Below are 144,044 nucleotides of genomic sequence, written 5' to 3'. Positions count from 1 at the left end.
AACCTTAGCTAAACTTACAACTTAAACCTAGATTGCCCTTAAGTGCGTCAAGAAAACGCCAAAACCTAAATTGGCATTTCTAATTCCCTTGATTTATTTATGCCAATTGAAATTAAGCATATTCCTCAAATGTTGGCATATTTCATTTTTCCACAAGAGTAGCACTTTAAAGTTAAGGCCCGGATTGCCTTAAATTTCCTAAGAACATACCAAAATCCCAACTTGGTAGCTCTTATGAATTTCCCAATATGTGCCTTTTAAGATTAAAATCAAATTTTCACCACTAGGCACATTTTACTCTTTCAACGAGTAAATACTAGTTCCATTTCATTTTCAGAGGTTAACAAAAACCTTGAAAATGCTCCTTGAGTGTCAATTTCCTCAAAGTTGGGTTAACTACCCTTCTAATCGGAGTTGACACTCTCTAACCCCTCTATGGGGTAGAGAAGATGCTCCTAGGAACCCAACACCTATTGGTGCTCCTTGAATGCTCTAGGTACTCACTAGGGATAACTTCCCTAGATACCTTCCTAGTGACCTTGTTGGGCTTCTTAGAAGCCTTGGTCACATTTTCTAGGTCAACCCTAGGGATAGCCTCCCTTGTGACCTTGTTAGTGACTTTCTTAGACTTCTTAGAAGTCTTAGTCACTTTGGTTGCAAAAATACTCTTAGGGATGACTTCCCTAGTATTCTTGACTTGACCACTAGACCTAGGGTTTGTTCCATAACTATATGGAACCCTATGATAACTAGACACATCCTTCTTAGCCTTTGGTTTGTATCCCAAACCTCTATGGCTGTTTGATGGCTTTGATTTTCCTAGCCCTAGGTTTTGCTCATTTTGCCCTTTTAGGATATTTTCCATCCTTTTTAGGGTCTTTTCCATTTTATCAAGTCTTGATCTCAAGACTTGATTTTCTATCATTAAATCCTTAGAATTTTGTTTTTCATTAAGTCCATGAGCATGTTGGTTTTTAGGCTTGTATCTAAAATCCTTAGAGTTATTGCCTAGACTTTTACCTACATTCCTAACCCTAGGAGTGATATTCTTAGCATGTAGGGCCACATGCTTTTCCTTAAAGCCCTCATGCTTTCTATTCTTATGGTAAATTGCATTAAAATGATAAAAGTTAGAACTATCATGTTTTTTACCATAATGTAAAGGAGTAGGCTCAATAAAAGATACCTTCTTCTTTACCTTGGAGGCTCCCCCTTGACTAGTGCCTCCTTGAGCCTTGACCATCTTCTTCCCCTTGGGGCATTGACTACGGTAATGCCCCTTTTGTTGGCACAAAAAGCACACAATGTGCTCTTTGCTCTTCTTTGTTCCGGGGATGGTCTCCTTGGGCTTCACCTTGCCCTTTTGTGCCACTTGGCCCTTCTTTTTGGCCAACTTGGGACACTTGCTCTTGTAGTGCCCACTTTCCCTACACTCAAAACATATTATATGATTTTTATTATTAATTGACATATTTATACCTTTTTGTGTAGGGATGGCACTTGTTCCGGATGTAGAAGCTTCTCCATTTGATCTTTCTTGACTTGTGGAGGTAGAAGCTTCTTCCTCCTCTTCTTCTCTTGACCCGGATGTAGAAGCTTCTCCTTCTTCTCGATCCGGTGTCACCAAGGGTTGCTCCCCCTCAATCCTAGAGGTGGAGGCTTCATCATCTTGAATGTGAAACAAGGAGTATGCTCCCTCCTTGTTCCCTTCGTTGCATTCCCTTGAGGATGAAGCTTCTTGAATTTCCTCTTCTTCGGAGGTTGAGCATCTCTCAACCTCGGAGTCCTCCTCTTGGTCTTGCTCCAATGAGTCGCCCTCTTTGGATTCCTCTTGATCTTGTGCAGTGGAGGGGATCTCTTCATGAAGCTTGGCCAATTTGCTCCATAATTCCCTTGCATCTTCAAATTCTCCAATTTTGCAAAGGATGGTGCTTGGCAATAGATTGACCAAAAGCTTGGTCACTTTGTCATTGGCCTCGCACCTTTGGACTTGCTCCGGGCTCCATTTGCCTTTCTTTAGAGCTTTGCCCTTGGAATTTGTTGGAGCTTCGAAGCCTTCCGTAAGAGCAAACCATTGCTCTATCTCCATCATAAGAAAGTTTTCGATTCTTGATTTCCAAGAATCGAAGCTCGTGGAGGTGTATGGTGGAGCCACCCTCGTGTCAAATCCAAGTCCATCCTGGAATTGCATCTTGAAGTTGAGCTTGATAAAGTCTTGAACTTGAAGAATTTGCTCCAACTTCTTCACCCTCTAGCTTTTCTTGTTACGCTTGACCCTTCCGGCGATGATTCCGGTGAAGAGCGGCCTTGCTCTGATACCACTTGTTAGGACCAAAAGTAGCTAGAGGGGGGGGGGGTGAATAGCTTGTCGCGTTCGCTCGGTGCGCTTCGTTGCTTGGCGTTGCTTGTTTCTTCTTGGATGTGCAGCGGAAAATACAGAAACAAACACAAAACGCTAACACTAGGATTTTACTTGGTATCCACCTCACAAGAGGTGACTAATCCAAGGATCCACACCAACGCACACACCCTCCACTATGAATAACACTCCTTTATGGTAACTACCAAAGGCGGAGAAGCCCTACAACACTCTCAATACAAGAAGAAGAAAGGGAAATACAAGTTAAGCAAAAGCTTACAAGATGTGCAGTAAAAACCCTAACCCTAACTTCTTCCTCTTGCAATAGATCCGCCTCTTGACTTGGAAAGCCTCCAAGATCCTTCAAGAACTGGCGATCACGTGCTTGTAGAGAGCTGTGGAGAAGCTGGCGAAGAGCTGAAGTGAATCGGAGAAGTAATGCCGAAGGAATCGAGCGCCTGCGGCCTTTATCGACGCCAACGGTCGGATCCCGATCGATTCAAATGTTCTGAATCGATCGGGGAGGCTTTGGATCGATCCACGGATCGATCCAGAGCGCCTCTGTGCTCTGGAAATAGCGTCTGGATCGATCCACGGATCGATCCAGCGCTTGTCGCGCGAAGCAGCATCGTCCCGATCGATCGGGACCTCTGGATCGATCCACGGATCGATCCAGAAGCTTTCTGTTCGCTGGGAAGAATCTGGATCGATCCACTGATCGATCCACAGCCTGGATCGATCCACGGATCGATCCAGCACTTGGTTTTTGCCCAAAACCAAGTCCCAAACCTCCCTAACCAACATCCGGTCAACCTTGACCTGTTGGTACATCATGCCTCGCATCTGGTCACTCCCTTGACCTGCCAGGACTCCCCACCAAGTGTCCGGTCAATCCCTTTGACCCACTTGGACTTTTACTCGTCGTGCCAAGTATCCGGTCACTCCATTGACCTACTTGGACTTCCACCAGATGTCTGGTCAACCTTGACCCATCTGGACTTCCTCCTGCCAAGTATCCAGTCAATCCTTTGACCTACTTGGACTTCCCAACACCAGATGTCCGATCATCCTTGATCCATCTGGATTTCCTTCCTTGCCTGGCTTCACTCACCAGGACTTTCACCTAGCTTCACTCACTAGGGTTTTCCATCTGCCTAGCTTCACTCACTAGGACTTTCACCTGGCTTCACTCACCAGGATTTCCTTCTGCCTAGCTTCACTCACTAGGACTTTCACCTGGCTTCACTCACCAGGATTTCCTTCTGCCTAGCTTCACTCACTAGGACTTTCACCTGGCTTCACTCACCAGGATTTCCTTCTGCCTAGCTTGCCAATTAGGACTTCCCAGTCAAGTATCCAGTCAACCTTGACCTACTTGACTCTTCTTCAATCAATATCTTATTGTCAAACATCTAAACCCAAACCAAGACTCAGCTTGGTTAACCAGGTCAACCTTGACCTGAGGGATGTTGCACCAACAAGTGAAGCCGAGCAAGGGAAAATCCAGATGAATCAAGGGTGATCGGACATCTGGTGTTGAGAAGGTCAAGTAGGTCAAGGGAGTGACCGGATACTTGACACGAAGAGAAAAGTCCAAGTGGGTCAAAGGGATTGATCGGACACTTGGTGGGGAGTCTTAGCAGGTTAAGGGAGTGACCGGATGCTAAGCATGATGTACCAACAGGTCAAGGTTGACCGGATGTTGGTTTGGAAGGTTTGGGACTTGGTTTGGGCAAAAACCAAGCTCTGGATCGATCTGTGGACCGATCTAGTGATACGGCTGATCGGTCTGGTGACCGATCAGTAATCAAACAGAATGCTTCTGTGGATTATCAGATCGGTCTCAAGACCGATCAGGAAGCAAACAGAAGAGAAGAAGGAGAAAGGTTGATCGGTCCAAGGGACCGATCAGACTCCTCCTGGACCGATCAGGACATAGCCTGATCGGTCCAGGCTTAGCCTGATCGGTCCCCAAGACCGATCAGGGACAGTGTGGACCGATCAGGTTAGAGCCTGATCGGTCCAGCACTAGCCATTGTGACTCAACGGCTAGGTTATTTCGGGCTCCTGTGTTCTGGTCTTTTTGCTTGCAGGTTCGCAGGTTGGCTCAGGATATCAGAGGTTATAAGAAGAGATCGAGGGCTGCTACTGCAACTTCTTCTTTCTCTCCGTTTCTTCTTGCTTCTTGCAAGTTCTTCCTGGTTCCTTCTGCGAGCTTTGTTGAGCTCTCACTGCCGAAGCTTCGGGTGAGCTTCCTGCTGGTTTTCTAGCTGAGCTTGGATCCGAGAAGTTGATGCTTCATCAGGATTCCAGTCGACAACGAGAAGGCAAGCAAAGGGTTTTACATTTCGATTGTTCTTGTTTGCTTTCTCTACTGTTGTACTCCTTATTGCTGTTGCAAAGTTCTTGTGGCGAGGTTTCTCCACCCATAAGGAGTTTATATTAGCCTATTTTCCGGGGACTCATCCACCGACGGATTGATAGGCTTCGTCCACCTTACGGACACGCCGAGGAGTAGGAGTTTCATCTCCGAACCTCGTTACATCGACGAGTTTGAGGTTTGTTATTCTCCGCTTTCGTTTCTATTTAGTTATTTCCGCTGTGCTAACCCTAATCGTAGGAAGAAACGCGAAGATTTGAGGTCGGCTATTCACACCCCCCTTTCTAGCCGCGATCATCGATCCTAACAGTAAGAACTTCACAGACATATCTATATATATGTAGAGAACCATATGAAGTCTTACAGCGAGTCACTCTAATGAACTAGTTATCATAATCAACATCCATGTTTAATTCTCAATATTTCAATATCTCCAGCTAGTGAGAAAATAGTTGCTTGGCCGAACCACGGAGTATAGTCTGTTCTAGTCTTACAGAATTGATAGTGTCTGAATACATCAATTCGACGACTAGAGAAATTTTAATATATTTATAATTGCACATGTAAAGATAATCACTAGTTGAGATCCAATCAAAAATTCTCTCATGTTATGAATTATATTACGGGCATTCAGTAAATGAGTTTAAGACAATCAAACATATAATATGCACTCAAATAGTGAATCTATACTTATCAAATAAATAAAAAAATGTAAGGAGATTGCCTTAGGACATCCCTCAAATTCTAACAATTAGTTCCTAAATTAAGCCTAAAAACACCTATAAACTCTACTTTATCCTTCTTGTCATTCCTCCTATAGATGTATCTTTCACCATCAAGTGGATGACGGCTCCTAAGATAACTTTGCATAGTGACACATATATGAGTAGTAGCACTGGTATCTAGCCACCAAGTGTCAGTGGGTACCATAGCTAAATTAACTTTCGGACTAATAAAATTTTGAAAACTCCCAGAATCTGCAGTCTGCTTTCCTTTTCCTTTATTGATCATCTTTCCCCTCTTGCCTAAACCTTGAGATCTAGATGCTAAGTGAGCACTTTTAGGTGTCTCACGCCTTAGTCTCTCCCTGTTTCCTTTTCTAGTATACAACATGGTTACCAACTTCGTAAGAAGTGTGGTAATCTGGACCTTTTCATTTGAGGTGAATCGGTCTGCCAATTGGTCCAGAAAACTCCTAGTATCTCCTCCCTCTGTTATTGATCCCTTTATTAGTGTCGGTATGAAAAGTCTCATGATATTCAGACACATACGATTTGATTTCTCCTACTACTGAAATTCAGCCCTTTGCTCTATAGTGCTAGTATTGGTCAGAGGTGCGAGCCGGGGCGATCATTTCTTAATGCATAGTCTAAGTCTATGTAGCCTAAGACTACGATCACGTATTCTTTCTATTCAGTAAAATTCAAACAAATTAATATTAGAATGTTATTAATACTGGCAGTTATAGATTCAACTGGCAGTTATAGGTATAAGATTATGTAAATAAAATAAAATTTTAAATGTACATAAATGGGCTCTGTATGAGATATCAATTACAACATAATGTGTGTCTTCCTTTAGGCTGATACATTATTTGTTAGCGATACTCTCTGATATAACTCAATTTTTAATTGATCACATAATATGTCTTTCTTTCGGCCGACCCATTGTGCGCATAATATAATACTTTATATAAGTTATATTTTGGTCCTTAGGTTATAACAACCTTAATCAGCCACATAATATGTCTTTTTTTGGGCAGACATATTTTTGTGCATGATCTGAACAAAATAATATTTTGTTATATAGTTGTAAGTTACCTTATGCATATATCTGGAATAAAAGTAACTTTCCTTTGGACGATTACTTTTAGCATAAATATACGTTTACCAACACAAAATGCACTAAACCTACCTATGATGTCTTCCTTTGGTCCGACACATTAGTTCAACTTAGTAACATGTTGTGTAGATAGACCCAAAAAAACTCTAGAAATTTACACTACAACAAAAAGCTAAAAGACAACAAATTTTATCCATTGTCTTTATCCTTCTAAAATCATTGTAACTGATAGTGTTGTTAAAGACCCCCTCAACGACTTGATTTTTAAACCGTTGTCTTCTAATACTAACAATAACAGTTTTGTAACGTTTAAAAATTATTGTCCTTTAAATGCAATAAACAATAGTTCTGTAATAATTTTAAACTGTTATTTTTTAATACCATAGACAAATAGAAGATGAATGAAAATCAAATCTACTTCAATCAACAACATATTATTAAATAAACAACCAATATAAGTATACAAATTATCATCCTTACACTTCTATAACAAACATAATTACTCGCACACAAAGGAATTTTAATTAGAAGACACTCAAAACTAATTCTCTCGACTACATCTTATTGCATAAACTTAAAGGGTCTTGGTAGATGATACTTATCCTCTTGCCTTGAATGTTTTGTGCTCATTGGCTTTAACCATCTTTTCGCTTAAATTCCAAAGCTTTTTTGCTAATTCTTCATACTTGGCATGGTTACTCGTATCCTCCTCATTGCAATCGTCAAAGTACTTGCCAGTCACACCCTTAAAGTTAGATGCAATCCTTCATGCCAACTCCATTATAGCCAGTGCACTCAATAAGTTTCTTACTCTGCAAATTAAAAAGAGTTTAGTTCTTGACACAATATAGTTATAACATAGATCTATCTCAAGTAGTATCTTACCCAAGGATAGCTTTTTTGCATCAATGGTGTATTTAGAAACAAAGACAACTGAAGCAGTAACTAAAAATGGCAAGAATATGAGGCATCCATATTCCAGCAAGCTCAATTAGAAAATGTCCTAGAACAAAGAACTAGATGATTGTTACAATCAACTAGTTGTGATTCAAAAGTATCAAAAGAAATGCAATGTAAATCAAACATTTATATCCATAAATAATAATTATTAATTATAAAAATACACATCACACATCAACCAACCAGAGAGTAACAAGGAACAAGTCCAATATAATCTTAAGCATTAATGCGAACTTGTGGAGTACATATTGTTTGAAGGAATGTATAATGAGTTAAAAATGCAAGAAAATCCAAAAAGAAGGAAATGTTAGCTAAAAGAATATAGTTTATTTAGAAATTAAGTTTGAATGGAAAAAATGATTACTATTTGTATAGGACATTGAAGATCATCCTTCTATGTGGTAGGAGTTCAAACAATGCCTTTAGCACACCTGAATTCCAAATCCTTGCCTTTAGGAAGATCTGAGCTTAAGATTTAATTAATTGAGAGGATCAATGATAAGACTTTTGATATATAAAATACCTTCATAAACTTTTTCAAAAACCCTAGGAACCCCGGCGAAGAGAGTTGGCTTCAACTCCATAAGGTCATCCCTCAAAGTATGTATATCCTTGCATTGAAAGTCCATCAACATCATAATCAATCAAAAGGACTATACAAAAATATGTTTCCATACCCCTTGATAATAGCCAACAAAAGCCTCATGATGGAAAAAATATTCTTCAATTGTTCGGTCAAGAATGTGAGCAAGGGGAAGAAAGGAGAGGTAGGCATCATCTGTTGTCATCTATAACATACAAATCAAGACATATATCATAGCTTCTACTTAAGCACCAGTAGTAATAAACTAAACAATAGATATGAATAAAGGCAAGAATATTACCTTATCTTCAAATTGATTCAGGAATAGGTCAGTTCTTATTACATATGTTGCAATGCATTCATGAGTCAATACAACAATTTTCATATCTCCTCTCATCCCACTCGTGTACATTATCGTGCATATCTCAAGAGATTTAGGAGGCAATGGATCTGATATGTTCTCTTTCCCCTAAAAAGCAATATATAATTATTAAGCTAACAATCTAACATGTATGCCTTCATTAACTTAGTAATAAATGAACCATCTCAAGAATTTCATCCCAAGAGTATAGTTTCATTCCTGTGTTGGCAACAGTAGCATTTTGTTCCACATTGGTAGAAGTAGAACCCAATGAAACAATTATTGCATAATCAAGCAACATTATACGTGAAAGTTAAAATATTAGAACACTTAAAAAATGGGCATCTCCACTTTTGAGATGCCTGGTAGATGTGCAGTTGGAGGACAGGATCTACAAAATAATTGACACATATTATATATACAAATCTTAAACTCGATTTTCATTAAATTAAGTCCATTTAAATTGCCTTTTACTCTGTTTATTTTCGTCTCCTGGACAAAAGCAACAACAATTTCAATATACTCTATAATGTAACCAACAACTCCTTCACCGGTTAACATGTCATATAACTCGCATATCACATCCATATTAAGTTTTCAGATTCCATAGGTCATTTACATTCCTAGTGTATCGTAGAGTGTAACATAAACATAATTATATCCATTGCAAGCCTGTGCACAAATTCCTTGGTGAGGATCAAGTTTACATAGTTGAAAAAAAATGCAAGCAATTTGGAGTACATCTTCTGGCAGCGATATCTGGAACATACATCTTCTAGTGGTGGTACCTGGAACATACTTCTCTTCAAAGCCTAATCTTATGAAAGATTGATTTATGCAAAGGTACATGGAACATACATCTTCTGGTAGCAGAGTTCACGGGAGGCGAGTAATCACATCCTCAGTGGAGATAGAGAGTAGCGACGGTAAGGGAGAGGAGAGGCAGAGGGGCTTAGAGTTAGAAGAGCGGAGCACGCTACGACGAGGAGCGCTATCAGGGCAAAGCGAAGGAAGGCGAAGGTAGATTAGTCTAACCGTGAGAGGAGTCTCGTTAGCGTCGGGGCCAAGAAACTGAAGAACATGAGAGGAGTCACAATGAAGGGTCGAACGCCTCACCGTCAATTTGCCGGAGAAGTGTCGGGGGCGATGGAAGCAAGTCTTTGACGAAAGAGGTGGATCTTTGACGAAGGAGGCAAGTCTTTGACAAAGGAATGGAGGGTTTTTTTATGTCGAGACTTTGTGAAATATTTAAGTTTAAGAAAATTAATATTTTAACCAAAATATCTAATTGTCTTAAAACCCAAAAAGGCGGAAAAAGACAACGGTCGGAAAAATCGTTGTCCTAGTCCTTATAGCAATAGTTAAACACAACGATTTTAAAAATTCATTATCATCGCCTCTCTAGACAACGTTAAAAGACAACGATTTTTGAAAAATCGTTGTCTTTGTTTAAAAAATGTAAAAAGACAATGGTTTTTGTTAAAACCGTTGTCTTTTAATTGTTATTTATTGCAAATTTTCTTATAAAATTAATTCGAATAAAAATTACTTTATCAGTATTAATAGCATTAAATTCTGTTTATTAATCGATTGATACCTTATAATAATCAATTGGTATGATCCAATTGATTATCCCAATCGATCCGAAAATCTTTTATATGTTATATATGATTATATATATATATATAACCCTTCCATAAGAAGCTAAAATTTACTTTAAGTTCTATAATTAAATAATATTATTTAATACTTTTAATCCCTTAATCATGACATTACAATTTATTTAATACATTTTTTATAAACAGTACTACTGCTAAAGCGTATTATACTGTTTTTTTTTAGTCTATTTCGATTATTTATGCATTAAAAAAATAATAACAAAGTTTTTTTTTTTCTCTTTGCACTATTTCATATTGAAACAGTTTTAGTGTTTCTTCGCATTGGAATAGTATTAATTTTTTAAAATTGTGAAACAGTACTATAGTGTTTTACGTTGAGAATTTTATTTAATCGATTAAAAGGAAATTTAATCGATAATATAAAACTCAATCAAAATAAAAAAAATTAATTGAAACCATTTCAACCGATTAAAAATAATTTTAATTGATTGATAATTGATATAGTCTCGAGTTTAAGGCTGTAAATCGATTGAATTTCAATCGTTTTATTTGAAATTTTAGACTCAATAATTGATTGTTCGATCAAAATAATCAATTGAACCATTATAATTTTACCTAAAATTAGGTTACATAGCAACGATTTTCGCCGTTCTGTTTTTCACATAAACACAAGAAACCCAAAAAATTAGTTATCCTAGTTTTTTATAGAATTTTTTATGATAAAAAATTTATAGTAATTAGGAAAACCTAATATATAAATAATAAATCGACAAAAAATTTAAACTTTATTGACAATGAAAACAATGAAACAGAACCTTGGCTCTGGTATCAATTGATAGTTCTTATAAAAACTTAAACTGCATGAATTCTAAAACATAAAGAACTCACATATAGGAAATACAACAACAAGAAGATCTAGTTTCATCAATTAAACAAGGCATATGAAAAATAAATATATAAACAAATATTACAAGGAACTAATTGAAGAGTCATTCTTGTCTTTAGCGTCGTCTAGAAATAATTTATGTAGAAGAAGATGCAGCAAAAAGAAAAAGAAGATCTTCCAAAGGGCTTAGGGGCTCCGGCGCCGAAAAACTTTAGGTCAATAGGGAACCAAAAGCTTTGTCAAGATTCTTCCCTAAATCCTTGACAACCAACCCTACATATAGTAGATATCTATTATCAACTCATAAATGATATAGATGTGGGACTATAGGTTCTGCATATACAAAATCTACATCCAATAACCAAATCCAATAAGCCTAAGATCACTTTAATGGGTTCAATTTGTACTCATATACACAACTTACAATTAAGCCCACTAATTAGGGATAATAACCAACAATAAGAGCTTTGTGATGGCGCTAGATGAAGATGATGGCGATTAGGTGAAGTGAAGAGGATGGCCAGACAGGAAAGCCCCTTACTTGATGGATGACGCGATTGGCGATGTCCGGAGGGAGGGAAGCCCCTTTCCTCGGTGTGCCATCAGTGGAGATTGGAGGTGGAAGTGGCCAGCGTCGGGAAGAAGAGGTAGATAGCGAGATGGTGAAGAAGACGAAGTTGGAGAGAAGAAGAATAGGTAGGGAAACCCCTTACCTTGGTGAATGAGGCGATTGGTGACGACCAGAGAGAGGGAAGCCTTTTCATCGATGTGTCGGCAACGGTGATGCTGGTGGCATCCAATTGATCGGAGATGAAGATCGGGAAAGATGAGTTGAGATGGAGCCCCGACGGCTGTAGTGAGGGTGTATATGGTGTCTCCCGCCGTTGGTGGTGAGGCGATGGCGGTGGCGTCAGCGTCGATGTCAACATCAAGTGGATCCAGAAACTTGCGATCGGAGAAAAATGTGAAGAAGAAGAGCTCGTCCAAATGAATACTCTCCCTTGTAGCTTCTCATCCATGCAGATCCAGGTTGATGAAGAAGATCCATTAGGGCTTAAATCCAGAATCATTAAGAATATAGATTGGGTTTTAAATTGAGCTTCAAATTGTATAAGTTGGGCTTTTGGATTGAATTGGTATCTTGCTTGGATCCAAATTGAAGATTAGATGAGATTATGCTCAAGTGGATCCGAATTGGCTTGGGTTAGAGGTGGCTAAAATTGATTTGTTTCAATCTGAGTCCATGACTAGTTTTGATCCCCTGCAAAATCAAGTTCACAATATAAAAATTCATGCCATAAATATAGCAAAATATCAAGATATGAATCAATATTGGAGGATATAAATGACAAATATAAAAGCTAAAATAACATATTAAAATATTAGTTATCAGAACCAAGTACATCCAAAGAACTTCAATAGATATTAAATTTTTAAGTGTGATCCCTTCACTCTAAATAAGTATAAGGTGTGTCAACCTTAATTGAAATGATAGTTAATTCAACCATAGTAAAGTTGACATCTTAAAACATTTTCAAATTTGTATTGAGATGCATTAGACACAAATAAGATGTTAAGATGATGAACTAAATTTAATATTCAAATTTGATGTATCAAATTATGCTAAGTTACATCAAATTAAATAAATTTTATAGTGAGCAATCATGAAAAAAGTTAATGTGCATTTAGCTCATAGATTAGGATTTTTTTTTTTTTTAGCTCATTTTAGGTTCGTTCGTCCCCTTTACTGACAATATCCAGAGAGCATGCACGTCAGCTCGTTTGTTAATTGATGGTTTAATTATTCATGGTATTTGGCTAGAACACCTGCCAACTCCATTTCTAAGCTCAACACTTGATTGTCAAAGAGATTATGCTTGCAAGTTGACGTTCACTAACGAGTATTGACATGTAGGATCAAAGGTTCTGAGTGGGAGATGGCTAGAGAAGTGGGAAGGAAAGAGAGCGGAAAGGCTCAAGTGCAGAGAAGGATCATCAATCACAAATCAAAGTGCAATAATTGATAAATCCAGCATTCAGAGTCGAACCTTCCACAAGGCAAGAGAGATGACCACCTCAAGTCCGGCCCAAGGAAGGCCCCAATTTTTTTTTTAAATTATACAAAAAAAAATGAAAGGCATGTTAATTCGTTAAACTAAATGGTTTATTCCCAAATACTTGTAATGGTTACAAGATTTTGTTAACTATACCAGTAGCAGTTCATCGGTAGAAAGAAATTTTTTGAAATTAAACTTAATCAAGAATTATCTTCAATCAATATTGTCATAGGATAGATTAAATGGACTAGCAATGTTATCGATTGAGAAAGAAATAGTTCGAGAATGAGATTATGTAAATTTAATAAATATTTTTATCTTACAATAATTAGACGAATAGTGTTTATGTACTTAGTTCAAATATTTATTAATTTTTTATCCATGTAATATATTATTTTTGATTTATTTTATGTATTTATTAGTTACAAATTGAACATTATAATTATGTATCGTCATAAAAGAGTCATTTTTGCTTTTCGCTTCGAGTCCCATCAAACTTAGGTACCGTCTGCCCGCGTTAATTTGAGGACTCATCTGCTACAAGTACATACTAGATTTCCTGTCAAATCATCTCAAATGTCTCCTAAATCAATTGGGCATAGATCCACTCAAATAATTTCAAAAATCTAATTTGGGAAAACCAATTGACGTCCAGAAGATTGTGTCGCGGCAACGATTGCGTGCCCAGCTATGAAAACATAGAGAAATGAAGGGAGAGGTCTTACTAGTAAGAAAAGTTTGCACATATTTATTTATTTGGGTAGTCTTAAAAGTAAAGCATACGGTTTAGTCTATTTTTAGGTTCATGATCAAATACATTTTCTACTTTATTCTCAAATTTTCTTTATGAGTAATTTAAATAGTAATTTACAAAGACAAAATAATTATTTAAAATTCTTATGCCATATTAACAAAAATTTAGGTGCATTTTAAAATATGATTAAAAATATAGGAATATTTTTTAAAAAACTCATATATTCTGCTTATTTGAATTTGAATTTTGTTTATTCTGAAACTTAAATTTGTGCATATAAAATAATTTTTAATTTATTGACATTTTTATTATTTTCATGAAAATATATTTACATTTTGAATATGCAAAAAAAAATGAAAATATATAAGAAATAACAGATAAAATTGAATAAATATTTTGATTAAGAGAGTATTTTAGACGTGCATATAATTTTAATTAATTATTATTAATGTAAGAATATTATAAAGGCTTGTTATTTTTTATTTTAAAAATATTTTTCTTTCTATCCTTTTTAAGATTTTAATTTTGCAAATATATCATCTAAAACTTAAAATTATATCAGTTAATTTTGAAATTTTTCTTTCAATTTTTTTTTAAATTATATTTTAAATGAAGTTGTATTAGCATTTGTCGAGTATTATTTAGCATTTTAAACTATTAAATAGATATAGGGTTTAGTACTCAATTAAAATAAAATTGTACCGAATTAATCAAAATCAAATTAATTAAAATTTTTTAATCAACTGAACCGATCAAATTTTCTAATAAAAAATGAATAAATCAATAAAATATTAATTAATTTAGCTTAAAACTGAATTAATTGAATATTTTAAATCATGAGAGATTTAAAAAAATTAATTTAATTTACCTATTCAATTTTTTTTGATGTAGTCAGTTTAATAGAATAAAAAATTTTAAAATTGAAATCGAACCGATTTAATAAAAAAAATAATTTTTTGGAAAACTAGAATACAAAATTTTTTGAATCAAATTTTTAAATTCGGTCAATTCATTTTTGCTCAATTTAACTAAATTTTTGCAAAAATGAGCATGAGAAATAGCCCATCATCATCGTAGACCTTTTCATATTATCGACCCACCTGTCATGAACCCTCATCTAGAACCTGATAGAAGGAGCTCTAGATCTCTCTGGCTCAACCGTCTGACTCACATGTTGCCAATACTCCTCGGGATGCAGCATAGGCAGAAGCACCAAATCATACTGGCTGGCTCACTTGCTGTGAACCTCCCTGGAGCTCAAGCTCAAAACCTGCCTGACTCAGTTGCTAGTTGACGTGAACCTTCCTCCAAATCTGAACTTCTATTACTCCCAACCTCCCTCGGGACTATATGATGTGATAGATATCTGATGATTCATTTTAAATTTATTTATAAATATATTATAATTAGTTGTCTTTAGTAATCATATTTATGAAGGCTGGTATTGAATGATTATTTGACACTAATTATGAAAAAGATTTTGACTGGGCTAGGTGAATTTAAAATTTTAGTCTCCGTTTTTAAAAAAAAAAATCATTTAATTCGATTTAGATTCAATTTTAATTTTTTTTATTAAATTAAATTTTTATATCATAATTTTTCTATTAAAATTAATTTTTTATTAAATTGAACTAAATTTTTAACCTTAATTAAAAATTTGTGATTAATTTCATTTTTATCAAATTTATTAATATTTTATGAGTTCGATTTATTAATATATATTAAAATTTTGGTCATTTTGATTTAGATCGATTAATTTAATTCAATTCTTACGGGAAACTATACTAATTATGAAGAGTATAGGCTGATGGAGATTATAGGAGTTTTTGTATGTAAATTTAAATTAATTATCTTTAATAATATTAATTTAATATCATTTTCTATTTCATGTAAATATAAGTAAATAATTTTTATTAACTATAATTATTTATTCTTAAACATATGTAAGTCAATAGTTTTTATAAGTATTAATTGAAAGTACCATTCTGTAATACTAATAAAACGACCAACAAAATCGCTCCAACTACTTATTCTTTTTCTATTTTAAATTAGACTAAAATAAACAAACTATTATATATGTAAAAATCGTTCTTTCTATGGATAATAATATAGAAAGGAAATTATTAATTAGTTATTAAATATTGATTATGATACTAGATTAACAGTAATATAATGTATTAATTAGACTCAATTTGAGCTGGGTTTGAATTTGATCAGGCTCAGATTCATAACTAAGTCAATAAGTCTGTTATCTGTTGACCTGATTACATGAGCCGGAACCATCAACTAGCTAAGTTGATTACGATTATAGGGCCATTTAATCGCCGTTTGAATCACCGATTAACTATCAATTCATTACAATTTTATAAACTTTTTAATTACAATTTCTATCTAATAATATTTATAATATTTTAGTATTATCAATACTCTGATGTAATATTAATTAATTTATCTTTTTTTATTAAATCTAATTTTTCAATGTAACACTAATTTTATAATCTATTTAGTTACCTTTAACTCATTAAATTTTTAAATTTTATTTAACTCAATAAAAACTATTTTAGTTGGATGATTTATCCAATAATAATAAATTTATGAAGAGTATAATTTATTTAACAATAAAATTATTTATATAATAAAAATTATTATTGAACATATAAAATTAATTAAAAAATACTGGAAACTATACTAATAATGAAGAGTATAGGCTGATGGAGATTATAGGAGTTTTTGTATGTAAATTTAAATTAATTATCTTTTATAATATTAATTTAATATAATTTTCTATTTCATGTCAATATAAGTAAATAATTTTTATTAACTATAATTATTTAAATTCGACTAAAATAAACAAACTATTATATATGTAAAAATGGTTCTTTCTATGGATAATAATATAGAAAGGAAATTATTAATTAGTTATTAAATATTGATTATGATACTAGATTAACAGTAATGTAATGTATTAATTAGACTCAATTTGAGCTGGGTTTTAATTGGATCAGGCTCAGATTCATAACTGAGCAACAAGTCTGTTATCTGTTGATCTGATTACATGAGCCAGAACCATCAACTAGCTAAGCTGATTACGGTTAATTAAAGGGTCATTTAATCGCCGTTTGAATCACCGATTAACTATCAATTCATTACAATTTTTTAAACTTTTTAATTACAATTTCTATCTAATAATATTTATAATATTTTAGTATTATCAATACTCTGATTTAATATTAATTAATTTATCTTTTTCTATTAAATCTAATTTTTCAATGTAACACTAATTTTATAATCTATTTAGTTACCTTTAACTCATTAAATTTTTAAATTTTATTTAACTCAATAAAAACTATTTTAGTTGGATGATTTATCCAATAATAATAAATTTATGAAGAGTATAATTTATTTAACAATAAAATTATTTATATAATAAAAATTATTATTGAACATATAAAATTAATTAAAAAATACATGTGATATATATATATATATATATATACACACACAACACTCAATCATTGTTTTTTTTAGATAAATTTACATATTTTTTAAATAATAATAATAATAATAATAATAATAATAATAATAATAATTTTGAACCATCATAAATATTGTCATGAACCGATGCTTTTAAATCGTAAATTGTAATGTGTTGGATGATTAAGTTTAAAAGTCAACATGTTTGGATGATTAAGATTAAAAGTCAACATTCTAAGAATAATCAAATTGATGATTTTAAACAGTTAAATATTCGATTTGGATCCCTAATCTAATCTACTCTACTCTAACTGTTAGCTCCTTCAATCTTAGGAGTGTCAAAATTATTGGGTATTTTAATATTTTTAATATATTATATTTGTTAAATTATTCATCAAAATGGTTACTTATTTCTTTATTTCAGTATACAGAAAAATATCTAAAAGGTTATTTTAGCTATCCCATTCAAATCGCAGCTATTACCACAATTAATATTGGCGTTTAGCGGGCTGCGACTATCATAGCCGTTATTATCGCCAATGACATCATCGCAGTCAACACCGAAGCCATCACGGGGACAAGGTTTGCTGTGGATGTAACGAGCTTGGGAATGAGGAACAGTCCGTTTTCACAAAAGAATGGGCAAAAGTTAAATAAGTATTTTTAGAAAATAAAATAAATAAGGAATAAAATAATTATTATTTCTTAATTTGGTTTAAAAAATAAATATAAAATTCATAGATTTGTAAAAAATATTATTAATGGAAAAAATAAAATAATAATAATAAAAATACTTACAACCTAGGTCTTCTTTACTCGCTTGGTCTAAATCTAAGAGACTTTGCTTAGTAGTATCATAACTCAACCTCCTAATAAAGGACGGAGCCATGTTAAGATTTGGTGGGTCAACTGCCCCCACTTCAATTTTTTATAAATAAATTTAGAGATATATAAAATTACAATCTCACCCCAGTAAAAAAAAAATAAAAGTAAGACTTGCAACCCTTGTCCCTAATTTCCCTCCTCACCGTTCCCTAATTCCCACCACTTTGACCGTTAGATTCGAGACTTCGAGGACAGTTGGTATCTTTCCCAATTTCATTTATTACTGCTTGGACATCATTCCCTGATTTCACTTATTATTTAGTAATTTTGGTTGATTAAATATTATTGGCCTTACATAAATTACATTACTAATTTACTAGTTAAGTAAATTATATTAAAATTTTAAAAAAATTATTCATATAACATTTTCTTTTTCTTCTTAACCCGAATTGATAAATTTCTTAAAAGAAAGGCAATGGTAAATGAAGAAACAAGTCTAAGAGAAAAAGCAATCTAAAGTTACAACATGCGCCCTTAAAAAAATCATGAGTTAAAATCAATTTAGATGATCTTCAATCAAATTCGGGGTTATTGGTAAAGATTTTAAACTATGATCCTAATGATTGGAAAAAAGTGAAAAGAGCTTACTTGCATAAAGGGTCTTCTCAGCCTCACAATCACAATTTTCCACAAAGAAAAATCGATAAAATATCAAGAAAATTTTGTCCATTTTGGTTTAATGAATTTAAAAATTGGTTAGAATATAGCATAAGTAAAGATGCTACATTCTGTTTACGTTGCTACTTATTCCTGTTGGAATCCCAATATGTTTTGATGTGATCAAACAAGTTAAGTTAGGTCCTGTGTGGTTTAACCCTTGTGTCTAAGTGTGCAGGAGCTTAGGAACATAGGAAGTCGAGCGGAAGGCGTGGCTAATGAGAAGAATGGCACGGGAGAGAACCGACGGGCTCAGTACATCCGAGGGACGAGGTGACCGCGGAAGAGTACACCGGTGGACGAGAAGAACATACACGACGTTCGAGGGACAAGAAACTGGGAAGGAATGCTGCTCGAGGAGAAGGCCGGAATTTGGGTTCGAGTGAGTCATATTCCGAAGGGCCGAGATCACCCAAGCAAGCGGAGCTGAAGCGGAAGACCCGGACCGAGACGAGCAGCACCGGAGCAGAAGGCTCGGACCAGAAAGTCAACTTGGTTGACTTATTGGTTCGGGCGCCCGGATCCATTCTGGGCGCCCGGACCGTCCGAGCGCTCGAAACCATTCCAAGCGCCCGGAGTTGGAATTTATCCAGATCACGGTCAAACCGCGATTCGTGCGTAGGGGATAAAATTTTATCCCCCCCCCAGGGCGTCCGGAACCCCTTCGGGGCGCCCCGACCAAGGCTATAAAAAAAACCTTGGTCCAGAAGCTTTAAAACAATCACAAGTAATTCAATTCCATCACTTGTATGCTTTAGTTTAGAGTTAAGCTTCTATTTCTTGTGCGTCAACGTTGTAAGAGGCTTCTCTGCCCAAAGGAGATTTTTTAGTACGCTTTTCATCTGCCTTAGATTAACAACCTTCCCGGTTGTAACCAAGTAAATTGTGAGCCTCGTTTTTTCTGTTCAATTTTGTTAACTCTGTTTATGCAAGTGTTTTAGTTGAAAATCCGAGAAAGAGATTATTTTATTTTGCAGGACAATTCACTCATTCCCTCTTACCGGCCTTCAAAGGAACCAACAATTCCGACTTGATTTTGGGAAACAAGTAGGTAGAGATTCATTTACTTCATTTGGATTTACTAATTGGAAGAAAAATGAGATTTTTGTTAAACATATTAGAAGTTCAACTAGTGCACATAATCAAGCTTGTCAAAAATGTGTAGATTTGATAAAATAAAGTCAACACACTGAAGTTACTCTTACCAGGCAAACAGAGCAAGCTCACAATCTTTATAGAGTAAGGTTATCCGCTTCAGTTGATTACATACGATTTTTGTTACGTCAATGGTTAGATTTTCGAAGGCATAATGAATCTGAATGTTCATTTAATCAAGGTAATTTTCTTGAACTTTTAAAATTCATTGTAGATTATAACGAAGAGATAAAGAATGTAGTTTTATAAAATGCTCCAGAAAATAATCAATTAACTTCTCTTAAAATTCAAAAAGATATCGTAAATGTTGTTAGTCTTGAGACTACATATGTCATATTAAATGAACTTGGAGATGATGTGTTTGCTGTTGGAACCCCAAGGATGTTTTGATGTGATCAAACAAGTTAAGTTAGGTCATGTTTGGTTTAACTCCTGTGTCTAAGTGTGCAGGAGCTTAGGAGTACAGGAAGTCGAGTGGAAGACGTGGCTAGCGAGAAGGACGACACGGGAGAGAGACGACGGACTCGGTGCGTCTAAGGGACGAGGTGCCGCGGAAGAGTACACTGGTGGACGAGAAGAACGTATGCGACGTTCGAGTGATGAAAAGTGCGGAGGAAGGCTGCTCGAGGAGCAGGTCGGAAATTAGGTTCGGCTGAGCCCTATTCCGGATGGCTAACATCACTCAAGTGAGCGGAACCGGAGTGGAAGACCTGGACCGAGGCGAGTAGAACCGGAACAGAGGGCCCGGACATAAAAAGTCAATGTGGTTGACTTTAAGGGTCCGGACGCCCGAACCTATTCCGAGAGCCTTGAGTCTTGGCCCCCAGAGTCTGGGCGCCCGAAGTCCGAGCGCACAGAACCTCAATTTTATCAAGATCAATGTGTACGTTGACCGACGTGTTGGGGATAGAATTCTATCCCACTCTAGGCGCCCCTTCCAGGTGCCCGGAACAGTGCTATAAATATAGCTCTGATTTTAGTAATTCAGACAACAACTTGTAATTTCTTTCTTTCTATTCTACTACTGTGTGTGAGCTGTTAATGTTGTAAGAGACTACTCCACCCGAAGGAGATCTTCATAAAGTGCACTTCAATTTCCTTGGATTAGCAATCTTCTAATTGCAAATCAAGTAATTCTTCTTGTGTCTCATTCTTTCTAATTAGTCTCTTAGTTTTTTTTTAATTACAAGTTTTCTTAATCAAGTTATAAGTCGAGAAAGGGTGAGTTTATTTTTTGCAGGACAATTCACCCCTCTCCTCTTACCGGCCACCAAGGGACCAACAAGTGGTATCAAAGTAGGTTCGCTTCAAAATGACTAACCACCAACCGAAGAAAAGAAACCAATGGTCGGACCAAGCATCGTTCCACCAAAATTTGAGGGAAACTTTGCACATTGGAAACGCCGAATGGAGGTATTTCTAAAAACTGACTTTGAAATTCGTTTAATAATCAAGTATGGCTTTGTAGCTCCTACGAATCAAAATGGAGAGGAGAAGGAAGAGAGTCTTTCGACGAAGAAAGAACAAAATGATTTTGTAGCAAATAACAGAGCGGAATATCACTTGCTGAGCGTGCTGCCGCCTCAAGAAGTCAACCGCATCGGGAGCTACTCGTCGGCCAAAGAACTCTGGGAAAAATTACTAAAACTCCATGAAGGCATATCTGAAGCTAAGCTCACAAGACGAGACATACTTTGGAACAAACTGACGAATATCCGTCTTGAAAAAGGTGAGAAGGTAGTCGATCTACACGCGAAGGTCAAAGAACTAAACATCATACTCAAAAACCTCGGAGAAACGGTAACCAACTGGGACTCGATACGCTACGCACTCAATGTCTTTCCCAGGATTCCAAAATGGTCCTCGATAATCGACGCCTACTACATCTCAAAGGACTTAGAGGTAAGTACCCTAGAGGAACTCTTTTTTACTTTAGAATTACATGAAACCAGATGTGCAGATACAACAAAAGAATCAAGCCAGATTATGGCACTAAAAGCAACCAAGAAGGATTAAGCCAAGTCAGACTCAGAAGAAGATCAAGAAGCTTACATGGTAAGGAATTTCAGAAAATTCTTTAGATCTAACAAATTTAAAGAAATACATAACAGGAAAAATCCAAGAAATAGAAGAAGGGTTCGATGTTACCAGTGTCAAAAAAGAATGAAACTTAAAAGAGGACTGCCCAGAACTCAAAAAAGGAAAAAGACAAGATGCCCAAGCAAAACAAGCACAAGACTCTAACTGCTACTTAGGACGACAGTTCATCATCAGAATCAGAAATAAAAGAATATGTCAGACTAACACTGATGGCAAGCCATGAAGAGCAAAGCACCTCAGAAGCCAGCATCGATGAAGGGGGAGCGACTTCAGATGAATGTAGCGAAGCAGGGGGAGAGTCAGACTTCAAGTCTGATATGGTAAGTGAGGTATGCCCACATGACCAACTCTATTTTGGTATTAAGTCTATGGTAAAATCTATATAAAGTTAAAAAATAAAAATAATAAATTTAAAAATGAAAACTTAGAAATAAAAAGAATTTTAGCAAAATCATTTCTAATAACAAATTTTGAAAAAGTAAAACTTAAAAATGTTAAATTAAAATAAGAAATAAAAAACTTGAAAAAATATGCATGTTCAAATATTTCTATTTTTAGAAACTATAAAGGATTAAACTGGTACTATAGATTTTACAAAAGTCAGATTAGAAAAGTAACAAAATCTTATATCCCTAGAAAATACATGATTACCCCTTAGGAAGGAACCTATATTAGGTTCCAAAAACTTGTTTAAATTAAAAAGTGAATTTAAACTTAGTACTTTCAACGAGAAAATTAGACGTTTAATTTCCTTATACGGCTTTGTCTAGAAAAAATATTGAAGTAAAATATTTAATTGACTAACTGATAGAGCATTAAAATTTGAAATTAAATCATGCTTTAAACAGTTACTCACTTTTTTAAAGAAAAAAAATTAACTTAGAAAATTTTCTCAATTTTTTTAACTTAAAGTGTTAAGCTATTTTACAAACTTTGCTTTGTACAATTTTTTTTAGAATATTTTTCTGCTAGAAAATTTTTAGTTAGAAATTTTTTTTCTCTTAAATTTTTTTAAAAAAAGTATGAGCTTTAGTTTTCATACACTTCTACAAAATTAAGTTTTTGAACAATTTGTTAAACTTAGAAAAATCTATTTAACTTAAGGTTTTAAGTTATTAAAATTTTGCTTTACCAAAATTTATAAGTTGCACACAAATTGTTTATCTTTAAACTTAGAAATTTTTTTCTGTAGCACTTACAACTACTGCAAATTTTTTTTTATTGCCCTTATATTTTTATGGAACCCCATTTTTTATGCGATCAAAGGGGGAGAAGATAAAGATTAAGTCTAGGGGAAGATAGCTTAATAGCTTATAATTTAATTTTAAAATTCAATTTCCTACTTTTCGTGCTTTATTGCAAAATTTATTTTTTGCTTTAACTTTATTTGTTAACCCTACCTTAACTTGGGTTGCTCACATTAAAAAGGGAGAGATTGTTGGAACCCCAAGGTTATTTTGATGTGATCAAACAAGTTAAGTTAGGTCCTGTTTGGTTTAACCCCTGTGTCTAAGTGTGTAGGAGCTTAGGAGTACAGAAAGTCGAGCGGAAGACGTGGCTAGCGAGAAGGACGACACGGGAGAGAGCCGACGGGCTCAGTGCGTTCGAGGGACGAGGTGTCGCGGAAGAATACACCGATGGATGAGAAGAACATATGCGACGTTCGAGTGATGAAAAGTCAGGTAGGAAGACTGCTCGAGGAGAAGGCCGAAAATTGGGTTTGGGTGAGCCCTATTCCGGATGGCCAAGATCACCCAACAAGCGGAACCGGAGTGGAATGTTGGTACAACATCCCTCAGGTCAAGGTTGACCTGGTTAACCAAGCTGAGTCTTGGTTTGGGTTTAGATGTTTGACAATAACATATTGATCGAAGAAGAGTCAAGTAGGTCAAGGTTGACTGGATACTTGACTGGGAAGTCCTAACTGGAATGTCAGGCAGATGGAAAGTCCTGGTGAGTGAAGCCAGGCAAGGAAGGAAATCCAGATGCAACAAGGATGATCGGACATCTGGTGTTGGGAAGTCCAAGTAGGTCAAAGGATTGACTGGATACTTGGCAAGGAAGGAAGTCCAGATGGGTCAAGGTTGACCAGACATCTGGTGGAAGTCCAAGTAGGTCAATGGAGTGACCGGATACTTGGCACGACGAGTAAAAGTCCAAGTGGGTCAAAGGGATTGACCGGACACTTGGTGGGGAGTCCTGGCAGGTCAAGGGAGTGACCAGATGCGAGGCATTATGTACCAACAGGTCAAGGTTGACCGGATGTTGGTTAGGGAGGTTTGGGACTTGGTTTTGGGCAAAAACCAAGTGCTGGATCGATCCGTGGATCGATCCAGGCTGTGGATCGATCAGTGGATCCCAGCGAACAGAAAGCTTCTGGATCGATCCATGGATCGATCCAGAGGTCCCGATCGATCAGCCGATCGATCGGGACGATGCTGCTTCGCGTGATAAGCGCTGGATCGATCCGTGGATCGATCCAGGCGCGTTTCCTGAGCACAGAGGCGCTCTGAATCGATCCATGGATCGATCCAAAGCCTCCCCGATCGATTCGGAACATTCGAATCGATCGGGATCCGACCGTTGCGTCGGGTTTAAAGCCGCAGGCAAGCGTGGTCTTCGGTATCCCTTTACGAGCTCTTCTCAGATTCAACACAGCTCCTCCCCAGCACTCTCTAAGCTCCTCACCGCCAGTTCTTGAAGGTTCTTGGAGGTTCATCCAAGTCAAGAGGCGAGTTGCAACGAGAAGAAGAAGAAGCTAGGGTTTTTACTGCATTTCTTGTAAGCTTTTGCTTATTCTTTACTACCCTTTCTTCTTCTTGTACTGAGAGTCTTGTAGAGCTTCTCCGCCCTCGGTAGTTACCGAAAAGGAGTGTTATTCATAGTGGAGGGTGTGTGCGTTGGTGTGGATCCTTGGATTAGTCACCTCTTGTGAGGTGGATACCAAGTAAAATCCTAGTGTTAGCGTTTTGTGTTTGTTTCTGTATTTTCCGCTGCACATCCAAGAAGAAACAAGCAACGAAGCGCACCGAGAGAACGCGACGAGCTATTCACCCCTCTAGCTACTTTTGGTCCTAACAAGTGGTCATTATCATCGGAATCATCGCCGGAAGGGTCAAGCATATCAAGAAAAGCTAGAGGGTGAAGAAGTTGGAGCAAATTCTTCAAGTTCAAGACTTTATCAAGCTCAACTTCAAGATGCAATTCCAAGATGGGCTTGGATTTGACACAAGGGTGGCTCCACCATACACTTCTACGAGTTTCGATTCTTGGAAATCAAGAATCGAAAATTTTCTTATGATGGAGATAGAGCAATGGTTTGCTCTAATGGAAGGCTTCAAGGCTCCAAGAAATTCAAAGGGCAAAGTTCTAAAGAAAAGCAAATTGAGCCCGGAGCAAGCCCAAAGGTGCGAGGCAAATGACAAAGTGACCAAGCTTTTGGTCAATTTATTGCCAAGCACCATCCTTTGCAAAATTGGAGGTTTTGAAGATGCAAAGGAGCTATGGAGCAAATTGGCCAAGCTTCATGAAGAGATCCCCTCCACTGTACAAGATCATGAAGAATCCAGAGAGGGTGACTCTTTGGAGCAAGACCAAGAGGAGGATTCCGAGGTTGAGAGATGCTCAACCTCCGAAGAAGAGGAAATCCAAGAAGCTTCATCCTCAAGGGAATGCAACGAAGGGAACAAGGAGGGAGCATACTCCTTGTTTCATATTCAAGATGATGAAGCCTCCACCTCTAGGATTGAGGGGAGCAATCCTGGTGACACCGGATCAAGAAGAAGGAGAAGCTTCTACATCCGGGTCAAGAGAAGAAGAGGAGGAAGAAGCTTCTACCTCCACAAGTCAAGAAAAATCAAATGGAGGAGAATCAAGGTCCGATCAAGAGGAAGCTTCTACCTCCGGATCCAAAGAAAAAGATGCCACCCCTACAAGCAAAGGTATAAATATTTCAATTAATAATAAAAATCATATTATATGCTTTGAATGTAGGGAACATGGGCACTACAAGAGCAAGTGCCCTAAATTAGCCAAGAAGAAGGGCCAAGTGGCACAAAAGGGCAAGGTGAAGCCCAAGGAGGCCATCCCCAACACAAAGAAGAGCAAGGAGCATATTATATGCTTCTCTTGCAATCAAAAGGGGCATTATCGTAGTCAATGCCCCAAGGGGAAGAAGAGGGTCAAGGCTCAAGGAGGCACTAGTCAAGGGGGAGCCTCCAAGGTAAAGAAGAAGGTAACATTTATTGAGCATACTCCTTTTCATTATGGTAAAAAGCATGATAGGTCTAACTTTTATCATTTTAATACAATTTACCATAAGAATAGAAAGCATGAGGGCTTTAAGGAAAAGCATGTGGCCCTACATGCTAAGACTATCACTCCTAGGGTTAGGAATGTAGGTAATAGTCTAGGCAACAACTCTAAGGATTTTAGATACAAGCCTAGAAACCAAAATGCTCATGGACTTAATGAAAAACCAAATTCTAAGGATTTAATGATAGAAAATCAAGTCTTGAGATCAAGACTTGATAAAATGGAAAAGACCCTAAAAAGGATGGAAAATATCCTAAAAGGGCAAAATGAGCAAAACCTAGGGCTAGGAAAGTCAAAGCCATCAAATAGCCATAGAGGTTTGGGATACAAACCAAAGGCTAAGAAGGATGTGCCTAGTTATCATAGGGTCCCATATAGTTATGGCACAAACCCTAGGACTAGTGGTCAAGTCAAGAATACTAGGGAAGTCATCCCTAAGAGTATTTTTGCAACCAAAGTGACTAAGACTTCTAAGAAGTCAAAGAAAGTCACTAACAAGGTCACAAGGGAGGCTATCCCTAGGGTTGACCTAGAAAATGTGACCAAGGCTTCTAAGAAGCCCAACAAGGTCACTAGGAAGGTATCTAGGGAAGTTATCCCTAGTGAGTACCTAGAGCATCCAAGGAGCACCAATAGGTGTTGGGTTCCTAGGAGCATCTTCTCTACCCCATAAATGGGTTAGAGAGTGTCAACTCCAATTAGAAGGGTAGTTAACCCAACTTTGAGGAAATTGACACTCAAGGAGCATTTTCAAGGTTTTTGTTAACCTTTGAAAATGAAATGGAACTATTATTTACTCCTTGAAAGAGTAAAATGTGCCTAGTGGTGAAAATTTGATTTTAATCTTAAAAGGCACATATTGGGAAATTCATAAGAGCTACCAAGTTGGGATTTTGGTATGTTCTTAGGAAATTTAAGGCAATCCGGGCCTTAACTTTAAAGTGCTACTCTTGTGGAAAAATGAAATATGCCAACATTTGAGGAATATGCTTAATTTCAATTGGCATAAATTAATCAAGGGAATTAGAAATGCCAATTTAGGTTTTGGCGTTTTCTTGACGCACTTAAGGGCAATCTAGTTTTAAGTTGTAAGTTTAGCTAAGGTTTTAAGGATACTTAGATAGTTAATCTAGGTATATTTTATTTATGCTAAATCTTGCCATGATTGTTTGCCCATCATATGCCATGACATCATGTCTACTTTTGCATTCATGACTTATTATGAAAAATACAAAAATACCATGTCATGACATTCATACATCATGTAGTTATAGGATATTTTCTTTTGAAAATTATTTCCTTTTGATGTATGTCATAACATTATCATGCATTAGTTTAATTCCTTGTAATTAAGGACAAAAGGCATTTAACAACACTTATTAACAAGTGACATCCTAGGTGGGTGTCTAATATCTCCAAAATGCCTAGATAGATATGCATGATCCCTAGATTAGGGCAAAACCAAAATCTCTACATCTCACAAAGACCTATAAGATGACTTGTATGTGTTTTAGTGCACATTAGATACAAGTGAGATGTTAGGATGATGAACAAAACTCAAGATGTTGATTTAGTGCATTCTTTTGAGTTTTAGTTTCATCAAAACACATAGATATGTGTTTTCCCATCATTGGGAAAGCTAATGTACAAGTCATGTGCATTAAGCCCAAGGAATATGGTGGGATATTGGTTTTGAAAAAGTTTTCAAAATGATTTTGGAAAACCTTGGTGAAGGCTATCTTTTGATAGTAATCACCATTGAATAGTTAGACACAAACTTGAAGAAAACACTAAAGTTTTTGCAAGTTTTCAAGTTTGTGTCAATCTTTGAAAATATGAAGTATTTTCATAGAAAACTATTTTTCCTTGATAGTATATACCCTAAACAAAGTCTACACAAAATTTCATGATTTTTGGATTTTTGTAGAATTTTCTAGGGGTTTCTGAAGTTGACTGAAATGGAATTTCAGCAACTATCAGAGCTCCGATCGATACATGGATCGATTGGAGTGCCTGAATCGATCCGTGGATCGATTCAGAAGGCATTTCCCGCGAGCAGAAGCTCGCTAGATCGATCAGCCGATCGATCCATGGTGTCTGAATCGATCAGTGGATCGATTCAGAGAGGTTCAATCGATTGGAACTCAACTCCAATCGATCCAAGTTGCTGATTTTGGCTGGGAAGGCCTGATTTCAGCATCTTTGAACCGATTTTAGTCTAGGTAACCATTCCAAACCCCCCAAAATATATTTGTATACATACAAAGGGTGTTTTCATGTGAAAACAAGGATGGATTGGTTAAGGAAGACTTCATTGAAGTTTTAGGTTGAGGTTTGTTTCAAATTTTGAATATTTGAACCTCAAAACTTCTAAATTTGGGTTTCCTAAAGGTTTAGGGATTCCAAGTCATTGTTGGTGCAATGACAGAAGTTACCACCATGTCTTTAGGGGGAGGGACTCTTTAAAGGCATGAAAATTATTTTTCATGAACCTTGGAAGGTGGTTAACCTTCTTTAAAGAAAATGCTCGTGGATGAGCTTTTGAACTTAAAATGGGGAGTGGATATCCTCATTATTTCAAGTGGGAACTCAAGAGGTTAGAAAATGCTCAAGGTTGGGTATTTGTCTACATTGAGGTGAAGTTAAGGATAAATGAAGGGTATGGGACCTTCATTGTCGTGTTGATCACAACGAGTGATGTTGTGAACAACGATGAGCAACTCTTCAGGGGGAGAGTTGTCAACAAATGGATTTGTTGATGTATACCCAAAATTGGGGCATGGGTTGATGTGTGCTCAAAGATGGGTTGATGTGTTTTATCAGTAGGGAGTTGATGTGTGCCAATAGGGGGAGAATGAAAGGGCTTGTGAAAGAGAGTAAGTTAGGCTTTCATTACCTAGAGGGAGTTTGCCCTCTTAGGGGAGAATGAAGAGCTTAACTTATGCTTTCATTACCTAGTGGCATGAAGAATGAGGCTATGGGATTAGCCTAACTTACATGTGGTATTGTAAGTGTGATTGTAGTATTGTCAAACATCAAAAAGGGGGAGATTGTTGGTGCAACATCCCTCAGGTCAAGGTTGACCTGGTTAACCAAGCTGAGTCTTGGTTTGGGTTTAGATGTTTGACAATAAGATATTGATCGAAGAAGAGTCAAGTAGGTCAAGGTTGACTGGATACTTGACTGGGAAGTCCTAACTGGAATGTCAGGCAGATGGAAAGTCCTGGTGAGTGAAGCCAGGCAAGGAAGGAAATCCAGATGGATCAAGGATGATCGGAACTCTGGTGTTGGGAAGTCCAAGTAGGTCAAAGGATTGACTGGATACTTGGCAAGGAAGGAAGTCCAGATGGGTCAAGGTTGACCAGACATCTGGTGGAAGTCCAAGTAGGTCAATGGAGTGACCGGATACTTGGCACGACGAGTAAAAGTCCAAGTGGGTCAAAGGGATTGACCGGACACTTGGTGGGGAGTCCTGGCAGGTCAAGGGAGTGACCAGATGCGAGGCATGATGTACCAACAGGTCAAGGTTGACCGGATGTTGGTTAGGGAGGTTTGGGACTTGGTTTTGGGCAAAAACCAAGTGCTGGATCGATCCGTGGATCGATCCAGGCTGTGGATCGATCAGTGGATCGATCCAGATTCTTCCCAGCGAACAGAAAGCTTCTGGATCGATCCGTGGATCGATCCAGAGGTCCCGATCGATCAGCCGATCGATCGGGACGATGCTGCTTCGCGTGATAAGCGCTGGATCGATCCGTGGATCGATCCAGGCGCGTTTCCTGAGCACAGAGGCGCTCTGAATCGATCCGTGGATCGATCCAAAGCCTCCCCGATCGATTCGGAACATTCGAATCGATCGGGATCCGACCGTTGCGTCGGGTTTAAAGCCGCAGGCAAGCGTGGTCTTCGGTATCCCTTTACGAGCTCTTCTCATATTCAACACAGCTCCTCCCCAGCACTCTCTAAGCTCCTCACCGCCAGTTCTTGAAGGTTCTTGGAGGTTCATCCAAGTCAAGAGGCGAGTTGCAACGAGAAGAAGAAGAAGCTAGGGTTTTTACTGCATTTCTTGTAAGCTTTTGCTTATTCTTTACTACCCTTTCTTCTTCTTGTACTGAGAGTCTTGTAGAGCTTCTCCGCCCTCGGTAGTTACCGAAAAGGAGTGTTATTCATAGTGGAGGGTGTGTGCGTTGGTGTGGATCCTTGGATTAGTCACCTCTTGTGAGGTGGATACCAAGTAAAATCCTAGTGTTAGCGTTTTGTGTTTGTTTCTGTATTTTCCGCTGCACATCCAAGAAGAAACAAGCAACGCCAAGCAACGAAGCGCACCGAGAGAACGCGACGAGCTATTCACCCCCCCCCTCTAGCTACTTTTGGTCCTAACATGGAAGACCTAGACCGAGGCGAGCAGAACCGGAGCAGAGGGTCCAGACCGAAAAAATCAACGCGGTTGACTTTAAGGGTCCGGGCGACCAGAACCCTTCCAAGCGTTCAGAATCTCGATTTTATCAGGATTGAGGATAGAATTCTATCCCACTCCAGGTGCCCGGAACCCTTCTAGATGCCCAGAACAGTGTTATAAATATAGCTCTGATTTCAGTAGTTCAGACAACAACTTGTAATTCCTTTCTTTCTGTTCTACTACCGTGTGTGAGCTGTTAACGTTGTAAGAGGCTACTCCGCCCGAAGGAGATCTTCATAAAGTGCACTTCAATTTTCTTGGATTAGCAATCTTCTGATTGTAAACCAAGTAATTCTCCTTGTGTCTCATTCTTTCTAATTAGTCTCTTAGTTTTTTTTTAATTACAAGTTTTCTTAATCAAGCTATAAGCCGAGAAAGGGTTGAGTTTGTTTTTGCAGGATAATTCACCCCTCCCCTCTTGTCCGCCACCAAGGGACCAACATTTGCCATATTAGTTGATGAATCACATGATATATCAGATAAAAAACAAATGGCTATTTGTTTACGTTATGTAAATTTGAGAGGCATTGTTGTTGAACGTCTTCTTGGGAATGTTCATGTTCATGATACTTCCTCCCTGTCACTAAAAAAAGCTATAGAATCACTACTTTCATATTATGGATTGAGTATAGCTAGAATTAGAGGATAAGGATATGATGGTACAAGTAATATGCAAGGAGAGTTTAATGGACTCAAAATTTTGATTTTGAATGATAATCCTTTTGCATATTATGTTCATTGTTTTGTACATCAACTCTAGCTTACTATTGTTGTAGTAGCAAAAAATCATCTCCAAGTTGCTTCTTTTTTAATTTAGTTGCTATTGTAGTTAAAGTAGTTGGACGTTCATGTAAAAGACAGATATATTTTGAGAGAAACGAATGACTGAAGTTAAAAAAGCATTTGGAAATGGAGAAATTTTCAGTGGTGGTGGCTTCACTACAAGAAATTTTGGATTTAACCACACATAATAGACAATGTTTTTTTGTGAAACTGTTGTATTTTGTCATTTAACAATAATTTTATTGAAAAGCGTTGTTGTTCACCATATTTTTTTTAAAATGACAACGGTTTTTTAAAAAATTATTATCTTATATATGTCAAAGACAATAATTTTAAAAAACTGTTGTCTTTTAGTGTTGCTTACATAATAATATACAATAGTTTTATTAAACTATTGTCTCTTGAATGTTATTGAATCTAAAAAAAATAACAGTTTTTTTTAACTTCACAGAAAAAAAACTCACGAACAAAAACCTAAAACCCACTTCTCCGGGACTCTTCCATGAACAAAAAACTAGCTTCGACTCCTCCTTCGCAACTCCTCCATGAAAGACTCTCCTCGTCGCTCTCCTTGCTTTGCTTGTAAATTGTTAGCGTATTGATAAGAAATTTGAGATTCAACCACACTCGATAGACAATAGTTTTTCAAAAAATTATTGTCTTATTTCATTTAACAATGATTTTATTGAAAAATATTGTTATTGCCTTTTTTATTAAAGACAATGGTTTTTAAAAATCATTGTCTTATGTATGCCAAAGACAACGATTTTTTAAAACCATTCCATTGTCTCATCTATAAGAATTCAGGGACAATAAGTTATTCCTCATGTCATCGTATGCAGCTTAAATGACAATCATTGTTTATGTAATTTCAAACTATGTTTGCTTTACTTGCAACCATTTGCTGGCCATATATTAGATGGCCTTCATATCATCATGTGCCTTGATAACTAGCATTTTGATATATTATTTTGGCTCTTAGACTTAGCATTCTTTTTACCTTCTCGCATATTTAATTTTGCGTTTATATTATGTTGTGTGAGTGAGATCTATTTTTGGACTTTATTATAAATTTTTTACAAGTTGTGGAATTTAATCTCATGTTTTTATGTGGTTTTGAAGAAAACTCAAAAAGCCATGAATTACGGTCTGATCAGATCGAATTTGACTTGATTTGGAGATCAAACGAAGAAGATTAAGATGAATCAATATGTACCATTGATTCAAATCAAGAGAGATCTTCTCCCTTCATTCAGATCTAAGCCATCTCTAACCCTCCATCCAGATTTGAAGTTATGTGGATCGTTAGATCTAAAGAAAAAATCAATCTCAATTTAATCTCAAGAGATCCGAACCATTCATCTTAAGATTGGACGATCAGATATTCAGTTTATTCATCTCAAGTATGGACGGACCAGATTGAAATAGAGAACATCCTCTCTTAAGCTCTCATGTGACGGTACAGTACTTCTATCTCTCGGGAGGATAACATTTCTTCTTCTAAGGTTAGGGCTAACAACACATCCCACCTATCACCTTCTCCCCTTCTCCCCTTCTCCCCTTCTCCTTCCTCCTTCACCAACGGCCGACGGCCAACTCTGCTCATCCATCGCCGCCATCCGACCATCCTTAACCCCCATCTCCTCTCCCATCGACAACCTTTATTTCATTTGCATCCCTCAACTCACGGACAGAGACCCTAACGCAGACAACTTCTCTTGGACTCACATCAGCCTTGACGCCATCTTCTCATCGCCTTCGGCCACTGCTGCTCTGTCCAATCATCTTCAATCATCTTTCTGTTTAGGTTAGAAGAGGGAGATCCGGCCTAGCAGCCTCCATCCGAAGTCATTCCAATGTGTTGGGTTGTTTCCTTTCTTTAGAGTTGTTTTGCGCTGATTGTTAGTTATTTCTTTGAGTTGAGTTGATGTGTTTCAATTGTGTGTTGAATGGTTGTATTACTTGATGATCTCCAATGCTCAATTTGCATGTACTTTGCTTAGTTTGCTTAATGCTTTGCGCTGATTGTTAGTTATTTCTTTGAGTTGAGTTGATGTGTTTCAATTGTGTGTTGAATGGTTGTATTACTTGATGATTTCCAATACTCAATTTGCACGTACTTTGCTTAGTTTGCATAATGCTCACCAAGTGTTCATTGAAATGCCCCAACCGTCTTTGTCATCCTAGTTTTGCATTTTCTTAACTTAGATTCTTGCAATGATTTGTTAATTGAATGTTTCATGGTTCTCTTATGTTTATGTCTTCATTTAATTACAATTAGGTAAGGTTAGATTACGTTCCATGCTTAATTTCATTATTTGCTTACTTTATGTTGTCTTTAATTTCCTTACAATCATAGTTTAAGTTAGACTAAATTTTCTTACTTGCATTGTCTTTCATTAATCAGGATTAGATTTCAAATTTCAAACCCCCCCCCCCATTTTCATATCAAAAACCCCGAAAGCAATAATCAATCCTAAGAACTATCATCCTATCGTTACATTCGTTGGGAGACGACTTGAGTCATTTATATACTACATTAGTATAGTTAGAAGGGGTTCATAACTTAAATTCTTTTGATATCGTTTCATAGCACAAAACGAAACTCTATCATGCCTCCTTTTTAGAGTATTTACATTTTTATGTTGTATTTCTTTGATGGTCAAGGTTAATAATTACATTACAAATGCTTGTATCCCGTGACATTTACTGCTTATTCATATATTTTCCAGGGAATGAATGGCCCATGGTCAACATCTAGAATGAGTTCAACTGTGTCTTTGGTTACTAGCAGAATGCGTGGATTTAGATATAGACATCCAGGTAAGTTTATGGTTGGCAATTATCATCCTTGAGTTCGTAATAATGATCATGAATTCAGTGAGCTAAAAAAAGGACCAAGGGAAGTCTATTCGAAGAATCAGAAGGCTACTAGGTATGTTCCAGTGATTTCTAGTGAGAATCAGAACCTATCTTCATTTTGGAATGAGAACTCTAGAGTACCACTAGACAGGGGATGGTACAACCAGCTAAACTTCTCTGACAAATGCTCTAATGTAAAATTCTTTATCATAAAATCATACAATGAGGATGTATTCACAAAAATATGAAGTACAATGTATGGTCCAGCACCCCTAATGGAAATGTGATTCATATATGTTTTTTATTATGCATTTAATTTAGTCATAAAACACTCATATATCATCCATGTTGAATGTATATATGAAGGGTGTTAAGATTGTTTAATTCTGAACAAAAGAATGAAAGGAAGAAAGCATGTACAATGGGAAGTGATCAAGGTATCTTGACTTCCACTTGACATGATTCAGATCATGTGTGTTCTAACTTAATGTTTCTGTAGGCATATGGCTACTCCTATGTGACAAATGATCATCTTAACTTTACAATCCATATGCTTTTGAAGCTCATGATTTTCTATAATTTCTTGGGTCGAATGTATGTAGTTGCATGATTTTCTACAAATACTTGATTTAATAAATGGCTGGCTAGTAGTATATATATGTACATTTCCTATTGAACTGTTATGCAATTTGATTATCAATATGATGCATTATTAATGAATTAAGTCTACTTTATGAGATTTCAGATTTTTTATTATTCATAGCCATTTAGTTCAAATCAAGTGACCTTTCTTTATCTTCTTCTTAAAGGTGGAGTTTGAATGATCCACTTTGATCCAAGTACAATGCAAACATAGCAAGGATGAAGAAGATGAAGGATTGGGAGAATTAAGAAGCAGTTTTTTGTTACTCTTCTAGTGTTGTACATGGCAAAAGTAGTTTGAATGATCCAACTCTTCAAAATTGGATAACATAATTAGGATGTTGTGTTACTCTTCTAGGATTAGGATGTTGTGTTGCTCTACTTTTGTTTTAATAGTATCGTTAGTTGTCATTTTATTGGTTGTTTGTGAAATTTTTTCAGAATGTTGTAAATATTATTTTCAAATATTAGAAAATTATATATTAAATTTTAATATATTTTTTTATTTTTATCTAAAAAAAGATAATAATTTTTCACCGTTATTTTAGATAGTTTAAAACATGTTGTTGAATGTCCTGTTGTTAAACGCACACGCTCAAAGACAACGGTGAAAAACTGTTGTCTTTGAAGGAAAAGACAATTATTTTTCACCATTGTAAAATTATTATCTTTGCCTTCAAAGTCAACGGTTAAAAAATCATTATCTTTAAGCACCCCCTTTAACAACATGGCATTTAACAACAGTTCTAAAGGGGTTACGACAACGGTAAAAAACTGTTATTGTTAGGGTTTTTTTCTTGTAGTGCTTAAATCAAGAATTCAGGCTCAAAAAAACTGGCGATACTCGTTGGAGTTCACATTATAGCACATTAATGAGTTTAATTGGGCATTGTTCCACTATTCTTGATGTTTTAGAATAGGTAGTGAAAGATGGTTTTCGTTCAAAACAAAAGGCTGAAGTTGCTGGTCTTTTGGATTCTTTAAAAACATATGATTTTGCTTTCACTTTGCATTTACTGAAGAACATTTTGGGTGTTATAAATGAGCTTTTCCAGATTTTGTAGAGAAAGAATCAAGATATTGTCAATGCCATGGTACAAGTTAAAATCCCAAAAGAGATGTTGCAATTGATGAGAGATAATGGTTGGGATGATTTATTGAATAAAGTAATGATGTTTTGTAATTGCCATGATATTGTAATTCTAGACATGAATGAGGCTCGTGTTCTCATAGGCAGATCAAGACATAAGCTCTAGTTGTTACCAATTTACACTACTGCCAGTTTAGTTTATTTTATGAAGTATTGTATATGCAACTTCAAGAGCTTAATGATCAATTTACAAAAAGTAAATACTGAATTATTTCTTTGTATGGAATGTCTTAGTCTAGAAAATCTTTTTTCTACTTTTGACAAGGAAAAGTTGATTCAATTTGCTAAGTTTTATCCCGCAAATTTTTCATCAGTTACATTTTGGCATTAGGTAATCAGCTTGATAATTATTTCATAGATATGTACTCCAGTAAAAAGTTTACAAATTTGAATGGAATAGTAAGTCTTGCGAGAGAATTAGTTGAAACAAAAAGAGATATTGTATGTCTATTGGTGTATAAGCTTATTAAACTTGCACTTGCGTTATCGGTGGCTGCAGAAATTATGTAAAAGACAATTTTTGCTACGAAGATTGTGAAAAATAGGCTTCGAAATCGAATGGGAGATCGGTGAATCAATGATTGTTTGATTATTTATATTAAAAAAGAAATTTTTAATACAATTGACAATGAATTAATATTATGTCATTTTTAAAATAGGTGTAAAATATGTGTACTCATAAAGAATTCTTATAAAATATTTTATTATGTAATTTTTATATAATATATTATGCTTTAAATATTTTGCCCCACTTGTTATGAGGGCACTAGCTCCGTTTATTTTTCCAACGAAATTTAACAAGTCAAATTCATCTTAACAAATCAAATAAGTCTGAATTTTAAATTTAATATATTTTTAAATTCAATAATTTCCTATTTATCTTTGATAATAATCTTAAAATAAAATTTGTTCAATGGTCTAAGAGAGATTTCGGAGGAAGAACTGTTTTCTTCAAAAGGTGTCATCACTATGATGGTTATGTTATATTTTTCAACATATTGTTTGACATATTAGATAAAAGGTTAAATTTGTCGGCTTGATTACCTCCCTTCACATTATTGGGAGAGAATAAATCAAAAAATTAAAATTATTCATCACAAGAAAATAATTACTCAATTTTTATCGGAATTCAACCCTTGCTCAATTCTATAAATTTGTCATATGATAACTAACTCGTCAATGATCTAGGGGCACAACATATTGTCTAACCTAAAAGATTTCCAACCATTTTTGTCCATTTGATCATCTTAGTTCATTTAATGCATCTAGCTTGAACAGTAAATCCATGTCAGGTTCATTCGATTCCAACATGATCAGTCCATCTGGCATATTGGCTATCTGGTCCAATCAATCTAATTCAATTAGCTTAGCTGACCACACAATCAACTAGTTAAATGCATTTAGTGATCGATTAACGATTAAAATTTCGATCGTTAAACATTGTTGTCCTGAACTGAGATAACCAACAAAAATAAGATACCGAAAAACAAACAAAAAAGAAGAAAGACTAACGAAACAAACAACTCGACTCAAGTTTTAGGATATGACTGCTGAGTAATCAGCTAAATATGACACGGCCAAAATTCATGCCTTTTCGTCCAGAAAAGATCCAAAAATAAAATAACTCTGAATCTTAAATTTAATATATTTTTTAATTCAATAATTTCCTATTTATCTTTGATAATAATCTGAAAAATAAAAATTGTTCAATAGTCCAAAACAGATTTGGAGGAAGGTGTAATCACTCTAAGATTATTATGTTATATTGTTCAACATATTGTTCGACCTAGCTAACCCAAGAGGGGTGTCCAACCATTTTTGTCCATTTGATCACCTTAGTTCATTTAATACATCTTATCTAGAACAGTAATCAGTGTCAGGTTCATCCAGCTCGGTGAGTCCATTTAGCATATTGACATTTCTGATCCAATCAATATAATTCAACTAGCTTAACCGACCACACAATCAGCCAATCATATGGCTTCATCACTCTAGGCCGCTCAGCTAAACTATTTAGCTTGAATGAATCATCTACCTTGCTGAATTGATGAATCAGTACAGTTGGGCCCAATCAACTCAATAGGCACACCCCACTTAATGGACCCTATCTAATCCATTCATACATTTAATTGAACTTTACCTTTTCAATAATTTTTAAAAAAAATAATTCAATCGTATTTCATTTATAGCATTTTTATTTTCTTGTATTTTATTTATTTATTTAAAATTAGACAATTTATTAATAAAATTTTAATGATAAAATCTGTGAAATCTTTATCAGTCGTTCTTTGGAAAAAACAAAAAAATAAATTTAAAAAAACTATATTTTATTTTATGACATATTTGGGCAATTAGAGAAGGCAACTACGTGTTAGTTGCTGCAGGAGGTGTTGTTAATTAGAGAAGGCAAACAAAACGAACAACTCGGAAGATTAATAGCAAACTTGAAGTTGTCAATTTACCAAATTGATAAAGAATTTGACAAAGTAATACCAGCATCTCACACTAAAGCAGAACCAGAACTTACCTAAAAAAAATACATGTTCCAGGAAACTTAGAAATCATTTTTCACACGCTGTTCACTGATTTGAAACACTTATTAAAACGCTAAAGCAGAATCAGGACTTACCTTAGCAAAATGCATTCTTCATACTCATCATTTTTTCAAGAATCTCAAAGAGGTTTCCTAACCAAAAAGAAGTACATCGGTGTGAATATCTCCATCCTGCAATAGCTCAACAAAGGGGAGTGTCATGGAAAAGATTAGATATATAATAATGTGAAGTTGCAAAATACATATTTTGCAATACCTTCCACCTGCCACAAGACCCTCAGCTGCCTTTTCTAGGAATGCTGAAACTCTCTCGCTACCTTCTGGGGCAATCCTTAAAAATTCCAATGTCTTAACCTGCAAAATAAGATGGCATCTACTGTAAAAAAAACCAAATAGCTTCGGATGAAACAGAATCTATAACAATAGACGATAATGTACCATAGTTCTCGTAATAAACCGACCAAAAGCTGTCAAGCGGAAGCTAGTTATGGAAAACCGACTAGTATCCAGAGGCAAATACCAAGGTAAGGGAGAATCAGCTGCAAGATCTTTCTCCCATGTAACCTAAAAGGGAACATGATGAGTAGACAGATGATAGCAAACAGGAGTACATATATATAAGAAAGAAGCATACAGATTTCTTTACCTCAAATCCTGCAAGCTTCAAAGCATCAAGACATTCTCTTGTACTTCTGACATCGGGGAGTCCATTACCAAGCTCGATTTCAGCCTTGATTTTTTTATGGCTTTCATTATTTGGATTAAAATGGTCAGTTATGCACCACTCATATGCTGCAAAATATTGACCAGGCTTTAGCACTCTGTAGATCTCCTTGTAGCAGCCAACCTTGCCAGATCAAATTGAAGACCATTCATAACTTGTAAGAATAAATGCCATAATCAGGGGAAGCTATAAAACTACATACCGCATCCGGAGCATGGCAGGTTGCCTCAATTGCATAGATTGCATCAAATGTGTCATCAGAAAATGGCATTTTCATGAAATCAGCCTGCACTTCACATGAAAAAATAATCAAAAAATTCAACTCACTTTGATTTTGTTTCCAAAAACTTGAATTTATAGTGCAAAAATGACTGCCTCAAATTCAATTTTTGTTAAGAGAATTTTGGACAATAGCAAAAATGTCCACCGGCACTCATATAAGAATCATAAAATCAAAAATGCATTCTGTGAAATAAAAAAGAACCAAAAATATAACTCAAATGCCAAAATGCATAGCTACAGGATAGAACAAACCTTAACAAAATCACATGATTTGTCTAACCCTGCTATGCGGTTGAGCGCCTGTAGGATGATATTTATTAGGAATGCAGAAGACATGATAACTGAAAATCGATGATGGGAATGCAAACTAAAAGATTTATACAAATTTCATTTGTGTGCACAAATAATGGATTTAAACAATGTCCACCTACCGATCCTCTAGAAATCTGATACTCATTGTTGTTTAATCCTGTAATGGATGTTGAGCTGCAAAATTCACATGCAGTGTATCATTAAAGTTCCATGAAACTACTTATGCAAATGTTGTTCCAACAATATCAATTCATGGCGACAATTACTTAGAGAACACTATAGAACTATATGCCGATCATTTTAAGCTTTTAAGCCCAGCTCTTACCAATAGCTAAGGGAAAGATAAACTAAAGATTATTAAATTTCTTTAGTCTTAGTAAGAAAAAATTCAGCAGATTTGCCCCTCATTTTAAGTAAATCTATACCTGAATCTAGCAATCTCACGGAGAGGCCCACCAATTCCGCAACCTACATCCAGGACCTAAATCAAAATGGAACCCAATAAATAAAGTTGTAAGCATTAGAGAATATTCAATCAATTCATGAATGACATAAAAAAAGAGACTAAGACCTTCATCCCAGGTTTCAACCCCAACTGCAGTCCAAGAAAGTGCTCATGTCTCTTAATGCTTTCACGCAAGGACTCTTCTTTCCATCTACATATATTAAACTTAGACATTAGAATTCAAGGTAGACTAGAAAGCGTAAAAAAAAAAAAGGGTTGTTAGGTGAGTTTGATGATGCTTCTTCAATATCAGATAATTTCAGGGACTATGGTCAACAATAAATTGCTACTGCCTACCTATGAGCAAAGTGGAATGATTCTCCCCAACCAAATTCATAGAAGCTAGTGGCAAGATCATAATACTTGTTCACCTGAGATGCATAAAACAAAATGCAAAGCTATCATTCATTTGATAACATGTGATAAAAGTATATATTGCAATTATGGAAGTTTGAATTTGGAAAATCAACAAATATATGGCACTTGACAACTACATAAAATGAATACATAGTATACACACATGGGTAACCCTAAATCAAGAATCAAATTCTTATTCAAGACAAAATAATTAAACAATCGGCCACAACTTTAAAATTTTGCAAAATGTAAGTAACGAAAAGGTAATACTGATATATGAAGCCTACCATATCAGAGTAGTTTGCTTTTCTTGATTCTTCATCCCCACCATAAGAGGTATGGTATTTTTCATACCTAATGCAGCAATCAGAATACATTTATATATACACATATATACCAAATGAATTTGCAATTTTGGCCATATGGAGATTGAAGAATTTTAACTCTACTGAGAAAAAGTGTCTAGTCATAAAAGATAATATCCTGGGTGAACATGGAGCTAATATAAAAGGAATGGATTTCTATTTTCTGCATAAAAAATCTGAATGGAAACTTTGACTGATGTCTAATTTATGTATTGAATAAACATAAGTGGCACATAGCAATAACAAGGATAGTCATAAAAGTTCTTTTGTTACTAGATGAATCCACAACCAGGTCATTCACATAAAAAATTTAGTTACTGATCAAGAGAGAGTGGGTGTTGACTATGTTCTAAAAAACCTAGTTGCAAGGGCACTACAAGATAATTCAATTTTGGTTGCTAAAAAAAGTCAAGATTCATATATCACAATTATTGGATTGTCTAATACCTACATAAATGCTAAGATCTGAAGACTTATGGTCCACTTCTTTGTTGATTTAGCCATATATCTAGCAGATCAGAGATTCACCTGAGTAGTCACTATAGCAGTTTTTAACCTGACTCCATCTTAATCCTAACACCGCATGTTAGATAAACTCATGTACAAGTCACACTCGATAACTGCTGGCAATGCAAAAGGTCAAAGAAACACAAATGTCTTGTTTATAACATGGAATGAGAAGTTACGACAATGCAGTTCTGGTAAAATGAAAGACATTCCAAATGTACTTCAATTCAAAGAGTAATTTTAGCCACAACAGGCAAGAATCGCAAAGGCCATGTTCAACAATTTTGAGATATTGCCTAGTCAATCTACCAACTCCTAGAAAGTCAACTAGAGAGTTCGTGTATGCTGCTTCTCACAACTATATGATGGAATTATGTCCAAATTTCAAGATAATTGTAATTCTAAAAAATGGATATTTGAATGGGAAATAGATGATAAGAAAAGTTAATTCCATCGTTATGTCCTCCCATGGTGAAACGGGAGACTGCATAGGTTCATGGAGACAGGACTAAGTTACTAGAATCACATGGATAACAAAGAATAGAAAGAGGAAAAACAAGTAGGTAATGGTGTGCAGTTGTATTCATCGGGCTTAATCAAAGTTGGAGCAAGATTGTAACTATTTGATCCTTACTAGCTGAAAATGGTGAACTATGAGCTCAGCTGCTAAATTAATGGTGCATGTGATATTTCTAGTGATATTCTGATGGTTGCAAATAAGTAAGGATTAGCTAGAGAGAAATTCAAATATATAGAAGAGGAAATATAAGAAACTGATTTAAAAGAAATCATAGAAGATCACAATGACATAAAATGGGTCGGGTGGTGGGTAGCCTGGCACAGTTCAAGCCCAATGCGGGCTAGGAGGTGTGAATGGGCTGAGCACAACCTGCGTGTTGACAAAGAGGATAGGGACAATTTCAATGGCCAAAAAGGTTTTAAATATCAAAATGTCGCTTGTTTTGAATAAGTTAGTTTGAATTTTGGTCAACTTAGCCTAAAATTATCAAGATGGTACAAAAAAAAACTTTTTTTTTAAAGTTTCCCTATAATTCACAGGTTTAATTATTTTTATTTTTCTACTTTTCTGATTTTTCTGTTTATAAAATACTTTTATGTTTTATATTATTTTATTATTTACTGGTTGAGTAGGCCCGAGACATGCTAGGTGAGTAATGTTGATGTCATGGGCTATGCTCGGCTAAGCATGACATCCAAACGGGTCAACTAGACTGAGTAGTTTGAGTTAGGCACAACCCATTGACACCTCTGAATCAATCAGCAAGTAAAGGGTAAAATCATAAAGTCCTACTCGTATAGTGTTGCAGTTATCATCCAAGGCATCGCATGAATAATGCATTTGGTAATTTGATCAATCATGCAGAAGAGGAAACCAACACATGCATTGAGAAATTATCTATATTTTGTGTTTTACAGTTGAGATTAAAAAACCCATTTACTAGTTACTCAAACATATTCACTATTGTGCCTTAAAATTTTAGAAAGAACTGATCCTAATAGTAAGACATAAGATGAGTAGAAAAATATACTGTTCAACAGCAGATTGAACATCTTCCTTGTTTATCTTGCCTCCAACTCCCGAAACGAGATTCAAAGCTCCAGATTTAGACATCTCGCAGTCAACTTTCTGAGTGTCATAGAAAAAAAGGGACTGAAATAACCAACAAAAATAAAATGACCAAAAAACAAAAAGCAGAAATACCAAGGCAACAAACAACTCAAGTTTCAGGGTATGACCGCTGAGGAGAAACATGCAACAGATTTTAAATAGACGATGACATACCAGAAACTCCAAAAAAAAGTTCTAGAAACTATAAAAAAAAACAAGAGGAAGAAGTAGCAAAATCGGCGACACAAAATATTGAGGCAAAGGATTACAGATTCAGTATATCAAATCAGCTAAATATAACACGACCGGAATCCACCATGACTTTTCGTCCCAGAAAAGATCAAAAAATATAGAAATATTTCGTTTCCAAGAAAGAGCGAAAAATGGCATTACCGGCATACAATCATTTCAAAAAAAAACATCCACAGAGCGAACGAATGTCAGACGAAATAAGAGATCTTACTACAAAGAAATCGACGGAAAATGAGAAAATTACATAGACCGAAGAAAGAGAGAGAGGGAGGCAGAGATCTCAGAATCGATGGTACTGGAGTCCGATAGCCAATTATGGCCAAGACGGTGAGCGATTTTTAGGTTTGTTTATAGAAAGCACCCCGGCCAATAGATGCCACTCACAGAACACCACAACCCGTCAATTGACTTTCCTGCCGTCGTATTCACTCCACATGGTGAGTGGTGACCACCGTGAAGTCGGAAAAAAAAACCACAGATCCGACAGAATCCTGATGTGATCTACGCAAACTAGCTGGCACCTAATGACAGAGACATAACCCTAGAGACATACAGGGGGAGAGGAAGAAGAAGGGAGCGAATGGCTTACCTCCGATGAGTCGACGGTGGCGAAAAGGAGGAGCCGGATGAAGACGAGATAAGGGTTTACGGCGGCACTGGTGCCTAATAATAAACGAAGGCGTCACAAGCGATGTGAGTGGACGCCCAGTTCGCCAGGTCGATGGGGCACACCTGGCCCGACCAATGGGTGCATCGGGCACAAGCACGACACGGAATCGAGAAGGTATTACGTGGTTGATCGCTGTGTAGATCTAAATAAGATACAGCAATAGGCACCACTCAGAGTCGGAATTGCTAGAAATGGTCTTGAGACCGCCTAGGGATGCTTTCTATGCTTTCTATTCTTGTCCATGTTTTGGTTTAATTAAATAGTTAATTTATAGTAGGAAATAAAAAATAAATAAATATTATAATATTATATATTATAGTTTGCCCAAGTTGGCGTCTAACTTTACCAAATGCTACAGAGCTTATCCTACTTTCCAATTTATCAAAATAGTCCGTCATTTATGCAAAATAATCCCATGTGTAACTCGTATTGTTAGCTTTCAAATTAATTAGGATGTGTTTAGTTAGGAATTATTTTTGATAATTTTGATTATTCATCCAAAATTTTCAATGAAAATTTTATTTGGTTTAAATAACTGATGATTTCAAAATAATGTTTCATCCGACATGTCAACAAAAGAAGTATACAACTGAGAATCAGAAAACTTAGAAAAATTAAAAATTTTCTTGATTCCGGATTTAATAAATTTTTTTTACCAAAAATATCTTTAGATAAAAGAAAATTTTAAAAAAATTTAAAAAATATAATAAATTTTTTTTAAAAACATAAAAAAAAAAAAACTTAACAAATAAAAAAACATAAAAAATAATTTAAAAATAAAAAAATAGAAAAAACATAAGAACATAAAAAAAAATAAAAACATAATAAAATTTTAAAAAATAAAAAAACATAATAAAATTTTAAAAAATAAAATAAACATACAAAAATAAAATAAATAAAATAAAAAAACATAAAAAAATAAAGTAGTAATAATAATAATAATAACACATAAAAATAAAGGAAATTGAAAAAGAAAAAGTAAAAAATATATATAAAAAAGAAAAATATAGAATTTAAATAATAATAATAATAATAATATATGATTGGTTTTATAATTAAGGGTGATGCGATAAAATAATAAATTAGGTTATTCATTAAAAAGTAAATAACATTTGATTATATTTTATTCTCTATAAATTTGGTTATGTGATTACCTAGTAATCATATAACCAAAATTATACATGATAACTTGAGTCAAATACACCCTTAATGATTATTCTAAACGGTTCGATATTATAGATAGATAAATTATAAAAATATTTTATCTAATAAAATATTTTACATCCCTTAAAAATAATTGCCTTTTAAATTAAGATGAGCAATAGATTGAAAGTTATTTTAATTAATGGTATATTGCTCCAATCAAATAAGCATATATAGGGTACAGTACAGTAGTTAGATCTATAAGTGCATATCTAAGAAATTTCAGGTCTAAAACTCAGCTATGGTAAACTGTAAAGTACTTTCCCTTTAATAGATAGTGTGCCTCCTAATTTATTATGATAGTCAATTGAAAATTTATGTATACAATGGCACACTACCAATTTGCCTCCATTCAATAGTTAAAACCATTAAAATCAAAAGGAAAAAAAATAACAAACATGGTGCAATGATTCCATTTGATATGAATACGAAATTTTAGTTAGATGAAGGTTGTTGTTGGTCATTTTAATTAGGTTACATTATTTAATTATAGTTAGTTCAAATAAGGAGTGATAGTGATTCTTAAATAATTGAGTATGTATGTCATGTCAAATAAATAAGGGATATAATCTAGAATAAAAAACCTTTCAATTTTTTTTTTCAAAATGAGAATTTCAAAAGTTGAATTAAATAATATTAAATTATATTTTATTTTCAATAAATTTGATTATGTGATTTTCTGATAACCATATAATTGGTTATGCACGATAATTTAAATTAAACTCATCCTTAATGTTATTGTTAAAAGTGTTTAAGGGGTAATAGTTAATTGTATATGATTTCAATATATTGATAATTAATAGATATTTTATACTAAAATCAATTGATTATCTTACCGGACTCAAAATAATAATAATAAATAGACAATTTAGTAAAATACTTGGAATACAATAATGCCCTTAATCTGATGTCTTGAGAGCCATCGATTTTTTTTTTTTTTTACTTTAAGGCTTTTAGCCTTTTAGGGACGTCAAAATAAAACAACCAAAAGTGTTTAATAAATGTTCTTAAAAAATATATTATCTTTGATAAATTTTTAAATTCGCTGTCGCGTTCATATATTCAATGAACTTTGATCCCTCTTGGGCAAATAAATTATTAAATTCATAATGGACAAATTATAAGTTATATCTGAGTTTTATTATTTAATATTTGGAAGGCAGATGGAAATGGTTGGTTTAATTATAATAAATAATGGATAGAAATTCGGGTTCGGATATCTGAAATAGGATCCGATCCGGTAAACTGGTTCGGATTGGGTAATTATTTTTAAAAAATAAGCTCGGATACCAAACTTAAATTTTTTGTTGTTGCATAGAGCTTGGGTAGTATTTTTACTTTCCAAAACATGATCTAGGATCCCTCTATTACTATATATGAATTAAACTTAATTTATTTGTAATAGAATATAATTGCTTGAAGTTGAGGTTATTTTGTACATTTAGCAAAAGATAATTATGTTGATTATAGTTATCCCTCATAATTCATCTTAGGTCCTAGATTATATTAAAAAAAGATAAATTACAAAATCAGTTTATTGTCCACTCTAAATTGTAAGAATGAGTCTGCCACCTTTTAATTAATTAGACATTTTGTAATAATTATTTTATGCATTTATTCTTGGTTGTATTTTTGAATGATATATTTTGATAATTAAATTATAAAAGTGAGAGCGACTTCTATTTCTAGCCATAATTATGATTATGCTAATATTTTCAAGCAAAATTTTGAGATGAATGTAATAATAATTTAATCGAGTAATTTTTTATGAGACAGGATGATATTTAGTGAAAGTTTTGATAAAATAATTAAATGTAAATTTGATTATTTTATTTTTTTTATATTTATTTTGCCATATAAAAATATTTTTTTTTATTTAACTTTTATTATGGACATAAATTTCATCTAGTTCATTACATTAATATTTTATTTATAACCATCCAAATCCGACAAAATCTAATTCGTGTCTATCCCTATTTCCATACATCACTTTAATGAAAGAGCTTAGTGAACCCACCACCATAAATATGAACAGCCTCTTACATTTATAGTGACACTATTCAACATCACTATGCTAACAGCCTCTTTAATGATGATCTTATCACATCAACTAAAACTCTCCACCTCCAAGATACAATCGAGCTCGTCGTCGTGTGTTAGATTTGTCAAAATAGACAAATGTCAATTTCTGATAAAGTCGATATAAAAATAACCTTCCACACGATGGTCTATTTAATTTTCTATTTTTTTATTATATAAATGACCGTAAAACCAGCCATATAAGTTGTTATCTTTTATTATCACTATTCAAATCAAAGTAGTAACTAACATTGTTTAACTGTCGACGCTTCCCTAAGCATTTAATTGTTATCGACGCTACGCTACGCGAAGCTTTATCTGGCATCGGTAATATTTTTGGATTTGCTTAAATGTTTTTTTTTACAATTAACTCAACCACATAATTAAATTTTATAAATACCTAAATTACCGTTTACTTTTTAAATTATTAAAATATATATTAGTCTTTTTAAATTCCAATAAAATAAAATAAAATATTATGGATGAACCCAATAAAATGTTCTGTAATAATTATGGATTTGTGAAATTCAATGTGAATTTCATAAAATCCATTAATCCGTTAATCTATTATTATTATTAATGGATTAATAGTGGACTAATAAATGCCCCCGGTGAGGGTGTAAAATTTCCGTGGAACTGGATTAGTAATTTTAGGATTAATGGGTTAAAAAAATCAGATTTCTGATACCAAAAAAATAAAAAAAAAGTCAAGCCGTGATTATTAATAGTTTCGACTAATAATAAGTTTGAGCTGGAAATATAAGAGCACACATCAGTTATCCTATTCAAAGATTTTATTTTAAATTTTGGATAGATTAATTAAAAATTCTCTGCATCAGTTACCTATCCATTCCTTAAATTTAGATTTGATGAATAGTGATTCTCTAAATTTAGGAAATGAAACCTCTATCCTAAAAATAAAATAATATTTCTTTTTAATCTCTCTCCTTCCACTCAATCTCTCTCTTTCCCCTCATTCCATAAATATAATAATAAAAAATAGAAGAAAGAGAAGAAAATAATAAAAAACCAAGGATGATGAAAATTTTAAGTTATTTGATATAGTGTGTAGTGAAAAGTGATTATCTAAATTTAATAAAGTGGATCATTTATTCTAAATTTTAGATATAGTAATAAAGAAACTGATGTGGATGCTCTAAGGAGTGTGATAATTAAGACATTGAAATTTTGTTACGGTCCATAAAGATTATGAGACAATCGCTATAACCCATCGCTAGAGTCACTCTATTATGTTTTCAGGACCTTTTTCGATGATACTAAGATCATGACTTCAAAATCTACTCAGATATATAGTTTTACTTTTGCATCCGTACTTTATTATTTTTTATAATTTTATTATAAATCTATGACAAGATTATTAACAAAAAAAAATAAAAATAAATAAGAAAGACGCCTTTCCAATTTTTTTCAAATCACCAAGGGCGTCATTTTTTTAATAAAAAAGTGTTCACGGTATTATCATCTTCCATCTAAATCTCTCTCATCATTTCTGACATTATGAATATTAATTGAGTAAATTAAATTCGTGTTATAACAACTAAGGTTTCATAGTTATAGACTTATAGTTATACGTTCAATTAATTTAAGTGGGTGTTTGGTTGATGGATTTGAGAATGAGAAAATGGAATGATAGTAAAAGATAGTGTTTGGATTATGAGTTTAGGAATCACATTTTAGGAATGATTATCAGATTTATGGGCTCAACTAAATCCATATAATTTGATGGGTTTCATTTTCATTCCTATTCTCATTCCACCCTATTATCAAATTCATATCCATAATTATTACCATCATTTAACGTCCCTTAAGATTTAAATGGGATATAATAATTTTACGCTAAACATTGAAAAAAAATCAAAAAACTTGCAGTTAGCTGTTGACCACTCGACCGTGCCGCTGCGAAATTGCAGTCAGATCAGGTGAAAACTAACAGCAAAATGGCAGGGCGAATAGCGCCAAACGACATTGCTCAAGGAGAGGATTTGAATATTTAGTAAAAGAGTCGGCCCACATAATACCACCAACGATCCTTTGGGCAACTCGTCTCGTAAGTCCAATCGCAAGACTCTCATGGGCTTTCTCTAATGGCAACTGCCCCCTTAGAGGAGGAGCACACATGAGGATACAAATCTTTCACAGCAGCCCAATTTCAATCTGATTATATTTCACATTCACATGTAGCAGCGACAGACATGCGTGCTCGGTGTACATGTCATCTTCCATACTGTTATCCAGCACATCTTTGTTTCCTTGCCTTAGCAAATTCCAACAGTCGTTCGTGAATCCAGTCATCCATCTCCAGTAGCTTTTCGCCTTGTCTTGGCATACGTCTACGGTAACTTCATGAAACTGCAGCAGCAATGATAAGAACAGAGGCCCCCTGTCGCTGAAGTGAAAGCTCAACCGGATAATTGCTTTAAAACCCCGGCCACCGAAGCTCGACAAGAGATGTCACTTCACGGCCTCAAAGTCGAGAGGCGAGGAGGCTGGTCTCGTGCCATGGAAGGTGCACACAAATAATTGAGTTGGATGAACAGTCAAACGCATGGCACGTATAGACTCAACAGACCAGGATTGAGACTGCTGCAGTGCCTTGTCTACTCCTATCTCCAATGGAAGAAACTTTAAAAGCGGTTAAAAGTGATGGGGTCGCTCTTTGCTGTGCCCTCGTAGACCTTAACAGTTCGGACTGCATGTCCCAGGAAAAAGGGCAGCCTTTCTGCAAAGATCACTGCTCTTGTCGATTGCAGGAAGTCCCCCCTATTAAAAACCTGCCTCAGTTACCATCACCACGGCACACTGGGCGAATACAAGTGTAAGAAATTGATGATGACGAGGAGGAGGAAGAGTCTGTTTCCTCGTGAATCTCTGGGCCAACCACAAACTTTTTAAGGTTTGGTGTCAATCGGCTTAAATGAAAAGACAGGCCACAGTGACAGTACTACAGTTGAGTTTCCACCCACAACTAGACACCTGTTGTTGTTTGAATTTTTGCGAGAGAAGGGGCAGGTAGTAGCCAAGTACAGTAGGTGCTGAGGAATAGGAGCCGACTATACTTGAATAGTTTGTTTGTCACTGCTTTCAGAGAAGAGAGATGATGGTGTAGTCATCTCGGGCGAAGTGAAGGGTGAATAGGTTAAAATCAATAATGTATATTTCGGTAATTTTCTTTCTTTTTTCTTTTTGTTTTTAAAAAAACAGCATCCTAACTTTTATATTAATATATAATTGATACGATGCGCCTCATTCCTATGTGCTTGTGTGGGACTGTGGGACTGGGATTTCTGAATAGCCGTCAATTTGGATTGGCCGTCATGTTAACCCGTCCTATCAAATATTTTAAATGAATTAAGTTAGAATTTTATCAATTTAAATTTACCGCGGATTGACCCGTTTAAGCTCGTGACCCATGCGAGTTGATCTACAACAAACTTGAATCGACTCGCGGGTTGAGAAACACATGTAAACTAAGTTTTATGTCAATTTATTATATTTCTTTGTTATAATTTTGAAATAAAAATAGTAATTTTATATTTATTTGTGTTCATTTATATTTAAAATATATATTTATGGATACATTTGATTAATAAAATTTTTCTGAAATAAAATGTTATATGAAATATTTTTAATTTTTTTTAAAAAAAAATTGATGGGCCCTCCGGTTGGCTCGTCAAACCCGTAACCCGCCTTGGATTGGATTGGGTTGAAAATTTTTCAACCGGCCAAAATTGACGGATCGACCCACCCCGTCCCTCCAAATGGTTGGCTCATCACAAACTGACCCGTCCCACCACGAGTTAACTCATCTGACAGCTCTAGACGTCTGAATTCGACGTTTGAATCGAATTCAGACATCTAAATTTAATTTAGACACTGAGTAATTTTTTTAAGCTTCGAAATTAAGTTAAGTAAATTTTATTTTTAGGATTTAAAAATTAGATTATAGTTACAAGTTAAAAAAAATTAATACTAAAAATTTTAGATTCTCATGGTATATTTATGCATCTAATAGTATTTTTATTTATTAATTTATTTTTTAGCTCTAAATTAAGCTAATTAAATTTACCTCTAAGATTTAGGGGTTGAGTTATAGCGGTCAAGTTAAAAAATTTAATACTAACAAATTTTAAATACTTACGGTGTATATTATATATATTTAGGATTTAAAATTTAAGAAAAATATTATTTTTAAAAAAACTCTGTGTTAACTAGGGAAAAATGCACGAGACACTGGATCAAATATAGGCGCCCTTATCAAATATTTTATCCTCAAAATATCTTTTATTTCAATATTATTGTAACACTTGTTGGTACATTGTTAGTAATTAGGCTTAAGAGTCAATCATGAGATGATTAAGCCTTTTGGGTTACTCATTGAGTTAGACTCAAATGAGCTAACTCATTAGATTGAGTCCAATCTGAATTAGACACGTTGAATTAATGGGTTAGACTCAATGAGTTAGACTTATTGGGTTATTGGATAATGGTTAATCCAATATAATAATCCAACTCATTAATAGGAATACAAAGAGACAAAAATCCTTGGTATTTATAGGATGAATATAAATAGGTTTTGAATGAATTTTTCATTAGTTGAGAATGAGATGAGAAGGTGAAAAGCCTTTAGCATTCTTCTTCTTCCTCCATCCCTCTCCTGGCCGAAACTCCTATTGAGGTTGCTAGCACAACCTTAGGTGTTTTCCTCTTCATCTTGTTTTGTTTGTGAGACAAACAAAGACAATACTTGTTCATGTGGATACCATAGAGGTGCGGACGTGTGATCGTGCTGAGATCCAAGCTGTCGGAAGATCGTGTGCACGCATCAAGGATATAATCCTATCATATAACTTAGTATAGATTGTTTTAGCAATATTTCTTCCCTTCACATGGATCTGCTGAATAGAGGATCTAGTTAATTTTCGCTGTATTTTCGCGTGTTTAGCGCGCTAGATCCCAACAGGTACAATTTGCACTAACGGTCTAACTCATATTTTGATGAATGACAAGTGAGTTAAGTTAGGTTTGTTTGTAATCTAATTGCTTTGCCAATTGTGCAAGAGTTAACGGGTCTGGAGGACCTGACACTAGGCCGAAATCTAGCTAGGTCCGCGAGACTTAACAACTCACTACTAGAAAATTAGGCTTTTGAGACAAATATTTTAAGACAATGACAAAATTCATCTCAAATACTACGTAATTAAAACAGTAATAATAGATATCTCAAAATATTACATGGAGACATTAAACTTAAGACAGTATTTAAGATTTTGCCTCAAATTTAATTAAATAAGACACTTGATAAAGACGGTTGAAAATATAAATATATAAGGTATTCAAATAAGACGGTAAAAAAAGTATTTGTCTCAAATTATCTTAATTATGATTCGTCGGAACGGTCGCGGTATCTATTACGGACTCTACTGTTCTAGGTCCAATATCATTTCACAGAATGGTCATAGCTCGGATTTATATATATACATTATATAATTATTATATAATAATAAATAGAAAAATATATTTTCAAATTTAACTTAATGAAAATTTTTAATTTATAATTTGTGTTTAGGTACTATTGATAATTTATGAATTATGAAAATAAAACATATTAAATATTTAATTTATTACTTAATGATATAATAAAACATATTGATAATTTAAGAATTATGAGGATATGCCTAAACACTAAATAACATAATAATAAGAATAAATAATAAATTTATTGAATACATATATAGGATGATGTTAATTAAAATTTAATTTAATTTATTTAGGAAAATAAAAATAATATAATTAATTCTTAATAAGAAAATAAATTTATATGATTAAATAGAATTTTTTAGATTTTTTAAAAATTTAAAATGAATTTTTATTATATTTTATTATATTATATATTTAAATCAGTATATTTTAGAAAATTAATTTTATTATCAAAACTAAGTTATAAGTTCTAAATTTGTATAAATTTAATTTAATTTAATTTATTTAGGAAAATAAAATTAATATAATTAATAGTTAATGAGAAAATAAATTTATATGATTAATATAGATTTTTTAAATTTTTTAAAAAAATTAGAATGAATTTTTATTATATTTTATTATATTATATATTTAAATCAGTATATTTTAGTAAATTAATTTTATTTATCAAAACTAAGTTATAGGTTCTAAATTTGTATAAATTTAATTTAATTAATTTTATTTAGGAAAATAAAAATAATATAATTAATAGTTAATATGAAAATAAATTTATATGATTATATTGAATCTTTTAGATTTTTTAAAATTTTAAAATGAAATTTTATTATATTATATTTTATTATATATTAAAATTAGTATATTTTAGAAAATTGATTTTATTTATAAACTAAGTTATAAGTTGTAAATTTTTATTAAGCTTGTTTTCTAATTTCTCTTCTCTTCTCAACTTCTCTTCTAAAGCGTCTGAGCCCTAAATCACTTCGTCGTTGCTCTTGTCACTGCCATTGCTCCCGCTGTTGCTGCCACCGCTTCTGCCGCCACCGCTTCCGCTGTCGCCGCCGCCACCACTTCCGCCTTCTTCGTCTTCTTCTTCTCACCCCGTCGTGCCTGCCCTGTGATATGCTCAATCAGGCCACGTCGGTAACTCAATTTACATGATATATCTCTTATTGTCTTTGATTTGATTTTATTAGTATTTTGTTGCGGCATTGGTTGAAAAATTTTTTGGATGCGGTGGCGAAATTAGCCTAATTTTAATTGTGATAAATTACAACTCAGAAAGAGGAAATTGTCTGTTGGTGATGCTGGGAGTGATAGGAAATTAATCACACCACTCCAAAATTTGACAAATTTTAGCGTGTTATTCGAGTTTTGCTTCTATTTTGGGTTCCCCATCCTATTGAAATTATGATGTTTAATAAAAGATTAATATAATTACTTTTGAGAACCCAACAATTTTAAGATTATTACTAATTGTATACCAAACAAAGCAAGCATACTTTTACAAGATTCACTCATACACTCACTTCTATAATCTATTCATAAGGTTCTAGATCTAGTGATGATTTTTTGTGTTACAATTGAAGATGGGTGGTCAATCCTTTGATGTCATGATGCACATTTAATTTTTTTTACAATTTCGTTTGTAGGCATTAAATACCGACAGTTCTGAAGTTAGAGCTTTATCACATTGGAGAGAACTTCTAGAAAAGGTGTTGTTCTTTTATAAATAATTGTCAAAATATATTATTTTTCATACATGTATAAATCCGGCGAACTACTTTTTCTTTTATAAATGATTCTTTTTATCATTAAACTGTTCCTCGATAAAGACCGGTGATATGGAAAAAAGTTGGATTCTTTCAAAGAACAGGAATTCAGAAGAATATAGGAGAAAAGTTGATGAATTTTTAGAGTTAGCTTACAAAGATAAGATTGAAGATAGCAGAATTTATTGCCCATGTTATGATTGCAAGAATCGTTATAACAGGTACAAATATCTGAAATTATTCATGTTACTTCATTCTATTCCTCCATCGTTCTTTTTGTGCATGTACAACCTTAACATCTAGTAGTATAATACATTTTCAGTAAACTCTTTTTATCTTCTTAATTGTAAAGATTAAAAAAAACTCAGTTTAACTTATATTAAATGGTTAACATGTAATACATGGAATATTAATGCTTAGAAATTAGTGTTAATTTTTCAACTTTTAAAGTTTATTTGGTGTTTTCTAAAATGAAATATGAGCAATCGTGCATACTTTTGTCATGCTTCATATTTCCTTTTCTTCCTCCCATCTTAAATTTTTGTGCATTCCAGGACTAGACTACTTCATGCAAACTTGTTGTAGCCTCTAAAAGATGTTGAAACTATAAATGCTCGATTAGATTGCTTGGGTTATTTGTTTTATTTATATACATAGTTGCAAGAAAGATGATTACGTGTTAGATGATGAGATTTCTTATTGAAAAGTTTTATTTATTGATTTTTTTAACAGTGTATATTATAAATCATCTTTATAATATGTAATAAGAGTTTTTTTATGTTCAGGATTCTGATGAAGAAGGATTATAGAAGTTATCTTCAGATCACGAGGAGTTATTCTTTAGGTTTTTCTTGTGTAACTTTCATGGGAATAGTAGTTTTTTTCTTATCAAATTAATGATGAATATGTAGATATTTCTATTATTGGATGAATGTTGACATGAAACTTATGTACCGACTAGCTTATAAGTTAAAAAATATTTGAATTTTATTTTATGTATATCACTTTTAATTTATAAAGAGAGTTTTTCCTTTTGTTTTGAAATGATAATTCAATAAATCTGATCTAAATTAATTTGTATAGTAAATGTTCTTTTAAGATTATTAATTTTTGTCACAAATGATGCATTAACAATCAAAACATTAGGGACAACAATTTACTATCTCCACTTCTATTTGAGACGGCATATTACCATCTCAATTTAGTGTCTCTAGTTTTTTCACAAGATAAGACATAACATTTGAAGAAAAAAAAATAACTGTCTTAAGTATTTTTGAGATAATTGAGCAACTGTCTCATCACCGTTTTAAATAGCATTTGAGATAGTACATCTGTCTCAATATTTTTTTGAGATACTTGTATTGGAGACGACTACATTACCATCTCATCACCGTCTCAAAAACATTTTGAGATACTAAATTTACAATTTAAGACATATTTTATTGTGTCTCAAAAAGTGTTTTTTCTAGTAGTGACTGTCAGAAGTTCAGTTGGATATGTGGACCTGCCAATTGACATGAAGACTTGGTGGGTCAAGAGGTTAGTCAACCGACTATAAGTTGGTAAGTGAAGGTAAGTTACTGGAGAAGAGTGACCCAATAAGAACGCGTCCCGGTTGAGGGACAGTAGGCGTTGGTCCAGTTTAGGTCTATTTTGGATCCCTAAATTGAGACCTTGACTATAAGTTGGTAAGTGAAGATAAGTTACTGGAGAAGAGTGACCCAATAAGAACGCGTCCCGGTTGAGGGACAGTAGGCGTTGGTCCAGTTTAGGTCTATTTTGGATCCCTAAATTGAGACCTTGACTAGTTCCTAGTCAAAGAGGATATGAGCTAATTTTATTACTTATTATTATTGTACTAACTTTGTGTTGCAGGCTAGATGTTTTAGTTTTGGACTAACGCATTGTGTAGGGCAAAGAGAGCACAAATGGCCTCAGGTGAACAGTGCTTGAGGTGCCTTCCAGGTGAAGGAAGGTCTGGAAGGCGCCTTCGTACTATCCATAAAAGGTACCCTCAACGCATGAAAGACGTCTTCCAATGGATAAAATTCTGACCTCTTTGGCGATAAGAATCAGCACTTTTGAGGATCAAATTTTACACACTGGAGGTGCCTTCAACCCTATGGAAGGCGCCTTCCACAACTTATAAAAGAAGTGCTTGACCAAACTTCAAAAACAACAAAAATACAAGCTTCTACACATCCGATTGAGGTACTGACTACTCCAGCTTCCTGCTATGACTCTACTACAACGCTGCTACGCTCATCTATCGCTAAGAAGCCACCCAAACATCGAGCTTGAGCCGACCATTTTCGAAAAAGTGTTTGTAACCTTAAAATTCTATACTTGATTATTGCAAAAGAATAAGTGTAGTGTGTTAGCACTTGTTCAAACTTTCTTTGTATCTGATTCTCTCCTTCAGCAGTTTTGGAAGAGATATTTTAGTGGATTACCCATCGATAGGTCTATGAAACTTGGGTCTTAGAGTAGAAGTTACCGAAGGCTCCGAACTAAGTAAAATCGATCGCTTCTGTTTCTGTCTTCTTACTTGATTTTAATTTTTGTATTTTCACAGTGCATTTACTTTGATTTGAAAACAAAAATAAAAGTTTTTCAAGACTACGTGATTCACCCCCTCACGTGTGACATGATCCAACAACAGTTACTAGTAGTTATTATTAGAGGTGTAAATGAGTCAAGTCATTTGTGAGCTATTCATATCTCAGTTCGAAAAAAATTGGTTTGAGTTCATTTGATTAAGTTAACGAGCCAAGCTCGAGCATGATTTCAAGCTCCAAAACATTATTAAACCGAGATCGAGCTTAACCGTATTTGATTTGTGAACTCACAAACATGTTCTTTAAGAGGCTTGCACACGTGTTCTTCCAGGCACCCGGACTCCCTTTTTTTCATCATTCTTCTTTTGTAGTTCAGGAAACAAAAACTATGTTTTATTCTGTAAAATAGAGTTAGCACAATACAACAAATAGGAGTAGTAATTAGATTTTATCTCCTCGAGACTAGGATCTAGTTAAGGTCTCAACTTAGATTTTCAAAGTGGACCTAAGTTGAGCTGACGCCTACAGTTCCCTCAACAGAGAATGCGTCCTCACTAGATCTCTCCTCTAGTTGCTTACCTCTTACTTACCAACTGCAATTGCTTGATTTACCTTTGACCCACCAGGTCTTCCCACCAATTGTTAGGTCCACAGAGCCAACTGGACTTCAGCCGGTTGTTAGGTCACACTAACCCAACCGAATTTTCCGCCTGATATTGGGTCCCGTGGACCTTTCTGAACTTCGTACCGACTATTGGGTCTCGTGGACCTAGCTGGATTTCAACCTAGTGTTAGGTCCTTCAGGCCCGTCAACTTCTGCACACTTGGTAAAATAAGTAGATCATAAAGTACTCTAACTTTAATCCACTTGTCATTTATCAAAACCTAAGTTAAATTATTAGTGCAAATTACACTAACAAATTGGTCCTGTTTTACGAAGAAATATCATGACTTGGAGTGTTAAATATTAAATATTAAAATAAAATATATATAAAAAATGGATAAATTAAACGTAGAACACCAAGTGAGGGCGCTAAATTAAAATTGGATCCGCTTAGAACTAAGTACAATGGGTAGGCGTAGAGATAATAATTACGTTGGTTCAAACTGGGAATGATTTAGAGTTAATTTAGTCAAGTTATGATCGAACTAAATTTAAGATTTAAACGAGTTCGATCAATTTAAAAAGAATTATGATATTTTTGAAAAAAAAAAAATCTCTTTCATTTTGTTCTCCCTTTTCTCCCCATGCACATTATAAGCTCTGTCGTGTAATATGTCATTGCTGATGTAAGAATGCTAAATATTATGAAAAATTGATATCACAAATGATTTTTTTACTTTAGTCATAGATAAAGTTTGGGAATTGACAGATTATTGTTTCAACTATAACTTATGACTAAGATCGAAATTTTCAAATCTAAGTTCATTTTTTGCTCATAAAACTGAAAATTTAGATTTTATATTGTGAAATCAAAATGTACTAATGTTTGAAATTTTTAAAAATTACCTCTCCTACTTTAAAATCCTTGCTACGTAATTGTCCATAGTTATTATAAAGTATAGAAGTTACTATGTAACTGCTATCATATGTTTAGGATTTAGAGTTGACGGTTTAATTTGATTAAAGCGAAATAAAGAATTTTTCATGTTTTAATCAAAATCATTTTATTGTTAGGACACTTAGGGAGCTAGAGGAGGGATGATTAGTTTCAATCACTTCTTTGATGATGATTTATAGTGGAAACTTGAAGCAATTCTAACATCCTTGTTTTACTTGGTATCCACCTCCTTGAGATAACTAATCCAAAGGTCCACTCCCCTCATTCATAGTACACTATGAAAACCTCCTTCTAAGAGACGAAGAAGTCTCATACAAGCAAATACAAGAAATACAACAAGAAATGTAACAAGAACATGGAAATAAACACAATAATGAACAACCTTTGCACGATCTCTTGTTGTTGTGGATTGCCTATTGATACTTGGAAAGTACAACAACACTTATCTCCAAGAAACTACAAGAACTGACAATGAAGAGCGGAGAAGAAGAGATTGCATTTGAATCTTCATGAAAACCTTTATATCGCATGAATTAGGGCTCCCAATTGCCCTTACCCTCAATGATTACCACGTCATATCCGAGCAAATTTAGCTGTCCAAACTTCGCAATAACTCTTTTCTACTTCTCCCAATCGATCACCTGATCGATTCACTTCGGCTGAATCGATTACCTAATCGATTCACCAAGCCTTGTTTCTCACAACAAAGCTCTCAATCGATTGGGCACCTTCCAATCGATTCAATTTCGCAAGAAAGCTTCTCCTAATTGATTTGGAAAGCCACTGTCCACTCGCGTTTTCTTCCAATCGATCACGCTCTCACAAGGAAACTACCGTGTTTCACGAAAAACTCCTCTTAATCAATCAACTGATTGGTCAAGAAACCACTGTTTGTTGCAAACTTCTTCTCCCAATCAATTACCTAATTGATTAGGATTGACCTTGATCGATTGTCCAATCAGTCCGAGCCCTTTCTATTTCATGAAGAAAAGCTACCAATTGATCACCTGATAGATTGGTGCAGCACTTGATCGATTACCCAATCGATCCAAACTCCTTCTGCTTCATAAAGAAAGACTCCCAATTAATCACCTGATCGATTAGCTTTGGTTCAATCGATTTTCCAACCCTAACTTGCTTAACCTAAGTCTAGGATTCCCTTGCCCAACCTTTAGTTAACCATGACCTATTGAGATTTCTTCACCAAGTATTTGGTCAACCTTTTGACCCTCTTGGACTTTCTCTTGTGTCAACTTATTGTTAGACTTCCGATCACCAAGTGCAGTGTTTCTCGACCCACTTGAATTTTTCACTTGCATAACCTCAGTTAAGACTTCCTTTGTCAATGTGCAGTCCTCTTTGACTCACTTGGATTTTCCTTTGCCTAACCACAATTAAGACTTTCCTTTGCTAATATGCGGCCCTCCTTGACCTACTTGAACTTTCTTTTGGCAATGTGTGGTCCTACTTGACTCACTTGGACTTTCCTTTGTTTAACCACAGTTAGAACTTTCATTTACCAATGTACAATCCTCCTTGACTCACTTAGACTTTCCTTTTGCCTAACCCTCGAGTTAGAACTTTACCTTTCCTAACATCCAGTTAGACTTACCCCTTGCCTAACCCTTAATTAGGAATTTTTTTATTACCTAACCTCTAGTTAAGACTTCCCAAAATCAAGTATCTGGTCCTCCATGACCTACGTACTTGACTTCTCTCTAACACATTGTCAAGTATTCGGTCAACTTTGACCTACTTGACTTCTCTCTCACACATTGTTAAGTATCTGGTCAACTTTGATCTACTTGACCTCTTATCACATATCAAACATATTGTATAATATTGAAACTCAAGCTTGAATCCACTTGAGCTTAGTTAAACTGGTCAACCTTGATCCAAGGATAATTACATCAAACAATCTCCCAACATGTATAGCAGTTGTAGAAGCTACTAAATAATTGTTACAATACTACAACAGTATTGTATTAGGTGGTGCATGTTGTAGCAATTACAAAATAGCTTCTATATGTTGTAACAGTTACTCATAACTACTTGCATGTTGTGTTACTGCAATAGGTTACGGGATCGATTTTCAGTGTGCGTGAAATGCATCGCAGATCTCTTAACCCTCATATAAAGGGTTACTATACTTGCATGAAACCCTCTATGATTTACCTCCCATTCAAATCTCATGGGTCAGTCCTGAAGGGGCCCCGAGGTGAAGGTTTTCACCTTTTACTGTAATACAATAGTGTTGTAAATAAACAACAACGTTATAACAACTATTAGTAACTTCTACATATTGTTGTTGGGAATACAATTAAAGTCTTATATTGAAAATACATAGAAAATATCATGAATTTAAAAGATGAATATATTTTCATTGGAAAGAAATATTTTAGGTAGAGCCCAAAAATAAATCTATGAGAGCTTAAGTCCAAAGTGGACAATATCATTATAAAAATATGTGAATTCTTTTTGTATTAACAAGTGGTATTATAGTTATATTCTAGACCAGATTATATGGGAGGTGACTTTAAATGAAATTGAGGGGAGACCAAAAGCAGATCAAGAGTGATAGGATACTTGTGGGGAGATCCGGAACAAGTCAAGAGTGACTAAATACTTGCGGGAGGCCCGGAATAAATCAAGAGTGATTATATACTTGAGGAGAAGTCCGGACCATGAGAGTAATGATGTTTCTTTGTTTGAATGGAAGATTGTTGGGAATACAATCAAAGTTCACATTAAAAATATATGAAAAAAATTATAAATTTAAAAGATGAAAAATGCATTCATTAGAATGAAGACTTTTGAGTAGAACCCAAAAATAAATCTAAGATCTACACAATATCATAATATTTATAGAGCTATATGAATTTTTTTTATGCTAACAATTATAATAACTACCAATAGTTATTACAGTAACCTTGGAATAAAGGGTATTATGGGGTTAAAACATCATATGCAGCACTTTTTGAATTTTTTTATATATATAGATAAATGTCCACTTGATATTTCTTTTAAATTGGGAGTCTTTTGGTTTTTTATTTGTTTTTTTTTTCAATAATGCGTCTCGATAAAATATTTAAATTATTTTAAATATTTCATAGGAAGATTTGCAAAAGTAAAATTGTGAGGCGCTAGATGAGAACGTATCTATATATAGGAAAAATAAAATTTTAAGATAGTTTGAATGAATATTAGTTGAACAAAATTAAAAGGGCGTTTATTATTATTCTTTTCATCGAAAAGGTATTTTAAAAAAATAACATTCTATTATATTTTTCATCTTAAAAAACTCTTAATGAGTATCATTGTCACTATTATAATGTATATGTCCATAATTGCTACAATTTGTTAGAGTAAACCGATTTAGCTTCTTTTTTATCTAACTCGACCAAAGTTCCACACTTATAGCAATTATAGTCTTTTAGTTGATATAATAATATTAAATTAATTTTAATCAAGTTAGATTGACCAGTTAGTAACAATATTTTTGATATATTATAGTGTTTAGTCTTATCAAATTAATATAATGTTAATGGAAAAATGGTTTGAGAAATCTTAACACAGAATCCAAAACTCTATTCAATTTTTAAGAAATAAACATAATAAATAAACATAAAGAAAGCGTACCATTATCCATGTTTTACAATTTATAGATTTCTGAATCTCCCAAGAGTTTTGCCGATGAGATTCAAAACATGATCAGTCTCTTTATAATTTAGGATCATAACCCATATTTATAGAAGCCTAAATTTACTTATTTATAATTTAACCCTTCAACAAATCAAAAATTACACATGATATCCATATTATTATATTCGTAACAATTAAGCCAATCTACATTTGACCACATTGATTTATGACTTATTTAGATGATGACATTAGACATTTATAATTACAATTATGACCTCAAAATTAAAATAATCTCCCACTGGGCCATATGCATAAATTTATAAATGTGTTAACCTTAATGAGCTCAAAACTTTTGTCATCATAGTCATAGGGCTTCCTTAACAATCTCGTCCATTAAATATATAGACATAAGATCAATGCAGTTTTTATTGTATCTTTCACAACTAAACCATCAATGGTTTCATACATCAATATAATCAAATGGCATAGATCAATTATGAATGTGTGACATGAAAATTACGTGTAAGGTGATTTATTCATGTTAATTTTCAACTTATCCTCCTTAACCAAAATGAGATTAAAACTTTAACTTAAGTTATACAAAGTGTAATGAAATAAACATTAAACTTTATATCTGATCAGAAAATCTCTAAATACATAAGTTTCAACAACATAACCAAACATGTATAGAAAACATATATAGTACAAACTTACACTAGATCTAGACTTTACCAAATTTGATAACACTCATATAAGTGATATGCTCATAAAAGATATTGGGTGGTAAACCCTTTGTAAAAGGATTTACTATCATGAAGTTTATGCTTATGAGTTCTATCAAAAATTGACTACTTTGTATTCTTTCTTTCACAACAAGGAACTTGATATTGATGTGTTTCAATTTTATCGAGCTCCTATTATTGTTAGAATACAATATAGTTGATCTATTGTCACAAAATAACTTCAGTGATCTCTCAACCCTTCCCAAAATATGTAGCCAAGAGATAAAAATTTTTAGCCATATTTCATGATTAAATAGCTCATAATATGCTATAAACTCTGCTGCCATGTTGGAAGAAACTGTCAATGTTTGGTACTTCTGCAAGAAATAACTTCGCCAACCAATAAAAAAACATAGTTTGAAGTGGATCTCATGCTATCTTGGCATTCCGCAAAATCAGAGTCAGAATATCAATGATCTCAAGAGTATCTGACCTTTTATATGTGATAATGTGAACATTAATCAATAGTTTTCTTTAAATATCTCATCACCCTCTTTGTTGCTTTCCAATGATTCATTCTTGGGTTGCTTAAATATTATCCCAACACTCCAAAATAATGTTCACAATATCCGAACACGTACAAACTTGAGCATACATAAGACTTCTTATAGTTGAAACATAGAGAATCTTTTGCATTTCTTGAGTCTCGAGGTTTCCTTTTATGCATTATTTAAGACTAAACTTGTCTCCTTTAGTGACCGGGGTGTTACTTGGTTTGTAATCTTGCATGTCAAATCTTTTAAGCACCTTATCGATATAATTCCTTTGCAATAATCCAAGAATGCCTCGAGAATGATCTCGGGATATTTGGATTCCTAGTACAAAAGATGCGTTACCAAGATCTTTCATTTCAAAATATCTAGATAGAAATCTCTTAGTATCATTTAACATACCTATATCGTTTGTGGCAAGCAAAATGTCGTCAACATATAGAACCAGGAATATATGTTTACTCTCACTAAACTTATGATATACACAATCATCTACCATGTTTACTTCATAAATAAATGAGATGATTATTTGATGAAATTTGTGGTACCATTGACGAGAATCTTGCTTTAATCTATAAATGAACTTCTTAAGCTTATAAACCATACTCTTTGGATCTCCTGATACAAAGTATTCTGATAAAGAAAAGATAGGTTTATTATTTGTCATGCATTATTGTTAGTGTCCGATTATTACAGCAATAGTACCACTTGCACATAATATTACTATCCAAAGGCTTGATATTATTGTTGCACTAGGTATCTTTAGCTGAGATTTACCATTTATTTTAATTGATTCAAAATGAGCATGTAATTTATGTTATAATTTTTATGTTCTCTTTTTAGCAACTATTGCTACTATTTTTGCTAACTTAAGTTCATTGTCAAGCCTTAAAGACACAAATTTTAAGGATTAAAAGAAGAATATGTTGGGGTTGCAAGGTTGCAAACATAGTCCCACACTGAAAATATGTGGGAAAGATCATGAGTTTATAAGAGAAAAGATATCTCCATTGACATGAGGCCTTTTGGGTAGAGCCCAAGAGCAAAACTATGAGGTTTTAGTCCCAAAGTGAACAATATCATGTTATTGTGAATATATCTAAATTCTTTTCGATTCTACAATTAGTATCAAAGCTCGGACTGCCAGAAGGTTTAACCGTTGATTGTACACAAGGTTTGATTGAGCCATGTTAGTACAATATTGACCTCAAATAAAGAAAGTGGGGGCTTCTATGTTCGGATCAAGAGGACCAGACACTAGGCAGGAAGTCCTAATAGGTCGGGTGGACCGAGGGCCAAGAAGACCTGATGGGTTGAGGATCGGACGTGGGAAGCCCGTAATCCTTTGTTTGAGGGGGGGGGGGGGGGATTGTTGGGGTTGCAAAGTTGCAAACATATCTTCCACTTATTGGATAGAACAACTCACTAGAATTCGGAAGTGTACTAGAATCTATTTTTTATAGTCAAATTTAGACAATGATCTTCAATTTGTAGATTTCTCAACCTCCCAAGAGTTTTGCAGATGAGATAGAAAACATAATCGTCTTTCTGCAAACTAGGACCATAACCCTTAGAAGTCTAAATTTGCTTATTTCTAATTTGAACTTTCACAAATCAAAAATTGCACGTGGTATCCACATTATTATATTCATAGCAATTAAACCCTTAAGTCAATCTTTAATCTAAATTTAACCACATTGATTTATGTCTTATTTAGATGATGACATTAAACATTTATAATTATAATTATGATCCTAAAATTCTAATAAATTTTATTTTGAATTATAACAATTATAGTTGTTATAACAATGTTAAAATAATAATTGTTTTTTTTATATATTTTTAATGAAAATAATAACAAGAGACATCTTTATAACTTTTTTAAAAAAAAACAATTATTTGTAATTCTCATGACTTTGTAAATCACCATCATGAGCACAAGCCTATGTAAACATGATCTAGTTGCTTTGACATCCGTAGATTTACCATCATATTGATGTAAGAGGGAGAAAAAGTCAAATAAGAGATTGAGGATACTTTCATGTTTTCTTGTTTAAATTAATCAAATTATATTATATCGAATTCATAGTCATCTTGACCATCAAATTGCTTTTTTGTTCATGATATGATTTTTTCCCCTCAATTTGGTTAGTATAAGTGAAAAAGAAAAGGGTATATAATTTAAAAATTAATATACAATTTGGTAATTTAAAAAAGTAGAGTGCCTAATGTAAATATTTAAGAAATTTAAATGTATGATCAGTAAATTATCAATATTTATTTTTTTTTAAAAAAAAAGGGCAGTGTAATATTGTTGTTTTATCGAAGCATAATTGAGGCAGTAGTAAATGCAAGTGGTCAAGACAATATAAATTCATGTGCATCCGCCTAACATTAACTTGTCTACAACTACAAATGATTTAGTAAGAAAATAACATGTCGGTGCTACCTAAAATCTACTAGTTTGGCTGACTTTAATGAATTCAATGAGTGAGAGGAAGTGATAAAAAATATTTTAATAATTCTAATAGTTTTCTTTCATTTGATAAAATTCTTACATTTTCTTTTCAACTTTAATTATATATATATATTTTTAAAGTCAGTTTATCTTAATTAATAGTTATTTAATCTTCTCATAAGTGAGTTAATTTTACATTTAGCATAAGTCAAAAAGTGTAGTTTGATAACACTTGATCGCCATGAGATTGTTACCAAGCAATTAAGATAGTTTCAAAATCATTGTAGCATTGTATTATTGTAGTTTCAAAACCTTAATTAATACTATGAAATCATGATTAGATTGCTGATTTGATCTCAAAATCATAATCAATTGGTCGAGTGGCTATTTGATTATAAAATTATAGATACTCGATGGAGTGATTGTTTGATGGTAAAATCATGATTAGATGTCTAACCTAGTCATAAAATATAATTTCATTAAGACAATATCATTTTAAATGTAATTTTCATAAACTAAATTAATTGTTAATAAATTTCTACCATAATAAAATATATTTTTCAATGATCTAAATTAAGTCAATATCATTTTAATGTCTCAAAACTACTAACCACAATTTTTTCAACCAATTGTCACTCTCAAGGACCACCTCCACCATCAAAGTGAAACACCAAATAATAATAACAAAAAGATTAAATAATATCGATAATAATTTTCTATGACGAGAAGTTTTGTGCTGCGATTGCTCTAATTGAGATATTAATACGTTATATTCATGCCTAGCATAATATGCTAGGCTTATATTAATGATGATGATTAATATGAAAATAAATAATTCATGAAATTAATTTATAATGAATCGTCAAGTGATTAAGAGGTGTTTTTTTTTCTTCTAAAAACATATAGGATATAAAAATCCGCTTATTTGATATAACCAATGATGTCAACATTGTACAACTCACACTTAATAAAAAAAATAATATGAAAAATAAAAACAAGGTTAAGTATTATTTTTAATATTTATAATAAGCTAATTATATATTAATCAGAGGTAATTTGTTTGTGCGCTGATATTTAATGTTCAAAGACTATATTTAAAAATAAAAAACAATAATGTCTAAAAATTCGTAGTTGATTTTATAAAATGTTCAAGAAAAAACAAATTTATAAAATATTTAACTATGTATAATTTAAATTTGAATTCATAACAGTTAAACTAAAATCAAATTAAAATGGCAAAACAGAAGTTTCGAGTCGATGGGCGGTTTCCACGTGGGCCCCATCCACGTCGGCATTACCGGATTCCACACGAAATCGATCGCATCTAATCGTAAAAAGAAAAAGGAAAAAACGAACCCGAAAAAAGAATCTAAGCTTTTTTTTCCCTTCCTTCGGGACGCGTGTCGGCCGCTCGACCACTCGATGGAAATAAATGAATCACGCGCGCGCGGGCGAGTGGGCGAGAGACGGCGACGGCTAACTCCTCCGCGGGCTCCACCACGCCCTTGTTATCCTAATGCCCTTGTACTTTCGTTTATTTACCAACCCACCCGGCCTCCCTTCCCGATTCTCATAAGGGTAGAAATGTACTTTGAACGACGTGATAATGTTCAGCAGTTTTTTTTTCGAAAAAAACCCGACCCGATATATTTCTCACATGTAGCAGTGCGTTACGTTATATAGTTAATGTCGCGCCGATGACGTGTACTTGGATGCAATCGGCGACTTGAGTCGTGACGTGCTCACCGCCAAGTGCGACAATAATTGGGAAGCAGGGAGGAGGGGACCGCTTCTCCACTGAGTCATGTTTCGCCACGTGGATCTATTTGGGCCGCAGGATCTAGACGAGGGACCGCTACGGGACAGGAGGCCTCCGACCGTTAGTGGCCACCGAGGGGCCCACCTCAACCCTGAAGTCTTCCACTAACGGCACGGCACGGGACTGTTTATTAATTATAAATGACGTTTTATAACAAATTACGCAACTTTTTTTTTTAAAAAAAAAGTGTTTTAAAATAATAAAAACATTATCGGTCAGTTACTTATTAAAATACTTTTTAAAGGCCTAAATCTTAACATTTTGAATAAATAAAACTCTATAATTAATTATTAATTATGACCACCAAAAACATGCTTACAGTATTCTTTTTAAAAAATTTATTTTGCCATTTTTAAATTCATCACGATGACTCAAACCAAACTGCATTTGATGAATATAAAATGGCCGATAGCAACCGACATATATATTTAAGTCTCAACCATGAATCTACCTACATAAATTCCTTCGAATATATTTATAAATATATAATTTACATGTGGATGCAAAAGTATTTCATTGATGTGTTGTTGCATTTTAATAGGTTAAATTATTAAATTTCTTATAATTTGCTTGAATAATTTGTTGAGAAAAAAAAATATCATGGTCAACGATAGACTCTATAAACTCCTTTGTCACCATTATTTTCTCAAAAATAAAAAAAAATCCAATACATACGTATATTATTAGATTGCTACCGTAGATAATTTAAAGGATAAGGATTTTTTATCTTTCTAATTACCCGACAGAACCTAACGGTATAATTGGAAAAGGAACAAAGAAAAAACACCTCAAATATTCACAATAAAAATGATTTTTATTTTTAAAAAGGAAAAGACAGAAGACGTGGCCAAGCGGGCGGCGGAGCCGACAAACCAGACACCCCATAAGGTCGGAACACTATCGTTGGACCGCACCTCAGTTTGCCACATGGCATGTTTTTAGCGGCAAGGAGAGCTGCCCTGGTGGTACCCGTGCCTAGTAGAGATGTGGGTGGCAAAGGAGTGCGGCCGCCCCGGCCGCGGAATGCGAAGACGAGGATCAATTTTGAAATATTTATTTATGAAGGAGCGACGTGTAACGGTGGTGCGGGAGAGGCTAGGACCGCCAGATCTGGTGGCGTGAAGGAATTCGACGGTTGGATATGCAAAGTGGGATAATATTATTGTTTGGGGGTAGAAATGTTAAAAATGGTTGTACTGTTGGATTAGGAATTTAATTAAAGAGGGATTTAGGACAAAAGTAAACAAAGAGGTTATTAAGGGCGAGTTTTGGAGGTGTGGCTGGTAGTTTCAACGCTGCCGTCTCCGTTTCCCTCCTCTCCTTCGCTGTTGTGCTTTGGGGAGGAGCGGCGACAACAAGAGGCGGCGGCAGTGGCGGTGGCGGGGCCATCGATGGCGTTCCATAACAATCTCGCGCACGAGCTCGCGATGCCGCAGTACGCGGAGCAGCAGCTGGCGGCCGGCGGTCCGGCGATGCTAAGGACCGCCATGGGTCAGCTCGGCACAGGTCGACCTTCGGCGGCCGGTGCATCGGAGGAGGCAGAAGACGAAACCGAGGACGGAAAGGACTTCGACCGCCTTATGGAGAACGCCGGGAAGCCGGCCTTAGCCGGCGGGAGCGGACCGACTTGGCTTAATAGCGCAATTCTCCAGCAGCACGGGCATGGGCACTACGGGGACGGAAGCTTCCTGCATCTCCAGACCGCGCCTAACGCGTCTGCTTCTCCAGGAGGGCGCGGAGTGGGCGATGGGCAATGGTTCCCCAGGCCGTCGATCCTGCGAGGCGGTGGGGGAGAGGAGGAGGAAGTCCCGGTGTCGAGCGACTCCATCGTGGCCGCGGCGATATCATCGGGCGGCGGGGAAGGGAGCGCCGTGCGGGAGCTCGGAGAGGCGGATGTGCTGCCTCAGGGAGGCAGCGGCGGTGCCGCCTCGGAGGGGACATGGCAGAACGCGAGGTACAAGGCGGAGATACTGACCCACCCCTTGTACGAGCAGCTTCTGTCGGCGCACGTGGCTTGCCTGAGGATCGCTACGCCGGTGGACCAGCTGCCGAGGATCGATGCCCAGCTCGCGCAGTCGCAGCAGGTGGTGTCCAAGTACTCGGCGCTTAGTGGCGGCCAGATGATGGGCGACGACAGGGAGCTTGATCAATTTATGGTACACAGAAAGAGACTTCCTTTTCCCTCCATCCGCCCCTTCTTCGTTTCCAGTTTTAGTTCAGTTTGAGCATTAAAAGCCCTTTTTTTCTGCCTCGTCTTGTTGATTCCATAATTGCTTGCCTGGATTGATCTATCGATTTGCCTTCAGTTTTTCTTCGAATTTAGATAATTTTTGTTTGCTTTTAATATGGGAGTAGGGAACAAACGTTTCCCTTTTTTGTTCTACGTCATAATTTCAGATTTGCTTTAGGTAAGGGAATCCAGGAGCACTCTGTTTACTGAGTCTTCAAACGAGTTTGTCTTTTTCTTTCTTTGGATTTCTTCAGCAGCATTATTGAGCATGACGGAGGCAGAGGTGAGGAGGGCAAGGAATTTTTATCAATTTGCTGCGTCTCTTGTCCCTTCTCTGCCACTCTGTCTGCATCTTCAAATGGACAAATTCTTAACCAGAATTTCTTTTAGAAAGGAAGAGATTTTTCTCCCTTCTTCATGTTATTAATTTCCTTGCTTGCCAAGTTAATATGCTCGTTTGAATCACTTGGTAAGAGAAATGTTGGAGTTGAGATCTAGCATTAGTTCAGATTGCTAAAAAGCAGGGCTTCAAATTCTCTCTTCGAGCTGAATTTTTTTATTGATTTCTTGCACAAAGAAAAAAAGTATCATGCCATATTGCAGTTGAGTGATCATATGAAACTCCTTTCATGTCTTAAGATGACTCTTTCTTCTTGATATATCAGACATAAAACACTTAGCATGAATAAATTTCAGATCTTACTGCAATTTGTATCTGTTTGTCATAATATTTCAGGAAAAATATATGATTCTACTAAACATTATCATTTCATGTTTCTTTCAATATATACTACAAGAAAGTTTCCAATGCGAAGGCCAATATGGATAAGCATTTCTTTCATGTATATGCATTAGCAGATTATTTTTCTTAATTTTCGGTGCATGTATTTTAATGGTTGGATACTGACAGCAATATAGTTTATATTAGTTTAATGGCGGGGGAAGGTCCTTATAAACCATCCCTCATGATTTGGTTTTTGTTTATCTTTCCGTACATGTTTTTGATAGTTGGCTTGTGATCATAGGAGTCTATATATCCATACTGCATCTGTCAATGAATAATTTGCGAAATTGTGATTTGTGAGATCTTCAAGTGTTCATTTTCTATCATATAATTGCTATTATCGTGCACAAGTATGCTTTACTAATGCTTTAACATTTCATTGTTTGTTAGACACATTATGTCTTGCTACTGAGTTCCTTCAAAGAACAACTACAACAGCATGTCCGCATTCATGCTATGGAGGCAGTGATGGCTTGTTGGGAGCTTGAACAATCACTTCAAAGCCTTACAGGTTTCCTTGGCATCTCTGTTTTGAGAAGTTTTACTGAACAATTTATGGTTCGTCATAATCCGAACCCTACTCGTGCGCTAGGCATAATCAGATAGAGTAATTTCATGTTCACCAGTACTGATACCAAACTACTTTGGGCTATGCTGATAAGAACAGTTATTGTGTACCACTTGCTATGATGCTCCCAAGTCAAAATTTTCAATTTATGGTCTACTGGTTTAGTTTCAATTTGGAAGATAGCTAAAATATCTCAGTTTCAATTTGAACCTATACTTACCATATCGATAAACCTAACCACCACCTAACCATGCTCATCCCTAGTATATTGGCGCCAACTTATCTTAAGTAGATCCCTACTTAGCTAAAAGAACCTTAAAGAAAAATGTCCTAGAAGTTGCATAACATTTTAGTATAAAAAATATAACTTGTTTGAATTGTTATCATATTATCATCAAGTGATAATTATCCATATTATTTGGAATAAATTATAGGAATCTTATTCCTCCATTGAACTTTATGCAAAAGCATATTACTTGAAACTTCTCATTGGATCCATCAGAAATGCTTGCTTTATATCGTCAAATAGTCGTACTGTTACTAACTCAGCTCTTAGACAGAGCCACCTGATACATGATTTAAATGTTTATTTAATAAAGCATGCTACTGTGTGATGCTTTTGCGAGTCAAGATTAGTTACTCGCATGCTTTACTGACTAATAATACAATTATGGCCACTCAATAGTAGTGATTCAAAGTTCCTTTTGAAAAATTTTGGGTTGTTGATGGAGAGTATCTAAATATGTCAATGCAATAGGTGTCTCACCTGGTGAAGGCACAGGAGCAACTATGTCTGATGATGAAGATGACCAAGAAGACAGTGATACAAACTTGTTTGATGGGAGTCTAGATGGACAGGACAGCATGGGATTTGGCCCTCTTGTTCCAACAGAGACCGAACGATCCTTGATGGAACGCGTTAGGCAAGAGTTGAAGCATGAGCTGAAACAGGTATATAATGTCAACATTTTGATCTTTCGGATTATGCATCCCAGATTGTGTAGTACTTTGCCAGCTTATATGTAGTCTTTTGATGAATTTTTTTACTATTAGGGCTACAAGGACAAGATTTTAGACATTAGAGAAGAAATTCTCCGAAAGAGAAGAGCCGGGAAACTTCCTGGGGATAGCACTTCCACCCTGAAGGCTTGGTGGCAATCACACTCCAAGTGGCCTTATCCAACGGTGTGCTTGGTGGCATCTATTCTGTTATTATATCTTCCATTCATAACCTTCAACGCCTTAAGATTGTTGTCTTTTTGGTTCCCATAAAAGGAGGACGACAAGACACGATTGGTGCAAGAAACAGGGTTGCAGTTAAAGCAGATCAACAACTGGTTCATCAACCAAAGGAAAAGGAATTGGCACAGCAATCCATCATCGTCAAGCTCTGTGAAAAGCAAGCGGAAGAGGTTCGCGATAAACTACTACTTAAGCACTTGTGATGACTTCTTTCCTACATCTTTCGCACTCAAAACTCGAACACAAATAATGCAGGTGACGACAATGTTTGCTGATTCATAGAACACAATTAGCCAGTGAAAGAAGGACATGACGGCAAAAACAATACTCATATACAATGATGAGAATTTTGCTGGAAAAAAAAATTCTTCCTAGTAGTAAACTGTATTATATTATATATAAGGGAAGCCAATTATAGAACTAGAGGAATGGGTGTTGGTTTCAGGCTTGATATAGATATCATGTTCTTGATTTGGAGTTTGAATCATTAAGTAGCTTTTACATTGATATAGATATATCATGCTTGCTAGAGAGATTGTGTGAAGTGTCTTTCTTTTTTGATTTTTGTATACTTTGAACATGAAGTGTTAGCCTTGATTTTTGTTTTGCATATACATTGAGAACTCGTTGGCAAGAAACACTTGTGAATGTACAGTTTAATAAAGGGCTGCAATGTTTCTTTTTCTTGCTATAGCTTTCTTATGCTGTTTGATTTCAGAAAAGGTCGCAGTGAGTGTTCAGTGAACATTGGGAATGACATGTGGCAAAATAGACTATTCACTCGTTCAAGTGCTTTCGTTAATTCATCCCTAGGTCAATACGGAGAAGGTAAATAATGGATGACTGTTAATCATTAATATAAGTGGTCAAAATATAGAAGAAGACATACTCTGATGTATCGAGTTTTGATTCTAAGATTTCATATGACAATACTTTATATTTTAACTATTGCACTATCCCAAAAGTACGACACTGGGAATTACATGATATGATAGAAGATTACAAGGGAAGCATAGTCAATTGGAGTTTGATAAGCGTTGAAGATGATTTGGAGTCATAGAAGAAGACCTTCACAAAAATCTCACCCTTCATATAAGTTTTATTCCTCACATTTACAGGAAATAAAGCTCTGACTAAATAAACATTCATGATTAAATTTGACGACTCCATAAAAACTTATTTATCTAAATGAAATAAGTTTGAACAATATAAAGTTCGTTTACAATCCTAATAGAAAGGCGAGTTTTGAACTTGAGTATATGACAATAATTTTTAAGGTTTTTAACAATTAAACCAATTGACACCCATAACATTTATGATAAATTATATTTGAATGTATATGAAAAATAAAATAATAAAATAAAGGAGACTAAAGTGAAACTAAGCAAATGTTATATTAAGATAAGAACAAGTTTGTACATATAATTTTAACTAATCATGTTTATGAGAAAATTATAGCTATTTGACTATTTTGAAAGGCACAATGTAGTTGTTCCTAAAAGAGATAAAAGAAATAGTATATAATACATAAATTGAGTTGAAATTAACGAATTACTAGTATAAAAAAATAATAATAAATAAAATTTCTGAGAAACATCTCTTATAGGTTCTTAACTAAAGTTAGATTTATGTCCTTTCCTTACGGGAGCTTAGATATTTGTTCTTAAAAATGTAATTTCATATTCAAAACTCCAACTACTTCCTTCCATAGGTAAGTTTTACTTACAATGCAAAATATCTTATTAGGTAAATTTTACGATGTAAAATATTTTATTAGGCATCTGATCTTTTTCATATAATGAGTCACTACACTAGAATAAAATATTTTTTGTGATTTATTTGTCTATATTTTACTATAGGTCCGACGATATTGGGATGTTTAGAATGAGCAATATCACTTTTTATTTCAATAGTTAAGTTTTATGTAGCTTCTATGGATTGACATAGTTGGTACCTACATGAGTGGTTGCTCTAATAGTTCGTGAGGTAAATTCCTAAAGCGTATAAAATGTTTTGTTGGATGCCCGACCTTTCCTATACAAAGGGCCACTAAGCTAGGGTAAAAATGTCCACCGTGATTGACTTGCCTATATCTTACCATGAGACCAGCGATATTGGACTGCTTAGAGTAAGCTATATCACCTTTTGTTCCAATAGTTAAATTTTATGTGGCTCCCACATGTTGACGCAGTTGGTATCTATATGGATGGTTGCTCTAATACATCACGTGGTCAATTTTAAGCGATACAAAATGCCTCATTGGGTGTCTAACCTCCTCTATACAAAGGGTAGTTTCCCTCGTGATTTACTTGTCTATATTTTGTCATGGAGCTAGTAATATTGGCCCACTTCGAGTGAGTGATATCACCTTTTGCTCCTGTTTTTGTTCGAAAGCGGAGAAGATGGCAAGCTGGGGATGTGACTCAAAATTTGTCAGGGCGAAGACTCTACGTGGTCTCACAACACAAAAGCGTCAGTGCTGGGCTGAGGAAGGGTTCCCGGCATTGGCTTTCTGATGCTCAAGTCAGTTTTCGGTGATATGGAGAATAGTAAGAATGTTGTAGCTAAAGCGTGTAAAATAACGAAGTTGCGCATACCTCTTCCTGTTGATGGGAACCCCACCCCTTTTATATTGTGATTGTAGTGTCTATGCATGCATCTCAAGGCATGCACATGTTTTCCCAAATGTCCTATAAAAAGATAAGTTAAAAAGTATCTCTGACATATTTTATACGAGGAGATACATGGGTGGATCCCGCTATAGATCGATCGACATTCGCTCGGCCGGGACACCTCCGCTCGATTATGCTGACCAGTACAATCTCCCTTTACTTATCTTTTCCATTATCGAAGGGTTGCCCCTCATCCGGACGGACACACTTCTTGCTCAGCAGGGACGGTGGTCGGGGGATGCACTGTTTGTCTCTTACAACTTTATGTTGTCTGCTTAGCCAGGCTGACGGGCGGCACGCTCGAATGAACGAGTCGGGCTAAGAGGATAACATAAGGTTATAAGAGACAAACAGGAAGTGTATCCCCCCGCCACCGTCCCTACCGAGTGAGAGGCGGGTCCGTCCAGATAAGGGGTAGCCCTTCGATAATAGAAAAGATAAGTGAAGGGAGATTGTGTTGGTCAGCACGACCAAGCGGAGGTTCTGATCGAGCGAATGTCTATCAACCTATAACGGGACCCACCAGTGTATCTCCTCGTACTCTTTCAAAGGTTTGTGCCACTAACAACATAGCATGTTTCGTAAGTAAATCATACTTTGGAAGCTTCCAGTCTGTCGCATCAGAGATATATATGTTCGCTTAAGGAAAAGTGTCGAGGATACTTTTGACTTGTCTTTTCAGAAGATGTTTGGAAAAATGTGCACACTCCTTGAGATATGTGCACAAATACTACATGTTGGTGCAATATCCCTAGGTCAAGGTTGACCTGGTTTGACTAAGGTTGAGTTGACTCAAGCTTGAGTCTTGATGTTTTGATTTTGATGTTTGACAATACATGGAGATTGCATGTGCAATGGTACAGTTGGAAAGATTGTTGGCGCAATTCCTCTCTGGTCAATGACTGACCAGTTAGATGTGAAGAAGAGTCAAGTAGGTCAAGGTTGACCGGATACTGGACTCGGAAAGTCCTAACCGGTGGTTAGGCAAGGGAAAATCTCGATGAGTGAAGCCAAGTGAAAGACCTAGTGAGTAAAGGTAGGCAGGGGAAAGTCCTGGTGAGTGAAGTCGGGCAGTGGGAAAATCCTGGTGAGTGGAGCTAGATGAAAACCCTAGTGAATCAAGGTAGGTGAAAGTCTTGGTGAGTGAAGCCAGACAGATGGAAAACCCTAGTGAGTGAAGCTAGGCAGAAGGAAAGACTCGGTGAGTGAAGCCAGACACGTGGAGATCCAGGTGAGTCAAGGTTGGCCGGGCATCTGGTGTTGGGAAGCCCAAGTAGGTCAAAAGATTGACCGGATACTTAGCACAAGGAAATCCAATGGGTCAAGGGTGACCGGATATCTGGTGGAAGTCCAAGTGGGTCATGAAGGACAAGACACTTGGCACGAGACAGTAAGTCCAAGTGGGTCAAGATTGACCGGACACTTGGCATAAGGAGAAAAGTTCAAGTGGGTCAAAGGGTTGACCAGACACTTGGTGAAGAAATCCCAGCAGGTCAAGGTTGACCGAATGCTAGGCATAAGGAGTTCCAACATGTCACAGTTGACCGGATGTTTGAATTGAGGAACCTTGGACTTGAGTTAGGCAAGTCAATGGGGTATCAATCAATCGGTTGATCGATTGAACCGAAACTCAATCTATCAGCCGATCGATTGGGAGAGTGATGCGATAAACAATAACCCAATCGATTGGCCGATTGACTGAGAGCTTATATCGCGCTCACAGAAGCATTCCCAATCGACCAACCGATCGATTGGGAACCGTCAATCGATCGACCGATCGATTGGCAGCTGATTTTCTCGCGCGATCGCAAGGAAGCTTGAATCGATCGGTCAATCGATTCAAGCCTTCGTCCAGAGAGCACAGAGGCACTCTGAATCAATCTATCGATCGATTCAAGCCTCCCTAATCGATCAGCCGGTAGATTGGGATATGACCGTTGCGTAGGTAGTGAGCGATGGACAGCTGGGATGGTGCAGATTTGACGTGGGAATCGATTGGGAGCATGCCTAATCGATTGGGAGCCCTAGGAGCATGAAGTATATAGTCGTTGGCGAGCTTCTTCTCCGCAACTTCTTCCCGATCCTCACGTAATTTTCTCCACATCTCTTCGCCAGTTCTTGAAGGCTCTTAGGGACAAGTGTTGTTGCACTTCCAAGGATTAAGAGGCATACACAAGGTACCAGAGATCAAGCAAGAGAGTATTCTTTATATACAACTTGTATTTTCTTATTGCTTGAGTGTGTTTTGTATTGAAAGATTGTACGAGGCTTCTCCACCTCCTATTGCGACCAAGAAGGAGTGTTTATTTCATAGTGGAGAGAGCGTCGTGTGTAGATCCTTAGATTAGTCATCTCTTTTTGAGGTGGATACCAAGTAAATCCTTTGTGTTAGCATTGTAAGTTTGCTTCAAGTTCATTCCGCTGCAACAACAACATCATCACGAAGTAAGACAACAAGTGCGACGAGCTATTCACCCTCTCCCTCTAGTTACAAATCGACCCTAACACTACAATTGTGGCAAAAAAAAAGTAAATACGCTCGCCCCTAGCGCCTTTGCCAACCCGTCCCAAGGTCAACACGGAGGAGGTAAATCACGGGTGGCTACTAACCTTTAGAATAGTGACTAGCACATAAGGGAGAGACCCTAACACTACAATGACACTATAAAAGGTGGCTCCTATCTACAGGAAGAGGTATGCACAACTTCATTATTTTACACGCTTTAGCTATAACATTCTTATTATTCTCCATATCACCGGAAACTTATTTGAGCGTCAGAGGACCAACACCAGAAATCCCTTCTTGGTCCGACACTGACTTCTAGCCACATCTCCAGCTTGCTATCTTCTTCGCTTTCGGACATGAACAACTCCAATAGTTAAGTTTTATGTGGGTGTTTGACCTCCTCTATGTAAAGGGTCATTGTGTTAGGGCAAAATGCCCTTGTTATTTACTTACATGTATCTTGTTGTGGGGCCGGTGATAATAGACCACTTGGAGAGAATGATATCATATTTTGCTCCAATAGTTAAGTTTTATTTCTCTCCCATGCAAAGGGTAGGGCAAATGCCCCCATGATTTACCTGCTTGTAGGTTGCCATGGGATCGATGATGCTAGATTGTTTGGAGTGAGTAATATTACATTTTGCTCCTATAGTTAAGTTTTATTTGCTCCCGAGGTATGATGCTATGGTAAATGGTAAAATTGAGACGGACTCCCTAAACAACCAAAGTTCTTTAAATCTCAACGATGACACATTATATATGAGGTGTTTGAAAAATTTGTGGCGCTCGATTATTTGTCAAGATTCATGTGTATAACCAGATCAATTACTTTTAAGATTGATAGGATATAAAAAAATAGTTAAGTTTTTGTTCCCTTTTTTCCAAATAGATTAATCATAAAGATATCTAAAAGCAATAAATATTATTTTCTTGAGGATTTATTAGTGAAAGCCCTCCCGTTCTGACCTTTACAATTAAGCCAAATTTTTGAACTCAAGACTTTAGTAACACCTTCAAAAGCAACTCAAACCCTCGGCAAAACCTCCGAAAATACTTACTACGTGAGCTAGCAATCATTCTCATCAAAATGAATTGTGTGATTCTTACATTTTTTTAAAAGAAAAACTCGTAGATATAAATTAGAATCCTCCTAAACTAACAAAAGAAAGAGAAAAAAGAAAAAAAAATCTTTGAAATAAATAAAAAATCTTAGGAAAAAGTTTTATAGGCCCATATAGTTTAAGGATCTAGTGTAAGTATCTATAACATAAAAATATTTGAATTTAAGTCTAGTTTGTTGTTAGTTGTTACTTCAATGGGGACGATATCTTATAAATATTTAGCCCCTACGCATTTGGCCAACAATGATTTTTTTTTAAAAAAAAAATTTAAACATATATATTTACTTAAAAAAAAGTCTTATATTGATTAAATGTCTCAAAATTAGTCATTTTTAGTTTTAATCAAAGGCATTATCTAAATGTATTATTGGAGTGAACAAATGATATAAAATAATCATAGAGTAATTTAAATTATGTGTATAGTATATTTTTTTTTATCAAAATTAAGCTGGGCAAAAATCAAGAAAGTGTCATTTATTTTCTAAAGGTGTCCTACTTTAATTTTTTTTATCAAAAAGATATTTCATCCCACTATTTAGATGTGTATAAATATCTAATTACCTTTTAGTATTGTTATATTCTATCTAAATCTAATTCTAAACCAATCAAGTATACTGTAGCATCAATGAAATCATAGGTGATATATATATATATTATTGTAACAACTACGATTTTATAACTGTTATAACTTGAATATTAGTTGAACAAGTCGAATAGTATTGTAGCAACTACGGTTTTATTCCCGTTATAACATAAATGTTAAGTGAGCAAGTCGAATCTGTATTGCAGTAGTTATGATTTATTTCGTAACTGCTATAATATGAATTTCTACCAATATTGAATATATTAACTATATATTATAGCAACTATGAAATCGTAATTGTTATAATATATGTAATAGCTATAAAATCATAATTGTTATAATGCGTAAAAATAAAGATGGACCTATCTTTGATTAAAAAAATAAAATGGATGCCCCATTTGGGAATAAAAAATAAAAAATTGCCCTTTAAACTTTCATAATTTTTGAATTATTTCATCATTTACTTAATATGTAAAATTAATTAAATTTTATGATATAGAGTTCTCCCTTACTCATGGTAGTTCTCTCTCACTCATGATATATTTGTTCAACTTGATGTTATTTTGTAGGTAGAATTATAAATGAATTTTGTTAACAATTTTGATGTTCAACTTAGTAAGAATTTATTTATGCTCATTTAATATACACAAGATTAATTAAACAAACAAGCTTGAACAACTTGTTAAACTAAATAAATAAACTTGAACACATATGTGTTCAATTTGTTAATGTTGGTAAACATTGTGAACAATGTTATTGAACAATATTCATAAATTATATTAATTAATAAAACTCTTATCAATATGTTAAATAAATAATAAAATAAATAAATAAATAAATAAGTTTAAATTATTAACTATAATAATCAATTAAAAATTTTAAATTATCAAATAAATTTGAATTAAAAATTCGATAATATCCAAACAATTAAGGTCAAATCAAATTCAAATTAAATTTAAAGTAAGAGTTGGATAATATATTAAGTATATCAAAGTAAATTAAACTCCCCCCCCCAAAAAAAAAAAAAAAAAACTAGCTTAGATTAATTCATTTTAAGTTCGGCATTTGAAAAACACAACGCAGAGATTCCTCGAATCAGTCATTTTATGGAGTAATCATTTTTTCCTTCTGTCGTTTCTCCCCTCGTTTCTTTCCTCGGCAGCGACTCCCTTTGATCTAGAGAGAAGAGAGAGAGAGAGAGTCGATCTGAAGGGCGAACGATGCTGCTGTCCGTGGAGTCTCTCCTCCTCCTTCCTTCCCCCTTCCTCGCCAGGAGGCCCTTCATTTGCCTCCGCCATCGCCGCGATGCGCCTCTCCTAGCTCGCCGTCGGCGTCGGTTCCTCGATCTGGCAGGCTCAGGAACGGCTAGGTCGGCTTCTTCCTTGGGGCGAATTGGGGCCCTGACGGCCAATTCTCTACCGGTGAGATCGTCGCCATCCTCGCTCTTTAATGTTTGACCATGCCTGTATTTTAGTTTTCGTTATTGAAGGTTGGCGTGCCCTTATGCCCCTCGATCGTGGAATTCGAGTCGCTTTAATTCGCCATACTCGTGATGTGAGAAATTGAAGTTGCATATGTTAGTTAGGCAATATTTAATTTAGTTTTTCCTTATTTGAAGTAGGTAATCCACTACTTTTCTTTCTTCCATGTATTAAGGTCTCTTCAGCTTTGTTGTTTGCTATTAAGAAATATTACAAAATAATTCATCCTGAATCAAGTAACAGAAGGAACTTTCTGACCATTTTCCTGAGGCTAGTTAAGTTCCTGTAGGGTCTCTTGCGAAAACATGCTGATTCTAGTTTCTTTGTTTCCTTTCTTTCCCTTTGGAGAATTCACCACCTAACTTGGTTCTGCATATATGGCTGCAATTTTATATATTCACGCTCCAACTATTTGCAGCAAAGTAATGATGTTTATACAGTAAGTGATTTCATGACCAAAAAGGAAGATCTTCATATTGTGAAGCCTAACACTTCGGTGGATAAAGGTACTAATAGTATCACTATTTTTTGTTTATTCATTTATATGTTTATTTTTCTTCTTCTTCAGTCCTACACTAATTGCATAGTTTACCCATCTGATGTTAAAAGCACTGCAGATGTTAGTGGAGAACAGGATTACAGGATTTCCTGTGATTGATGATGATTGGAAGTTGGTACGTTCTTTTCTTCACCAGATATAATTTCAATGCTTGTTGAAGTTTGTGCTTCTTTGTCATAGTTGTATGATTGTATCTCCAAGTCACCGAAATTATCTTCCTAAGGGTATGGAAATATGCTCATTCTTTGGTTAATCTTTAAGACATTAATGATTCAATTAGATGTGACCTTTTGAGATGGTAAAATGATAATTCTTTCTTTTATTTAAATTTTCATGTAATAGCTGATATGCTGACATAATTTTTGTTAGTTTAAGAATCATTGTAGAACCTTTTTTTTTCATTGTCTATGTATGAATAAGCCATTTCTATCGAATATATGCTCTTGTTTTCTTGTTAATATTAGAGAAGGCTGATGGTTGGATATGATTTGATGTCAGTATAAGATGATAGATTATGATTTTCAAGGCAAACTAACGACAAGCACATCTTTTTTCTGGAGGCTCAGACAACATACTAATAATGAATAATCTTGACATAGATTGTGTGGAATCCATTGTAAGGACATCAAGGTTGATGCTACAGTGCAAGCTTTGGCGGTTCACTAGTGTTATTACCCTGTGTAGTGATGCTTTGTTCTTAGAAGGCTAAAAAGAAAAACTCATCTGAGGGGTTACAGCAAGTTAAAATTGACACTATCTATTGTTGCATTAGCAATACTCCCAGGAACCATGTTATGTCAGATTGCATGATCACATAACAATCCTTTGTTCAGGTCAAAAGCCAATTATTGTCTCTGACATCCTCAGTGTCTACAACTTTTGCTTAAATATTTCAAGAGTGATTTTTGATGGTTGTGACAGAACCAGATCAGTCCTTGAGAAGCCTCTTCAGAATTTGGAGTTGCGTTAATTGCTCTCCAATAGCAGCCAAGGAACAATAGTTGGTCTCTGCTTCAATTTTTTAAGGACTACTCTGCTATAGGAAACATTTTCATGCGCTTAGCAACTTGCCGATATGACACTCGATAAAAGTTGGTTCAATTAGTTCTAAAATAATTAGTATGTACTTTTGACTGCTTATTAGTAATCCAAAAAATTCTAACTAGCAATTAAAAGTTAATCATAATGTTATACTTTGTTGTGTTCGGAGGTAGAAATGAATTATATTTCTTCTTTTTTAAAGCCTAAATTTTGAGCCTTTTATTTATTGACAACTTATTTAGAAATGACTTCATGACTTTTGGGTTTTATTTGGTGGGAAGGGTATCCCAGCTAGAAATAAATCAAAAGATTTGAATTATGTTAAATTGTTGAATATGATCATATTTGATGCCTTAGGGATGCCAATTAAGATTCAAGTGGTTAGAAGAATGTTCATTGACTTTGTCTGCTGGCATGCTGCTGCAATCATCATTGATTATAATTTAATATAAATGACTGGTTATAGTACCCTTTTTTTGTGCATAAGTATCTCAAAATGCAGTCCGAAGTTCATTTTTTTTCTTTTACCTTGATTGCTCCTAAACATTTTTAGGAATGTTTGTCTTATGATGCCTTCTTAATTTTCCTTGTTGCAGGTTGGTGTCGTTTCAGATTATGATTTGTTAGCACTTGATTCAATTTCAGGTTTCGTCCTTTTTTAATTGTGTTTGATTTTTTGGTACCTATTATCACCTTGCTGACTGCCTTCTTATATATAACCTCTTTAATTTCTCCTTCAAGCAGCATGATTCATTTTAACTGCATTTGAGCTTCCTAATTAGCTCAAGTCAGCTTTCTTGTCCTCTCATTTGTTGATCGATAATTTACCTTGATGCATTCATATTTGCCCCACTTCCATTAATACATCGAAACTGAATGTTGTGCAGTATCATTAGTATTTCTGCCTAGTGCAAGATTTGAAGCTAATCAGACAGAAATTTTGGGAGCTTCTCATAAGCAATGGTTTCAATGTCGTATATGTTAGGTATCTGAATGATGAGGAAAAATCTATGTTGACAACAAATGTTTGAGATCTCGTGGATGCGTTATTGATTCCAATCAAGCTTGCTCAAGTCTGGAAACAATGTGATAAACTTCAAGGGTTCATGGATGCTTAATAAAACCTGTGGGAAGGCTTTGTTTATCAACATTTGAAAATTTAAGCAATGGAAAGGAGAATGGTTGAGACAATAACACATTAGGAAAGTTGTTATAGTGCTATTGTAATATCCTCTCATAATGGATAGGATCTTTCAAAACCATCTATTTGATGTTCCAGCCTTTTAAAGAGACATAATAGTCCCTATCTTAGTTTTATTATGTACTACAAATGAGCTTTCCTTCAGCGAGACGCAGTACATCTTCATCAACATATTTTTTAACCTTTGAGGGGCTATAGTTTTAATCTCTACAAGAATACCATGACACCTAAATACATAATGTCTGTTGCACCATCATCATCATTTATCCAAACATATTTGCCCCAATTATTTGGGGTCAGCTATACAAATCTTATTCCTTTATCGATTAAGTCATTTTTTTTGTTATATAAACTAATATTTTCTTTGGTGTCATACTAGCTCTCTATGCTTTCCAGTCTAATATTCAGCTCTTCTAAATAGTCGCCTTTGAAAATATTCGTGGCATTTCAAACTATTTTCTCTCATTTTATCTTATATTGGAACTACACTTAATCACTCATCAATATTTAGTATTTTATATTCTATCCTTTATAATAGCTCCACACATCCTTCTTAACATTCTCATCTTTGTTACAATGACTTTTTGTATGTGTTGTATCCTAACAATCCAACACTCTGATCTATGAAATATGGTGAACACTCTGATCTATGAAATATCGTGGATTCAGGATTGTACTGTAGTCTTAATACATTAAGCAATATCTCTTGTTAGGTATCTTTTTATCCTTCTCACTCGATTCTTCATTGTTTCTTGAGGTATAAATAAGTTTTTTGATGCCCTAGCCAGTCTCTACCCCCTGCTTCTCTCGCTTTATATGAATATAGATATGCTTACTTATCAATTTTGGTGCCCTAATTTGTAACAATGAGTTTTCTTTTCGGTTCAGGCAGTGGACTAACTGACACAAGCATGTTTCCTGAGGTTGATAGTACGTGGAAAGTATGTGCTTTATATAGCAATATTGATTATTCATATTACTTATCAAGATATTGCATTTAATAGTATATATGTTTCGGTTAGTATGTTTTTCTTTTTGAAAGATTTTTGAACCATAAATGGGGGGAGGATATGCAAGTTTTGATGTTTCCAAAATGGTAGAACTTACACAATGTCTTCAAGTGTTCACTTACGAGTTGTTTAGATAACTTGCAAACTGCAAATCTATTTATAGTTAGTCCTTAAAGTTGCAAGTGTTACTTGCATTTTAAAATGACCCTGCCTTTATGCAAGTAACATGGAATTGTGAACAATTGTAACATCAACAAAAATTATGTTGTGACCATTTGGGATTTGATTTTATGAATTGTACTCCACTTTATTCCCTATTTAACATAATATCATTACTGATATTTATGCCATTCAGATGTTTGTTTTTATATTTAGTAAAGATTTCTAGGTAGATTTCCCAAATTATGTGCTTGAAGTTTGGGTGTCCCTTGAATCATGCACCTATTATCTAAATACCCAAAGTATGCCTTTTTTTTAGTTTGGAAATGAGTTTTGAGCATGTAAAATCATCTTAATTCAGTTAATTGATTCGTTGAATTAAAAAAAAAAAATACCATAATACTCTATTTGACAAACATTTGGTATATTTTTCTTTCTAAAATGACATTTGTTTAATCATCAAGATGTTTTAGAACATGGTTGCCAATAATTATCACTTTGGACAGAAAAATATACCATAGGTTAGGAGTTTTTGGTAGTTCCACAAGTATTTAGGTTCAAAGGGCCTATCAAGCGTTTTTAAAATCACCTTGTAGCCCAAAAATGTTCATTCAGATAGAAAATTTCCATACTAAAGGTTAATAGGACTTTTAGCCTATTAGGTAATCACGGGGAGTGCTTTTGAGTTGGAAAGATCCATCTAGGAAAATCACCTTGATGACCAATAAGAAACCATTTGCAAAGAAAATCACACTACGTTTCTATAGTGCCAAGTAGGGTGAACGAAGGTTTTTGTTTTCTATTTCAAAACCTCCATCAAGGTGATTTTAGTGTTCAAAAAAGTTTTGGGGAATAAAACCGAGATCTAACGTCTTTAAGTTCAAATGAGCAATCCAAATGAGTTAAAAATTTCAAAACTCAATTTGAGTTTAAAACACTGAACCTAGGATATTGTGGATATTTGGAGAGTGAAGATGCATGATATTGGTATATATCTTGAAAGTAGAAAGCATGAAGGGGAGCCTTGGCATAAGAGTAAAGTTGTTGTCGTGTCGCGGGTTCGAGTTTCGGAAACATCCTCTTATAAAGTAGGGTAAGACTGCGTACAATAGATGCATGCCTGGGTTGTCCTTTTTTTTTATCTTGAAAGTAGAAAGCATGATTTTTGGAAATCCAAATTTGTGGTGATGGTTTGGTAAATTTGTGCGGCTTCTTTTCATCTACCTCTACCTCCACCCCTTTAAACTCAAACTAGTTCAACTTATCTACCTTTGGAATGTATCTATCTTTGAGTGTGTATGCTCATATCATTTTAATATATATTTCCTCATATTTCATCTAATACACACAGTTGCTTCTCCAGTAATAATACTACCTTTTATTTTAGTTCCCTAATAAGCTCACATTCGTTTGTTCACATTTCTACTATATCATCAGTCTCACGTTTTACTTCTTTTATTGCCTGACGCTCTTATACATGATGAAGCATAGATAAAGCATGGCTGGTTTTACTACCCCCTTGCAGAACTTGAGGTCATGCTACAATTATGCAATATTTCAAATGTTCCTCTCTATTTGTCCACTTAGGATTTATACTCTAAATAATATGTTCTTCACTCTCAGCATATGAGATTACTTGCATAAAATTGTTGTTCGTTCTGTACATTTCATTTATTCAATCTTTTTTTTTCCGTAAACTTAGCATTAAGTTTCTAAATTTTTTTATCCGCAACTCAAGTTTCTAGTTTATTTTAAGTTCTGACTAACTTGGATAATTTCATTTGCCATTAACAAACACATAAAAGTTTACACCTAAAATTGAACATTATAATGCCAAATTATTATGTCCATAGATATAATAACTTTAAATGCAATAGTACATCTAGGTGGGAAAGGATATATTCCTCCATTCAGCCCTGTGCAAGGGTATATTGGTAACTTAACTAGAATCATAGGCCCAATTGAGCCTATGCAAGGGTATATTGGTAACTTTTGTAGAATCATAAACCAAACTGAGAGTTGGATTTCCATCTTGCCGCAGACATTCAATGAAATCCAGAAGCTACTCAATAAAACTAATGGTAGAATTATTGGAGATGTGATGACTCCCGCTCCTCTTGTAGTTCAGGAAACAACCAACCTTGAAGATGCTGCAAGGTCTGTGCGGTGAACCATAGCTGAATTCTTTAAATAACAGCTTGAATGAAAATTTCTGGAGTTGCATCATTTTCTGGTTTCAGGTTACTACTTGAAACAAAATATCGCAGACTTCCAGTCATCGACAATGACGGTAAATTGGTATGTGAATCACACACTACTATTTTTGTTTGTTTGTTTGTATTCATATGTGCTTATTCTAATGATCTATTAAACATCAAAGGTTGGCCTCATTACGAGGGGAAATGTAGTTCGAGCAGCACTCCAAATAAAGCGTGACATTGAGAAAAATTCAGAGTCTAAGATTTAAATCTCATGAATGAGATTGTTCATGTCGCAGCTATTACTTTGACTTAGAATAGGAAATATTTTGAGCAATGGTAAAAAAGTACAGGAGGAGAAATCATTTGCTATATCGACTGCCTAGTTTATTGAGAACAGAGTTATATTGATTTGCACTATAGCTTTCTTTAAAAACAATCAATCATAAAAACTTATATTAAAATAATTAACGATGAAAACTTATGTTGGTGTGGTCTTTGATCTTGTTTCCATCTAAACTTTCTCCTCGCTGAGCTGCTCTTTGCTTCCGCTTCTCTTGTTAAAAATAAGATGCGTTAAAGAGTAGGATGGTTAAATCACTTTTTTTGAGATGAAAGGTACTCTGTCTCTTTGCCATAGCCCTCGCTTGTCACTGTCCCGAGTACTCTAACCTCCCAAATTAGTTGACCTCCTGGCCCCTTGACACCCGGTTAACCATAACGTCCCGAATGGCCCTAAGCACTTGGGCAAGCGACCATGCGTTACTTGGTCTAAAGCCAAGCCAACTAAGAAGTTTCCGGTGCTGCCACTACGAGGTTGGGATCAAATCCCAGTTAGTAGTTGGATATCTGTTCTCTTTTATGTGCTATTTAATTATCCAAAGTTAGTAATCGATGATTTACCTTTTCTGTGTTAGTTTGGGGACGTATTGACGAAAGTGCTAAGACAAACGAATCACCTTTTATCATCATATTGTGATCCGGTGGTAAGGTAGGGTCCGATCGGCAGGAGGTCAAAGTAGTCAACGTTAAGCGGGCGTCCGATCAGGCGAATTACCTCCGTGGTCAGCAGGAAGGGTAGACGGACCGACGCTTCAACAACTCGGTCAGACACCGAGTTTTCGAAGCTCATGAAGCTCAACCAGGTAGGCACGAAGGCCGAGCGACCATCCCGCTTGGCCAAATAGTGGATGCAGCCTTGACCTAGTAGACAGGGTTCCCTCGCCCGATGGGGGGAGTCAACCAGCAGAGCACTGGTCGAGCGGACACTCGGCCCAGCTATTGCATCACCCGGACGGCAGATTGGCCGAGTGGCTCTCCTGCTCGGGACGCGCAGCTCGGCTATTGCATCACCCCGACGGCGGACTGGTCGAGCGGCTCTCCCGCTCGACCCAATAACAGATAAAGGAGCATCTGACAATATCTTCCTAGGGATTAGTGCCATCGGCAGGCGACATGGTCGGCGACGTGGTCAGACAGAGGATCGTACGGTGGAAGCTTCCACTGTCGCGTCAGGGATATGTTCGAGTTGTTAAGGTATAGCGTCAGACACGCTTTTCCGACACGGACTTTCTAGGTATGCTTTGGGAAGCGTGCATGTTTTCGGAAAGCGTGCGCACGCCTCTTGGGAGTTCTATATAAGAAGTCCCAAAGTTTCATCGAAGGTATAGTTTTTCATCACTGTAGCTACAGTTGCGCTGCTCCTTTCTTCTCTACTTCATTTGCTTGCCGCCGGTAATTGACTTGAGCGTCGGAGGGTCATCGCCGGGGAACCCCTCCTCGGCTCGGCACTAACGACTTTGTGATTGCAGGCTTAGCTCGTTGGAGGTCCGCATCACCTTCAGTCGACATCCAGGCAACGTAAGCGCCATTTTCCCAGCGTCCGTCTACTCACACTTGGACAAGATCATATTGTATTATCATGACTTATCTTGTCAAGTCACAAGCCTAGCTCATATCACTTGTCAGTGTCTCCGTAATTCAAATATACATATCAAATACAAATAACAAATGTAATTCAAATATACATATCAAATACAAATAACAAATGTCAAGACCTAAAAGTTGGATAGGACAACTTTATAACACAATTACACTAACAAGGACATCTTATGTGATTCATAAATATTATATAATTGTTGGATATAAGAGTATCCATATCAGTTTCTCTATTACTATATCTAAAATTTAGGATAAATGACTTACTTTATTAAATTTAGATAATCACTTTTCATTACACATTACATCAAATGCCCTAAAGTTTTCATCATCCTTAATTTTTTTTATTTTCTTCTCTTTCTTCTATTTTTTATTATTATATTTATGGAATGAATAGAAGGAGAGAGATTGAGTGGAAGGAGAGAGATTAAAAAGAAATATTATTTTATTTTTAGGGTAGAGATTTCATTTCCTAAATTTAGAGAATCATTATTCATCAAATCTAAATTTAGGAAATGGATAGGGTAACTGATGCAGAGAGTTTTAATTATCCTATTTAAAATTTAAGATAAATTTTTTAGATAGGGTAGCTGATATAGATGCTCTAAGTGATGTGAATGGATAAGAGGTGGAAGAGAAAAAAGGTTTCATTGTAAATGAGACTTTAATTGCACATTGGAAGTTTTAAGATTTATTGATTGATTTATATGCTTTGATGATATGAACAAATGTAAGGAAGATTAAGTTAAACTTTTTTAGTATATTGTTCTTTTAAATCCTATTGCATGATAATATATGCAAAAAGTAGTATACAAACATTAAATCTAGTTTGAACTAGTTTTTAAAATGTTTTACACAATAAACACATATATAGTGTTAAAGAGGTCAAAGTCAAGGTGATCAATGTTTGGGGTGCTAAATGATTGAACGGAGGACAATGACAATGATTGGTCGAGCAGTCAGATCTCGACCGGCAGGAGACAGGTACGATCAGACCTCTAGTCTAGCTCGGGATGCTGCGTAAGACAATTGATGCTCTATACGAAGCAATAGGATGTCGAGGGAGACCGGGTAGTTTGTTTGAACGAGAGAAGACAGGTGCTATAAAGCCATTGCATAGAAGAGCCACTGAGGTTGACAGAGTGGAGGGGTCTTGGTCGAGCGGCTACTCCGCTCGACCAAGTAGTAGGACTTGACTGCGGACGAAGCGGAGTCCCGGTCGAGCGGCTACCCCACTCGACCTAGCAACGGGACCATTGTAGTATCTCTCGACATCCTTTTGAGAGGTAGTGCCGCTGATACGGCCATGATTGACAGGCGGATCGTACGACGGAAGCTTCTATTGTTTTGTTAGGGATATGCATGCCCTGTTAAGGTATGGTGTCAGAGGTACTTTCATGACAGACACTTTCATGGAACACATTGGAGAGCGTGTCCATGCCTCAAGAAGCGTGCACGTCGTCCACAAGGGCTTTATATAAAGGGGGGTCCATCACCGGTGGGGAGACGCATGATTTACTATTTACGCATAGTTCTACATTTGCTTCGTTTCTCTTCATATTCCGATGGTTGACTTAAGCGTTGGAGGGCCAACGCCAGGGACCCCTTCCTTGGCTCGGCATTGGCGTTATTTGTTTTGCAGAACGGAGCAAAGTCCATAACCGGTTAGCGGAGCCGCTACCTCCCCAACTTTCCAGCTTCACGTTTTCGGACAGATCAATATATTTTATTTTCAAAATATCTATTATCTAACATTGTTATAATAACTATCGGTAACTACTAAAACGCTATTCTTTACCTTCCAAGTTATTATATTACATTCGTTATTGATCCTGTCCGAAAATCGTGGAGATGACAAGTTGGGGATGTGGTTGCTGTGTTGACTGGATGTTGACTCCGCTCCGCTATGCAACACAAGAAACGTCAGTGCTGTGCCAGGAAAGGGGTCCTAGCGTTAGCCCTCCGATGCTCAAGTCAATCACCGAAAAGAGGAAAAAAGATGGAACAACAGTAGACATAGGCGTGAATAGTGAATAACGCTACCTCTGTTGATGTACATATCCCCTTTTATATAGTGTTCTGGTGGGCGACGTTCACATTTCTCTCGAGACGTAAGCACATTTTTCAATTGATTGTGGGCACGTTCTCCAATTTGTCCTATGAAAGAACATGTCATAAAAGTGCTTCTGACATTATACCTTAATAGATATGCATATCCCTGCCCAGACAGTAAAAGCTTCCGTCATACGATTCGTCCGTTGACCATGCCCTATGTCAGCGACACTATCTTCTAGAAGGATATTGAAAGATACGACAATGATCCCGCTATTCGGTTGAGCTGGGTAGCCGCTCGGCTAGGACTCCTCCGCTCGGTCGGTCTCGGTTGTTCTTCCTTATGGTGATCGGGGGTACAGTAGCTTGTCTCCTTTCGCTCTAACAGACACTTCGGTGACCTTAGCATTCTGTCGATCCACATTAAGTGTGTGACGATCTTGTCCTATTGTTCCAAGCTAGACGGAGGTCGGCTCGGACAAGCCTCTTGTCGATCGGACACTGTCCGCATCAATCAGTCATTGTAGTCGATCTCCGCTCGACCACCATAGGTGAGCCCTTTGACATCCAGGTGTTGACCACCTTGACTTTGACCTCCACATCGACTGTTATCTCCGTCCTTTAACCTGTATTTAGTGGATCCCTCTTTATCACCACATCAATTATTATAATAATCGAGACTAATTGTTATAACAGCTAGAAACTATTAAGTAACCGTTGTTGTAATTATTTTAAAATGATTTTAATTAATTTAAAATAATCTTAATAAAATTTTAAGAATTTAAATAAGTTTATTATTTTTTTAATATAATAGTGTTTAGAGTTGAATCTATGATTCAAAATTTTAAGATTTAATCACAATACGTAAAGTTATTTGACTGTTATAACATGTATAAATAGCTACTATAGCATGATAAATCAATTATTTTATTAAAATATTTAAATTTTGAATATTATTATATTAAAATATTTTTATTAACTTAATTTAAACTATCTAAATTTTATTAAAATTATTTGAAAACAATTGTAACAATTATCCAGTGGTCGTTATAATATATATAAAGTTTATTAAATAAATACTACAGTAATGTAACAGTATCATATTAAATGTTACATATTATATGAGCTATTTACTAACTTTTACACACGCTTATAGTAACTCCCTAATATTTTTTACACATTATAAGAATTAGTAGTAAAAGTTTGAAATGAAGATATTTTAGCCCCTAGGGCATAGTAATAATAATTAACGATTCTTAAAAATTGATAATATAAAATTTATTTCACTATGTATTTTCTTTTATATCCATAAAGTCGGTACTAAAAAAAATTTATTAATGTAGCGAATATATATTTTTGAAATGAAGATATTCTTAAGATAAATTATCTTATGTGTTTTTTTAATGGATGATTTGCTTGAGAATGCTTTTTTATTTTTGTTCAATTATAATTAATCTAAAAACTAATTAAAAATAGTCATATAAAACTTAAGGGAGACGGATCGGTTTGATCTCGCATGGAAAGTTCTGGGATCAGAAGTTTGAACGAATCATCCTTTGTCAGGTGGAATCGGAAGTCTGTACCCATCCGCACTTGGCCTTCTTGCGGTGGATTCGTGCCATTTTCTTCAAGATGGAAGAAGAAGGAAAGCATGCGCAAATCGCAATTGGACGGTGCCTGGATGAGACATTCGATCAAACATCCCGAGGCTTGAGCACGTTACACTTGGGAACCGTAACTCCCTATTCCACTCGGTAGTGACACGTAGCCGCACCGCTCTTTTCCGGCGACGCTATCCCGGTTCGCACAATCCTGCGGCGCACATGGTTTGTTCATCTAAATCGTACGGTCGAGATCGCGTCACCGACTCAGCTAGGGTTTGCCAGCACCCGGCTATTTAAGGTGCCTTCCGAAGAGATGCCTGCTAGAGGAGAGCGGTGCGGTTGCGTGCGGCTGTCCTTCCCAAACCCTATCAGTTCTCCCTCAAAAACCAAAAAAAAAAGTGGAAAAAGGAGAAAAAAAAATTGTGATCGACGGATCTCCGATCCATCAATCGGAATCCTATCTGTCGTCGTCGTTGTGTTTTGGATCGGTAAGGGTTCGTGTAGGATCTGGGGAAGTAACAAAATTGTGATCGTCGGGATTGGAGTGTTGAGATGGCGATTCAGCACCAGGCGGTTGTATCCAGCGCGGAGGCCGCAATGGGTGGTGGCGCGGGCCAGTTCCCTTCGACGTCGCTGTACGTCGGGGACTTGGAGTTGGGTGTTTCGGATGCGCAGCTGTATGATGTCTTTAGTCAAATCGGACAGGTTGTGTCGGTCCGTGTGTGTCGCGACATCACCTCACGTCGCTCACTTGGTTACGCCTACGTGAACTTCAGCGATCCTGCCGATGGTACTTTTGCACTCTGTTATTTTTGTTTTCTATTTTGGTTGTTGTTCATGATGAATCATTTTAAATTTTATTGCGTTTCTCTATGTTTGTTCAAGTTATCTCATATAATCTTAACAAGACCGACTGGGCTATAAGTTTTACCAGTGGCTTGCTCTTCCTTGGGTTGAGGAATACATATCTAGCATTTTTATTTTTTATTTTGGGTTGTCCCTGTTTGTAAATAGGGAAAATTATATCTTGATATTTTTAAGTATGATGAGCTTTTTGAACAACTATCATTTCTTTAGATTCACCGGCAAGCATCTATAATTTCAAGAGAGGTTAACGACAGACAAAACCCTAGTATTTTGCCTCCTGATTGCATCATCTTCTTTTCCTATAATAAGGTTTAATTAATATAGCTAATTGTAGTTGAATCTATTAAAGCCATGGTGTAAGAGGTAGTGTGAGACCAAACTAACTCTACTCTATGGAATTAATAGTGATTTGGTTTTTCCCAAATTATTTGTACAGCACTGCAATGTGGGATAATATTCATGCACCTCATGGTTGAAATTTGCAGAACTTGGTGATGAGTGATGCTATTGCACTAGATTGCTAAATACATTTGAAAGATGTTTTCCTTGGTGCCAAATAACTGGACAGGATGTCATGCACTTTCATAGAGGATTTTATGTCCTAGAAAACATCAGGAATGCTTAATTATGCCACATAAATATTCTCTAAAGAATTTGCCTCTCTTAAGGAAATCATATATATACATACTCCTTTGTGTCTACTTGTGTATGTGATCTGGTAAACATAATATTTCAAATTCTCTGGCACATATTAAATACCCTGTATTCCTTCACTGAATTGTATAATGACAACAATGAGACTTTAACCAAAAAAGTTCTCTTTTGGTTCCAGCTATGACACAGTTGCTTCATAGTTTTTATGATTATCAGGAACTGCACAGCATAATGTTATCAGTATTTTATTTTGTTCTACTTGGTGACAGAAGGGTCAAGAGTTTGTCACTAACGCTATATCTGTTGTCATGATTTAATGCTGAAGTTACATGATTTTGATTTGAAATGCTCAATGTTGTATTCTAAGAGGTTGTATTGTAAATGAATCCTAAGACATTGAAATGTACCCTATTCTTATGATTTTATTTGTTTCTAAAATGAAAGATCAAAATGCATATTCCTTAAATTTCTAATTCTCCTGGTAAATTTTTTTTCTTAGGTTTGAGTTCTGATTCCATCATCCATGACAAACTGAAAATAGAAATTTCAGAAAGAATCTTGGATGATGCAATTTTAAGACCTGTTTCTTAAATTGATGAGATTATTTTCTGAACAGTTGTTACTTCTTATTTAATTGTACAGTTGCCTTTTGTTGATGTTCAATTTGATGCTTGGGCAATTGGTATGTAATAACTTTCATAGCTCAAGTAACCTGAGTTTTTTTTCCCATGTCAACTTTCAAGTATGGGCCACCTGTAGAGAGGAATGGATTGATGTGTATATGGTAATTTTTTTCCTTCATAACTTGAAGTGTGGATTTGTGTCAGTTGATCATTAATAAGTATGCTCTGACATCCTCTGAGTAGATGTTGATCATTTGTTTATAGTATGAGTAACTGACTATAATCTTTTCAATGACATTAGGAAAAGAGATTTTTTTCCTTTTCTGTTTCCTATATTTGTTTTTTGAGGATTCTTGCCACAATACCTAACTACATGATATTGATGCGTTTGATAGAGTCATCATATTCAATGGCTTTGTGGAAATTCATGTCCATAGAAACCTACTCATAACAAGGTCAAATTTACTTTCCATTGGAAATTTTGATACTGGTTGGGATCTTTTTTTCCAACTTCAGTGTTTCTTGATTATGATTCTCCTCCACGCCATAAATCCTCTATGTTTCAGTTGAATCTTTTATGTGATTTTTATTTACTTTGTTAAGTTTATATTTGCAGCGGCAAAGGCAATTGAAATTCTTAATTTTACACCTCTTAATGGAAAGGCTATTCGCCTTATGTATTCAAATCGTGACCCTAATATGCGCAGAAGTGGTGCTGCCAACATATTTATTAAGGTATGGTTCTTTTTATACAATTCCATTAAGAATTTTGATATTATCCTTTTTATCTTTTTAATAATTATGCATATTTGCAGAATCTGGACAAAACTATAGACAACAAAGCTCTGTATGATACATTTTCTGTCTTTGGTAGCATTCTGTCCTGCAAGGTTGCCCTAGACGCATCTGGCCTTTCAAAAGGCTATGGATTTGTTCATTTTGAACAAGAGGAGGCAGCACAAAATGCTATTGAGAAGTTAAATGGCATGCTCATGAATGATAAGAAAGTATTTGTTGGGCCATTTGTTCGTAAACAGGAGAGGGAGGGTGCTGCAACCACTGTTAAGTTCAATAATGTATTTGTAAAAAATCTTTCAGAATCTGTAACAGATGAAACACTACAAGAAGTTTTTGGTGAATTTGGAAAGATCACTAGTTGTATTGTGATGAGGGAGGGAGATGGAAGATCCAAGTGCTTTGGCTTTGTCAATTTTGAGAACCCTGATGATGCAGCGATGGCTGTTCAGGAACTTAATGGGAAAAAATTTGATGATAAGGAATGGTATGTTGGAAAAGCACAAAAGAAGTCTGAAAGAGAGCAGGAACTTAAAGAGAGATTTGAGCAAAGTAAGCAGGAGGATAGTGAAAAATTCCAAGGGGTTAACTTATACTTGAAGAACTTGGATGATAGCATCGGGGATGGTAGCTTAAGAGAACTTTTCTCTGGATTTGGGACAATTACTTCTTGCAAGGTTCTTTTTTGTCTGTTAGTTTTTATTTGCTGACATATTTACTTTATTTTACCCATTGTCCTATTGTCGTTTAATATTTGCAGGTTATGCTTGATAAAAATGGTGTGAGCAAGGGATCTGGATTTGTTGCTTTCCAGTCTTCTGAAGATGCATTACGGGCTGTAAGAACATCATATATCGTCCCCCGTTTGGGTGGTTTTTTTATTTATTTTATTTACTGGGCTGTACATACCATAGGTGTCGGAGATGAATGGCAAAATGGTTGGTAGCAAACCACTTTATGTTGCACTTGCACAACGCAAGGAAGATAGGAGAGCCAGATTGCAGGTGATTGTTGATGTTATTTGAGTACTGTTTTTATTGTCTGAATATATTGACAAACATATGATATTAGCAGTAGCTTTGAATATTGGCTGAATGCTCTAATCCCTCATATTTGGGTCAGCATCAATAACAGTTGCATATAAACTTTCAGAATATTAAAAAACATTTTGGTAGTTCTTTGAGGTTATAATTAATTTTATTGTGGTTGAGTTTCTTTGTTAAATAGTGTGTTCTAAAATAATGGTAGTATTATTATGGATGTACCTAGTTTTTTTTTTTGTCTATGCCCATTGTTTCTTGTATATGTGGGCATAGTTTAGCTATAGTTTGCTCATCAATGAGTCAACCACTGTTTGTTTACAGGCTCAGTTTTCGCAAACTCGCCCTGTGGCAATGCAGGCTTCAGTTGCTCCACGTGTTCCATTATATCCTCCTGGTGCACCTGGATTGGGGCAGCCACTTTTCTATGGTCAACCACCTCCTGCACTTGTTCCTCAGGTTCGTCTGTTATCCATGACATCTTCTATACCTGAGTTGTTTTCATATAAGTGTTAAAATTGTTATATGATTAGGCATTTTGTTTAATCATCTGGTTTTCTGTCAAACTAATTTGTCTAGAGGCATGCTTTGACCATGGAATTAGAACAGACTCCTTATATCATCATATATCTTTTTTTTCCCCTTCATTTTTCTAGATCTAGGAGAGGAGAAACTAGCTAACTTTTTCAATATTCTATGTCACCCTTTGAACTCTTCTTTGGGGTCTGTTACCATTTTATATGGATTGAGAACAATGCCATCAAGTGTTTGTTTACTTGAGTGGGAGAACCAAAATAAAGCAAACAGAAGAAAGCAAGAGTTTCTCTCCTTTGCTTTGAAGGAAAATGGCCAGGAAAGAAGAAATGATGGAGATTTCAACCTGGTTTTTCCTTCCAAATATATTCACTCATAGGAAAGGAACAAGTTTTCTCTTCCTTCTACTTTGTTCTCATCCTCATCTTCCTTATGACCATTTTATATGGATTGAGAACAATGCCATCAAGTGTTTGTTTACTTGAGTGGGAGAACCAAAATAAAGCAAACAGAAGAAAGCAAGAGTTTCTCTCCTTTGCTTTGAAGGAAAATGGCCAGGAAAGAAGAAATGATGGAGATTTCAACCTGGTTTTTCCTTCCAAATATATTCACTCATAGGAAAGGAACAAGTTTTCTCTTCCTTCTACTTTGTTCTCATCCTCATCTTCCTTATGCTGGCTTCCTTCTCATTTCTCTTGACTGCCAACAAATGTGGTGGTAACATTACATCACTCCAGGCTTGTGTAGTGGAGGATTGGTGAATGTTATGGGTGCTGTGCAGAACATTTTTGCACTCTAGGCTTGTGTATCACACGTCTTTTTGGCAGGTGGTCGGGGTGTTGCTGAGCAGCAGTTTCAGAATCTGGTTGTAGAGGCAATTGCAGCTTTTTGACAGGGATGTTGGTGTCATTTGCTGTTTCTAAAAAAAAATAAAGGCAAATATTATTCGCTTTTATTCCCTTCTTAAGAGATTTCAAATGTTATTTGCTTTTATTCCTTTTCCTCACTTCTTAAGAGATTTCTTTTCATTATTGTTTTTCATCCTCTCTCTCTCTCTCTCTCTCTCTCTCTCTCTCTCTCTCTCTCTCTCTCTCCCGGTAAAGACATTCTTAGTATTCCAACTAGGAGTGCCTTAATCAATTTTAATTTACAGAGACGATTATAGAAAGTCTCCCCAGCATTTAGAGTATGATTACTTGTAGGGGAGGGAATTAGAGGGGAGGGAGGTGGAGGTAGAAAGCAAAGAAGAGATTTACAAACTCAATTACTTGGCAAATTAGAGGATAGGAAGGACAATTCATTTTCTAAGTAAATGTCTGAAATATCTGAGGTGGTAATCAATAGGTTGCACTATGGAATTGTGAGGTAGTGATAGTCAATGCTCTAGGTTTTGTTGAAGCAAATTGTGTGTATGCGGAACTATAATGATGACAACTGTTGTGTATAATTTTGTTATCATTTTTCCGTTTTGTCAATTTTAATGGCGAGTTTAGTTTGGCGAAATAGAATTGAATGGAATCAGAGCGACAATGGAATGAAATGTAATGTAACAGAAACTGATATATTATTCTTTTTTTATGCGGTAGGAAATATCCACTAAGTGAAGTAGACTCTTAAATGGATGACACATGTTAAGTAAGAATAGGCAATGGATTTTTTTGCTTCGCACATTATCAACCTCACTTCATTTTAGCACATTAATCAATCCATTCACACAAAGGCTCCACCCTCTATCTTAATAATCATCCTGTTCAATCTAAATACTTGCTAGATTGGACCAACTAGCTTGACCCTATTAGCTTAATCCATTGAGCTTGACCTAGTTTGCTCTAACCAATCTATTCAGCTTGGACTTTCTTGGCCTACCTAGTTTGACTGATCGAGCCTGATTGGAATTGTCCAGCCACCTTTATAGTGGTGGAATGAAATTTTCTAGCTTTGAAAATTATGAATGGGTGGAATGGAACGAGTTATTTATCAGAATGGATCATTCTATATTAAATTATATGTTTAAACGTTGGAATCAAAGACCGTGTTCATTCCCAACATATCAGACCCATTATAAGTGTTTTGTCTCAAGACTACTAAACTGTGTATCCAATTTGTTGCAGCTTCAAAGGGGGAAGGCTGGCTGAATATCACTCTGGTTGTTGTTGGGAATTAGCGGTCTGTGTGGTGTCACAGGCAGTTGACGGTGTGTTGTGTTGTGGCAACAGCAGTGGAGAGCAGTGTCTCTGCTATGCATCCACCTGACAATGTGTCACGTGTGGCTGGGGCTCAAGTGGTACTATGTTGGAGGAGAAGAAAGGATTTAACAGAGATTCATTGTTGGGCAGCCCACTCACCTTGCTTTTTAAATGGCCCGAGAGGGATTGCAAACATTGTCTTGGTGGAGCCTAGGCTGCTTTATAGAACCATGGGTGTCTTAGATGAAAATAGATTACACTACATTGATTCAAACATGAAAAAATTGTGAGTATAAAATATGAAAAAATGTGAGTATAAAATTGATTCTGTAATCGAACATTTTGGGTTTGAAGGAATTGGTGGGGGCAGTTGCATAATTTTGTCTGGTTTAGTCTATCTCTACTGGTGGGTCATCCTCGTAGTGACTGTAGCAAACCAAACAGAAGAGAGACGGAACCCAGAGTCAGCAACTGAGGTAAAAGACTAGAAAGGTAAAGAGAAAGGACCGTGGTGGGTGCATGACAGAGTTATTTCTTCATGCATGTGCCTATTGTCTACATACTACATTAAAGCCGGTGTGCACCTTCTGTTGGATGTACATTCAATTGTTAAAGAATCTCCTTCTTTGGTAGTTGTTAATATTTCATTGAAAACCTCTCATTTCCTTGAGCATAGGAATCTTATTTTTTAATAATGTTAAATCAGCAATCTATTTCTGCTTTCCCTACTTAAGGTAAGGCTGCATATAATAGATCCTTTCCCGGACCCATAATGGCGGGAGCTCCACGGGCTGCCCTTTTAGTGAACGCTGCTGTATTCTCAGATTTTCTGTTTTACTTGGCATTTAAAGTCATCTAATTATTGAATTTTGTAAAACTTCTATGACATAAACAAACTAGTCTGAATACCTTTTTTTTCTAGGCTTTATGATTGTTTGACAACCATTTGTACTTTTTTTTGTTTGGACTGATACTTTCACATTATTTTCTAGGCTGTTTTTTGCTTTTGATCCTTAGAATTGAATAATGAGCTGCTAATAAAACTGCGCAGCCTGGATTCGGCTTCCAACAGCCACTTGTTCCTGGGATGAGGCCTGGAGGTGCACCGTTTCCCAATTTCTTTATGCCAATGGTCCAACCGGGTCAGCAAGTTCAACGTCCAGGTGGAAGACGTGGAGCATCAGGTGCTGCCCATCAGAATCAGCAGCACCCCATGCCCATGATTCAGCAACAGGTAGCTGCTAATTTTGTAAGGCATTTGTGTGTTTTTTGTTTTTAAAAACTCAGGTGTGCAGAGAGTATGCATTCTATCAAAATACAAAAATCCCATTTGTTATTGTGGAGTATTTTCAATACTGTAGATGCTGTCAAGGGGTGGACGGCCCTATCGGTATCCAGCTGGGCGTAATGTGCAAGATGTTTCTGGCATGGCTGGAGGATTGTTCCCATATGACATGGGTGGTATGCCTGTAAGGGATGCTGCCGTATCACACCCTATTCCTATAGGTGAACTGGCTTCAGCTCTTACAAATGCTACACCAGAGCATCAGAGAACGGTATGGCTTAACTAATTAGTCAGTTTCTCCATTGAAACAAAGTGCCTCTTGGATTGGCTTTGTGCCCGGGCCACCGATGCAATAATCTTGTTTTTCATTATTTTCAGTTGCTGGGCGAAAGTTTGTACCCACTTGTGGAGCAGCTGGAGCCTGAGTATGCTGCCAAAGTTACGGGCATGCTCTTGGAGATGGATCAAACTGAAGTTCTTCATTTGCTGGAATCACCCGAGGCACTAAATGCAAAGGTAGCAGAGGCCCTGGAAGTCTTGCGAAGTGTCGCACAGCATCAGCAGCAGGCTGTCTCGCCGGTTGACCGCTTGGCTGCTTTGTCACTGAATGATGTCGTTTCCTGAGTTTGCCTTTTTGATTCCGCTGGGACTTCTGGAATTGTAGTTGGTTGAGTTTTGACTGGACATGTTCCTTGTGACGGGTGGTTAAGGTTTTCGTTATTTGTTCAGTTTGCTTGGTAGGAAGATCTTTGAAACTCTGCAGTTATTTAATATGTTTTTAGAGTAATCATAAATGAGTTGGGACTTGTCAAGTAGTTCTGGGGCGTGTTAATGACGGTTTGTTACGATGGATTTCTGATGTTTTTTTGGTAGCTCTAGATCATGTTTCATCAAATTACGAAGAAGGGGATTGATGATAATTGCATAGACCCCACAAGTAGTAAATCAAATTGAGCATAACCCGAGACGGATGAAAACATGGACTTGTAGTGCTTTACTTTTCTCGTCCTTGAAGCGTAGTACAATTTTTTTTTTAAAAAAAAAAAAAAGAAAATGCAAGTAAGGTAAAAATTATAAAGGTATTTTTACAAAAAATACTTTATATTAAAAAAATATTAAAATAATGCTTTGTTCAATTTTTTATTTTTATGTAATTTAAATTGTTATAGATCAAGGTAATATCTAAATTATTTCAACTTATTTAAATTTATTTCATGCTATTATATTATATATATATATATATATATAGTCAAATTATAATTTTGGTAAAATAATAATAATAATAATAATAAAACAGGTAAAATGAAGGCATGGGGAAAGCCCAACCCTCTCCTTCCCCATTCATTTCATTGCAGGCCTTTTGGTGGAGAAAAGAAGGGACAGCAGCAGAGCCGAGACAATACGAGCCCGCTTGGTGGAGAAAAGAGAAGAGAGCAGAGAAGATGGAGAAGAGGAGCGCTTCCACTCTTTCTCCTTTTACTCTCTTCTGCTGCAAATTTTTGTTATGAGGAATCGAGCATTCCATTTTTTCCCAGTTTGCTGGATGAAAAATGGCTCTTGTATCTCTCTTCGATCATCTTGATTGTCAAGAAGAGAACTTGGAGTTGGAGGAAGAGCAACGTGAGCTGTTGGCGGACCTGCCGCTTCCGGCGGTGGAGGCTGAGGTAGAGTGGGAGCAGTTTCGCTGCTCTCTGGAGGCGAAAGAAATGGAATTTCTTCCGAAGCCTTGTCCGGACGGCGGCGGCGGGTTCTATCTCCGGTCAGCCAGGATGGAGACGGTCGAATGGATCGTGCGTGGCGCCGCTCAGCACGGCTTCTCTGCCCTCACGGCGCTGCTCGCCGTGAACTACCTCGACCGGTGCTTCCTCCCCTGCTCCGCGCGGGGCGAGCTCCTCCGGCTCCAGGACGACAAACCGTGGATGGGGAGGCTCGCGGCCGTGGCGTGTCTCTCGCTAGCGGCTAAGGTGGAGGAGACGCGCGTCCCTCTTCTACTCGACCTCCAGCTTTTCCCGGAGCCCCCGGAGGACGGCGGTTTCGTGTTCGAGCCCAAGACCATCCGGCGGATGGAGCTTCTGGTGCTCTCCGCTCTCGGATGGCGGACGAATCCCGTCACCCCGCTCTCCTTCATCCATCACCTCCTTCTTCGCCTCTTCTCGAAGGCTAAAACGGCCGAAGCCGACTTCGCTGGCGCCGACATTACCTACCGCGTCAGCGCACTGACGTCGAGGTGTGAAGCGGCTCTTCTATCTGTAATCGCCGGTAGGTACTCAGCAAACCGCTCGCTTCGCATCGATTTTCCGATCCTTCTTAATCCCTCAATGCTTGGTTTATCTATCAAAGATCAGAGATGGGTCCGATATCCGGCATCGGTATGGGCGGCGGCGGCGCTGCTCGATGCCACGGAAGCCGGCGACCACCACCGACTGTCCCTCAACGCCCCAAAGGTGGAACCTTTTTCATCCTTCTGTTGGTTCTGTCCGATCGATCGCCTTACAATCTCCCACTGCGCAAATCTTCCTCAACAGGAAAAAGTGGAAGAATGCTATCGACTTATCCTGGAGAGGACGCCGACCGCCATGATTCACCACAAGCGCAAGCGCTCCTCCGTTCCCTGCTTGTGTTCATCGCCGCCGCCGAGTCCAAGCGGGGTGATCGGGTCCAGCTTCAGCTGCGACTCATGGGCGGCGCCGCCTCCTTACAAGAGAAACAATGGCGGCACGAGCAAGTAGCATAATGCCTGTAAAAGCTACGGGTGTAGCTCGAGATCGGAGGCACTGCTGGTTTCCTCAACTCATCAATGCAATGCATCTTATTCTGGTTCGACATTCCTCTCTTAGTCTTAGCTAAGACTTTAAATCCATGGCTTTGCTTCCTTCGATCGCTGCTCGCCTGCATTGCAAATGTGCGATTGCATAGACAGGAATAAAAAAGACGACGACGACGACGACAAAGATCGAACACTTCACATTGCTTCCTTCTGAATCCATTGGTCGCATGCTTCACCACCTGATGAAATTATAATTAAATACAAAGGGTAAGGAAAAGGGTAGATTGAAACTATTTTACGGAAGGACGAAACGCAATTCATTAAATTTAGAAGGTTAAAAGTAAAAGGTTCCAAAAAGCTCAAAGTGATTTTTTTTTTACCGAAAAAAGAAGATTGAAAATGATGGGAAGGACATGGGAGTTTAATATCTCTTTAATTCCTTGGAAGAACTTGCCACCGTCCGGTAGTCCTTCACCTCTTGCCTCACTTGTCCTTGTCTTTAAATCCCTCCCCTAAAGAAGTTTCTATTTAAAATGGATGACCCATGGCTTTGTAATTTTTTTTAGTTAATTAATTAATTAATTAATTTGAGAATATTTTTCATATTTTACTTCAAAATTATCACAGTATCAATGTTAAGTTTTAAAATATGTTTCGGGCAATTGTAAAAGGTAGTTGGAAGAGGCAAAAGGATTGAAGTGCTAATAAGTGTGTTCTCGAGTCGTGTCTTTTTCTTTGTATGCCTCCTAGTGAGACAACTTACATTCCATGAGCAAATAAGCTTCAAACAATTAAAAAGCTAAATTTGAACACTCATTCTAATGGCATGATTTATTTTAAATTTGGCTTACTCGGTTAAACTCCTTCATGTCTCAAGCATGGATGGAACTCATTTGTCCACACCACCCATTAGAGTTAAAAATTGTATTGTCAAAACATGTTAAACATAATGTCATGAAGCAAAGCAATGCTTTTAAACCGTGGGACTAGTCCAATTTAGTATCTTAGAAATAAACAAGTATGTATTCTATAAAGAATATTTAATTAGAAGTTGAATCTGAGAAGCAGAGCAGTGCCTACTGCCTTGGCTTTCTATCTGCATACTCGAGTAGTTTGTCCCTCTACCTTCATACCTTCATGATGTGCATGCCACCATGCAAACCACCTTTTGGTCCTTTGACTTAACCCCATCAGCTAATTACATTCCTTACTTCATTAATCAAATCTCTTACTCGAACGACTAACTATATTGTCTAATCATTCTCTGAGTGCCATGATCAGATCTTCTTTAATCGAGTGCCAAATTTGCCATGAGCCATGGAAAGAAACACTGTGGTCAGCAAAGAAGAAACAGCAAAGAAGAAATTAAAAAGCTCTGCGTGCCAAGGAAACATGCAGGGAAGCAGACAGTCAATGCATGCACAAAGCTACCATATATATATATTTTTTAAAAATTACGATCAAAGTCGAGAGTGGGATTAAATATGTTGGCATTGTTTTTTGCATGCATTTGATGAACTTTAAAGAGTCAGAGATCATTGTGATCAGCCAAAGAAAAAGAATGAGAGATTTAATTGTTCCAGGTGGCCTTCGGTTCTAGGCCATGTCACTTGGTGCAGTTATTGTGGAATAATCGGTAAATTGAGTCCCTTTTTGACTGGGTGTCCTCCACGCCTCTGATGAGGACACAAACCTTTCACTCGCTTCCATGTTCACTTGGTGGGGATAAGCATTGCCTTGTACGCCTCTGCAGTCAGTTAAAGTTGTTGTCTTCTGAGAAAAAGAAAAGAAAAGAAAAGAAAAGAAAAGATGGTTGAGGATTAGTGATTTAACTCGGCTATCAGATAATGAAATGCCTTCGTAAAGCTATTTGTCAGGGGTTCATAAAATGAGAATCAAATCCGTCAATAAGATTTGAATCGATCTAAACAAATATAGAAAATTTTGATTTATATATATATCAAATCGGGCTGGATCCGAAATCTTAATAGATTTTTTTTTTGAGTTGCATTGAGTTCCGGTTGACTTAAATTTAGCTAGTATGGAATTTAAGATTTTATAGTTTATGGAAAAATTGTTATTATTATTATTATTATTAAGGTTGTCTCACAAAAAAAAAAAAAATGAAATTGTCACATCAATGACCCCTTAGAGCCGGTCCCACTGATATGAAGGGAAATAAATACAAGTACATAGCTGAAAGCACATAGCCGGGAATATTAAAATTGTGTCACGGATGTAGTGGATGTAGTGTATGGTAAAATACTGAGAAGAGTAATAGAAAATTAGAATTTAAATTTTAAATGGGATAAATATTTTGAACTAAGTATATATAAGTTGTACTTGAAATTTATTTAATAGATACATTAGAGGAAGGTTGTTTACCTTCAAGATTATTAAGCTGGGATAGGTGGATTATAACAAAAAAAAAAAAAAAAAAAGATTGGAGTGTGATGAAATATTAAGAAATCAAAAATTGAATTTTGATAAATATCTTTATATTTATAGACAAATTCGGGAGAAAACTTTTAGGATCTCCATAATTAATTGGGTAAAGCTCATATACTTGCATTATTAAGAAAAAATAATAGAAAGAATGACGAGTATGGAGAGAGAGCATGCGCCTCCCGTTATGCTATCTCTTATTTTGATTATTGGCTAGCTCATGAGTTAATTAAAGTCAGGATTCAAAGAATTTTGATATAGCCAATTACCTAAATACTTTCCTTATATGTCAGTCATTATTCTAAAGATTAATAGTTATTCATGATTTAATTCATCCGTATTAACCCTAGACAGATTGACGAGAATACTGAGGACAAACATAACTACCTTTTGCTAACTATCTTATTATTTTGATAATCTAAATATTCACTACTAATATATCCGGCCCTTATAATTCTAGACATAAACCCTTCCTTAATGCTATTTTTTTCTTTAAATCTAAGTATTTAGATTTTAAGATCCAATTAATTTTAAAGATAATCGGTCTCACTCTATAAAAAAATTTTCATGGACTATTAGGTATAGATGGAAATAGGCTTACGTGACAAGTTTTTCAAACTCTCCTTATGTAATATGTTCTTGTGAAATTTAAATTCTCATTGTCTATATACTTATCCAACCTTTTATGGTCGTCCCCTCTATTTGTGAGAAATGATTCTCGATTTAATATAGGGAAATTTTATTTTACCCCTATACATTGATCATTTTTTTTAAAATAAACATTAAACTTTAATATTGCAATTTTACTCCTTAAAATTTATTTGTTATCTTAGTTAAATGCATCATTATGATGCTTAGTATGTTAATTTTTTTCTTTGATAAAATCAAGAGAGCTTATGCGCACTTAGAAATAAAAAATTGCTTCCAAATTAATTTGCGTCCAGTTTAATTGTTACAGTACTGCAAGTTGATTTTGAAATCTCCAAGTGAAATCTAGTTGATGTTGAATCTCAAAGTGAGTTGGAGGTTCGAAAGAACTGCCATAACATTACTGCTGCACTGCAGCCGTTGCTCTTTACCGTGGGAAAACGATATTGGACGACAGTTGGTGGTGAAAAAGTGATAACTCTCAATTCAGACGTCCCTCTAAGGTCCGTCCCAAATAGGGGGGTAAATGAATCGAATCGAGTTGAATATGTAGAAAAATTTAAGACTCGAATTTGACTCGAAATAGGTATATTCGAATTCGAGTTCGATTCGAAACTCGAAAAATTCAAAATATTTGATTTGAATTCGGTTCGAACTAGGGCTCGGGTTCAAGTTCGGCTTAAAATATTCGAATTATTGTTCGAAAATAAGTTCGAAAGACTCGAAATTTATTTATTTAATATATATTTAAATTATATTAATAAATATTAAGGTTCGCGAGCGGCTCGAACAATATAATTTGGGTTCGAGTTCGGTTCAAAAAAAAATTCGAACATGTTCGAGTTCGGTTCGAATTCGATAAATTCGAATACGAATCGAATATTTTTCGAGCCGATTCGAAAAGCTCGCGAGCCGGCTCGATTCGTTTGCAACCCTAGTCCCAAGGCACGTAGAAGGGTGATAAATCAAGATATTGAACAGCTTCGTTAAGTGAGAGGAATTGATTCTTTAGAATGAATCCACTATAATAAATATCTTTTTGCAGCGCGCAATTATTATATCTAGTGTGCATCGTATGTTGCACAATTCTAAACTGTTAAAAGTCATAACACATCGACAGCGTGCGGCCGCGCGCTACAGATGCACTTAACAGCAACACACTACGATGCACTATAGATGCACTTAATCACAACGATCGCGTGCTGCGGATGCCATTATACCTCATATAATTATAATCTTACATATACACATCTTATACAATTATAATACAACAAATATACACATGTATTTATAGCTAAGTACAGTAGCTAGTTACCTGAGTTATAATTTGTTATTGGCTAACATTACAAATATTATTACTTTTTGTTGCACCATTAACATCAATACTGCTACCAACATAATTGTCAAACATAATTGTCAATACTCTTACAATATCACAACTAGCAACCTAATTTTTACAATAAATTATGCAAGTAATGTCACCATAATATAATTTCACTAACATGAATATAAAGAAAATCATAATAATTAAGATAAAATGCATGTTAATTACTAGTTTGTTCTTGTTCATTTTATTACCTTTGATATTGTAAAAGCATGCTAATTTCTTGTATTTCTTGTTGAAAATTATAAATATTTTTTTTAAGATATTTAACAGTTTCATTTTATTATACAAAAGTTTTAACTTTTGATAATGTAACTTCAAATCTCATTCCTTACATTCTACCTTGAGATTCCTAGCGAAATATAAGACTAATTGTATCATTAGTAATTCTATTCCAGGGGATTCAAATCTCATTCCTGAGTAACAATGCTACCACCTGAGTATTAACTTCGCGACACCTGTGGGGTGAAACTGGCTGACTGCATATGGACGAAGAGAGAGAGAGAGCCAAGTTTGCTGGCATCAAGTGAGAGCCTGATCTAGTTATGATCCAATAGGCCACGATGAGGCGATTGCAAATGACCAAACACCCTATTGGAATTAGGAAACACTATCAATATAATCTTTAGAATTAATTGGGTACACATCTCCGCACGATCTAGTGACTTATGAAGTATTAGAGTAAATATCTCTTTCATACATCAATTACTATTTCAAAAGCAAATAACTACTCATGATTTATTTTTTCCGTATTGATTCTGGAATGAATTGACAGAAGCGTTGCAGGCGAGCACAGTCATCATTTGCTAACTTTAAAATTAATTGGATAAAATTTAGATATCTGATTTATATATATATATATATATATATAAACTAGATTCAAATTAATATCATAAAAAAGTCTTGAGATATATTTAACTAGCTTTTGTTATGAGTGGAAACACCTGTAGAAAACATCTTTTGAATTACCATTTCTATCAAAATTTTCTCTAGAGATCTTTTCCGTTGTTGGAATGACTATCTTTGGCATAAGTTCTAAATTAAGCATGAGAATAGATTTCCTTTAAATGGTGGAGACACAATTTAGAGTTAGTTCTACAAATGTCATAACAGAGATGAAGACTCAGTGAGATAAGTTTGTTGGAGAAGCAAATAATATTTAAAAAATTATATAAAAAAAATGTGATACAAATTAAAATTAGAATAAAAACATATATAATAGGAAGATTTTTTTTAATACTTTTTAGTTTAATCTAAAGTTAACTATATATCTCTAAACTCTCTCTCTCTCTCTTAATTGGATATATTTTAATCTTTCTAAGATTTTTAGTTAGATTTCTACTATAAAAAATACCCTTAATTGTGCCTAGCCCAGCTAACAACCTAAGTCCTTGTCATGCAACTCGACCCTTTATTTAATGTATTATATAAACAATAAGATCAAAATTATATTTGAAATAAGTTAATATATCAGATTATCTATGTATATTAATTATTAACAAGTAGAACTCACTACTGATTAATTCGAGTATTTATTAACGTGAATTGCATAACAGCGCAGTTTATTTACCTGGCTCCGACCGTATTTGAATGTGATGAAGCATGGCAGTGCTACTGGGCAAGTCAGATGCAGCCTGAGATGCCCGATACGGTTGCTCTTCATTAAATGAAATGAATGTGATGTTTTGTCCTTCTCCTCCTCATGGAAGCTTGCAAAAGTTGGTTGCATCATGTGTGGATGAGTGCAGCGGCTGCAAGAGTTGTTGGAATCCCTTTTAGCATTAGTGGAGCTGCAAAGGCAGCTCCGAGCATTTAATTGGAAGGCCCCCACACGCCATGAACGATTCATGCGCTCCAAAATTTAGAATGGAAGGCATAAAAAAAAATTGGGATTCTATCAAGAAAGAAAAGTAGGGTGTTTGATTCTCTCCTAGGAATCGGAATGGGAATGAATATCACAGTATTATCGAATGGGAATGAGTATGAGCTTGGGTATCATTCTTAAAAATGATGTTTGGTTAGTTAAATATTTTCAATCGGAATGAACCTAAATTTCCTTTTTTACCCTTACAGGAAAATAAGAAAAAAAATTAGATGGGAGAGAAACATATGATGAGAGAAAATGATGAGAGAGAAAGTGTGATGAGAGAGAAAGTGTGTTGGGAAAAAATGAAGAGAGAGAAAACATGATCAGAGAAAATGAGGAAAGAGTGCATGATAGGAGAGATTGAGAAGAGAAAAAGTATGATGAGAGAGAAAGAATGATGAGAAAAAATGAAGAAAGAAAATATTATGAGAGAAAATGAAGAAGTGAGGAGAGAGAAAGTATGATGAGAGAGAAAGTGGGTTGAGAGAGAAAGAGTGATGGGAAAATATGCTGAGAGAGAAAGAGTGATGGGAAAAAATGAAGAGAGAGAAAATATGCTGAGAGAGAAAGAGTGATGGAAAAATGAAGAGAGAGAAAGTATTATGAGAGAAAATGAAAAAGTGAGGAGAGAGAAAGTATGATGAGAGAGAAAGTGGGTTGAGAGAGAAAGAATGATTGGAAAAAATAAAGAGAGAGAAAGTGTGATGAGAGAAAATGCGAGACTGGGAGAGAGAAAATATGGTGAGAGAGAAAGTGTGCTTAGAGAAAAAGTGTGATTAGAGAAAATAAAGAGAGAGTGTGTGATGAGAGAATAAAGAGAGAGAAAGTGTGATGAGAGAAAATGAGGAGAGAGAGTATGCTGAGAGAGATTGAGGAGAGAGGAAGTATGATGAGAGAGAAAGTATGATGAAAAAATAAGTAGAAAGTGTGTAATGGGAGAGAAAGTGTGATAGAATAGAATGAAGAGAGAGAAAATAAGGAGAGAGAGTATATGATGGGAGATAATATAGAGAGAGAATGAGGAGAGAGAAAGTATCTTGAGAGAGAAAATGTGATGATAAAATAAGGAGAGAGAAAATATGATGAGAGAGTGTGTGAAATTAAAAAAAATTGAACAAATATGCTAAGGGTATTTTTGTCTAAAACTTAATTCACAATCCTATTTCATCAAAACCCAAGGGAGGGTGAGTTTCATCCATACCCAAATTTTTAAGTTTCATTCCAAAATCTTGATTCCATTTCCATTAACCAAACACAAGGTTTGGGAATGAATCCATTCCCTCATTCCTAAACCCATAAACCAAACGCCACCTAAAACATTATAAGCATTGTAAGCATTATAAGCATTGGTATTGCATTCAACATTCTGGGTGATCAGATGGTGTCTCGGGAGAAGATTTTCTAAGATCGTCTTGCATCTCAGTAAGCATCTTAGGAGCAATCTAGCGAAGATCATCTTTTGTCATCAAGACATCATCTATTGGAAACCTCTTGCAATGCACCAAGTATTTTTGAATGCTTTCATGGGGTTAGCATTATCTATACATGTCACCTATGTTCTCAGTCTAGTCAGTTGCTCCATGGAGAAGAATACAAATTCCAAAGTTCTTAGAATTTCTTGAAGACATAATCTCCTACATTTACTCCTTGTGTGTAAGATTTTCATCACCAACTGTTTTATAAGTTTTATGACTTGATATAATTTTCTTCCTAACATCAGCATAACTATTCAAATACTTACTATGTATAACTCTCAACAGACTTAGATGAGTGGGAAATAATAGGTAAAAGAATCAAATCAACAAGTTGACAAACTTTACACACAAACAAGGGCACCTACCAAATCGGTTGATTCATAAAACTGCAATTGGCAAAATAGAATCTCAACTCTAGTTTTTCACCCACTAGACGTCTAAGCAAATTTTTTAAATTACGATTGGCATTGTGGATTTGGTCGCCAATTTGTTGATGAAATGCAAATGAAAACTTGAATTAGGCACCAAAAAATTTCCACAGGACTGATTTTACGTTTCAGCTTTTCAAGCATCCAACAACGAGCTTGTTTGTTTTATCACTTGAAATTTTTTATAGTACTCATTTTGGTATGTGAATTTTGATAGTGACACAGGTACTTAGATTTCACGGGCAAAACATTTATTAGATCAGTTAGTATTTTTCTTACTCTTACACTTTAAGCCTATCTAGGTCTATAGAAGTGTCTTACTCTTACGCATTCTTTTAACAACAAATTTCTTCATGTGCTTTGATTAAGGTAAATTCCTAGCAACCCTTCTTTTCCATTCGTGATGGTTTCCTTGAAGGAGAAAAGCTTTCCTTCGTTGTGGTTAGGCTATCTAGTGTAACACTGATCACTATCTCATTGTTAACTTGCTCATCCTCCTCCATTGGGGGTCAAGATTTTCTGTAACATATTAGCATCTCTAATTGACACTAATGGGGACTAACTTCCTTAGCAAACAATTTGACATGTGGAACATTTTATTTATTTTGTAAAATAGAAAAAATTGTCATCTAAAAATGACAATTAGTTTGGATTGATATTATAGCAAAGTCCAAGCAAAACTCTTTTTAGTGTTCATGAAAATTAAATTTCGGTCTGTACATAACTCTGCTTAGTGGCTTTTGTTGTTAGGCATCAGCAACATTGAGGTACAATTCTAGTCTCTTTGCTTCAAGGATGACCAAAATATGTTTCTAGGTTTAAGTAATCTATATTACATATATATTATTAATAATACTTACAATTAATTTTTTTTATATTTATTAATTTTACATTAATAAATATGATACTATTTGTATATGATTCTGATTTTACCAAACCTATGCAACTGATATTTAGATTCTTTGATGATCTGATCTCAATGTCATCATTGATGTGGGCTTTGACAACTATAACCAGCGACTGTAGTTGCAGGGAATTTGGGAAGAAGCTAGTTGCCAACAACAAGAATGGTGACTATGAAATCCATAGAGGTGGAGGGCTTTGGTATGTAAGTGTCGATGTGAGGAAAAAGAATTAAGGGTATTGTGTCGAGCGAGTGAGTTATATAGGTATTGGTTTCATGTAGTGATGGCGTGTGCATGCAGGATTGCAAATGGGGCAGGTGGACATTCAGTGATGCGAAAAAATCACCTATGCAAGTGGAAGGAGCACTCCAGAGAGAGTCACAAGTGGTTCCCTCAATTGAAAGTTACAAAGCACATGGGGGTTTAAAAGGTGGAGTAGATGGAGGCAACCCTCACATGCATTAAGCAAGTTACCAAGTGTTAGATCTTGTAGAAGAGAAAGTCAAGGTGGTAAAAAGACGAATACGCTCGCCTCCAGCGTCTCCGCCAACCCGTCCTAGGGTCAACACGGAGGAGGTAAATCACGGACGGCTACTAACCTTTGGAATAGTGACTAGCACATAAGGGAGGCATTTATCTCGGCTTTGTCGAGATTGGAACCCCATACCTCATGATGGCAACACTTCATGTGCTAGCCACTAGACCCATCCGAGAGGACTTGTAGAAGAGAAAGTCAAGCCGTCACAATTGGTGTGGATATGATGTAAATGGGTGGGGCAAGAGTGGAGAGGGAAAGTTGGTTCTAGGGACGAGAATAGTCAGAGTGGTGGAAATTTACAAACGATACTGTGTAAAGAGGTATCAAGTGTCTAGCACTGGACCAAACATTTGCCTTTAGTACTAAATGTGGAAATTTACAAACGATACTGTGTAAAGAGGTATCAAGTGTCTAGCACTGGACCAAACATTTGCCTTTAGTACTAAATGTGGAAATTTACAAACGATACTGTGTAAAGAGGTATCAAGTGTCTAGCACTGGACCAAACATTTGCCTTTAGTACTAAATGATGCAGTGCAAAGACAAATCATACAGAAAAAAAAACAAGGGAGGAAAATGTATTAAACTAGATGTTTTATTACATAGGGGGTTTGAGAGTCCTATTATAGAATGAAGAAAGACCCATTCTCCTAAAAACAAGATGTAATTTTACCCAATTTACAAAAAGTAGCAAAAACATTATAATGAGACTTATAGCAAATCTTACAAGAAAAATTAAAACCTAAAAACATACCTATAGCTATAAATTAATTACTATGTAGCCGGCCGGCCTAATGTTTGTTGAAGAAGAAATGCATAGGTATTATAAACAATTCAGGCAGTTATGTAGATAATATAAGAGTTCAATGAAGAGATAAGAATAGAAAAACAAAACATTGACCTCATATAGTGGGGACTACCATGGTTTTGACGATGCTGAAGTGATAATTTTAAATAGATGCAAAAAAAAATACAATAAAAAATCCATATAGAACACTGAAGTAGATCCAGTTGTTACTAATAATAATTCATATTGCTTCTTCTCACAATTAATAATAATAATAATAATAATCTTATTTTACTTATTTTTCCTAACTTACTTGTATATTTTCTCTCTCCAAATAAACACAGACAAATTCATGATAAGTTCTAGCTTGATTCAACATGCCTACTTTAGATATTCTTGAAATAAAAAATGCCTATGTTGTATGTGTATGATTTTTTGTCATGTTAGCTTTTATGAGGACGATTCTTATTGCTCTCTTATCCCCTTAACTAATGCCTAATCATCAAAAAAAAAAAAAAAATTGTTTCGAGCCATGAAATTGGTCCTTGATCATAAAGAGACACCTAGGTTTCATATCAATCTATTGACCACATGTTGAGCCTTAACGGAAGAAGAAAAAGAGTGTGTTGAATCAAAGTCCCACACTGGAATGATTTGAGAAAGATTATGGGTTTAAAAGGATGTGAGATATCTCTATTGGCATGAGGCCTTTTGGGTAGACCCCAAGAGGAAAGTCATGAGGATTTAGATCCAAAGCAGACAATATCATGCCATTTGAGAAAGTGCCTTCTTAGGTTATTTGGATGGGATTTAAATGGAACAACCATAGACTATGTGTTAGGACCATTGGTCGGCTAAAAGGTGCACAAAATCAAAACAAATGAACCCTTCTCGGATTTATAACTTAATTAAGCACTTGCATAAACATAGAACAAATACTAAACTAAAAAGAAAGAGGCTCCGAAATTTATTTGGTTATAACCGGGGAGGTTGTTAATCCAAGGAAGTGAAACATACTAAATTCTCCTTCAGGCAGAGAAGCCTTTTTACAACAATTTACGCACAGAAAGATGAAGCTAAATTAGAAAGGAAAGCGCACAAGTGTTGTTTCAGTAATTGCTTGTTCTATTTAGCTTCTTGGACCAAGGCTGTATTTATAACCTTGTTCGGAGCGCCTGGAAGCGTTCCAGGCACCTGGAGTGGATATAATTATATCCCTGACGCAACGGTCAACATCCACGTTGAAGTGAATAAAAATAAAGTTCCGAGCGCCCGAACCCTAAAAGTCAACAGGGTTGACTTTTTCCGATCCGAGCCCTCTGCTCCGGTTCTGCTCATCTCGGTCTGGGTCTTCCGCTCCGGCTCTGCTCGCTTGGATGATTTCGACCATCTGGGATAGGGCTCATCCGAACCCAACTTCCGGTCTTCTCCTCGAGCAAGCTTCCTCTCTGGCTTCTCGTACTTGGGAATCGTCGCATGCTTCCTTCTCGTCTGCCAGTGTACTCTTCCGCAGCTTCGTCCCTCGAACGCACTGAGCCCGTCAGCTCTCTCCCGTGTCGACCTTCTCCCTAGCTACGTCTTTTGCTCCCCGAGCAATCATCCGCTCCAGCTTCTCGTCCCTCGGAAACATTGCACATTCCCTTCTCGTCCACTAGTGTACTCTTCCGCAACACCTCGTCCCTCAGACGCACCAAGCTCATCGGCTCTCTCCCGTGTCGTCTTTCTCGCTAGTTGCGTCTTTTGCTCGACTTCCTGTGATCCTAAGTTCCTGCACACTTAGACACATGATTAAATATAACAGGACCTAACCTAACTTAGTTGATCACATCAAAATCACCTTGGGATTCCAACACTATGTTGTTAAAGCGGTGATGGTAAAAAGCAAACAAGAGATGGTTCTTTATCCAAAGTAATGCCTTGGAGCATCATTCCAAAAAATTTCTTGCTGATGGTTCTATAAAGATTAGAAATGGAAAAAAACTTATTATTCCATATTTAAACAGTAAATTTACTCTGGATAGTTATCATTGGTGTGCATGTGGACAAAATTTGCTTACCGCAACAATGTGAGGCATTTTTGAAATGGGAAAAAAAACATCTTTAAACTCGTCTTTACAAGTGTTATGGAAAAACCTTGCTAGTTTCTTGGAATTAAGAAGTGTACAATTCCAAGGTGTTCTTATTCATTAATGACTTGTACAGTTTGACAGACTATTTTCTTTGATGTTTTATGCTCCCTTTGACTAAGTGTTGTTCATACCCATTTATGTGTGTACCTTAAACAATATTTCTTATCTGAGCAAGGGCATACATCATAGAGGCCTGATTATGCTAATTAGCAGCTTGGCTCAGTAATTAAAGCAGTATGTAATCATCCCATTATGCTGCACAATTTGACAGATATAATCAATAAATACTTGATTTTCTGTTATCTAATCAACCACTAGACTAACTGTACTTATATGCATAGAAAAGACAGACATGCATCCACATTACTTGAAACTTTACAAAATAAAAAATTAATAGCTTATTATTGAAGATAGATTTTTGCACGATTATGCAAGCAAGAACTAAATTAATAATCCCGATATCTGCAAAGTCACTAAGAAACAAGTTTAATTTTCAAAATTCCATGTAACCATCTGAGCAATCTAATTTAAGAAGTTGAGAAACAACAAGTACTATTCATTCAAATATGACACACAAAGTCAACAAAAGTCATCCATCAAATTCATTTAAGTATCTGTGATTGTGTATCATCAAGTTTCATAGTTAGACAGGGATGCCACCTCAGTGATTCTTTTTTCATAAAGGAAAAAAGATTGACAAGGAAGCAAAATGCACTACATATATATAAGAACTGGAAATGTGACTACCTATGTGAAAAACCATGGCAAAGACTTTGAAGGCATGAATTTTTTATTGGGTCTTCTTCCGTTTTGTTGATTGTTCTTGGACTCTACTTAACATGTTCCCATACTGCTTTAAGACCACATTCTGTGCAACTTCAAGCTTTTGATCGACATGATCTTGATACTTGTCATAAACAGCAGGAATCGTGATAGCCAAAAGAACTCCTGAAAGAAAGGAAACTCTGATAAGTTATCATAGCAAGAAAATGGACACATTTTGGCATATAGAATAAAGTTTCTATTAACTTACCGATGTAGACAAGTGTAATGAAGTTGAATAAAGATCCAACATAGGAGACGATCCACAGGGTCATCATAACCTTTGAAATGAAAAGCGGAAATATCAGCATCAGCGAGGAGAATCAAATATGGAACATATAAATACAGCATGAACCAAGCAATCAACACCTGGAGTAAGACCTTCCTATCGCTGCCGATGGCTATGTCGTGTCCTATATCCAAGATCCGATTGAGCCACACCTGGACTCTCTCGGCACCCTTGTTGACCATCTCATCGGAAACCTCGAGATTAGGAAGGGGCGGAAGAGGCCTACAAGTGCGAAAAAACTTGCACAAGTCAGCAACTAACACAGATCGATTAGTATACCATCCACAACAAACCTGTTGAGGAGCAACGCAGACTTAGCCCAAAAGAAGAGGATGGCCACAAGGAGGAGGACGGCATTGGCCATGAATGACAAGAAGTTGTAGCCGGACCAATTGAAGAGGAACCACACAGTCGTAGCGACAGCAACCACGAAAACCGCCGCGTTCCTCCGCCTCCAAAGGAGCACATCGGCCACTGAGTGAAGAAAAAAAATCGATCAGTTAGCAAAGGTTAGCACCGAGCGAGAACAAGAGATGAGGATGGAAAACCTGCGCCGCCGCAGAAGGCAAGGTGTAGGGATCGCCGGATCTGGGCGGGCGGGGACGGTGAGGAGGCCGACGGAGGAGCATCGTGTTCCAGATCTGGCATCGCGGCCATCGCGTTGGAGAAGGGGTTTTGGACTTTTTGGTGTATACAGAAGGGCAAAAATAATAATAATAAAAAACAGGCGTTATTTTAATTTATATTTTCCGTTCCTGTGCTAGTCCGTTGAGAGTACGACGTAAAAAAAAATAACGCAACTTTGAATCTAGGCGGCTGCAAACGAATTGAATCGAGTTAAATACGTAAAAAAAATTTAAATTTAAATTGAAATAGGTGTATTCAAGTTGGGGTTTGATTCGAAGTTTAGAAAATTTAAAATATTTAGTTCAAATTCAGTTCGAGGATTCGGGTTCGAATTCGACTCAAAATATTTAAATATATTTACGAAGTATTCGAATTATTTTTTGAAAATAAGTTCGAAAAATTCTAAATTTATTTATTTAATATATATTTAATTTATATTAATAAATATTAATACTCGTGAGCAGTTACGATATAATTTGAATTTGGTTCGAAAAAAATTCAAACAGATTTAAGTTCAGCTTGAATTCGATAAATTCGAATATGAATCGAATATTTTTCGAATCGACTCAAAATACTCGTGAGCCGACTCGATTGATTTACAATAGTAATCTAGACAATCAGCTGGAAGGCCCATCCTCAGCTGACATTTCGTTATCTATTTAATAATAACGTCCTAGCAACTGCCAGGTCTAACCATGACATATTGTCTCCAAAAGTCAGTTCGGATCGTCTGCACCACAAATCCCTGCTCCATCCCTGCACCACAAATCCCATATAAAATGTTATCACGTGAACAGCACGTGAGCTCGTGCTGGACCACAAACTCATGCGAAACGCAATCCCTAGCCTCTCCATCGTCCCGCGATCGCGACAGTCGCCGGTTTAGCGGCTAAAACGAAGAGGAGGAGGAGGAGCCCTAACCTCACGCCGGCAACGGAAGCCTCTCTCTACCATAGCAGTCCCGACGGCGGAAAACCTTCACGCCCACATATTTCCCAACCCTAACCCCTCGCGTCCCCGACGGCGCGCGGCGTCCGCGACGGCCTCCAACGGCCCCGACTCACGCAGAAATCCAACTGAGGTCCAGCCCTGCCCGGCGACCAGCGACACCCAAGCTCTGCCGCCCTGATTTTAACTGTTGGTACATCTTTTGAGCTTTCCTCAGTGTCATCTTTCCTTTAGGGAACTATAATAGGTTAGATGTTGAGTTTGTTGAGTTTGTTGCATACTGCACAGATGCAGTATTCATCTGGACCAAAATGTTGCACATATGCAGTATTCATCCGGACCAAAAAACAAAGTTTGAGCGTTCCTCAGCGTTCGCTGCACTTCCTTTAATATTGAGTTTCAGATTTGATGTTGAATTTTGTTGATTAAACTCCTACATGATACATCAATCTAAAGATTACAAAAAAGCAAAATGTAGCCCTCATTTGTTTGAACTGTTGGGCATGTTTATATTGTGCTATTATCAGATGGCACTCCAAAAATAAAATTGATCAGCTTGCTATATACGTATCTGTATATTGTGCTATATTATTGTGCATCTCCAGGCTATATTTAACATCTTTATATTGTGCTATATTATCATATGGCAATCTAAAGTAATTCTCGTTTGCTTAATAGGTTGGTATTTCATGGCATCAGCAAGTTACAACTCCATCGAAAATACAAAATTTGAACATGTACCATGCAGGGATTGCGGACGAAGAACAATGGTATGTGTTTCAAGATCGACCAAAAATCCCGGAAGAAGGTACTATCGATGTGGGGAACATGGCTGGCAAAAGTGGGTGGTAGCCGATACTTTGTCTGATGAAGACAGCAGTGAAATATGTCATGGAAGATTACGAAAAATAGAGTCAAGGTTAGGTAGTGAACCCATTGCTTCTCGTGGACATAATCTAGGAAATTCAAAATGTACCATCAATGGTCTGGATATTAGTTATAGTGAATCTGACTCTTTTGGCTGTTTACCTTATTACTTTGTTAGTTCGGTCTTGTTAATTAATGTTAAGTAATGTTGTTGTTGTAATATGACAGATTAACTGTTTGTAAGAACTAGCTGAAGGTTGTAATGTGGTTTATTAGGTCAGGTGGTTAATTAGTGTTGACTAATGTTGGTGTTGTAATGTCATAGGATAATTGTTTTTTTTTTTGTTAAGATGGATGTTGTGGAACATGTGATATAATGATTTGGAAATATTGTAATGATTTATTTTGTGTTGTTCTTCTTTTGGGACTTAGTTCTCATCTCTTATCCTTCGTGTGCATGATGATGTGGCTCTTCAGATTCTTATTGCATCTGATCGACATTCCAATATTATTCTTATTGCATCTGATTGGTTTGAGAGGAATTTTCTTTGTGGAGTGCCAATGGGCTTCCTTCCTCTCAGCTCTTAAAACTTATGAGAGAAACTTTCTGGCCTAATTGAATTTATACATGCATCAGAGCTATAGCCATGAAATCAGAACTCCTCATCTACTTTTGTTTGTTGTTTTTGCTTATTATATTACCAGTTTTATGCGCTGCATACAGATGATATGTTTTGTTGAACTATTTTATACTTGACATGCCATTACATAAGGACTTTTGTTTTGGTCGGAATTATACCAAATAGAGAAGTTGGTTGATCAGACATGTGTGCTTCCAACCATTTTCACAACTGTAGCCTTTTAATTGTCAAACCAGTGATAATTCAGCATTTATGTTGCAAAGGTATCTAATAGATCATTGGTGATTGTATTGATATATTGGATTTGCAGTATTGATACAATTAATTATATTGATATGGCAGTATTTAACTATTATGGTGCATCAAATTCCCTACCATATTTCTATTCTCATCCACCAAAGTTCCCCTCAACTTGTTAAGGTTTTGGGAGATTTGTGATACTTCCCAATTATTCTTAATGGAGTCCTTTGAACCATCAAGTGTTAAAATTTGAAGTCCTTATTTTACTTTTGCTTTCATCCAAAGCCACAACTACGAATGGCAGCAAATAGAAACCACCTCACTTGGATTATCATGAAATGAAATGGAAAGGAACTCGGTTGCATATTTTTAACGTGCTGAAGAGACAAAGGAGAGGCATGCGCATTATATCTATTAGGATTAGCTGAAATTTAGTAGGAAAACTAATATTATCCAGGAAACATCTGCTCGTGTGTTTGGTTGAGGGAAAGCTCCTTCCAGAGATTTTATTATTTTCTGTACAAAATTATTGTCTACCAAATCAACTTTTGCTACAAATGATTTGTCCTCACCGTATCACCAACTACCGAAAGACTTCTGGGCATCAATTCACTTCTTATGGATGCTGGCATTAAAAATGTCTTTTATTCCTTGACTACCTCTAATGCATTAAGGAAGCCCCTTGGCTGACCGATCAGTGAGCTTCGGTGTTCACTGTTCACACCTGGATCGGTCGGCTGACAGATCCATACGCTACATCTCTTCTGTATGCGGCTGGATCGGTCTACCGACCGATCCAGGAGCACACTGATCGGTCGGCTGACCGATCAGTGAGCTTCGGTGCTCACTGTTCGCACCTGGATCGGTCGGCTGACCGATCCATACGCTACATCGCTTCTGTATGCGGCTGGATCGGTCTACCGACCGATCCAGGAGCACACTGATCGGGTGGCTGACCGATCAGTGAGCTTCGGTGCTCACTGTTCGCACCTGGATCGGTCGGCTGACCGATCCATACGCTACATCGCTTCTGTATGCGGCTAGATCGGTCTACCGACCGATCCAGGAGCACACTGATCGGTCGGCTGACCGATCAGTGAGCTTCGGTGCTCACTGTTCGCACTTGGATCGGTCGGCTAACCGATCCATAATCAGAGGCTAACTCTCTGTTCGCGACTGGATCGGTCGGCTGACCAATCCAGTGGCACAACTCATTTTGTGCCTCAATCACTTCTAGTATTTAGATAAAGCTTGTTAAGTTCCCTAAGATCTTCTTCCAGGTTCCATCCACACACATCTTCACCGCATTAAAGCTTGTTAATTCTTAACGATAAAGCTTGTTAAGTTCCCTAGGGAGTTATTGAAAAATAAGGAAAATCAAAGGGGAAAACGTTTGTGACAAATTGTATTCCCATGGACATGATCAGGATAACAACAAACCAAAAGTATTGCAAAACACCGCTTCATGATGCAGTGAATATATGTCCAAAAATAGGGCAAATTTATGTCCAAAAACAAATTCCAACAACAAACTATCAGTTAAAGTGAATCATGATACACTTATTGTAAAAAAAAAATACATTAAAACTAACTGCAACAATAAATTCCAACAGCAAACTATCAGTTAAAGAAGTATATGCTACCTTCATATTCTAATATCTGTTCACCAACAAGACATAACAAAAAATATAACACGCCAGCAAAACTCCAGACATGGCCTATAATATTGTCTTTCTTTTTCGGTGGAAAAAGAATAGTTATCCCAGAGGTATGCACGCTAGCAAAACTCCAGACATAGCCTACAGAAGCAGGATGGAAATGGGATCAGATAATATTATCAGATGTAAGAACCTGTTATTTTTTTTTTAGGGTATGTGCAATAAAAATAAGGCATACTGGGCATTGACAAGTACTCACGAAATTGCAAATAAGGCATGCTTGATCAAAGAAACTTACCACAACAACGGCAAAAGGAGCACGAGAGAATCCATCGGCAAGCTTTTATCCTTCTTATCGACAAAACATAGTACAAGAACATCAATACCAACTCCACATTCAATTGCAAGCTAGCAATGACAAAATACAGATTCACAATTAGATATCACTAATCAGCATGCAGTCAGTCAAATCGCAAGTTATATATTATAAAGTAGAACGAAAAAAACATTATGCATACCCAAATGAGATCGTTGATGTCTAAGGGGACGAGGCCGCAGGAGGTGGTCCAGCAAACTGCACAAATGGGAATTGCACCTATAACAGTAAACAACTGTAAACTATTAGGAAGTCGAAACAATAATTCCAGTAGGGATGATTTTCATGGGATTAAACATGTATAATTCCAGTCGAAACTTGTATTATTCCAATCCTGACCTCAACTTCTACATGACTGAGATTAAACATGATTTAGGTCTCTCTGATTTTATCATTATATTCTTGATTTTTGTCTAAACATGTCATTATTGCTTACCAATATCACCCACCAATGCAACAGTATCTATTATAAATTTCAATCAGAATTAAAAAAACTTGTGATAACTAAGATGTATATATACCTGAGAAAGTTGTGATGACAATAATGGTGGAAATTGAGTCTCACTCATATTGAAACTAGCAACAGAGCTACCAATTGTTGACACAGAATTTATAGGCTAAAACAAAAAAATAAAATACAATCTTAGATAGCTATAAAATAAATTATCTTAGATTAACATAAGTAAATTAAATACCAACTTGATGAATGATCCGATCACATTGTACGTTGCCCACGGTGGAAATACTTTGATCTACACCCTGTGTTATAAAAAAATAGAATGATTTAAGTTACAACAAATAATACCAAATAAACAAAATTTGCAAAGTTATGGAATAGAAACCATTACAATTGTTGAAGTTTGATTTGTTTTCCTCGCTGCTTTTCTTTTCCTTGAAATTTTCTCCAACCCACCTTTCAACCTCTTACCTGACACTGTTTTTTTTTTCATTTTAATTCCTTTCACTCCAGTAGAGTTCCCTTCACCATAATCAAATTCCCAGGATGCTTGGCTCACATTTGTTTGTTGGACATTTGATGCATTACCTTGTAACTTATCATCCACTATCTTACACAAGCTCAACATAGCATCTTTAACAAACATGTAAGTGTCATCCCTTTCTGCTGCCTTGGTAACCAATTGAACATTCAACCCACACAACTCTTTGTAACGCATGTTTTGAAGTACTTTTGGATCCAAACTAGCATTGTTAGTCATTGAATCATTAACTCCAAAATATCCAATTTTTGCTTTTCTTGTCCACCTTTTCAATACATAATCACTTGGGATCTTCATGATATTTTTCCATGTAAATATTTTCAGAATATGAGAACACAAAATTTCAACAAATTCATATTTTCTACAGCTACACTCAATTTTTTCACACTTCTTATCAAGTGTAACTATATGATGGTTTTTCTTTTTGTGAGGAGTAACTTTATATTTTGTAAATGTATCAACATCCTCACAAATTTCTAGATTAGAATCATGAGATAAGCACCATTCCTGTTGAAAACACTTGTATACCTCAGGAGTATAAATTTCACTAGCATGCTTTAGAATCTCAATTGGAAACATTAAATAGGGAATAGTTGTATTTGATTTGAAATCAGCTTTTAATTCCTCATATCGACGATCATCAAGGAGTCTTTGGAAGTGACTGAAGAAGTCTAAAAACTTGTGTTTATAAGTGACATACTTTTTCACAATACTATTCATGCTCTCACTTCTTTGGGTTGTAGTCATATCCGCACAAAACATTTGTCGTCCATATACTAAAGCCCATTTTTCCTTGATGTTGTACATGCGCCTCAACCAATCATTGTCTTCAAGTGCATATTTGGTTAACATCATGTTCCATGCTGAAATAAAATCTTCCTCTTCATCAAAATCATATATACATGAGGAAAAATCTTTAGCAAAGTCTCTAAACATAGAAAAAACTCCACTCAAATGTATGGCAGCATTTTGATAAATATGCCAAATGCACAAACGATGATGTGTTTCAGGCCATCTGGAAGCTAACGCCTTTGCCATTGCTGCATCTTGATCTGTAAGAATAGTAGTTGGCTTTTTCTCACCCATAGCTCTAGTTAATGTATCAAATAACCACTCAAAAGTCAAACTGGTTTCATCATATAATAAAGCGGCGCCAAAAAGTATAGATTGTTTATGATGATTAACACCTACAAACAATGCAATTGGTCGACCTTCATTGTTCTTTCTGTAGGTTGTGTCAAAGCAAACAACATCTCCAAAATTAGCATAATCAGCTCTCATCTTAGCATCAGACCAAAAAATATTAGTAATCAAATCATCTTCATCAACTTGGATAGCATAAAAAAAAATTAGGATCATCGAACTGCATTTTCTGCAGATATTCCAATACACCCCCTGTATCCCCAATTCTCATATTTATTGTTCTTTTGGATCGCAAGTAGTTTTTATAATCCACAGGAATAAATCCTAAATTCTCCCTCCCACCAACTTGCCTCACCATAAGATCATGAGATGCTTTTGGGGGAATTCCCACATCACTAGCCATCTCAATCTGTATCGCTGCAGAAGAAGATATATTCCTATGACTTCTATAGAGATGTGTTTTGTTTGGACTTGAGAGATAATGATTATGCTCTTTAACAAACTGTACCACAGTAAACTTGCTTTTTTTCCGATTACAAATCTTCATCTTAGCGTCACAACCAAACCTTGTTTCATCACGACTTGCTTTGACATAAAGATCTCGTTTGTCTTTTCCTCTTTTACCTTGGGCACAACAACAAAAAATCCTATCAAGTAATTTACCCGATTCATCCTTATGGATTCTACCTTTCCTTACACCAAATCCAACCTTTTTAGCATATGCCAAATAAAATTGATATGCATATTCTTCTGTCTCAAATTCCATTCCTATTTGTGGTATATCCAAATCTGTTTCAATATTCAAGCCTATACAATCAAACAAACAAAGCAAAATGACTAAAAAGGAAACTTTCATATAATGAAGCTCAATACATTCCCAATATGATTCTTATTACCTTCATCAATAACATCAAAGTTACCTTCGTGAATATCCTCATTTCCTTCAAAATTCAAACGACGACAACTTGTAGATTCACCCTCCATGATAATTACTTTGATCCTATAAAATCGAATGGATTATGGAAAAAAAATTAACACAAAAGAAGCATATAAAAACAACAATTTTATGTCAAATTACTGCACTTCTATTTAGTTATCAAATGCTCCAGATCCCACCAAGAATAGTTATTAACGAGAACCAAAATAGGTATCAAATGTCCATACTTATGTGCACTGAATACTGTATCTGTGCAGCATTTTTGTGCACTGAGTACTGCATCTGTGCAGCATTTTCTTTGTCAAAACTTTCATGTGCATGCAACAAACACATATAGCAATATAAACATGCAACAAACACATATAGATACGTATATAGCAAGCTGATCAATTTTCTTTTTGGAGTGCCATCTGATAATAGCTGACACTGAAGGAAAGCTGATATAGCAAGCTGATCAATTGTACCATATAGTTCCCTAAAGGAAAGATGACACTGAGGAAAGCTCAAAAGATGTACCAACAGTTGAAATCAGGGCGGCAGAGCTTGGGTGTCGCTGGTCGCCGGGCAGGGCTGGACCTCAGTTGGATTTCTGCGTGAGTCGGGGCCGTTGGAGGCCGTCGCGGACGCCGCGCGCCGTCGGGGACGCGAGGGGTTAGGGTTGGGAAATATGTGGGCGTGAAGGTTTTCCGCCGTCGGGACTGCTGTGGTAGAGAGAGGCTTCCGTCGCCGGCGTGAGGTTAGGGCTCCTCCTCCTCCTCTTCGTTTTAGTAGGTAAACCGGCGACTGTCGCGATCGCGGGACGATGGAGAGGCTAGGGATTGCGTTTCGCATGAGTTTGTGGTCCAGCACGAGCTCACGTGCTGTTCACGTGATAACATTTTATATGGGATTTGTGGTGCAGGGATGGAGCAGGGATTTGTGGTGCAGACGATCCGAACTGTCCAAAAGTAAAGTTAGACGTTAACATTTTGACTTGAGCTAGAAATGGTTTTTGATAATTTAGATGGCCTTTCGGTCTAACTAGCGTGGGAGATGGACAGATCGGCCTCGCATACCCACCATTATGCAAATTTAAAAACATAAACGGCTCCTCACAGTCAACATTCTAGAATTTTTTTTATCATACTGGAACAATAGATACTTGAGCAATTATTTAAGATTTATCGCATTTCACCGCGACCTGGGGCAAAGGTGGATTAACCTTGTTGCTAACTGAGATTTGAACTCTTTATTAAAAATTTTTAAAATATTTTACCTAACTACATGGCACCATGAAAATAAATATAACTGCCATTGTGCAGATGGTACACGAAGGGTATCTCTAACGTAAATTTTTAAGAATTAACGACTTAAAATTTATCTTCGCTATATTCGTCGACACTAAGAGACGTTATCTTAATGGATCTATTTTTTTTATGAAAATAAATATAACTAATTATTATTATAATATATTATTGATTAATATTGACTTGAGTTTGAATCATAATTGATCCCGTCCGGAAGCTAAGTTGGATGAGGGCGGGTCTTATTGTGCGGAAAGTTGACGAAGAATCGTTGAAACGCTGGATCTACAGGGTACCCTCCTGGAAAAGTTCACACGGGCGGCCGAAGGCGATAAATGACCAGGACGATGACACTGTTGCTCTGCGCACACTCAGACCAATCCACCAGTCGTTAGAGACCAGAAACCAGGGAAAAAGTCTTCGAGTCAGGCCCTCCGACGCTCAAGTCAGGTACTTTTTCTCCAGAAATCATAGAGAAAAGACGAAAAGTAAAGACTAGTGAGAAATGACGAGTGAGTGTACCTGCGAAAGAGACAAAGCATCCCTTTTTATACTGCAACGAAAGTTTCTGGGTCTGACGGGTGTCAGGGAATGTCGGCTGTCAGGTGGTGTCTGGCGGTGGATGACAGGTGGCCCCTTTTCATAGGCTGGCGATGGAATCAAAAGGGATAGTGAGTTGTGACTGTGAGAATATTCCTTGACAGGCTTATTATTCCCCGACATTCTCTGGCAAGCTGTTATGATTCCTTGGTTTATTTGTCTTATAGTGTTTGGATGACGAGTCTGTGGTTCGAGATTTGTACCCCCGACCTGATTCTATTTGTTATTATCCATGGCATGTGCCTCCCGATCTGCGCGTCCGACCTGTTTCTATATGTTATTATCCATGGCTTGTACGTTCCGACATGCACGTCAAGTCTTTGTCCAGACCTGTGATCCTTAGCTTGGATGTCCCGACCCACACACTGGGTCTGTGTCCAGACCTGTGATCCTTGGCTTGGATGTCCCGACCTGCACGTTGAGTCTGTGTCCAGACCTTTGATCCTTGGCTTGGATGTCCCGACCTGCACGCTGAATCTGTGCCAGACCTTTGATCCTTGACTTGGACATCCCGACCTATACGCTGGGTTTGTGTCCAAACCCGTTTACTATTTGCTGCTATCCATGGCTTGGATGTCCCGACCTACACGTTGGGTCTGTGTCCAGACCCGTTTTCTATTTGCTGCTATCCATAACTTGGATGTTCCGAACTGCACGTTGGGTCTGTGTCCAGACCTTTGATCATTGGCTTGGATGTCCCGACCTGCACGCTGGGTCTGTGCCAGACCTTTGATCCTCGACTTAGATGTCCCGACCTGCACGCTGGGTCTGTGCCAGACCTTTGATCCTTGACTTGGACATCCCGACCTATACGCTGGGTCTGTGTTCAAACCCGTTTATTATTCGCTGCTATTTATGACTTGGATGTCCCGACCTGCACGTCAGGTCTGTAACCCGACCTTTAATTAACTTGTAGTCTCAATCCTCAGCTATTTCTGGCCCGCGGGCCCATTTATTGCCCACTATCAGGGCTGGTCTTATACTCCCCTCCTTTAACCGTCCCGTCAGTTGAGACTTTGACTTCGCCCACGTAAGCTTGACTTTTGACCTCTCTGCTCTCCACCTCAGCTTGACTGCTAACCAACCACGGAGACTTGACTTCTGACCTTTCTGACCTTCATGTCAGCTTGACTTCTGACTCTCTTGTGATATTGACTTATAATCACATCATTATACTGACTCCATAAAATATGCACCGTATCATATGCACTTGGTAATAAATATGATTTATAGTTGCTGCACTATGATGTTAACTCCCGTGCTTACCTAATTTAGGTGGCGGATTTGTTGTTTTTTATTATGATAATTAATGAAGGGGCCTAAAGGTTCGGGAGAACAATAGAATATTTATGGGGTTTGATGGATTTGAATTCATTTAACTATTTTAATTAGATTAAATTTAAATTGGTCATATCAATTAATTTAAGCTTGGCTTATGGTGTGCTGAAGAACTGTGGAACTACTGAAATAGGTTTATGGCCTTTTCGAAGGCCTATGCATTTTGTATTAATTTAATAAAACACTGTCGATAAATTGGTGCTCAAGATCATTCCTTTGGATCGAAACTCACGCCTTAGTTTAACCATTTCACCATCAAAATTGAATTAGGGAAGGAGATGAAAAAACCGTAGGTGATCAGATCACACAGGATTCAGTAGAACGATCATAAAGAGCAGAGTAAATATATACACCATCTAACAGAAGACCTCTCTTTCTTCAGTTCCAGGACACTGAACGAATTCCGGGACGCTGGGAGAGCGATCACAATAAAACCTCAGAGATCCCAATCTCCAAATTGAGAGAAGTGAATTCCAGCTTCAATAGCTGAAAGGTTAGTTGCGTTTGAGCCAGATGACGTTGTCTCCAGGAAAGCTGCATCCAGCTTGAGCAAGCTACGAAGGGATGCCACTCAATCAATGAACAATAATTGAATTTTGTTCTACGGAGGGTCATGCATGCCCTTGAAGAACAGTGCCATCGATAACAATAAATACTCTCAATCAATTCCTCAACTTCCCCAATTGACGACGCATATTTATTCAATGATCGTCAAACCAAACGGAACCAAATCTAAAGCTACATCTCTCCATCGCCGGACCATCTTTCCTTTTTTTGTAGCCGGCCGGCAGCCGAGACTATGGGGATTCCTTTCCTCCTTCTCCTCCTCCTCTGCCTCCCCTGTTCTGCCGTCGCCTCCGCCCGCATCCCCGCCGTCATCGTCTTCGGCGACTCCACCGTCGACACCGGGAACAACAACCAGATCAGCACCGTCTTGAAGAGCAACTTTCGGCCCTACGGCCGCGACTTCGTCGGCGGCCGCCCCACCGGGCGCTTCTGCAACGGCCGACTCGCTCCCGACTTCATCTCCGAGGCCCTCGGACTGCCGCCACTCGTCCCGGCCTACCTCGACCCTGAATACTCCATCAAGGACTTCGCCAGGGGCGTCTGCTTCGCCTCCGCCGGCACCGGCCTTGACAATGCGACCTCCGACGTGCTTGTAAGTCTCCTCTGCAGCGGTCGCAATCAGCAAGACAATTTAGAATCGAATTTACCAATTAATTAATCACTAATTCTGACGCATTTGTTTGTTTCCGTTGCAATTTAGTCCGTGATTCCCTTATGGAAGGAGGTGGAATATTTCAAGGAGTACCATCGGCGGCTCCGGCGATACGCCGGGCAGGCGCAGGCGAGGTACATCATCCACGAGGCGGTGTACATCGTCAGCATCGGCACCAACGACTTCTTGGAGAACTACTTCCTGCTCGTGACCGGCCGGTACCGGCAGTTCACGGTGGAGGAGTACGAGGACTTCCTGATCGACCGGGCGGAGGAGTTCTTGCGGGCGATCTACCACCTGGGGGCGCGCAAGATTTCCTTCACCAGCCTCGGCGCCATCGGCTGCCTGCCGCTCGAGCGGACCACCAACGCGCTCGCCGGCGGCGGCTGCAACGAGGAGTACAACAAGGCGGCGAGGGACTTCAACGTCAAGCTTCAGGCGTTGATCCGGCGGCTGTGCGCGACGCTGCCGGGGTTCCGCCTGAGGTACGCCCCGGTCTACGACGGCTTGCTCCGCATCATTGCGAATCCCTCCACCTACGGTAACGTATTTACCAAAATTGTTCTACTAGTCCATTTCATCTTCACAAACAAAAATAAGGGGGGAAAAAATACCCCGGGACCAGGTGAAACGGTTAGATTCTTCAAACGGTGGTTAATGATTCGAATTTCAGAAAATGCTGGCACTGAATCAATCATCTCCGAAATTAATAGATTCGAAAAGATTACCAACAAGAAAACGAGATCTAATGTGCGGGAGCATTTTGATCGTAGGGATCGAGAACGTGATTGCGGGGTGTTGCGCTACGGGGCTGTTTGAAATGGGGTACCTGTGCAACCAGTGGAATGATTTGACTTGCCCTGATGCAAACAGTTATATCTTTTGGGACGCATTTCACCCCACCGAGAAAATCAACCGGATCATGGCCGAGCAAACGCTGAAGACCAGTTTGGCTGAGTTCATTTGATGTATATTGTATCAATGGTTACAACTTCAATTCAATTTAGGTTGTTTTAGTGTTTTTTTCTTTGGTCATTTGATATGGAAAGGTTGGATGACATATGATATGGGATGGTAAATGAAAACCTCGAGGGTTGACATGTAAGGCAAAGTCAACTGAGATGGAGGTCTAAGTCAAAGAGAGTTAGCGGTCAAGGGTTCACCTTTGGATAGAGCTGAGCATCTCATCTAATACTAAGGACCTCAATTCAAGGACGGTTGGCCTAAGAATCAATTTTTTTTGAGAAACGATCATCCCAGACCTATATGTTGTTAGGTAGGTCTTAATAGCTCAATTGGAGTTGAATGACTTGAGATATTACTTCACTTAATAGGAATCAGTCTCCAATTGTGAGGACGTCTAACCGGAAGGTTTGTTCGATCCCTCGAGACTTAGTTTCCCATTCTCCAGAAGGTGAGTAGACCTGCATACGGCAAAAAGGCCATAAAACCTTCGAGTTCGAGGGGCCCGTCTCTATGGGTATACCCAGAATCATAATAGATGTTCGGACATCCCTAAGGACAAGACGACATTTCACTTAGATCTCCATAACCATAACAGATATTCAGGCATTCCTAAGGACAAAGCGGCATTTCACTCAAATCTGCCAAACCATAACAGATGTTCGGGTATTTCTAAGGATAGGGCGGTATTTCACTCAGATTTCCTTAACCATGACAGATGTTCGAGCATCCCTAAGGACAAGACGGTATTTCACTCAGATCTCCAGAACCATAACAGATGTTCAGGCATCCCTAAGGACAAGGCGGTATTTCACTCAAATCTCCATGATAGATGTTTGGGTCATCCCTATGAACAGGGCGGTAAATATTTCACTCAGATTTCAAGCATTACCACATCTATATTAGGGCAGTGCCAAGTGCTGAGCAATCTTATAAAACTCAAGGTTTCATTCATTATTCGCCATAACATGTAGCCGAACAAGGCAACTCCCGGTCAAGATATGCTCAGGGAACCACATTGTCAAAGAATCCTAACAACTTGTTAGAGAATAACAACTATTTGTCAGATAATATTCCTCTGTGATAATGCAGGGAACCTTCCTTGAAGGTAATTATATTCCCCCTTAGCCGACATATTATGATCACATATTCTTTCAACCGTCTCATTGATAGCGTCAATTACCAAATGGGTGCACACGGGTAGCGGAAGATTCCTCGGACTGGCTATACTCTTTCCAGGATGCATATATTCCACTGCGCGATAACTTTTGACACCCGACATTTTTTGTCATCTCATGACTGTAGTCTGCAGAGGTCATAGAGGCAATATATAAACACGGGATCCTCTATGATGAAAAGGTATGCATTCTTGATACATTGTACTGTGTGCATCTTGTTATTCATTTCTATTGTTCTACTTCCCGCCTAGGCGATATACTAACTTGAGCGTCGGAAGGTCTCCGCCAGGGATCTCTTCTCTGATTTTTGATGCTGATGTTCAGTTGGCTCGTTTAAGTGTGTGCAGGGAGCTTAGCGCACCAGCCAAGAGTCTTTGATTCAATTCAGAGGTCTTCGCCCAGTCAACACCGCATCCACCTATTAAGCACGCCGTCTCCAATTTTAAGATAGGATCAGCATATTAAGGGTATTTTTACATGAATCGATCGAAAAGGAGAAGAATAGTTATATGTCCCTTGACGCGAGAGTTATGTGAGAGGTGAGCAGTTCCAAGAGGCGGCTTCATGTTTATTTAAGAAGTCATTTTTAAAAACCTTAATAGAGCAACCATCTATGGAAACAAACAAAGATGATAGATGTTCAGATAGTGCTAAATCTAGCAAATAGTGTCAAAGTTTCTTCAATAGGCTTTCTGTCCGACAAGACCACTAGAAACCTCGTTAAAAGTAGATGTATATTCAAAAAGAAGAGTTGCAATGTAACAGAAGTTTCATAACCTTGTATTGAATTCTAGCCTTCTAGGTAACTGAGTTCTTGTGAGATATTTTGGTGAAGGCGACAACAACAATACAAAAGAATCATCAACTTAAGTGTTGTTGAGGTCACTAATGTTAGGATCCTACGTACTCGGCTAGAGAGGGGGGTGTGAATAGCCGCCCCAAATCGCTCGTTTCTTCCTACAATTCGTTAGCGCAGCGGAAAAATAAACTAGAAACGAAAGGAAGAATATCAAACCTTAACACAGCGATGTACGAGGTTCGGAGATGATGCTCCTACTCCTCGGCGTGTCCGTAAGGTGGACGAACCCAATCAATCCGTCGGTGGATGAGTCCCCGGAAAACCGGCTAATAAAAACACTCCTTCTGGGTGGAGAAACCTCGCCACACTTGTTTGCAACAGCAAACAGGAGTACAAGTACAAAGAATAAGCAAGAAATACAATAAGAATACACAAGCACTCTACCAATCTTGCTTTCTCGTCGACTGGAGTCCGGATGAAGCAGCAGCTTCAAAAACCCTAACAGCAACAGCTGTTCCAGTCGAGGAAGCTCACGCGAAGCTTTCGGGAGGAACTCAACAGAGCTCTTATCGCAGCCCACAAATCTTCAGCAGCAGAGAAGAAAAGAAGGAAGAAGAAGAAGCACCAAAGCCTTGATCTCCTTTTATAACCTGCGAACCTGCACAGCGAAGACAGAAGCCAGCGGAGAAGACGGAGCGACCCGTTGTGACTCAACGGTCGAATCGTGGACCGATCAGGCTCCACCCTGATCGGTCCAGAACCCTTCTGATCGGTCTGGGGACCGATCAGGCCCTGGGCTGATCGGTCCCTAGACCGATCAGATTGCTCCACAGAAAGTGCCCAACTTTCTGTTCGTTTCCTGATCGGTCTGTGGACCGATCAGGCCACAGCTGGATCGGTCCACAGACCGATCCCACCTCTCTCGGCTGCGTCTCTGATCGGTCGTGGAGACCGATCAGGCTTCATGCTGATCGGTCCCCAGACCGATCACCAGATCGATCCAGCTCATGGTTTTCGCCCAAACCAAGTCCAAACCAACATCCGGTCAATCTTGACCTGTTGGTACATTGCGCCTAGCATCCGGTCACTCCCTTAACCTGCTAGGACTCTCCGCTAAGTGTCCGGTCAATCCCTTTGACCCACTTAGACTTTTCTCTCCGTACCAAGTATCCGGTCACTCCTATGACCTACTTGGACTTCCCATCACCAGATGTCCGATCACCCTTGATCCATCTGGATTTTCCCTTGCCCGGCTTCACTCACCAGGATCTACCTAGCTTTTTCCTTTTCCCCGCTTCACTCACCAGGATTTCCACCTGGCTTCACTCACCGGGACTTTTCAACTGCCTAACATCCCAGTTAGGACTTTCTCATTCACCTAGCTTCACTCACTAGGATTTTCACCTGGCTTCACTCACCAGGATTTTCCCGAATGCCTGGCTTCACTCACCAGGACTTTCCACACTGCCTAACATCCCAGTTAGGACTTTTCCGTGCCAAGTCTCCATACTTGGACTTTTCCAGTGCCAAGTCTCCATACTTGGACTTTTCCCGTGCCAAGTCTCCATACTTGGACTTTTCGCGTGCCAAGCTCCCTGCTTGGACTTTTCTAGTGCCAAGCTCCCTGCTTGGACTTTTCCGTTGCCAAGTCTCCATACTTGGACTTTTTCTCGAATCAGGTCAACCAGGTCAACCTTGACCTAAGGTTGCACCAATAATCTCCCAAACATCTATTCTTGTCCCATATCAAGAATACAACTCTTCCACGAGTGTCAAACATCAACATGCAACTCAACTAGGTCAACCTTGACCTAAGGTTGCACCAACAATCTTCCTAAGTCAAACATCAAAATACAACTCGAGTCAGGTCAACTCGAGTCAGGTCAACCAGGTCAACCTTGACCTAAGGTTGCACCAACAATCTCCCCCTTTTTGATGTTTGACAAAACCCATAATCAAGTTAGGTTAACCCGATAACCTAACTTAGGTTTTCCAACCATCTTCCAATGTCCAATGTTCTTTCCTTGAACATTCTCTGGACATTTTCCCCTTAGGTTAACCCGATAACCTAACTTGAGTTCTCCAATAATTCTCCCCCTTTTTGACACACATCAAAAAGAATTCCAATGTTCTTCCTTGAACATTCCTTGACATTCTTCCCCTAGCTTAGGTTAAACCGATAACCTAACTTGGGTTCTCCAATAATTCTCCAATGAACACTCTCCCCTTTTTGACACATATCAAAAAGGAAAAAGGAGGGTATCAAGGTCAAGAGTTTCTTCCTAATGAAAGTCTCATACCTTTCATTGAAACTCTTAATTTCCCCCTTGATACTAAACTCAACAATCAACTTAGTGATAATCCCATATCACTAAACCTAAAAAATCTTAAGGAGTAAAAACTCCCCATAAAAGTCAACTCCCCCTTGACTAATAGGTAAAACTCTCCCTAAAGGTCAACTCCCCCTTGACCATTGCACCAACAATGTCTTGGAGAGTTTCAAACCTTTAGAAACCCGAAACTCAACTCCCACACCTGAAATTTCAGACCACAGTCGAAATTCAGCAAGTTCAGCACACCTGATCGGTCACCGGACCGATCAGGACCCCTCTGGATCGGTCCCCAGACCGATCCAGCCTTCCCTGGATCGGTCCAGTGACCGATCCAGCCTTGGATCAGGCGGTTTCTGATTTCTTCGCTCCCGAAATTCAGAAACTCACAACAAATTCCAGAAAATTTGAAAAATTGTGAAATTTTGAGAATACATTCCTCATACCATATTCTATCAAGGAAAAATAGTTTTCTATGAAAATAGTTTCTATTTTTCAATCTTGATACAAAGTTCAAAAACTTTGAAATAGTTCAAAGTTTAACTCAACTTTGTATCACAATGTTCAATGATGAATGTTATCACTAGGAAAGCTTCATCAAGGTTTTTCAAATCAATTTTAAAATACTTTTAAAACCATTTGAATTTAGGACCATAATCTTAGGGCTAGATGTACATGACTTGTACACAAGCTTTCCCTATGATCCTCCTTCTTGAATTAGTCTCATCTAGGTACAAGAACTATGCACCTTGATCCTAACTCATGATCCTAATATCTCACACACATCTAAGGTGTATCAAACCACATTCAAGTCAATTTGATGTGAGATATGGGTTAAGGTCAACTTAGGCTAAGTTCTCATGCATTTTCTAAACACCAATTTGATCTCAATATCAAATTATATGTTTGTCCTTAAATCAATTTCATTGATTATAATGCAAGAGATGATGACATGGCATATAATGATATCATAAGTAAAAACATGTGCCAATGTCATGATGTCATGGCATAAAGTTTGAAAACTTAAATAAAGCATGACATATAAACTAGCCTAAGCATTATCATGATATTTCAAATGATAATAAACTAAATATGATGTCATGGCATGGCATATGACAACCAATCATGGCAAGTTAGCACAAATAAAATACCTAAATTCCCTATCTAAGTATCCTTAGCCTTAGCTAACTTAAAATCTAACCCTAGATTGCCCATATATCCCTAAGAGAAAACCAAAATCCCAATTATGGTGTTTCTCTAGGTTTTCTTAAATTGTGCCAAATAAGATCATTCTTTTCCATAATGGCACATTTTACTCTTCCAAGGAGTAAATGATAATTCCATTTCATTTTCAAAGGTTCACAAAACCTTGAAAATGCTCCTTGAGTGTCAATTTCCTCAAAGTTGGGTTAACTACCCTTCTTATTGGAGTTGACACTCTCTAACCCATTTATGGGGTAGAGAAGATGCTCCTAGGAACCCAATACCTATGTGAGCTCATTGGGTTCACTAAATATTCACTAGGGATGACTTCCCTAGCAACCCTCCTAATGACCCTCTTAGGCTTTGAAGCCTTGGTCATTTGGGTCTCATCAAGATCAACTCTAGGGGTGACTCCCCTTGTGACCTTGGTGTTGGTCTCCCTAGCCCTAGGTCTTGTTCCATAATCGAATGGAACATTATGATAGGTGGGCTTGACCATTTGGGACTTAGGTTTGTGACCCAAACCTTTCTTGTCCTTGGACATTGGTTTTTGACCCTTAAACCCTAGAGATGACTTCTCCATGTTTTTAAGGGTCTTTTCTAAATTATCAAGTCTTGACCTCAAGACTTGATTTTCCCTCTCTAATACCTCAAGTTTTGATTTGTCATTCTTTCTTGAGGTGTTCCTAGGCATGTGTCTAGTTGATTTAGGGTTTCTACCTAGGTTTTCCTTAACCTTAGAAGTGTTAATCCTAGGGTTAGCATTCCTAGAGTTATCCTTATCTAGGTTAACATGTTTGGCTCCTAAGCATGTGTATCGATTTCTATAATTAACATGCTTATCATTCTTGACAATAGCAATAAGGCTACTAGCATGCATCCTACTAGTATTGCAAGAATGTGCCTTAGAGATTACCTTAGGGTTTGCCCTAGCTCCCCCTATACATGTGCTCGATCTCTTGTCCTTGTGAGATTGACTCCCCTTCGGACATTGGCTCCGATAATGTCCCCTTCGCTTGCATTGGAAGCACACCACGTGTTCCTTGCCTTTGCGTGTTGGGACTCCGGGTTCCTTGACCTTTGGCGCCGGTGGAGTCTTTCTAACCCTCTTTGGACATTTACTCTTGTAATGTCCATACTCCCTACACTCAAAGCACATTATGTGTAATTTATTTGAAATTGAAATGCTTGAGTTACCTAGGGTTGAGGATGGATGAAGACTTTCTTCTTCATCTCTTTCGGAGGTAGAAGCTTCTTCCTCTTGCTCCATTCTTGAAGAAGAACTCTCCTCCTCTTCTTCCTTAGATGTTGAGTAGCCCTCAACTTCTAATTCCTCTTCTCCATGATGTGAGCTACTTGGCTCACTTGACTCCTCTTCATGACTTGAAGTGGAGCTTCCCTCATGGAACTTGGCCAAGTTGTTCCACAACTCCTTGGCATCGTTATATCCACCTATCCTACACAAAACATCATTAGGTAAAGAAAATTCAATGATTTTCGTTACCTCATCATTGATGGTTGATTGGTGGATTTGCTCCTTCGTCCACTTCTTCTTCTCCAAAAGTTCTCCTTCTTTATCCAATAGAGGAGTAAAACCTAATTGCACACACCTCCAATTCTCAAGATTAGTCATAAGAAAATATTTCATTCTTACCTTCCAATACGCGAAGTCGTCGCGATCGTAGAATGGTGGAATCGTGATGTCCTCTCCAAATCGTTCCATTCTCTAGCTCGTGCTCCCCCGGGTGTTGATCCAACGAAGAGCGACCTCGCTCTGATACCACTTGTTAGGATCCTACGTACTCGGCTAGAGAGGGGGGTGTGAATAGCCGTCCCAAATCGCTCGTTTCTTCCTACAATTCGTTAGCGCAGCGGAAAAATAAACTAGAAACGAAAGGAAGAATATCAAACCTTAACACAGCGATGTACGAGGTTCGGAGATGATGCTCCTACTCCTCGGCGTGTCCGTAAGGTGGACGAACCCAATCAATCCGTCGGTGGATGAGTCCCCGGAAAACCGGCTAATAAAAACACTCCTTCTGGGTGGAGAAACCTCGCCACACTTGTTTGCAACAGCAAACAGGAGTACAAGTACAAAGAATAAGCAAGAAATACAATAAGAATACACAAGCACTCTACCAATCTTGCTTTCTCGTCGATTCGAGTCGGATGAAGCGGCAGCTTCAAAACCCTAACAGCAGCAATTGTTCCAATCGAGAAGCTCACGCGAAGCTTTCGGGAGGAACTCAACAGAGCTCTTATCGCAGCCCACAAATCTTCACGAAGAGAAGAAAAGAAGGAAGAAGAAGAAGCACCAAAGCCTTGATCTCCTTTTATAACTTGCGAAGAAGACGAAGCCGGCGGAGAAGGCGGAGCGACCGTTGTGACTCAGCGGTCGAATCGTGGACCGATCAGGCTCCCCGATCGGTCCAGAACCCTTCGATCGGTCCGGGACCGATCAGGCCCTGGCTGATCGGTCCCTAGACCGATCAGATGCTCCACGAAAGTGCCCAACTTTTTGTTCCTGATCGGCCTGTGGACCGATCAGCCATGATCGGTCCACGCATCGATCCCACCTCTCTGCGTCTCGATCGACTCGATCGGTCACCGGCCGATCGAGAATATTCTTATCACTGGATCGATCACCGGATCGATCCGACTCATGGTTTCGCCCAAACCAAGTCCAAACCAACATCCGGTCAATCTTGACTGTTGGTACATCGCGCCTAGCATCCGGTCACTCCCTTAACTTGCTAGGACTCTCCGCTAAGTGTCCGGTCAATCCCTTTGACCCACTTAGACTTTTCTCTCCGTGCCAAGTATCCGGTCACTCCTATGACCTACTTGGACTTCCCATCACCGATGTCCGATCACCCTTGATCCATCTGGATTTTCCTGCCCGGCTTCACTCACGGGACTTTCACCTAGCTTCACTCACTAGGGTTTTCACCTGGCTTCACTCACCAGGATTTCCACAACTGCCTGGCTTCACTCACCAGGACTTTTCAACTGCCTAACATCCCAGTTAGGACTTTCTCATTCACCTAGCTTCACTCACTAGGATTTTCACCTGGCTTCACTCACCAGGATTTTCCCGAATGCCTGGCTTCACTCACCAGGACTTTCCACACTGCCTAACATCCCAGTTAGGACTTTTCCGTGCCAAGTCTCCATACTTGGACTTTTCCAGTGCCAAGTCTCCATACTTGGACTTTTCCCGTGCCAAGTCTCCATACTTGGACTTTTCGCGTGCCAAGCTCCCTGCTTGGACTTTTCTAGTGCCAAGCTCCCTGCTTGGACTTTTCCGTTGCCAAGTCTCCATACTTGGACTTTTTCTCGAATCAGGTCAACCAGGTCAACCTTGACCTAAGGTTGCACCAATAATCTCCCAAACATCTATTCTTGTCCCATATCAAGAATACAACTCTTCCACGAGTGTCAAACATCAACATGCAACTCAACTAGGTCAACCTTGACCTAAGGTTGCACCAACAATCTTCCTAAGTCAAACATCAAAATACAACTCGAGTCAGGTCAACTCGAGTCAGGTCAACCAGGTCAACCTTGACCTAAGGTTGCACCAACAACTAACATGTGTCAACAATGGTCGATGGCAAGGACAACTTGTCTAGTTCTTATGGCAAATAAAATGCAAATTGAGTTCTTTGGTGTATAATTTATGCAATAGAGTATTCGTGTTTAGTATGGATAAAGGAAGTCTATTAACAAGATAGGTACTAGCGAGAATGACTTCTCTCCCATAATTATTTTGGTTGAGCATAATTCTTATAGTCTCAACTATGTTTGCATTTTAGAATGCCATTTTCTTTGGGTGTGTGTACAAGGGAACGAAAATTGGGTTAGAATATTATTGGATAAGTTTGGGATATAATAAATGTTAAAAAATCGTTAAGTGTGATCTTATATAAATATCACTTATAATATTAGACAGAGAAAGCAAACTACCACTTGTAGAATGGATACTTAATGCATTATAGTAACCGTCAAAATGTATTGTTTATATGTTAAATATTTATAGCATCTCATTTATACATTTTCTAAAGTTTATTAAAATAGTCAATTAATAAATTAATGTCTTCTTAATTGAGTTTAGGAGGACATAAGCCGAACATAAACATTGAGATTTATATTCTTTTATCTGCATCGAGACGCCGTTCCACATCTCCCTCATCTCGACCGTCCGTTCAGGGCCATCCACCAATGATCACCGTCCATCCGAGTTCGCTTGTGTGCCCACCGCACGCCACGAACGCGTGCTCCGTCTCCAACAGCCGACCACGTGCTGACGTGCTGGCGTCGCCATCGAACCTGCCAGGTCACTCCACCAAGCCCATCATCAGCCGTCCATTCCCCTCTCGACGCGCCTGATCCGCTCTCTCCTTTACGTCCACCCCGGGTCTCTTACACCCGCACGTAACCCGCTCCCTCCTCTCTTCCGATCGCCAAGTGGACGGCCGCGATCAGTCGACCGTCGTTTCTTTATTTGAATTGGATGACTCTGTTGAAGGGGCGGCAACGGTGTCTCCGGGGCGAACGATGGCGCATCACCAGTTGGGCAACGGCATGCTCGTCTCCGGTCCGCCGCCGACGCCTCCGAGGGGTCGGGAAACGAGTTCGTCGTGCACGAGTCCCTACACTTCCGGCGACGCCAAGAACTCCGGCGAATTCGCCAAGATGTTCGGCATCCCCTCGGTGGAATATTCCACCTCCGCTGCGGGATCCCGGTCGGCTCACTCTTCCGGGCCAAAGAGAACCCCGCACACTCCGTCTCCGATCCCGACCACCGGCCTCATCGTCTCCGGCGACTCTTCCCGTCTGAGGGCGAGGCAGGGGGGAGCGGTGACGGTGTCGGTGGTGGAGGGGGATACGTTCGAATACGGGGTGCCGAGGGCGTGGATGTGGCTGGTGGCCGCGGTGCTCTCGGTAGGGCTTGGGTTCGGCGGGATTCTCTTGGGGGTGGCAGGGCGGCCGGAACTTCTGACAGCGGTTGCGGCCGCGTCCGCCTTGGTGGGGGCGGTGGCGATCTGGAACCGTGCGATGGGAGCGAAGGAAGTGGAGAGATCCATAAGGAGTCTCCCCGACTACCCCTTCAATGGCCCGACCGATCTCCCAATCGGGCAACTGGTCAAGATCACCGGGGCAAGTTCACTGCTTTTTCAGGCGCTGTTCTTACGTCACGATTTAACCTGTCCCAGAAAACACTGGACACATCGTGTTTTGGGACAGAGGATCTCTAACTCCGTAATTATAACTCGTTACGTGAATTGTTGTCATGCATGCAGCACGTGACGTGTGGAAGTATTCCTCTTGAAACATCCCGCGAGGAGGGGATTTGTAGGTGCGTTTATGCGTCCACTCAATTGTACGCGAGGAGAAGAAGAAGATGGAGACTGAAAAGCTCAGAGGTTATTAAAATATATAGAATAAAGAAGTAATACGGTTGAATTCTCAGTATATATTAATTCCTTCGCAGAAACTCGTAGCAGATTTCTACATATCAGACTCAACTTCAGGGATGAGATTTCTGGTGCGAGCAGGCCATGGAGCCAAAGTTACTCCTTTCGTTGAATCAGCTGCAACGGTCTTGGAAATCAACAGCGAGGAGAAAACGCGGCCATGGCGGAAGGAGCATAACCTAGCGATACAAAATCAGTTGCGCCTCGAAAAATGGTAAGGCAGACACAAAGTTAATTTCAGTACTAGCTAGCTAGCTAGAGATTATAGCGATATCGAAGGGTTTAATTAAAGGGTTTAATTGGCATATATCTTTAGTGATGAATGTGTTTGTACGTGGTTTCGATATATAGTTACATCAGAGAAGGTGATGGTGCGAGTGTGATTGGCGTCCTGAGGACGAACAAGGAATTGTTGATTGTGGATCCGCCTTCGGATTCGGATCTTCTGTCTACGGGATTCAAGTGGTGGAGGTGCTTGTTCCCCTTCTTGGTGAGAGGCCTTATCCTAATTGGAAAAGAAAGTTCAGACGAGGTGATATATCGAGTCTGAACTCATATACAATCTTCAAACGTTATTAATGTTATTAATGATCTAATCATTAACTAGTAATCAAAGACAAATTAAACTAAATCGAGCGTGGTTGTACAGTTTGATTGTGTATAAATGAATGATATTGTATTCAAGACAAAGTACTAAATCAAAGATTAATAGTACTTTTTGTCTTGTTAGTTTAAAAAAATAAAAATTAAAAACTGAGCAATTGGGTGATTTGTAAATTTAGGACTTTAGATTTTTCACCGTGTAATGCTAATCTCATTTATTTAAAATTATAAAATTTAGATCATAGAAAAATTAAAAAGAAAGTAAATAAATACCAGATAGAGGGAGAGGTATTTAATTGAAGGGGTTTTTTTTTTTTGGAAATTTTTAAAATTGCAATTGTGATTTGTAGGGAAATGAAGTTCATGATGTCATTTAGAAATTCAATGTATTTCTAATCTTCTAGAGATGTTAGAATTAGTGACCGGCATGGTTTGAGTTTGAGTTATGTAAAAGGAAAGTCCTACTGAATCATGGTTGATTGGACATTTGAGGATCAGAAGTCCGAGAAGGAGTTGATATGATACTTAAAGTTGTGGTAGGTCAAGATTGATAAGATGCTAAGCAACGATGAAATCTTGACAGATTAAGGTCGATCAGATGTCAAAGAATGATAAGTCTCGATAAGTCAAGGTTAATAAGATGTTAGATAACGATGAAATCTCGACAAGTCAAAGTTGATTGAATACTAAACAATAAAAAGTTTTTAACCGAATGCTAAACAAAGAAAGTTATGATAGATTGAAGACAATCGGATAATAGGTAATATGAGAATTAAGGCTAAAACATAAGTATTAATTGACTAATAGAGTGTATTGATTGATTGATAAACTCTAAATCTCAAAATTAAAATTTGAGATATTTTTAGAGTTTGTTATAGTTATTGTATTACAGTAATT

The 144,044-nt window shown here is 36.7% G+C and overlaps 8 protein-coding genes across 10 annotated transcripts; 6 read left to right on the top strand and 2 right to left on the bottom strand.

Moving 5' to 3' along the window:
• Positions 1-38,714: 38,714 nt before the first annotated feature.
• Positions 38,715-44,505, bottom strand: LOC122055892 (cycloartenol-C-24-methyltransferase 1-like). 3 transcript variants are annotated; one of them, XM_042617571.1, is made up of 13 exons: positions 44,360-44,505; positions 43,439-43,536; positions 41,304-41,370; positions 40,957-41,030; positions 40,726-40,810; positions 40,580-40,635; positions 40,274-40,328; positions 40,095-40,142; positions 39,763-39,846; positions 39,483-39,683; positions 39,275-39,400; positions 39,093-39,190; positions 38,715-39,007 (listed from the first exon to the last, which is right to left on the bottom strand). In XM_042617571.1, the coding sequence occupies exons 2-13, from the start codon at positions 43,519-43,521 to the stop codon at positions 38,956-38,958; spliced, it is 1,029 nt and encodes a 342-aa protein (XP_042473505.1). In that variant the 5' UTR covers positions 43,522-43,536; positions 44,360-44,505; the 3' UTR covers positions 38,715-38,955. The 3 variants fall into 3 exon arrangements, with proteins under 3 accessions (XP_042473505.1, XP_042473504.1, XP_042473506.1); XM_042617570.1 differs by lacking the exon at positions 44,360-44,505 and adding an exon at positions 44,015-44,159; XM_042617572.1 differs by lacking the exon at positions 44,360-44,505 and adding an exon at positions 43,982-44,005.
• Positions 44,506-69,542: 25,037 nt separating this feature from the next.
• Positions 69,543-73,817, top strand: LOC122055889 (homeobox protein knotted-1-like 13). The gene is made up of 6 exons (XM_042617568.1): positions 69,543-70,458; positions 71,707-71,827; positions 72,642-72,835; positions 72,938-73,069; positions 73,160-73,296; positions 73,382-73,817. The coding sequence occupies exons 1-6, from the start codon at positions 69,694-69,696 to the stop codon at positions 73,383-73,385; spliced, it is 1,353 nt and encodes a 450-aa protein (XP_042473502.1). The 5' UTR covers positions 69,543-69,693; the 3' UTR covers positions 73,386-73,817.
• Positions 73,818-81,090: 7,273 nt separating this feature from the next.
• LOC122055890 (CBS domain-containing protein CBSX1, chloroplastic-like) lies at positions 81,091-88,074 on the top strand. Its single transcript, XM_042617569.1, has 8 exons — positions 81,091-81,429; positions 81,908-81,995; positions 82,099-82,163; positions 83,686-83,734; positions 85,179-85,231; positions 87,501-87,616; positions 87,700-87,757; positions 87,840-88,074. Exons 1-8 carry the CDS (start codon positions 81,229-81,231, stop codon positions 87,924-87,926), a joined length of 717 nt encoding a protein of 238 aa, XP_042473503.1. The 5' UTR covers positions 81,091-81,228; the 3' UTR covers positions 87,927-88,074.
• A 5,475-nt stretch (positions 88,075-93,549) lies between these two features.
• On the top strand, positions 93,550-102,050 carry LOC122055888 (polyadenylate-binding protein 2-like). Its single transcript, XM_042617567.1, has 9 exons — positions 93,550-94,041; positions 96,012-96,130; positions 96,211-96,867; positions 96,951-97,028; positions 97,105-97,194; positions 97,555-97,689; positions 101,002-101,184; positions 101,312-101,506; positions 101,614-102,050. Exons 1-9 carry the CDS (start codon positions 93,804-93,806, stop codon positions 101,857-101,859), a joined length of 1,941 nt encoding a protein of 646 aa, XP_042473501.1. The 5' UTR covers positions 93,550-93,803; the 3' UTR covers positions 101,860-102,050.
• A 518-nt stretch (positions 102,051-102,568) lies between these two features.
• LOC121968072 (cyclin-D3-2-like) lies at positions 102,569-104,060 on the top strand. Its single transcript, XM_042518584.1, has 3 exons — positions 102,569-103,494; positions 103,576-103,679; positions 103,761-104,060. The coding sequence occupies exons 1-3, from the start codon at positions 102,786-102,788 to the stop codon at positions 103,962-103,964; spliced, it is 1,017 nt and encodes a 338-aa protein (XP_042374518.1). The 5' UTR covers positions 102,569-102,785; the 3' UTR covers positions 103,965-104,060.
• Positions 104,061-117,143: 13,083 nt separating this feature from the next.
• LOC122055887 (reticulon-like protein B11) lies at positions 117,144-118,416 on the bottom strand. The gene is made up of 5 exons (XM_042617566.1): positions 118,268-118,416; positions 118,013-118,193; positions 117,800-117,941; positions 117,642-117,711; positions 117,144-117,556 (listed from the first exon to the last, which is right to left on the bottom strand). The coding sequence occupies exons 1-5, from the start codon at positions 118,374-118,376 to the stop codon at positions 117,399-117,401; spliced, it is 660 nt and encodes a 219-aa protein (XP_042473500.1). The 5' UTR covers positions 118,377-118,416; the 3' UTR covers positions 117,144-117,398.
• An 11,648-nt stretch (positions 118,417-130,064) lies between these two features.
• LOC121968071 (GDSL esterase/lipase At4g26790-like) lies at positions 130,065-131,787 on the top strand. The gene is made up of 3 exons (XM_042518583.1): positions 130,065-130,534; positions 130,643-131,135; positions 131,368-131,787. The coding sequence occupies exons 1-3, from the start codon at positions 130,175-130,177 to the stop codon at positions 131,559-131,561; spliced, it is 1,047 nt and encodes a 348-aa protein (XP_042374517.1). The 5' UTR covers positions 130,065-130,174; the 3' UTR covers positions 131,562-131,787.
• A 9,837-nt stretch (positions 131,788-141,624) lies between these two features.
• On the top strand, positions 141,625-143,094 carry LOC122054675 (uncharacterized membrane protein At1g16860-like). The gene is made up of 4 exons (XM_042616115.1): positions 141,625-142,329; positions 142,371-142,493; positions 142,562-142,758; positions 142,896-143,094. The coding sequence occupies exons 1-4, from the start codon at positions 141,625-141,627 to the stop codon at positions 143,092-143,094; spliced, it is 1,224 nt and encodes a 407-aa protein (XP_042472049.1).
• Positions 143,095-144,044: the final 950 nt, after the last annotated feature.

The sequence above is a fragment of the Zingiber officinale genome, chromosome 3B, assembly GCF_018446385.1.
Source record: "Zingiber officinale cultivar Zhangliang chromosome 3B, Zo_v1.1, whole genome shotgun sequence".
In the NCBI taxonomy this organism is placed as follows: Eukaryota; Viridiplantae; Streptophyta; class Magnoliopsida; order Zingiberales; family Zingiberaceae; genus Zingiber; species Zingiber officinale.
Note: the sequence above shows the minus strand (reverse complement) of the source record. Positions and strands in the feature narration are given on the sequence as shown.

Excerpts from the sequence above, each read along its gene's own strand:
- LOC122055892 (XM_042617571.1), bottom strand. The coding sequence starts at position 43,521 with ATGTCTAAATCTGGAGCTTTGAATCTCGTTTCGGGAGTTGGAGGCAAG. Across the intron at positions 40,636-40,725 it reads GGTTGAAACCTGGGATGAAG|GTCCTGGATGTAGGTTGCGG; the intron begins GTCTTAGTCTCT and ends ATTTTGATTTAG. Across the intron at positions 40,329-40,579 it reads CGTGAGATTGCTAGATTCAG|CTCAACATCCATTACAGGAT; the intron begins GTATAGATTTAC and ends TGAATTTTGCAG.
- LOC122055889 (XM_042617568.1), top strand. The coding sequence starts at position 69,694 with ATGGCGTTCCATAACAATCTCGCGCACGAGCTCGCGATGCCGCAGTAC. Across the intron at positions 70,459-71,706 it reads GGGAGCTTGATCAATTTATG|ACACATTATGTCTTGCTACT; the intron begins GTACACAGAAAG and ends ATTGTTTGTTAG. Across the intron at positions 73,070-73,159 it reads CCAAGTGGCCTTATCCAACG|GAGGACGACAAGACACGATT; the intron begins GTGTGCTTGGTG and ends TTCCCATAAAAG.
- LOC122055890 (XM_042617569.1), top strand. The coding sequence starts at position 81,229 with ATGCTGCTGTCCGTGGAGTCTCTCCTCCTCCTTCCTTCCCCCTTCCTC. Across the intron at positions 82,164-83,685 it reads TTGATGATGATTGGAAGTTG|GTTGGTGTCGTTTCAGATTA; the intron begins GTACGTTCTTTT and ends TCCTTGTTGCAG. Across the intron at positions 85,232-87,500 it reads AGGTTGATAGTACGTGGAAA|ACATTCAATGAAATCCAGAA; the intron begins GTATGTGCTTTA and ends ATCTTGCCGCAG.
- LOC122055888 (XM_042617567.1), top strand. The coding sequence starts at position 93,804 with ATGGCGATTCAGCACCAGGCGGTTGTATCCAGCGCGGAGGCCGCAATG. Across the intron at positions 97,029-97,104 it reads CTGAAGATGCATTACGGGCT|GTGTCGGAGATGAATGGCAA; the intron begins GTAAGAACATCA and ends TACATACCATAG. Across the intron at positions 97,195-97,554 it reads ATAGGAGAGCCAGATTGCAG|GCTCAGTTTTCGCAAACTCG; the intron begins GTGATTGTTGAT and ends GTTTGTTTACAG.
- LOC121968072 (XM_042518584.1), top strand. The coding sequence starts at position 102,786 with ATGGCTCTTGTATCTCTCTTCGATCATCTTGATTGTCAAGAAGAGAAC. Across the intron at positions 103,495-103,575 it reads TCTTCTATCTGTAATCGCCG|ATCAGAGATGGGTCCGATAT; the intron begins GTAGGTACTCAG and ends TATCTATCAAAG. Across the intron at positions 103,680-103,760 it reads TGTCCCTCAACGCCCCAAAG|GAAAAAGTGGAAGAATGCTA; the intron begins GTGGAACCTTTT and ends CTTCCTCAACAG.
- LOC122055887 (XM_042617566.1), bottom strand. The coding sequence starts at position 118,376 with ATGGCCGCGATGCCAGATCTGGAACACGATGCTCCTCCGTCGGCCTCC. Across the intron at positions 117,942-118,012 it reads TCTGCGTTGCTCCTCAACAG|GCCTCTTCCGCCCCTTCCTA; the intron begins GTTTGTTGTGGA and ends TCGCACTTGTAG. Across the intron at positions 117,557-117,641 it reads CATTACACTTGTCTACATCG|GAGTTCTTTTGGCTATCACG; the intron begins GTAAGTTAATAG and ends CCTTTCTTTCAG.
- LOC121968071 (XM_042518583.1), top strand. The coding sequence starts at position 130,175 with ATGGGGATTCCTTTCCTCCTTCTCCTCCTCCTCTGCCTCCCCTGTTCT. Across the intron at positions 130,535-130,642 it reads ATGCGACCTCCGACGTGCTT|TCCGTGATTCCCTTATGGAA; the intron begins GTAAGTCTCCTC and ends GTTGCAATTTAG. Across the intron at positions 131,136-131,367 it reads TGCGAATCCCTCCACCTACG|GGATCGAGAACGTGATTGCG; the intron begins GTAACGTATTTA and ends TTTTGATCGTAG.
- LOC122054675 (XM_042616115.1), top strand. The coding sequence starts at position 141,625 with ATGGCGCATCACCAGTTGGGCAACGGCATGCTCGTCTCCGGTCCGCCG. Across the intron at positions 142,494-142,561 it reads GGAGACTGAAAAGCTCAGAG|AAACTCGTAGCAGATTTCTA; the intron begins GTTATTAAAATA and ends ATTCCTTCGCAG. Across the intron at positions 142,759-142,895 it reads CAGTTGCGCCTCGAAAAATG|TTACATCAGAGAAGGTGATG; the intron begins GTAAGGCAGACA and ends TTCGATATATAG.